Here is a 117246-nt window from a genome sequence, read left to right as displayed (position 1 = left end):
TATCATGGCTTGTAGATATGAAATACATTCTTCCCTAATTCTATAAGATTGGAAAGAATCCATGTACCTATGGTACAATTCTTCTCTCCGAAGTTCAGGTATATTAAAGCAAGATCCTAATAGGCTATTAGAAGGTTGAGGAACGGGATTAAAAGGTTGGTTTGAACGAGAATGACTTGATGAAGTTTTAGGGCATTTAGGGTTTGACATGATCGGAATAAGGAATATCACCTGCATTTGAAACACATGTATACACAATCAATCCCAAAACTCAAATGAGTCCTCAATAATTCAAGGTTCTCAAAACCATATCCTAATGGGCATGTTTTGAAAACTATTTAAAAATAATATTTGATAATCAGAATTAGTTTTCATGAAAACAAAACAATTAAATCAAAAAAATTACTAATTTTCGAAATCATAATTTTTTTTAAAATTTTGAAATTCAAAGAAAAATCTTGAAAAATTGTTTGTTTTTGAAGAAATTGGTAGTAAAATCAAGTTTAGAACCAACAAATAATCAATGCCCGATATAATGTTCATCCTAGAACTAATCAAAACTAGTTCTAAAATCAAAAATTAATAAAATAAAGGTTTTTGAAATATTACCTTGAAAATTCGGATTAAGAGGGATGAGGAGTTGTTTTGCACGAAAGCAGGTTTTGAAGATGAAAAGCACAAAGAAACCGATGATTTTCCGATGATTTTGAGCAAGAGAAGGATTTAGAGTGAGAGAGGGACGAATGGTGGGAGAGTTTTTAGTTTTAGGGTTTGAGAAAATAAAGAAAATGAGGCATTTTAACCCAAAACCCGACGGATACATCGATGCATGACCCTGTGCATCGATGCATATTCAAGGCGTGCATCGGTGTATCAACATGATAAATCAATGCATATTCAAAGGGATGTATCGATGCACTGTTAAGTGTATCGATGCATGAAACACAGAAATGTCAAAAATCCATTTTAAACAATCAAATTAATTAGATTTAGTGGTATTGGCAACTCATATATTGAAGATTAATCATGTTCAATCAATCAAATTAATCCTTCAAATTTCATTTGAACATAAAATTAATTTTCATCAAGCAACATAAACTCCCCCTAGCTAATAGCAAAGAATGCAATAAAAAATTATTATTATAAGCATTTTTCATTTATTCTTAAAAGTGTTAAAATTATTTTAAACACTAAGTGGAGATAGGTTGGTCAAACCTAATTCTCTCCTAAGTGTCTAAAATCTTTCCTTGTCTAAAGGCTTTGTAAAGATATCTGCTAATTGATGCAAAGTATCAACAAATTCTAGAACTACATCTTCCTCAGTGACATGGTCTCTAATGAAATGATGTCTTATTTCAATGTGCTTAGTTCTAGAGTGTTGGATGGGATTTTTAGTAAGACAAATAGCACTAGTATTGTCACACTTGATAGGAATAGTACCTACTTCAATTCCATAATCAAAAAGTTGTTGTTTCATCCATAAAACTTGTGCACAACAACTACCGGCTGAAATATATTCTGCTTCAGTGGTAGATAATGCAACACAATTTTGTTTCTTTGAAAACCAAGAAATCAACATATTTTCAAGGAATTGGCAAGTACAGGAGGTGCTTTTCCTATCTAATTTGCATCCTCCATAATCCGCATCAGAAAAGGCATGCAAGCTAAAGCTAGAGTCTCTAGGCTACCAAAGTCCTAAACTAGGAGTGTCCTTAAGGTATCTAAAGATTCTCTTAACAGCTAGTAAATATGATTCCTTAGGGCATGATTGAAATCTAGCACATAAGCAAACACTAAACATATTTTCCGGCATACTTGCAGTTAGATACAGTAAAAATCCAATCATTGACCTATATAATTTAACATCTACACATTTACCTCCTTCATCTAAGTCAAGCTTTGTTGAAGAGCTCATTGGAGTGTCATGAGGCTTGCCATTTTCCAGTCCAAATTTCTTGAGCATATCTTTGATGTACTTAGCTTGATTGATGAAGATGTCATATTTTCTTTGCTTGATTTGGAGTCCCAAGAAAAATGAGAGCTCCCCCATCATGCTCATTTCGAATTCGCTTTGCATTATCTTAGAAAATTTTCGGCAAAGAACATCATTAGTAGAACCAAATATTATATCATCAACATAAATTTGAACTACTAATAAATCTTTACCTTTATGCTTTAAAAACAATGTAGTATCAACCTTCCCTTTTGAAAAACCTTTTTCAATTAAAAAGTTTGACAATCTTTCATACCAAGCTCTAGGAGCTTGTTTTAAACCATAAAGTGCTTTTGTCAATTTAAGAACATGATCCAGAAATTTTAAATCTTCAAAACCTGGAGGTTGTTCCACATACACTTCTTCTTTTATAAAACTATTTAAAAATGCACTTTTAACATCCATTTGATATAATTTAAATTTATGAAAACATGCAAATGCTAATAACATTCTAATTACTTCCATCCTAGCTACGGGAGCGTATGTTTCATCATAGTCTATGCCCTCTTCTTGAGTATACCCTTGAGCAACAAGTCTAGCCTTGTTTCTCACTATATTACCACTCTCATCAAGCTTATTCCTAAATACCCATCTAGTACCTACAGTAGATTTATTATTAGACCTTTCAACTAATGTCCATACTTTACTTCTCTCAAATTGATTTAACTCTTCTTGCATAGCCATAATCCAATGTTCATCTTTTAATGCTTCTTTGATGTTCTTAGGCTCTATGCATGAAATAAATGCAACATAATTACAAATATTTCTAAGAGAAGATAGAGTAGTTACCCCTTTGGATGGATCACCTATAATTTCACCATCCTTGACATAGTTGTACTCTCTTGGATAAGAAACTTCCCTTTCTTCAATGGTTGGATTCTCTAAAGGATCATGAGTTTCCTTATCTTTCGTTTCCTCCTTTGATGATGATGATTCTCCAACGTCATGTCTAACATCATTTGCTTGTACAATACATATATCATCATTAACACAAGAATCCTTCCTCGAAAGGGGATTATCATCGAAAACAACATGTATAGACTCTTCTACAACTAAAGTTCTTTTATTAAATACATGATAAGCTTTAGAATTTAAGGAATAACCCAGAAAAATTCTTCATCACTTTTAGCATCAAATTTGCCAAGATTTTCTTTACCGTTGTTTAAAACAAAACATTTGCATCCAAAAGAATGAAAATAACTAATGTTAGGCTTTTTATTTTTGAAATTTTCATATGGAGTTTTCTTTAAAAATGACATAATCATTACTCGATTAATAATATAACAAGCGGTATTTGTGGCTTCTGCCCAAAAATATTTTGGCAAATTATTTTCACAAAACATGGTTCTAGCCATTTCTTCTAAAGTTCGATTTTTCCTCTCAACAACTCCATTTTGTTGAGGGGTTCTAGGTGCTGAAAAATTATGGCTAATACCATTAGAATTACAAAACTCATTAAATCCAAGATTTTCAAATTCAGTGCCATGATCACTTCTAACACTAGTGATAGAATAACCTTTTCGTTTTGGATTACTTTTGAAAATGTGATGAAATTTTCTAATGCTTCATCTTTAGTACTTAAGAATAGAACCCAAGTATATCTAGAATAGTCATATACCAAGACAAATGCATATTGTTTTCCACCCAAGCTAGTAGTCCTAGTTGGCTCAAAAAGATCTATATGGATCAATTGTAATACTCTACTAGTTGATACATCATTAATGGATTTAAAAGAAATTCGCTTTTGTTTTCCTTTAGCACAAGCATCACAGATTTTATCATTATCAAATTTAAGCTTAGGCAACTCTCTTACTAAGTCTTCTTGAATTAGCCGTTGCAAAACACTCATACTAGCATGTCCTACTCTCCTATGCCATAACCAACTATCATGTTCATCCTTAGCAACTAAGCACAAATTAGTCATATCAATAGAGTTTAAATGCACCATGTATATGTTTCCTATTCTATGACCAACAAGCATAATCCTATTAGATACAATGTCAATGACTTTACAACCATTAATTTCAAACATGACATTGAATCCCTTATCGTATAATTGACTAATACTTAATAAATTATGCTTTAATCCATTTACATATAACACATTTTTAATTTGTATGGAAGAGATATTACCTATAGTACCAATACCTTTAATGTGACCTTTTGAATTATCACCAAAAGTCACTTCTCTTCCATTTTTGACGTTAAGCTCTATGAACAGGCTTTTGTCTCCGGTCAAATGTCTCGAGCATCCACTATCAAGATACCATGAATTTGGATTTGTTTCCCGTGCCTTGTAGCAATGCTCCTTTTCCTACAAACATAGATTAATTTCTAATTTTTGGTACTCAAATTCTTTTGGGTCCATATTCATTAGTTTCTAAAATCCTTGTCCCCTTAGGTATCCATTTATGAAGGACATTTTTTTCTTTAGTAGTAATGAGTTATTTAAGAACCCATATACTTCTAATGATTTTACCATTTGAAGTTCTTTGAGGACTTATATGATTGTAGTTTCTAAAACTTTTCTTAACAAAGTTGGATTCTGAATTCTCACCTTTTTCAAAACTTTTTGTACCAACCTTATTAAAAGAATTTTTAAGATCATCAATCTTCTTTTGATGATCATCATGAACTTTTGAAAGTAAGTTATGGAAATCAGTATTTTTCTTTTCAAAATCATTAATTTTGATTTGTAATTCTTTGATCTTACTTTCAAGCTCATTGTTGGTCTTGGATAAAAGACTATTTTCGTTTTTCAATTTTGAAATATCATTTTTGTATTTTGAAAATAGAGTCTTATAATCCGAAGCCAAATCATTATAATCCTCTAATAACTCATCATAAGATAATTCATCCGAATCGAATGAGTTAGAGGTTACCTTAGAATCTTCCCCGATAGCCATCAAGCACAAGTTTGCAACTTCTTGTTCCTCTTCATCGGAACCTTCTTCATCGCTCCATGTAGCTATATGAGCCTTGTGTTTCTTTTTGGATTGACCATTTTTCTTCAATTGTGGGCAATCATATTTGACATGCCTCAGTTTTTTGCATTTATAGCAAATGATCGGGTCTTTCTCATTCGATTAAGTTTTGAAGCCTTCATTGCGTTTGAATTTTCTTCCTCGGTTGGGCATCATCAACTTTCTGAATCGTTTGGCAAATAATGCCATTTCCTTGTCATCATCATCATCATTCGAATCACTCTCATCTTTTGTGGATTTGAGAGCAACTACAATGTTTTTCTTCTTCTCCTTCTCCTTTGGTGTTTCGTCAATCTTATCGAGGTCCACTTCATCTTCAAGCATCATTTCATGAGTGAGAATGGAACCGATTAGCTCTTCAAGAGTTAAGGACGTTAGGTCCTTAGACTCAATGATTGTCGTCTTCTTTGATTGCCATGATTTTGGAAGAGAGTATACTAACTTCCTGACAAGCGTTTCATTTAAAATGATCTCTCCATATGATTTGAGACCATTGACAATCGTTGAAAATCTATCCGTCATAGCTTTGATATCTTCATTTGATTTAATCTTGAAATTTTCATAGCTATGGGTTAGAATGCCCCATTTTAGATTTCTTTACCTCATCGGTACCTTCATGAGTGACTTGAAGCTTGTCCCATATTTCTTTGGCAGTTGTACAAGATGAAACTCTTCCGTATTCATCTGGTCCAAGAGCACAAAATATGATATGGATGACTTTGGAGTTGAGCTGGAACATTCTTGTCTCTCATTCACTCCACAACCTTGGATGAGTGAGAGGCTTGATGTATCCTTCTTCTACAGCATTCCATGCTCCCATGTCACTTGCTTGAATGAAGTACATCATCCTATTTTTCCAATAGGCATAGTTAGCTCCATTGAAGAAAGGAGGCTTGTTGACGGGCATCGAATCGAGACCGGAGTCGTAATTTGAAGCGTAGGCCATTGATGACTTGATAATCGATGTAACTCTTCCCGACTCGACTCAAGTGGCAATTAAACCTTCAAATGAGTGAGGCTCTAATACCAATTATTGACTTAATCGATCGATAGAATCGGCCAAGAGGGGGTGAATTGGCAATAAAAATTTTGGTGGAAGCTTTTGCAGAAAATTGAAAGTAATTGCACAGTAATTTACAGTGGTTTGACTTTACCAATCAAAGTCTATGTCCACTACCTTAGCTATCCACATTAAGGATTTTCCAAAAAATTCACTAATTTGTTCTTTCTTTTGAGGCCAAAGAGATAACCTTACAACTCCCTCAAGAATATACCCCAATTCTTGAGAACACTCTTTTCTCAAAGAGAAGATTACAAATTTGCAAACTTACAAGAAAAAACCTCACAAGGCAAATATGTTTGCACAATTCTAGAACAAAGAAAGAACACTCAAGAATAAATACAATTGAGCACAATAAGTGTTCTTGAAAGCAAAATGAATATTGAATGAAAAATAGGCTTGAAATGCTCAAACTTGAGGTTTGATGCTTTCTCTTTGATTCTCTCTTGATTCTAGTTGCTTGATGTTTCTTGTTTTGATCAATGGCTTCTAAGCTTGTTTAAATACACCTTGAATCACTTCTGAACGTTGGGGATGATTAGTGGAGTCAATAGAGCCGTTAGTCAATAGAGCCGTTATTGTGTGAAAATAATTAATAAAACTGGTTGGGAGCGTCGGTGCATCGATGCATGACCATAGTGCATCGGTGCATCAGTGTAAAATTTAAATATTTTGACCGTTGGAACACTTAGTACATCGGTGCACCAAGTGTGCATCGATGCATAAAATGCATTCGATGTTTGAAAATAGCATGAGTGCATCGGTGCATTGCTTGTGCATCGATGCTTGAAATGCATTCGATGTTTTAATAAAACCCAAGTGCATCGATGCATAGAGAGTGCATCGATGCATGAAATGCATTCGATGTTCAATTTATTCAATGGTGCATCGATGCATCGGTGCATGCCTTTGAAAAATTGATTTAAAGCTTGATTGTAGTTCAAAATACTTTATGAAAATTGTTTCAAAAATAGTTTAAGTACAAATCACAATTTTACACATTTAGTAAGGATTAAAATTGATCTTGAAAGACTTAGAGTAAAAATTTGATATCCGATTAATTAATTCGAATATACCTTAGAAAATTGTTTGTAAAATCTTAAAATTCATTTAACTTAATTTGTTATATCAAAATATCAAAATGTTTTCAACAAATACCTTCTTTTTTTTGAAAACCTTTGACAACCAATCTCGCTTTGTAGCGTTTGCTCCCATCGTGCTCTTCCTTGATCCTGTAAATCCACTTGTTGTGGAGCGCTTTCTTTCCTGGTAGTAATTCAGCTAATTCCCACGTCTGATTTGACATAAGTGAGTTCATCTCATCTTTCATGGAAGACTCCCACTTGACTGAATCCTCCACTTGCATTGCTTCATCATAGCACTCTGGTTTACCATTGTCAGTCAGCAATAAGTAGTGCAAAGAAGGAGAATACCATTGGGTTGGTTTAGGAATTCTGGAAAAGCGTCTCAGTTCTGGTGTGTCTGGTTCTTCTTGAACTGCTTCAGTATTGATCTGAACATCATTTCTAGAAATCTCCTTGAACTCAGCAAATTCCTTTGTTTCAGTTTCGGTATTGGAGCTACTTGATTCTACAGTTGACCTGTCTTTGTACATCACATTCTCATTGAAAATGACATCTCTGCTTCTGATGATCTTTCGATTTTTGTAGTCCCAAAATCGGTAACCGAACTCATCACCGCCATAACCAACAAAGGCACATTTGTTGGACTTAGCATCAAGTTTACTTCTTTCAACAGAGTCTATGTATATATAAGAAATACAACCAAACACTCTTAAGTGTGAAAGGTTTATTTCTTTCTTGCTCCAAACTTCCTCTAGTATTCTGCCATCCAAAGGAACTTAAGGCCCACAGTTGATTAGGTAAGCTACAGTGTTGATAGCTTCAGCCCATAGAAATTTGGGTAATCCGGCATGTATCCTCATGCTTCTGGCACGTTCATTCAGAGTTCTGTTCATGCGCTCTGCTACGCCATTCTGTTGCGGTGTCATAGGAACTGTTGTCTCCATCTTGATCCCATTGTTTGCGCAAAATTCTATGAATCTACGATTTCTGTACTCTCCTCCATTATCAGACCTCAACCGCTTGACTTTCAGACCAGTCTCATTTTCCACCATGGCCTTCCATTTTCTGAAGGTATTAAAGACTTCTAATTTTTTCTTCAAAAAATAAACCCACACCTCCTTGAAGAATCATCGATGAAGGTGACATAATATAATGAGCCTGCAAGAGATGGAACTGGAGATGGTCCCCATACATCAATATGAACCAACTATAACTTTTCAACCTTGGGTGTCTTACCAATCTTTGCAAAACTGACTTTCTTTTGTTTTCTAAAGATGCAATCCTCGCATAGTCCGACATCTACATTCTTTAGATCCGACAACTTCCCTTTTGACAAAAGTGTCTTCATCCCTTTCTCGCTCATATGGCCAAGCCTTTGGTGCCATAGGTTTGATTTTCCATCAGCATCTGCTATTGCAATGATATTCTCTAAGTTTGAGATTACATAGAGAGTAACAGTCTTCTTACCACGAGCAATGACGAGTGCTCCTTTTGTAATCTTCCATTCACAACCTGAAAAGGTTGTACTATAACCTTCTCCATCAAGCTGTCCTACGGAAATCAAATTTCTTTTTAGGCCAAGAATATGTCTCACACCTTTCAGCGTCCAGGTGGTCTGGTTTGCAGCTTTAGTCGGATGTCTCCTCTTCCGACGATCTTCAAGGTTTCATCATCAGCTAGATGAACCTTCCCAAAATCACCACTGACATAGTTCTCCATTATTTATTGGCATGGGGTGGAGTGGAAAGATGCTCCTGAATCTAAGATCCATGATTCAATCGGACTGTTAACGCTTAGAATCATGGCATCACCTGTATCCTCTGTCACGTTGGCAGATTCATGTGCGCCGATATTTTTCTTCGGTGCTCGGCAATCTCTTTTAAAGTGACCCTTCTTGCCGTAGTTATAACAGATAAGATCTTTATTTCCCGTTCTTGATTTTCCCCTTCTGGATTTGGATCAGCCACGATTTGAATTTCTTTATGAAGTTCTCCCTCTGGACTCTGTGTGCAAGGCTGAGGAGGTTGATGCTTCACCTGATTCTCTCCGTCCTTCGCTCAGTACCAGATCCCGAACATAGTCGAATTTCAATTTACTATTTCCCGACGAGCTGCTAACTGCTGTGACAGTAGCATTCCAACTGTCTGGTAGAGATGATAAGAGAATTAAAGCTCGAACTTCATCATCGAATTCAATTTCCACTGAACTCAACTGGGTTGTGATTGTGTTGAGTTCATTTAGGTGTTGTGCTATCGATGCCCCTTCCGTCATCCGCAAATTGAATAATCATCTCATCAAATGAACTTTGTTTGAGGTCGACGGCTTCTCATACATACTGGAGAGAGCCGCCATAAGACCTGTCGTGGTCTTTTCCTTTGCTATGTTGAAAGCAACATTGCGGGATAACGTCAATCGAATAACTCCGAGGGCTTGTCTGTCGAGAAGAGCCCAGTCTTCATTCTTCATGCCCTCTGGTTGTTTTCTTGAGATGGGTTGATATAAATTTTTCTGGTACAGAAAATCTTCAATCTGCATCTTCCAAAAGCCAAAGTCCGCACCATCAAACTTTTCAATTTTCACCTTCCCTTCGTCTGCAGCCATCGTTCCCACTCGAATATGGCTTCTTTGGATCGTTCTGACAATTTTCGCGAACCGCTGTGTATTATAACACCACCGTCGACAAATTCGTATCGTCGACAAAATTTCACTATTCACAAAATTTACTATTCATGTGAATAGTAACCTCGCAAAAATTGACAAAATTCACAACCAAAAGCTCTGATTACCAGTTGTTGGGAAATAAACGAGTAAACAAGTAATTTCTCTATAACCAAATTAGTAAGAATGCGAAATAAAAACGGAAAAATAATACCTGAAAATTGATAACGGAGTTCAGCCAATTGTGCTTACGTCTCCGGACTGCTGCAGATCTTTTACTAAGAGAGAAAATTTACAGGTGTTTATAAAACACTCACTACTCACAAGAAACTCTCTAGTATTGGGAGAAAGAAATGATTTGAGATTTGGGATGATTTTGAAGCTAAATGAGCTAGGGTATTTATAGTTGAAACTTATGGACTAATCTTTGAAAATACCCTAAAGTGCAATGACTAAAGCAAATTTACTCATTCCTATTTTCAACAAACATCTACCAAACTTTGAAAAACATTTTTCAAAGAAACATTTACCAAACTTTGAAAAACATTTTTCAAAGTTGGTTGCCAAACTTTAAAACTAACTTTTAACAGGTTTAACTGTGTCCAAGTTGATGTCTTGGTGAATCACTTTGAATTTATTCATTTTCGGATGCGATGTTCTCGTACCGGTATGGCTTCCCTCGCTACACTTATTTAAGTCCCCATAGTGTTAAGCAGAAGGCCCTTTGGAACCACCTCCCTACTCTTGCAAGCAGCGTTCATGATCCACGGGTTTTATTCGGTGATTTTAATGCCACGCTCCATTCTTCAAACCGTAAGGATTGTGTTAAATCCTCTCGGCCTAGTAAAACCTTTCAAAATTTTGTGTTTGATTTTAGCCGACGTGATCTTGGTTTTCAAGGGCCTGAATTCACTTGGAAACGGGGTTTACTTTATGCCAAACTAGAACGCTTCTATTGTAACTCTTTTTGGGACGAAGAATTTCCGAAAACAGTTGTGGTCCATCTGCTTCGTGTTTGTTCAGATCATAGGCCATTCTGTCAAAGTCTTCGAGGGATAACCATCCTGTAAAGTAACGACAATGGCATACCATGGGATCTGATGTTTGTCGTTTGGTTTCTTTGGTTTTTCAAGGCAATCCCATTGAAGCCTAGCTCTATCGAACCACGCTTGTTTTTATCCCGAAGGTTGTGACTTTCGAAATCATGATGGACTTTTTCCCTATCAGTCTTTGCTCTTGTACAAACTCATCACCAAAATTATTGTAAGATGGCTCATGCCGATCATGCCTCGTCTTATCCATATGACTCAAACTAGTTTCATTTTGAGAAAATCGGTCACTAGAATATCATTCTCAATCAGAAAATTTTACATTCCATTCATAGTAAAAAAACAAAGCAGGTGTGGATGGCTATCAAAATCGATCTTGAAAAGGCTTTCGATAGAGTTTAATGGCACTTAATCCGAGATACTCTTTTTAACGTTGGTCTCCCTAACTCCCCTATTCAGATTATTATGCACCGCGTCTCTTCTTCCATCAAACAGATTCAGTGGAATGGTTCATTTACGGACTCCTTCAGGCCGAAAAAGGTATCCGCAGGGCGATCCTCTTCGTACATCTTTGTTCCCGTTATGTAACGTCTTGAACAACGTATAAATAACCTGGTCACCTCTGTGCTTGGTCGCCCTTTTTTTTTTGCTAGGAATAGTACGCCTCTGTCTCACTTGTTTTTTGCATATGACCTTATTATTTATAGTAAAGCCGACTTGACCCAAGCTCATCTTATTGCCTCTACATTGGCTGATTTTGGTGCCTCCTAAGGTCACAAAGTTAATTCTAGGAAAACAAGCATTTATTTCTCTCCAAATACGGATGCTTTAATAAACAATCTATTTGCTCCTTTCTGGGCTTCCTGCAAGTTGATTCGTTTGGAAAATATTTGGGTGTTCCGGTCCTCTATGGAAAACTTCGTTATTCAGACTTTGATTTTATTTTGGATTAGATGAAAGCAAGACTTAATGGGTTGACCGCCAAATCACTTTCCTTTGCAGGCAAGATCACCCTTGCTATAGCCATTTTGGCGGCAATCCCAATTTACTTTATGTAGACTACTCGTCTCATGATTGGCATCTATAATGAGATCGGCAAAATTACCAAACAGTTAATTTGGGGTTCTTCCTCAGAGGGGGGAGTAAGATATCCCTTGTTATCCAACTCTTGGGAACAATTTCGTAACAATTAATTTGGCTCCCTGGCAATTGGCGAAACTTCCATATTTTAAATGATGTTTGGATACCATCCCTAGGCCCATTTCGCGATTACATGCCCACTCTCACGCTGCTAATGCCCACATTGACTTTGACAGTATCCTTGATGTAAATGGTAACTGGGATATTGAAGTTCTTCACACTTTATTTCTTGCAAATGTCATTCCTCGTATTCTAGGCATTGTTCCACCATCAAATGAAAGTGATGAGGACAGATGTGTTTGGAAATGGGATCCTGTTCACAATTTTCAGATTAGCTCGGCTTTTAATCATTTGACAGGTGTTAACTGGGATGAAATTGATCCTTTATGGAAGAGAGTTTGGAGTGTTAGAATTCCTCAGCGGATCCTTTTTTTTCTTTAGATCGTCCTTCGAAATTGTCTCATGACAAACCTTGAACGTGTTCGCTGTGGCCTGACTTCAAATCTGATGTACCGTCTCTGCAACTCCCATCCAGAGTTAACTATCCATGTCCTACGGGACTGCTAAATGGTTTTGACTTTCTGGAAAAGAACTCTGCCACTCACACGACTCCAATATTTTTTCTCTTGGGACCTTCCTGATTGGATCCAACACAATCTCGGATGCACTAATAAAGTCCTCAAATATGTCCTCGTGTGGTTTACTTTTCCCCATTCTCTTATGGTATATCTGGAAAAGCATGAATTCTTTTTTTGTTTTCTGACCATTGTTTACAGATGGAAGATTTTCTCTACCAGAGCTTCTCTTGAACTTCACACGTTGCTGAAACCAATTTGAGCTCCGACGTTCCTTCAACCTGATGTTGCACTAATATTATGTGGAATCCACCTCTCGACTCTTGGGTTTGCTTGAATACTAATGCCACAGTTGATGTAAACATCGGTCTCAGTTCTTCAGGAGGAGTGATTCGCAATAAAGAAGGTGATTGGCTAACTGGTTTCACTAAGCAAATTGGTATCGTTTCACCCATTCTTGCTGAGCTTTAGGAAATCTACTATGGCCTGCAAGTAGCTTGAAACCAAGGTTTCAAATTTCTTCAGATTCAGTAGGATAACCTTCAAGCAATCCATCTCCTAAATGACTCTAATGCTGCAAATGTTGTTTTTCCAATTGTCCGAGTCATCTACTCGATTCGTAATCGTTGCTGGATGAATGAGTTTATCTGGATCCCCCGTGAAGGCAATATGGTTGCTGATAGTATTACTAAGATGGAACCCTCCATGAACTACATACTTCTAAGTTTTCCCTGATGCCCCTACTGGCTACTGCTATTATTCCTCTGCTGGAAAGAGACATCCCGAGTCCTTCCTTTATCAAGACTCATGTTTTAGTTCAAGGCTTTAGCCTCTTTCCTCATTCAAAAAATAAAAATAAAAAATAAATTAAATTAAATAATTATACATGTATAAATTTATAATTATAAAATAATATATTTTTATAGTATTTATGTTAAGTATAATTTTTTATTTTTTATTTTTTATTTTATGTTAATTTTTTAGTAATTCTAATTGTATATAATTTTAAGATTTAAAATTTAATTTATATTTTCAAATTAAATTTTACAAACAAATATATTAATTACATAAAAAATTTGAAATTCATCATTGTAAATTATTTCTTTCACTGGAATATCAATTTTTATTTATACAAATATAAATTATTTCTTTCATTTATTGTATTACGAATATATATTTATATCAGTATAAGTTAATTATTTTATTTATTAAGATATAAATCTATCATGACACAAATATGAATTTCTCTCAATCTAAAAAAAAGGAAATCGATTTTGTGGGTAATTAAAAAATTTATTGGGTTTTGATGTCACTTTAGAATATATGTGTTTTCAAGATCAAAAGAGTTTTGCACTTTAGATTTTTCAAAATTTTAAAAACAAAACAATTTTTATATTTTTATTATAATTATTTTATGCACTGAACATATAAAAGTTGAAGTATAAAATTGTATACAACACAATGTATTAGGCATGATTGTAACATTAAGAAAAACTCAAATTTAATACGAATACATGAATGATCAAATTTATTCAAGTATTCGACAAAGGAATAATGCCAAAGTACTTAACCATCCTTCTCTGCGGTGGTAGAGTTTTCTAGTCTTTGTAACCATCTTTCATGGAAGCAGTGTCATCATTAGTTGCAGCTGGTTTACTGCTATCGGTATCCTTTACCGCCTTGTAAACGAGGAGCGCCACCAACGGATAACTCAAAGTGGTCAGCCTCCAATTCACAATCAGCTAGTTCAGCAACGGAACCTTTTTCTTGTCAACTTGCTAGGAAACTACTGCTCCTGCACTCTGCACTCCCTTATAGAAACCTACATATCTGCAAGTTAATGAATTCATGTGATCATGGACTTTACGTATCAAGAGGAATGAATCGAGAGACTGGTGGGACGGCCTTATTTAAGTATTTTATGTGCCGGTGTATGTGCATATATAATAGCCATTACCTGCTGAGGACCTCTGAGTTATCAGCTAATGTTCCAATCGTCCAATAAACCAGACTTTGAAACATGGCATCCAATAAACCGTAGCAAAAGTACAATACGAACGGTTTGGCGAAATCGGTGCCGGATCTTTTGAAGTCCAGCCGCTTGGGAGGCTTGTCGAAAGAGTAATTCAACTGGTTGGCAAGGCCACCGACCCAAATTACGGTCCCCAACATGGTGACAATTCCTACCCCAACCAAGCCTCTTGTTCTTCTGCTCTTGAAACTGAAGTATAAAATGTATCCGATTCCGACTGAATCAATCATTTGAGATCCACAATAGAACACATTGTTCAAACCTCTTGTTCTCATATTAAACATCAATCCGTTGACATTGTTGAATTGGTAGGTGTAGAAGAAGTTGCTAGCACAAGCAGATTCCAGTTACGAAAGAGCTTAAGGATCTCGGAGGCCTCAGTGGCAACATTCGAGTATTTGATGTTGGTACAACGAGTACCATCGTCACTGACAACCCGATCAGGGGTGAGAATTGCTAATGAGATGAGGGAACAACTGATACGATACACATGAAAGCCATATATGTCCCGTCGTTGACGGTTTCTGAGTCTTCCCGGTGGTAGTTCATGATGAAAGGTATTAGTCCACCCATGACGCCACCCAACTTGAAAATTGTCCAGAAGAAAGAAATGTAAGTGCCTTTACGACCAGAAGTGGAATAGGAAGTCATGATAGCACCTTGTCCTATCCAAAGAATGCCTGCACCGGTGCCGAGAACAGCACCGGCAATGATAGCAAAAGTCTGGTCTTGGTAGAGATTGTAGTAGAGGAATGAGCCAGCATAAAGGAATAAGTGGAGCAGCCCATGGCAAGGGTAATCTTAGGTCCAAAGATGTTGTAAACACCACCACTAAGGATTTCGAAGATCTCGAAGGTCGTGTACAAAGCAGTGTTAGCATTATTTACAGTCGTAGTATCAACTTGGCCACCACCTTGTTAAAAGTCAGAAATGGGAGGCGCTAAGTCAGAATTAGGAGGCACAAATTCGATGGATTGGGCACCGAATTCAGTGCAATTAATATTTTGTTGAAAATGGTATTGGCTTAATTATATTTTAGTCCCTGCACACTTTAGGGTATTTATAAGATTAGTCCTTAAGCTTCAACTATAAATACCCTAACCCATTTAGCTTCAAAATCATCCCAAATCATTTCTTTCTCCCAATACTAGAGAGTTTTCTTGTGGGTAGTGAGTGTTTTGTAAACACCTGTAAATTTTCTTTCTTTAGTAAAAGATCTGCAGCAGTCTGGAGACGTAGGCATAATTGGCTGAACTCTGTTATCAATTTCAGGTATTATTTTTCCGCTTTTATTTCGAATTCTCACTAATCTGGTTATAGGAAAATTACTCGTTCTCGTTCATTTCCCAACAACTGGCATCAGAGCTTTTGGTTGTGAATTTTGTCAATTTTTTTGTGATGTTACTATTCATGTGAATAGTTAATAGTGAATTTTGTAAATAGTCAAATTTGGTCGGTGATACGAGTTTGTCGACGGACGTGCTCTAATACACGGTGATTCACAGAAATTGTCAGAAACGATCTAAAAGAAGCCAGATTAGAGTGTGAGCGATGGCTGCAGACGAAGGGAATGTGAAAATTGAGAAGTTCGATGGTGCGGACTTTGGCTTTTGGAAGATGCATATTGAAGATTTTCTGTACTAGAAAAATCTTTATCAACCTCTCTCAGGAAAGTAACCAGAGGGCATGAAGAATGAAGACTGGACTCTTCTCGACAGAGAAGCCCTCGGAGTTATCCGACTGACGTTATCCTGCAATATTACTTTCAACATAGTAAAGGAAAAGATCACAGCGAGTCTTATGGCGGCTCTCTCCAGTATGTATGAGAAGCCATCGGCCTCAAACAAAGTTCACTTGATGAGGCGATTATTCAATTTGCGGATGGCGGAAGGGGCATCAGTGGCTCAACACCTAAATGAACTCAACATAATCACAACCTAGTTGAGTTCCGTGGAAATTGAATTCGATGATGAAGTCTGAGCTTTAATTCTCTTATAATCTCTATCAGACAGTTGGAATGCTATTGTTACAGCAGTCAGCAGCTCGTCGGGAAACAACAAATTAAAATTCGACGATGTTCAGGATCTGGTATTGAGTGAAGAAATTTGACGGAGAGAATCGGGTGAAGCATCAAGCTCCTCAGCCTTGCACACAGAGTCTAGAGGGAGAACTTCAGAAAGAAATTCAAATTGTGGCAGATCGAAATCCAGAAGGGGAAAATCAAGAACGGAAAAAAAGATTTTACCTGTTATAATTGTTGCAAGAAGGGTCACTTTAAAAGAGATTGCCGAGCACCAAAGAAATATATCGGCGCACAGGAATCTACCAGCATGACAGAAGAGACAGGTGATGTCATGATTTTAAGCGTCAATAGTCTGATTGAATCATGAATCATGGATCTTGGATTCAGGGGCATCTTTTCACTCCACTCCATGCCAAGAAATCATGGAGAACTATGTTAGTGGTGATTTTAGGAAGGTTCATCTAGCTGATGATGAAACCTTGAAGATCGTCGAAAAAGGAGACATCCGATTAAAATTACTAACCAGACCATCTGGAAGCTGAAATGAGTGAGACATATTCCTGGCCTAAAAAGAAATTTGATTTTTGTAGGTCATCTTGATGAAGAATGATATGCTACTACCTTTTCAGGTTGTGAATGGAAGATTACCAAATGAGCACTCGTCATTGCTCGTGGTAAGAAGACTGATACTCTCTATATAACCTCAAATTTAGAGAATATCATTGCAGTAGCAGATGCTGATGGAAAATCAAACCTATGGCACCAAAGGCTTGGCCATATGAGCGAGAAATGGATGAAGACACTTTTGTCAAAAGGGAAACTGTCGGATCTAAAGAATATATATGTCGGACTATGTGAAGATTGCATATATGGAAAACAAAAGAAAGTCAGCTTTGCAAAGATTGGCAAGACACCCAAGGCAGAAAATTTAGAGTTGGTTCATACTGATGTATGGGGACCATCTCTTGTTCCATCTTTTGTAGGCTCACTATATTATGTCACCTTTATCGATGATTCTACAAGGAAGGTGTGGGTTTATTTTCTGAAGAAGAAATCAAAAGTCTTTGATACCTTCAGAAAATGGAAGGTCATGGTGGAAAATGAGACTGGTTTGAAAGTCAAACGGTTGAGGTCTGATAATGGAAGAGAGTACGGAAACAGTAGATTCAGAGATTTTTGCACAAATAATGGGATCAAGATAGAGACAACAGTTCCCATGACACCGCAGCAGAATGGCGTAGCAGAACGCATGAACAGAACTCTGAATGAACGTGCCAGAAGCATGAGGATACATGCCGGCTTGCCCAAATTACTATGGGCTGAAGCTATCTACACTACAGCTTACCTGATCAACCATGGGACCTCAGTTCCTTTGGATGGTAGAATACCAGAGAAAGTTTGGAGCAGAAAAGAAATAAACCTTTCACACTTAAGAATGTTTGGTTGTATTTCTTATGTACGCATAAATTATGCTGAAAGAAGTAAACTTGATGCCAAGTCCAACAAATGTGTCTTTGTTGGTTATGGTGGTGATGAGTTCAGTTATCGGTTTTGGGACTACTAAAATCGAAAGATCATCAGAAGTAGAGATGTCATTTTTAATGAGAATGTGATGTACAAAGATAGGTCAACCATAGAATCAAGTAGCTCTAATACCGAAGCTGAAATAAATGAATTTGTTGAGTTCGAGGAGATTTCTGGAAATGATGTTCAGATCAGTCCTGAAGCAATTCAAAAAGAACCAGGCACACCAGAACTAAGACGCTCATCCAGAATTCCTAAACCAACCTAGCGCTATTCGCCTTCTTTACACTACTTATTGCTTACTGACAATGGTGAACCAGAGTGCTATGATGAAGCAATGCAGGTGGAGGATTCAGTCAAGTGAGAGTCTTCAATGAAAGATGAGATGGAATCGCTTATGTCAAATCAGACTTCGGAATTAGCTGAATTACCACCAGGCAAGAAAGCACTCCATAACAAGTGGATTTACAGGATCAAAGAAGAGCACAATGGGAGAAAACGCTACAAAACAAGATTGGTTGTCAAAGGTTTTCATCAAAAAGATGGTATTGACTACAATGAAATTTTCTCTCCAGTCGTGAAACTGTCTACAATCAGATTGGTGTTGAAAATTGTAGCTGCAGAGAATCTACATCTTGAGCAGTTAGATGTAAAGACAGCTTTCCTTCATGGTGATTTGGAGGAAGAAATCTATATGAGGTAGCCAGAAGGCTTCATAAAGGCAGACAAGAAAAACCTGGTATGGAGGTTGAAGAAGAGCTTGTATGGTTTAAAACAAGCTCCTAGACAATGGTACAATAAGTTCAATAGTTTCATGAGTAGCAGTGGTTTTACCATATGCCAAGCAGATCATTGTTGCTACATCAAGAAGTTCGACAACTGCTTTTTTATTGTTGTACGTTGATGACATGCTCGTTGCAGGTTCAAACATGCAAGAGATTATAAACTTGAAGCAAAAATTGTCGAAGCAGTTTGCTATGAAGGATTTGGGTGCTGCAAAGTAGATTCTTGGGATGAGGATTAAGAGAGACACAAAGTCGGGGACTTTGATGTTATCACAAGCTGAGTACACCAATAAAGTACTCTCCATGTTCAATATGCAAGATGCTAAAGCAGTAAGTACACCTTTATGTGTTCATTTTAGACTCTCCAAAGAACAGTCACCAAAGACGGAGGAAGAACGTGCACACGTGGTGAAGGTGGTGTATGCCTCAGCAATTGGAAGTCTGATGTATGCCATGGTTTGTACTAGACCAGATATTGCTCATGCAGTGGGAGTTGTTAGCAGGCATATGAATAATCCAGGTAATGTACAATGGGAAACAGTCAAATGGATCCTTAGATATCTGCGGGGTATCACAAACAAAGCACTTTGTTTCAAAGGTGAGATACGATACTAACAGGCTATGTAGATGCTGACTTAGCCGGAAATGTTGACATCATAAGGAGCACTACAGGGTATGTCTATACTCTAGGAGGTACTGTAGTGAGTTGGGTTTCTCAACTACAGAAGATAGTTGCTCTCTCCACAACTGAAGCAGAATATGTCGCTGTTACGGAAGCCATCAAGGAGATGATTTGGCTCCAAAGTTTCTTGGAAGAATTAGGCAAGAAACAAGAAAACAATGTATTGTATTGCGATAGTCAAAGTACTATCCATCTAGCGAAGAATCTCTCTTTTCATTCCAAGATGAAGCACATACAATTGCGATATCATTTTATCCGGTCTCTTCTGGAATATGGGATTTTAAAACTTGAAAAGATTAGTGGAGCTCAAAATCCGGCAGACATGTTAACAAAGACTGTGACTACGGACAAACTAAAGTTGTGTTCAGCTTCAGTTGGCATGCTAGAATAACAAGACCAGAAATGTTGATGCATTGATCGAGGTGTGAAGAAATTAAAATCAGTCTTCAAGTGGGAGATTGTTAAAAGTAAAAAATAGGATGCGCCAAGTCAGAATTAGGAGTTACGAATTCGGTGGATGCACCGAATTCGGTGCAATTAATATTTTGTTGAAAATGGTATTGGCTTAATTACATTTTAGTCCCTGCACACTTTAGGGTATTTACAAAATTAGTCCTTAAGCTTCAACTATAAATACCCTAACCCATTTAGCTTCAAAATCATCCCAAATCATTTCTTTCTCCCAATACTAGAGAGTTTTCTTGTAAGTAGTAAGTGTTTTGTAAACACCTGTAAATTTTCTCTCTTTAGTAAAAGATTTGCAGCAGCCCGGAGACGTAGACATAATTGGTTGAACTCCCTTATCAATTTCGGGTATTATTTTTCTGCTTTTATTTCGTATTCTCACTAATTTAGTTATAAGAAAATTATTCGTTCTCGTTTTAATTTCCAACACCACCTCCCATTCCGAAAAGGGCGTTGTACATGTCAGGACAACAGAAGCATATTAGACCTATTAAGCTAACGTGGACCAGGGGTGAGTTGTACCTAAAAGGAGATGCTGTAGGTGCTTTGGCAGCTGCAGCTGCTTCCTCATCTCCTTGGAATCCCATGATTGATTCAGACTCAGTTGCTTAAACGTGGTTCTCCTGATGCCAGAAAAGAATCTAATATAAGAATCAAGCATGGATCATTGGTTTCGACGTGGGGAGTTTTTGGATGGAACTCCCATTGTCTTTCGTTAGTAACAAAGTAGGCAAACTTTGAGCTCTTCTTTTTCTTGTTTTTGCCATTGATTTCATGAACATTTTATCTAAAACATGTTAGCTGCCATTGTCATGCCAATATTGGGCTGGATTTTGTTGAGCAGTAGCTGTCCAGGAAACTTGGTTTTCTAAGAGAATCTCAATATTTTAAGTTAAGATAACGAGTAGAAAGGTTCCAAAATAGCAACAAAGCAGAGAGAACTGTAATGACTTGTAATTCTTCTAAATTCTAATGGAAGTTGAAACTGGTCACATATACATATATGTATATTTGTTTTAACTGATCTCAGGCCTGTAAGATGTATTTGACAGATAAAAATTCAAGATATAAAAATCAGAGAACAGCTGCAAGCTCTGATTGCTCCAGCTCTCCTTCCAATGTTATTTTTAAGTCTACAGGTATGTAATCATCGTCTGCATTTCTGGTTAGAACATGCCATTGTTCGATTTTGTATTCGGCCATTTGCATGATCTCCATGTTAAACTTGAACTCCCCCTAGTTACATCCATAAATTTAGATTTTGGAAGATCTTCTTTGACGTTCGATTAGCGACTGATTTGAGTTCAAAATGAACAAATGTAATACATTTTTCTGGCTTTGATGTTTCATCATCTTATGTATTATTATCTTATCTCCGAAAAGTGATGTTCTTAAAGTTCATTTTGGTGTCTCAGCATATTCAAATCATCCGATTGTCCGGCAATCAAGTAGAATCGTGTGTTTCCACATCTGTTTACAGTTGATCATACATTAGTTTATGTTTATGAAAAATCATTTAATGTTTTCTATATGCAGATTTTGCAGTTTCTCCGAACATTCACAGCTCAAGTTCCTGTAACAAACCCCGGAACTGGGAGGTATATCATCGACCCATGTATTGTCATGGCCTAAAACTGCTCTGAATCTGGTCCATATGAATTTTTAAACATGTCGTATTGCAGAAGATCGGTGGGAGGACTCTATTACCTTTAGTATCTGGACCGGAACATGCTGTTGGGTAGAGCCGTCGGTGGTGGCGGAGTATTTGTGTTTACGAAAGCTCAACCACTTCAGCTGTAAAGAATGAGGACTGGAAACAATCCAACAGGAGTTCTCATTATTCACAAAATCCTAAGCACCCAAGGATAAGTGTAGCCTGAAATACCTTTATCATGTCTCATCGTTTTATTGGAGAGTTGAATTGATTAGATTATTTAAAATGAGGACCAAAATGCAAATATTTGTAAATAGTTAAGGTGAAATTTATCTAATTATTTTTTAACTATGACCAAATTGATAGAATATATAAGTTTTAAAGATTAAAATTATTATTACATCATTTTATGTCCTCATTTCTGTAAATGTTTTAACAATTCATGACCATTTGTAAATGTTTAAAGTGAAATTTATTTAATTTTTTTTTTCTGAATTACGTCTCAATGGATAAAATATACAAATTTTAGAGATTAAAACTTTTATTATATCATATTATGTCGTAATTTATATTAATTTGTTAACAATTGATGCCAGTTTAAAATAAAAATATAACATTAGCAACCAATTTACCAAAATAATTAGTGACCAAAACAGAAGGTTGATAATAATTGGATGACCAAATTTGTTGTATACCCTAAACAGACAGTTGGGCTTGAGAAAAGCGAAAACTGTTTTCATTTTTCAAGCCGAGGACCTAAGGTGGAGTCACGCGGGAGCCTGGACGTACAGTGCATGTACAACATTAATAAAAACAATTATTCATTATAATTCTTTTATATATAACTGTTCTTTTAACACGTCGCATGTAAAACAAATGAAAATAACTGAACCGCAGGAAAAATAAAAATAAAAAATAAAATTCCAATTGGCAGCTTTTATGGGCTCGCCATTTTCTCTTGAAATGCAACGAAAGGAAAAGGAGCGAAGCCACTCCACTCATGTCATGTATGCCTAGATTCACGCATTCCTTTACTGTTGACTAATTTTCTTTCGATCAATTCCCCGCTTTCCCTTCACTAATTCTTCTTTGGTGGATTTGCTTCATCCTTTGATCATCTCGTTTGTTTCGGCTTACCTCCAATTCCCCCACTTATCCGTGAGTCTTTCCTTTTTCATCGTCTTAATCTCAACCTAATGCTTTCATCTTTCCCAATTCTTGCATGTATACTTTATATTTTGTTCAATTCTACTGAATTTTTCAACTGCTTAATCTTATTATATCTTGATCTAATTCATTGGTTTCTCGTGATGAAGAATTTGTGATCTTATTGTTAGAAATCAGTTTGAGCCGAAATTAACAGTGAATATTAGTATTTTTTTCCTACGGAGAATTGTTTTGAAATTTTTATCATGTTTGTGTTGTATATATCCACGAATTTCTTTCTGCTGTGGAAGCTATGCTGATTGTAAACCAAGGGAAATTGAGTTTACTATTCAGGTGCATTGTTCTAGTTTTGATGGCTAAAGCATCGATATGCTTTGCAGGTAGATTTCGTGCTGCAATAAAGTTTTGGATCGGTTGTTTACCTTGTCCATGTAACTAGATTGTGAACCTAAACATCCTTCTGGTGTCAATGGGCATACAGAAGACTTGCCAATGGAAATCAGGGGTTAGTAGTTGCCATGGTCGTTTTCCTGGCTCCTTAAAAGGCGAGGGCAAGGAAAAGGAACATGATGACCCTCTTAAGGGGGGTGACTCGGGTGATGATCTGGATGACTGTGATTTCGAGGGAATTGGCTGTGAGCTGGGCATGGTGGAAGGTCATATTTGCAGTATACCGTATGAACTGTTTGATCTTCCGGATTTAAGGGAGATACTGTCGTTAGAGACATGGAACTCATGCTTGACAGAGGAAGAACGATTCTCTTTGTCAGCCTACCTTCCAGATATGGACGAATGGACTTTCTGGTTGACTATGAATGATCTTTTCAGTGGTGGTGATTTGTATTTTGGGAATCCCGTGGATACATTTTTCAAAAGATTGAAAAGTGGATTTTATCCTCCAAAGATTTCTCGACTTAGAGAGTCCTTGCAGTTTCTTGAGAGAAGAAAATATTACCATGCAATAAGATCTTATCATCACAAAATGCTACAAATGTTCATAGACATGAGAAGGTTGTGGGATGAAAGTGACATGACTGTTGGCATCCCCGAAAGGCTTTATATGTGGAGAACAAGGATGAAATGCGGAGATGCTAATGCCAATTTGCTTGACCTTAATGCAGTGCCTAATGATGGAGGTCTATTAACTGAGGATGTTAAGCCGGATGCAGCCATGTCCCATTTACCAAAGAGAGTAAAGATTTGGGAAAGTGTTAAAGAAAAAGCTAATGTTGCAAGTGCATCTGCCAATGGAATGAACACTATTGTGCCAAACTGCGGTTCAAAGGGTGTTCTGAAGGTTAAAACTACTGGAAATGCGACTCACACTTACAACCAAAAGATGGTTGTGGATGACCTTTTGGAACAAAGTCGATCGGTACCGAAGGGACTATTGAAAGTAGTTCCCAAAGCTCCTTCTGTCTTAACCCAAGTATCAAAAGTGTTCTCAAGAAGGTCACAGAAGGCATTGCATGTGGTTGCCCAAGATTTTCAGGTCCGCACAGTGCATAATTTGGCAGCACCTGCGTACTTGGGAAATGTAGGTAACTTTAGTGGGTCACCGTTTCTATGGCAAAAGGTTTCCGGTGGCCAAATGAACCCTGAGCAATCTCAAAGTATGTTAATTCATCAGGATAGTGTTTTAAGAAGCCGTAGATATTTACAGAACTCTAGTGAAAATAGAAGCAAGGAAGTTGACGTTGCTGATTTAGGTAAACATAAATTGTTTGAAGTTGACGGCGAAAGCATAATTGATTCAAAGAGATACAAATTTGGTCAGAATATGTGGCAGAACCTCGACATGGGAAAGAAAGGATTGTTTTCGTACCCATTAACCAAACAATATCACGAAGAAGAGAGGCAGACCAGAATCTTACAAAAAGAGTGTATGGCCATTCTTCCAAGAGTTCCTGAAGCAGTCTCGGGTTCAGGACTTGAAGGAGGTATGCAGGACAAGTTGATGGCTTTTCCCAACCAAATGAAGAACTCAAGTGATTTTAAAGTTGAAAGCATAGAGAAGCCAAGTAAACCTAGTGGTTCAGAGCTCAAGTATGATACCCTTCCTTTGACATACAAACGAAGAAAGCCCCAAGCAAAAAACTCATCAGGCTTCACCAACTCACTGATAACAGGTACTGACTGATATAAGTTCAGTTAATCCAAATGAATCAAACCTGCCTTTGGTGGAGAATGTGAAGACGTTGAAGATAAAATTCATGCGTTGGGAAAACATCCCTTTGAACAGGGAGTCTTGAACAGCATCTAAGGCCTAGTATGTAGTTAGCACCTCCTTCCTAATATAAAAACCTCCCACATCTTGTGGTAAAACCACCCCTGTTAGAGGCTTCTTTTGTATGTTTAAGTCGGTATATATGTCGGAAAGAAAGTTCTTATTATCGTCCTCAGATTGTTGTCAACTTTTCTCCACATATATTTTCCCTGTGCAATGTCAATTAAGGGTAATATCAATCCGATCACGGCCATTATATTTTCATTTCAGTGGTGTGCACTATAAGATCTGATGAAAGGTTTAGGACCAAAATATAAACAATGCATATTTATGGTGGAACTTAAATCAGAAAAAAAAAATCTAGAGTTTACATGAGATATAAAAAATTTGAGGATCTCGACCTTCGAGAACTATGGCATCAGGAATAAGTTAAACAGCCCACGAATTTGTGACTTGTGACCTTTCATGGAAGTAGGGATGTAAATGAATAAACTATTTATTTATTAAGTTAAATAAATGAGTATAAACAAAATTTTATGCTCATTTAATAAATGAAATATCACGAATAGAGATGTGTTCGGTTCGTTTATGATAACGAACAAACTCGTTTGAAAGCTCGTTTACTATTTTTTTACATTTTAAATACTAGTGAAGGTAAAAATTAAATTGCACATAATATAAATTTCAAATTTTAAATTGTGAATCCTAAAAGGCTTAAGGACTTCTAGCATAATTACTTTGCCATTGTTGGATCTGAACTCTAAGTTTCTGGGCCTCTATCTTTTCCTATTGTAGATGAGATGTGGGCCGCCTTCTCATGGCCCTTAACTCTTTTTCCATCAGTAGCAGGCGAATAGTTTGCAACTCGCAAGTACTTGGTACGGCAGGCAATACTTCCGCCGGAAACTGAACAACAATTAGAGCTTAGCGATCAATAAGGCGAACTGAAGAAAAGGGAAATAATTATGAGACTCAGTCAAGGGTTTAGCCGGTGCATCAATTTATTGAGGCAATCTCAAGTAGCAAAATCATATCCCAGTCCTTGCAATGAAATATCTTTTCTTTTGCCAGCGATTCCGAACATTTTTCTATCCTTTTGTCGCTATTATTCCACCGGTGAGCCTTTCTATGTGCTTACTGGTTTCTGTTTCAGAAAAAAGTTCAAATTTTAGTGTTGTTTTCGATCAATTGAAACAATGTTTTCGTAATGGGCAGAACTGCAGCCTCAGGTTTCAACCGACCTTCTTAAAATCATGGAACAAAGATTAGTTGCTATTGAGCAGAGGAGTGCTTTTCTCGAGAGTTTCATAAACCAGGTAATATCTTTTAATCTCATTTTTTTCTCTTTAATGTTTCTACTTAATTGTATTATGATCTTTGTTTTATTTTAATTGAGCTTGGTGGCTTGGTTTGAAGACAGCCGGAAGCCTCACCAACCGAGTATTCCAAGGCTAACAAAGAGCTTCGAAAACTTAGGGACTCGATGGACCTTATCAGTGAGTTGAGAACCAAACAGAAGGTATATATTTTTGTCTTCATTTCCTGTCTTGTATTCAGTTAAGTTCACCTGGATTGATGAATGATGATATAATGTATATACTATAGTCTTAAGGGTATCCTTTTGCGCTATCCTAGTGCTTTCTTCGGTCTCTATTACTTTGTGATTTTGTCCTATGAGGATGCCGTTTTAAGCTCCCTTTTTTTGTTCCCCATTTTAAGTAGGAGATTGATGGTTTGAGGTCGTTGATGGCTGAATGCCCTGATGGCAAAGATATGCTTGAGATGGCAACTGAGGATTTGCATATGGCTTTGGAGGAAGAGAAAAGTCTGCAGAACTTGCTACTCAAGTCGCTACTTCCTAGGGATGATGCTGACGAGAGGGACTGCATTTTGGAGGTTAGAGCAGGTAACGACTGTATGTTGAGATGGACACTTGAATGCTGGTTTCTGTCATTCTTTTTTTGTTAATTTTAACCCCATTTTTTAAATCAGGAACTGGTGGGGAGGAGGCTTCTTTGTTTGCAATGGATGTATTCAAAATGTAAGCCGATACAGTGGTCTGTTTTGGGAATCATGAATTGTGTCTAGAAGCTGCTTATCTGAGAGTTTTTTTTCCTTTGCATGGTTATGACAGGTATGAGAGATATTCACAAAAAAAGGGTTGGAGGTTCGAAGTTGTGGATATAGCAGAGTCTGATCTGAAAGGATATAAGGCATGCATTCCATTTTCTGCATTTTCTAGAGTGTTGGTCTTTCTAAACTTTGAGGAATCGTCTTTTGGAGTTCATCTTCTGTCTGCATCACGGAATCTTGACTTCTTGTGCTCCTTGTCAGGAAGCTAGTGCAGCAATATCAGGATTTGATGTTTATGGGAAACTTAAATTTGAGAGTGGAATTCACCGAGTTCAGGTTTTGTTTCTGATTTTTTACATGCAATACAAGGCTTTTACGCATAACATTAAAACTTACATGGAGTTTCTTTGCGCAGTGTGTTCCAGTGACGGAGAAGTCTGGACGTATACACACTAGTGCTGTATCAGTTGGTATTCTCCCTCAGGCTGATGAGGTGCTTAAGAATTTGATTTGTGCTTCATTTGTTTTGTTTTTTAATCTGTTTGAAAATTTGTTAGATGTATTTAGTTGAATGTTCTGCCGAGTGCTCAGACTGCTTATACTAGTTCACCTTTAGTATTTGACAAATTTCCATAATTAAATTTCTCTCATTACTAGATTTCAAGCGATATCATTTTTGCCTGCTTTGATTAATGTTTTTTGCTGAGGGTATGCAGGTAGATGTCCGATGAAGAAATGAAGATTTGAGAGTTGATACGTACAGGTCTGGTGGTTCTGGTGGTCAACATGCAAACACCACCAACAGTGCAGTCAGAGTCAGACATTTTCCCACTGGTATAAAAGTATCCATACAGGATGAACGATCCCAGCATATGGTAGAGTACTCAAATGTTGTAGTTTAGATATTTCGCTCAAACATCATTTTTCCATATTCTGTGATAGTTTGCCGAGACATAATACTTTTTTTTGCTGTCTTTCCTTTTTTTTCTCCACCTTGGAGTGATTTTATTTGTTACAATATGATCTAAACATGGAAAATGGTTTTTCATTTGAAAAGTTTTTGATGCATCCAGACTTTTTGCTTCACATCCCTTAAGTCAACGTGCTAGTTTCAGCCTTATGGCGTATTTCAGGTCTCTTAAGTATGCAATATATGGATTATATGTTACTTAGGGAATAAAGCACTGAAATATCAATTTGGATGGTTTTCTATAACAGTGTCGTCCCTTTTATAGTCCATGTATATGTTTATCCTGATGCGTTTGTTACTCTCTTCTTCCTTTTTGCTTCATATGATAGAACAAAGCCAAGGCACTTAAAGTGCTCTGTGCAAAGCTGTATGAAATGGAGAGGTCTAGACTTAATACATCTCGATCAAAACTTAGATCCGAACAGGTATGTGTTTCCATGAGATGAAATTCGAGTCTTTTTTCACCTTTAAATCTAGACGAATGGATACTGACCACTCTGATATAAACAGATTGGTAGTGGAGACAGATCTGAGCGCATTCGAACCTATAACTTCCCTCAAGGGCGTGTCACCGATCATCGTGCCGGCATCACGTATCATGCGATAGACGATGTGATGCAGGGAGAGAATTTGGACGTCTTTGTTGATGCTCTTCTTTTGCAACAGGAAATGGATTGCAACCTTCAGTTCTGCTCAATGACCTATAGTAATAATGTCTCAGAATTTTTGTCATTAACCATCTCATTTTCATGCATGAAAGGGTCAATACTCTTTGTTTTCTTGCAATCAGGACCTATAAAATATTCTAGTTCTTATTGGTGGTGCATATGTCTTGCATGACGTGTCCCATGGCATGTTGTATTTTTTTACTGATTGTTCTTGAAATACTTACAGATTTACAATATCATCGTGATGTAGAGTGTTGCACAAATATTTTAGGGTTAATTATAGTTGACATTTTGTATTACTGTCCCCACAGATTTCTAGCAGACTCGGTAGCCATGCATTACAGGTTTGCAATTATTATCTTTCTAAATCTGAGAATGGTTTCTGGACCAACGACTTATAGGGCTAGTATTATTAGCAAACTTGCTTTAAAACATGAATATTTTATTTTTCGTGTTGCTATTTTAATTTAGATTAATAAATTATTAGCAAGATGATATATAATCATATAAATTAGGGTAAACTACTTATTTGCTCCCTGTATTATTACTTGGTTTATGTTTTGGTCATTTAATTATTATTTTATTTCAAAATCACACCTGACATTAAACTTTGGTTACTTATCGTTAATTTTTTAATGATGATGTTGATGTTGCATTTTTTATTTTTTAATATTGAAATGACATTATCTATGTGTCAATATCATTGTTAATTTTTTAACGACGAGTGATTAAAATAGAATCAAAATATAGCATTAAGTATGATTTTGAATGAATGATAATTGAGATGACCAAAGCATAAATTAAGTGCTAGGTGGTTTCCAAATAGATAGTTTACCCTGTAAATTAATTTGCCTAAAATAAGACACTAGTCTCTCGTCAAAGCCAAATAAAGAGAGTGGATGGGATTTGGTTTGATGCGTGGAAGGTGGGGCACGTTCTTACCTTTCCTGCTCTTTGGGTTGAAAACATGTTGTGGGGGTATGGAAAATGTGTTGTTACTTTGAAAAACAAAAATTGTCCTTAGATTTTATTTTTATAAATAAAAATATATTTTTATGATGATAATATTTTGGATAAACTTCAATTATAAAAAAAATCAAGGGTAAAGTATGTGTTTATCACCTAAACTATCAGTTTTATTACTTAAACTTTCAATTTTTTTCAAAATCATACATAATGTTTAGTTTTTATTTCATTTTAGTACTTAATTGTTAAAAAATTAACACGTTTAGTACCTAAATTATTAATTTTAATCGGTTTAAATACCTAAACTTTTAATTTTTTTCTTCAAAATTTAACTTTAAATTTTGAATAGGGGTACTAAAATGAAATAAAAATTAAACTTTAGGTATGATTTTAAAAAAATTAAAAGTTTAGATACTAAAATGGATTTAAACTGATAGTTTAAGTACTAAACACGTAATTTATACAAAATTTCAATGCACTCGTAGGATGGTCATTTTATTCGGAGTGATGGGTTTCAACTTGATTCGATTGAGTCAATCTTTTATTTTAAAAAATTAGATTCAGAGTTAGATTAGATTTTTGTTGGGTATGATTGATTCATGACAAATTCAAATTTAAGATGAAAACCCTCATATAACATAATATTATAATTATTCTCTATATATTTAATGAAAATTATAATAATACTCTTTTTATTTTTTTTCCAATTAGGTCTTTGTTTTATCTAATAAAAATAAATTATCTATATATATATATATATATATATATATATATATATATCGGATCAAATTGGGATTTTAACCTAAAATATCGGTCGAGTTTCGATTCTCTTACACCAAGGTAGGGTGGGTCAAAAACCGGACCCGACCTGTTACTATCTGGTTGGGAGTATATTTGAACCTCATACTCCATATTGGTATGGTGTTCTCCTCATTTTATGGACTGAAGGGGACAGGTTAACACATCAATTTAAAAGCAAACCTTACCCTGAGAAACTTCATAAATGAAAAGTTGGATGGGGATCGGTTTTCAGTGGCCAACGATTGGGGGGAAAGGAAACCAAAAGTTTTCTTCTAAAACCAAGTCTTTTCTACCCATTTAAAACGCCTTGAAAATGACTTCCAAGCATGGAAACTTGATCAGAAAAATCAAGCATGATTTGATCCTACCCGCAAAAGTCTCTTTCTTGAGCTTCAAGGTAGAAAATTTTGGGGGAAATGGGAAAACTTTTCACTGGTTTGAAGATAACCATGACGGATTCTTTTCCATTATTGGGTTTTTTTTTAATTTACTTTTTAATATTTCTGCATGTACATGCTGTATTGCCGGATCTAACAATATTTAGAATCCCAGGCTATACGTATGGCAAGAAATGGTTAGTTCAAGTCCTTAAGTTTTTGCCTCTTTTCCTCCTTTGATTTTCCCGTTTTAGACCCTGGTTGCTTGAAAGTTATAATATAATATTTTTTCCCCATGGTTAGATCTAAACTAAACAAAATTCCACCCTGTTGTATCTGACAGAAAGAAAAACAAAACAAAAAGGGAAGATTTGCTGCTCAAAAACAGGCATCTGACACCTCTCCAAAGACATAGGGGTGTTAGAATCTGGTCTGGAGAATCAAACAAGTTGCTCCCCTCAAGCTCTTGTTCTTCGACGAATCCTAGAATGCTAAACAATTACTAAGTCTTCTTCCTTAATTGCCTCAAAAGAATCGTTAGCCATCGATCCAAGGCAAAGGGTGTCATATGGATAAGTTCCCGGATGTTTTGTGTGGTTGGAGCTGGGAGGAGAACAAGTTGTTTGAGCTGGCTTTAGCTGTGGTCGATGAACGACACCCCGATCGTTGGGAAGTGGTTGCTGCCATGGTTGGAGGGAAAAAAACTGCAGAAGATGTGCATAAACATTACGTGATACTCTTGGAGGATTTGCAGTTTATCGAATTGGGTAAACTCGATCATGAACTGAGCGAAAGGAAGCCTAGTATTCAAGTCGACTGCACTCATTCTGTTTGCTGGACTGATGATGATAACAAGTACACACCAATCTTTCTTTCCTGTCTGCTTCTTCTGCATCAATTCCTTTATTTTTCATTTTCAAGTCGTCTTTCGTATACATGCATCTGAGTTTGTTGACCCTAAAAACTGAGCCAATTGCCGGCTCAAACTTGCCTTGCCTTTCATAAAGACACAAATAGAAGAATCATGTTTTCCTGTGCCTCTCAATCTAGGACTTTCACTGTTTCTATTTGCCTTATTTTATTTTTCTAGGGTGGGCCTTACATGCATCATGAACTCTTACTACCAAATATCTCTAATCTATTTCCCCCTTGCTTTTATTTCTTAACGGACTGTGTTTTTAGTAATTCAACTTCATATCAGAGTATGTAATTCGGATAAATGGTTCTGCTATGATAATGTTCTACATCTATGACCATGAATATTCAAAATCATAAGCTTTTGTCATCTTCAACTCTTTGCAATCGGAATCGGAGTCTGTATTTGTATGCCATGCCTTGTTATTTAGTTTCTCAAAGTTAAAACAATGTACTCCCTCTCTCTCATTAAATCTGTCCACTGTTAATTTTTTTGTCAATTTTTTTTAAAAATTTTTGAAAGTCAACAATGGACACATTTAGTGGGACAGAGTGAGTAATATTGTCTGATGTTTTATAGTTCTTCCGCTTACAGCTTGCTGGTTCGGTTAGACATAAATTGATCCCCACAGCTACTGTACTGCTGGTTTATGAAAGCAGATTTGGTTTCCACAAGAGTGCAGGGTATGTTAATGTATCCATTCTGATGCTATATTTTGTTCCTTGATTTAATCACTCTCTTCATTGAAAAACATAATTTCTCTGAAGATTTCAACTTTTCAATTTGTTGATAGTAGAAATTGTTCTTGGCCTTGTTTATTTGAAGTTTAGTATTATGTGTTTAAGACTTTATGCTTAATACGAATGGTTCTCTTCTTTGAAGAAGCATCCCAGGTTCCGAAATCAATATAATGGTAGTTTACTTACAATCATGATTAAACCAGAAACTTGATTTCATAAAAACCAGTTATTTTGAAGCTACAAACACCCAGAATTTAGAACGAGTTCTTTTTTCTGGGGGTTAAGTCTTATCATGAGATACAATACAAAATCGAAGCAAACACATAACATTACAGCTGAGGCAGACCCTGAAATTCTTCATGTCCACTATCTTCGGTCACTAAAGCGATGCGCATTCAAGTCTTATTGTTTCTTTTCCACCTACTATCTGGATTGCAAGAATGGTTAATCTTCAACAAAACAAGAAAAAATGAAGAAAAAAGAGCTGGGGCCGTAGAGGCACAACAAAAGTCACCACAATTACCTTAGGGCGTTACTGTCATGAACCTGAATCTACATTCAATCACTAGCTTATAAGAACAAGAAAAAAGAACCCGAAACGAAATAAGGTTAAAAATACGAAGAGGGAGGAGAAAATGGAGGAGGCGGAGCCAGGGAAGAGGCAGTGCATGGGCAGAGAAACAACAGAATCTGTTGGTAGATCCATCCATGCTCAGCCTGTTCCCTATCTTTGTCCGTCTCTCCCATCTTTCTCTATCTCTTACCTCATCTTGGCTCGGTGTATCTGTTAAATCCCCCAAAGAAACTTGACACCTTTGATGTCTATGGCTGTATGCTGTCATCTGAGCTATTTATGCTAAAACACCAAAAGGATTACAGACTACAGTACATGTACTAAACTGACTCTGTGCTAGAAACTTCAAGTGCCGGTTGGCAGTACAAGAATGTTTTCTGGTGGGATCAACATGTACTACATTTCCATCTGATAGTACTCACACAGTCTCTAATGATGCGTTTACTCTTACCAAATAAATTACTTTTAAGAATTTAATAATGCCATTAGCATGACATGTCCACCGGAATCTTCGAGTAAACAGAATTTACCTGCAACAATTAGGAATAATATTTGCCTGCAAGATCTCTCAGCTACCTATACGGTCAAAGAACCTTTGCAAACAACTTGTGACATAAAAAAGAACATAAAGGTAAAAACAAGCCTCATTTAGGAATAATATTTACTTTTCATTATATTTCAAGAGTCCGGATGATAGATACACAGGAAACAAAGATTTTACAATTCGAATATGAATGAAATCGGAAGCCAGGCACCGGCAAACAACCTTCCGGGCAGAATCTTAAACGCCCGATCACCGTACCCAACCGTAGTAACCGACATAACCGACAAGTAAACAGAATCAATGCAGTCCAAGCTCTCTACAAAATACAAAATCAGAGATCCAATTCCAATACACAAAACCACAACCCCAAGAGCCAAACCAACCTTAAGCCTAATCCTCATCCTTCCTTTATCGACATCGACGATATAATCCCTAGCCGAAAAGCCTCGATTAGACGATATAATCAGACTATTGAAAGGAAGCCTGAGATAGATGCTTATGACACAAATGGAAAAGTATTGGAGGACATTCAAGGGGATATCGATTTGAAGGATGTTTGTTTCAGTTATCCAGCAAGACCGGATGAGCAAATTTTCAATGGATTCTGTCTTTCCATTCCCAGTGGCACAACAGCTGCTCTTGTTGGACAAAGTGGAAGCGAGAAATCAACTGTAATCGGTCTCATAGAGAGATTTTATGATCCGCAATCTGGTGAAGTCCTTATCGATGGCATCAACCTCAAGGAATTTCAGCTTAAATGGATCAGGGGAAAGATTGTCCTTGTCAGCCAGGAACCGTGTTGTTTTCATCAAGCATTAGGGATAATATCGCATACGGAAACGAAGGGACAACAAGTGAAGAGACAAGAGCTGCAGTTGAACTCACTAATGCTGTCAAGTTAAATCGAGAAACTGCCTCAGGTTTTAATGTCTTCTTCAAATGGCTACTTCCTAATTCATATCTCAAAGTTTACTGTTTTTAAATTTTACCTCTACCTTCTGCATTTTTTATAGGCACTAGACACCATGGTTGGTGAGCATGGAACTCAGCTCTCTGGTGGACAAAAGCAGAGAGTGGCAATAGCAAGAGCAATTCTAAAAGATCCTCGGATTTTACTTTTAGATGAAGCTACAAGCGCGCAAGATGCAGAATCTGAGAGGACAGTGCAAGAGGCACTAGACAGAATAATGACTAATCGTTCTACTGTCATCGTTGCTCATCGCCTGAGCACGGTGAGGAATGCAGATATGATAGCTGTTATTCATCAAGGAAAGATGGTTGAAAAAGGTATGATAAATTATAGCCATATAACTCAACTTATTTATGTCTGCAGCAACATAACCAGTGTCATGTTTTCAAATTGCATATAACATGGTTTTTGATTGATCAGGGTCTCATTCTGCTTTGCTCAAGGATCCTGATCGAGCTTACTCTCAGCTTATACGTTTACAAGAGGTAAATAAAGAGTTAGAACAGGAACCGGATGATGAAAATGGATTGGAAAATATTGAGAAATAAATTCGACAATCAAGTCCTAGAATGTCGTTGGAGAAATATATCAGTAGGGGTTCGTCTACAGGAAAAAATGTCACGGATAATGTGTTGACAGATGCAGAAGCTCCTCCTACAATACCACCAGTAGAGGCTTCGGAAGTCTCAATTCATCGGCTTGCATCTCTCAGCAAGCCGGAGATTCCTGTGCTTCTACTTGGAACTATAGCTTCAGTTGTCAATGGATTAATCCTTCCTGCTTATGCACTGCTTCTTTCCGAGGCCATCAAAACCTTTTACAAACCACCTAATGAACTCAAGATTCTGGGCACTCATATTTATGGCCCTTGGCTTGGCCTTATTATTGGCATATAACATACCTCTTTTCTGTTGCTGGATGTAAATTAATCCAACGAGTAAGATCAATGTGTTTTCAGAAAGTGATTCACATGGAGGTCGGTTGGTTTGACGAACCCGAGCACTCAATTGGTTCACTTGGAGTAAGGCTCTCGGCAGATGCAGCAACATTACGTGCTCTAGTTGGACATGCACTAAGCAAAATTGTTCAAAGTATTGTATCAGCCATTGCAGGTTTGGTCATTGCTTTCATTGCAAGTTGGCAGTTGGCTTTGATCGTCCTCGCACTTTTTCTGCTCATAGGGATTGACGGATACATTCAAGTGAAATTCATGAAGGGATTTAGTGCAGATGCAAAGGCATATGCCTAAATCTAATGACCAGCAATCTATTCCTGCACCATGTTTAACACTATGAACTCCAAGGTGGAAATGATAATCGTATCACTATTCATTTATATCGGGTTATAAATTCTTCATAGAGTGAAAGCTATATGGTTTTAACAATACCGTTTACCTTAATGTAAGTCTAATTGTTTTCAGATGATGTACGAGGAAGCAAGTCAAGTTGCGAATGACGCAGTCGGGGGTATAAGAAGTTAAGAACAATTGCTTCCTTCTGTGCTGAGGAGAAAGTGATGCGTCTTTACATATGGAAATGCCAACACCCGATGAAGACAGGGATAAGGCAGGGTTTGATCATCGGAATAGGATTCAGGCTGTCGGCCTTCTTAATGTATTCTGTTTATGCGACGAGTTTCTATGTCGGAGCTCAACTTGTGGAGCATGGTCATGCTACTTTCTCAGATGTTTTTCAAGTATCTCTTCTTGCTCGGTCGAATTATCCGGATATTCTTTCAACATGTTTCTTTGATACTGTAGTTGATATCCATTTCCCACGTTTTCTTTGCTTTGACGATAGCATCTCTTGCAATCAGTCAATCAAGCACCTTTGGTTCTGATTCCAGCAAAGCAAAAACAGCCGCGGCTTCCATATTCGCAATCATCGATCGGAGGTCAAAGATAGACCCAGGTGACGAGTCAGGGGTGATATTAGAAAATGTGAAAGGAGAAATCGAGCTTTCTAATGTGAGCTTTAAGTATCCATTAAGGCCAGACATTCAAATTTTCCAAGACTTATGTTTGGCTATTCCTGCTGGCAAGGTAAATCACCCGTTGCATTTTGAGCTTAAATCTTAATCTCTTTCAACTTTCAACATACACAAAATTGATCCTATAGGGTCTAAATTTACATGATGTGATTCTCTTGTCTCAGACGGTTGCTTTAGTCGGAGAAAGCGGCTGCGGGAAGTCGACCTGGTCTCACTATTGCAGAGATTTTATGATCTAGATTCGGGTCGTATTACACTGGATGGAGTTGAAATACAAAAGCTGCAGTTAAAATGGTTAATGGGACTTGTAAGCCAAGAACCTGTTTTGTTCAATGACGCCATTCGTGCCAACATCGCATACGGAAAGGGAGGAAATGCAACTGAGGCGGAAATTTTAGCTGCATCGGAGCTGGCCAATGCTCACAACTTCATTAGTAACCTACAACATGCGAGACATTCTAAAGCATTGTGCTAGCTAGCTAGATAGCTTCATGAAGCAGTAAAAGTTTCTCCTAACCTTTTTTTTTTTTAATTCATATTACAGGGTTATGTTACCGTAGTAGGGGAGAGAGGGGTTCAATTGTCGGGTGGACAGAAGCAGCGAGTGGCGATCGCAGGAGTTTCATTTCTCATTATGGGTGTTCCCTAAACGATTTTCACCCATTGTTTTGGGTTTTTCACTTAAATAATATTTTATTATTATTATTTAATAAAATAACAGGAAAACAAATTATTTAAAATTCGTTGCCCGTTTTCTTTGGCTGTTGTGCTGGGTTACGCCTGCGTGGCAATAAAAGGGTAACTTTACTGCCACTCGGCAGAAACGCAACGATTAGGTGGCAAAATCCAAACCGTTATTAATCGGATAAGGTCATCGCATATTCAAACGAAACGCATATCAAAGTGTGCGTAGAACGTGGTAAACCGAATTCCTCACGAGCACGCCACCGCCAAGCGCATTAACCTTTCCACGTCAATTTAGATTAATTGAACCATTAATAGCGTGACACGTATACTAGTCTCTTCCCTACCAGGAAACCGAAACCGTTGATGCAACGTATATTTTCAGTACATATGAAATTGCTTCTCTTTCAATTCCATCCAATCCTTTTCCAAAGATAAACGGGAATGGATACCATCGGATTGACGCCATGGAGACCGCAGGCACTGTTTGCAGGACGGTTTCACGGCTGCCGTCGGCTAGGGTTGATTTCGGCCGTTGGTTTTCCAGGGAGTTGAATCTTGGTGTTGGAGGTTCCAGGGTTTCAGTTAGGCCGACGACTAAATCTAGCAGGAGATTGAGTTGCTGGTTTTCTGATTTAGGGCATGTCCAGTATTATGCATCGCCGAGCTGTGGTTCCGATGCCGTTGGCGTTGCCACGAAGAAAGACAAGGGAAAAAGCTCTGAGATCAGGAAAGTCAAGAAGAAGTTGAAGCTTATGAAGAGATTGTAAGGATTTGTCCATACTTCATCAATTTGTTTCTAGTGAGGATATTAGGATCGGATTGGCCGGTGAAGTTAAGGTGGCGATGATTCAGGTAAAGAGATTAATTTTTCCTTTTCTGTTTCTACTTCTGTTTTTTGTGAATGGTTTGATCCTGATAAAACAGTTTACTTTCTCTTCAATTGAATTGTGATCCTTTCTTTGTGTCAGAATTGTTAAAAAAATTGAATTAGGAATTTTGTGGTCTATTGGATTGAATTTGAATCCTCCAATGCTGTTTTTTTTTACAGGAAGCAAGTAATGTTTTGTTGGCACAACTGCAAAAGTTGAAATTAGAACAAAAGGAGTCAAAGAGAAAATTGAAAGATGAACGAGCCCAACTCAAAGCAACTTTGGGGAAATCAGAATCATCATCGTCTTCCTCTGAATCAAGTGACAGCGATTGTGGGGAGGTAGTTGATATGAAAAGCCTAAGAAGCAATGCTTTGAAACCATCCGTGGAGACAGAAGCACCAACTGGCAATGCCATCAAACGACCCCAAGAGATAGAAATAGAAGCAGCACCAGTGATGGCAGAGGAATCAACATTAACTCACTCACTTTTGGAGCTAGAGAACTCGGATTCTAGCCCCAATATCCGAGTTCGAGTTCCTCTTATAGACGGTGAATTCTGCAGCTCTAATGGGTTCAAGGCTGACCATAGCAACAGCTGGACATCAACCAAGAAGATTGAAATTTGCATGGGTGGAAAGTGCAAGAAGCTAGGAGCTGATGCCTTGTTAGAAGAGTTTGAAAAGAAGGTAGGTGCAGAAGGCACCATTGTTGCCTGCAAATGCATGGGGAAGTGCAGGACGGCTCCAAATGTGAGGGTCTCGAACACCCAAACCAAAACTGCTTCAAGAATCAATGAAGACTCTGTTAGGCTTGGGATTAATCCAAAATGCACCGGGGTTGGGTTGAAAGACGTCGATCTGATCGTGGCAAATCTTTTATGCAAGGACAGGGATGATGAATGCTTGGTGCTCTCTTCATTTTGTTTCATTATCTTTATGATGATAGCTATGGATTAGTGTGAATAGGAAACTATAGTTAATGTGCTATAGGATCTAGCTGAAATTGTAAAAATGCTGTTATCTTTGGCTTTTCAGGAGTAATGTCAAATGCGGGTTGAAATTTTAGGTGGTTCTGTTATATTGTTACTCCTCCGGCTAAAGTTTCGTACTTCCTAGATGATAATAATCTTGGACCTCTAATCATCTCTATAATTTATCAGACGGCTGTAATCATCTTATATAACCCAATCTCTAGACGGCTATCAGTATTATGGGTCTGACACTAATTGTTCTATAACTTTATAACTACATTATCATTTAAATTCAAACGTGTGAATTGTCTTCAAAATGTGTGAATTCTGCAACAATATTACCTTATATACTTATTTTAAGATTAATAAAAACATAAAAATAAAAATAAACTTGCTACAAATTAATTAAAAAAAAAGCCAAAACCTAAAATGGATGAATGGTCAACGGTCGAAACCTAATTTATTTCTATTAGGAGCATAGATATACTAAACATAAACAAAGATATATTTGTTTGTTTATTTTTGAAAATGTTTATGTCTGATTTATACTTGTTTATATTTTTAATATTGTGTTTATTTATTTATTTACTTTTAAAAATGTTTGTGATTTGTTTGTTTAGCGTTTGTAAACATTTTCATTTAGTATAGTATATATGTACGACAATTAAATTTTTTCTTTTATCTTTTTATTTGCAAACCAAAAAAGAATGACAACATTATACTATTAGTCTTTAAATTTCTTCAGCTTCAAAATTTGAATTTTAAAGTTTATCTTATGATTAATTTAATATATATATTCATCAATATTTAAAAAATAAAAGAATAGAGTAAACGAATTTGTTCGTAAACATAAACGAATATAATACACCTCTATTTATGTATGTTCCCTTATTAAATGAATATAAAAAATTTATTCATACTTACTTATTAGGTTAGTTACTATACTAAATAAACGAACGTTGTACAAACAATTCACGGAACATTATTCATTTAAAATTTTACATCCCTAATTTCTATCAACGTGTTCCAAAAAATTTATCATTTCCCTCTTTCCGCTCTCATGTAGGTTATCCTTGTCCCATCAATAACAAGGCCATTCCAATTCCGGCATCATAGAAAGCATCGACTGTTGAGTTTAACAACAAAGAACGGTGGTTTTTTGCCACTCAACAAATCCAAAGATGATTGCCTTGTTAAATTCATATCAGACAAATAATATACCGACTACAAATACATAACAACTAAAATCTTCGGGTGACGTTTAATTCACTGAAATATTTATGAGATAATTGAAATCTGTGAAATGAATTGGAATATGTAGGAATTGGAATCTAATTTTATATTATGTTTGGTTGGCAGGTGTAGACACCCGTTTTTGACCGGGTTTAAAAAATATATATATATAATATTATAATAATTAATTCTTATTATTAATTACTATTATTATGTTATGTTATATATATATTGGGTTAGTTATCTACTTGGAATCCCATGAAATCCGGTGACTTTGAGAGAAATGGCTTTGTGGGTCCTTAAAAAGTGGATTTTAGGTTGCCACTTACTGGATAAGGATCACGACACCATAAAAAAAGAGGGCAGTTGAGGTTGTTATGATCTTTCTCCATGATTCTCGACATGCTAGGCTTGTTATATAAACTAGTTGTAAAAATGCAAAAAGGGGGGAGAGAAAAAAGGCAGAGTGGAGATCAGTTGGTGGACTCAGTGGGACCCTTCTTCTCTCCCATCTCTGTTTTGGATTTCCTTTGCTTTTAAAACACTCCCAACCTCACTCCCATGGCTTCATCGACTCACTGCCTCCTCTTTTTCTCTTTTGTTCCCTGTTCTGGGTTTACGATCAAATTTTGGTCCGATCTCCGTTGTTAAAGACGCTGCAACTCTCCAGTATGTCGCCAGGATTTCTCACGCTGCTCCTTTGCGAAGCACCGACCTCGTGATTGATTTCCAACTGCTCAGTCAACTGCTCGAGAGAAAAGTTCAACAAGCCGGAGCAACTCAAGCAGTGCAGAGGCATGCCCGCCCATCGTGTTGGTGGTGGATTCGCTGTTTGGTTGTTTGGTCTGGATCATTTTCCACCTTCGTTTGCAAAGATACGGGGAACTCGATTATAGCCGGTGCTGCAACTGGAGGGTTTCTTTTTAAGGACTCGGTGCTGCTTCGAGATCTTGGTGGGGTTCTGCTTGCTGTAATTGAAGGCGCCAATATATGTTTTACACTCAATATCAATGACAACTTCTCCATTGTTCCTTTACAAGGTAGCTATCGTCGTCTCTAATTTGACAGACAGAAGGTTGATCCGTTTGCAGCACTATTACTGGTGGTTGATCCGGCCACTGTGCCTCTTGAGAACTAAGTGGCTCGCCACCTTCGCCGGACACTTGAAAATAACCGAGGTTCCACACATTGTGCTGCCAAACCCGATAAATGCAGAGAGAAGAATGGAGAGAACATCCTATGCGTGGAACTGTAGATCACAATAGGATATACTTTCAATTATTGTCGCTGGAAGCTGCTGAAGAACAAGAGGTTGACGGTCGTGAAACAGCTACGGGAGGATCTTGCTCAGCTCATCAAACTTGGCCATGAAAAAACTGCTTTTAATCGGGTTGAACAACTTGTTAAAAGATGAGAATATAATGGCGAACTTCTCGAGCCTCTGGTGATTAACACCGATCAAGTCAATGAACAGTGAACCTCGGGGTTTGTAGTTATACTTGGAACACCCTAGCCCATCAGAACTGTTGTCTGGCTAGCAAGACAGATTAGAGGAGAAGTAGCACGAGCTTGAGGGAGCACCATGGGTCGTATACGCAGCCGAGGATTTGAACATTTGCCCCAAGGAAGGGCGACTTCCAGATGCCAAAAGAGGTAAAATAAATTTCTAAGGCCATTTATGGAACAAAAAGTTTGAATTTTTTATTCCATGTATCGTAAATTCGGATGTCTGGGTAATTGAATGTTGTGAATGCTTATTCATTTCGGTAATTATTATTCCATGTATCATTGTATGTTATTGGTTTCTTCCAACCGGATGGAAGAAATAGTACTCTTAAGAATTTGGAATCTCGCTACTTTTGGCTAATATTTGTTTGGCTTCGCATTCTGTGTTGATTGAGTAAGTCATGAATTCTAAGCATTTATTGCTTTCTGTTTATCGAAATAATAATTCTTTCAAAGAATGCTTAGTCTGGATGAAGTAATAGCAATGGTTAACTCAATCTTCCTCATGTAATGTGCATTCAAAAAACCCTACTCTCGAGTTCTTCTTTTAGGTTGAGGATAACATTTGCAAGTTTGCAAAGAAGGGTTTGACCATGTAGACACCCATCTTCCGGGGTTTATATAATATATAGTTTTTAGAAAACGATCTTTGAAAGCATATATTATATAATTTTGATTTTTTTCTCTCTCTCGTCGATTTATTTCATATTTATTTATTATTTCTTATCTAATATTTTTGACTTTTTAGGGGATTTTTTTGATCAAAGGTAATTAATTTGAATTGAATGTTTAAATTTTAATTTAAATTTTAATTTTCGCAACTAAGACAACCGACAAATTAATTGGTACCGAAAGGGCGGTTCAAGGGTGCTAATCCTTCCTTGACCGTAACCGACTCCCGAGCCCGAGATATTTCTGGTGAAACGCAGATCAGGTAAGATGGTGTCCGGCCCACCTAAATTCGTTTTAAAGTGGTCGGTGGCGACTCTAACCCAATCAATTCAAGTCGAATCCCAATTCCGGGGCCCAACCGAAAGACGGTTACGACAGCTTGGCGACTCCGCTGGGGACAGGTAAGTGAGTCAGGCCAGAATTAATTTTCGGTTGTCTTTTTATGTGAAAAATTGTAAATTTAAATTTTAACTTATTTATTCGATTCCATTTATTTACCTTTGATTATCCTTCAAGTAAATAGTTGTACTAACGTTTGTTCAATGATTTCAGATTTTTTAAAATTATCATCTTTGGCTCTATACCCGAGCTCCAAACCCTTTTAAGTGGGGGTGAAAGCGACGCATTCGTGTGAATTTATTCACCGCATATGCCTAGCAAGTAGCCTTCGGGATTCATATATCTTATGTCTTCGTGTGAATTTATTCACCGTGCGGGCATAAGGGAATGTGTCCCCTCGAGTTTAACTTAGTCCACACAAGCCTGTGATGGGTTTAGGACTAAGGGTCTGGTAAGCCCAAGGGGGCACCGGCAAGGAGAACTCGAGTACCGTTTTTAGAACCTAAACCGGGAGAGTGCAGGGAATTAGAGCTCACCCCAAGACATCATTCCAAACCCTAGGATGCTTTGTTTCCTGCTTTATTTTCTGTTCAAAGCATGCGAACTAGACAAATATGCGGCTAGGATTTGTTTGAAATTAGCATGCGGGATAGAAATCATGTCTGTGTAGGAATATTAAGCATGTTCGGGTAGATTATCATGTGGGGTAGGATTTTTTATTTTTTTATTTTGATTTACCTCACTAACCCCTTTTATTTTTTATTCTATTTCATTTTGTTTTCATCATTCGCATCATTTAAAACGAGGTGTTGATCCACCAAAAATGTGTTTGTTAAACATGAATAATCTGCATTAATGGACAAAGGGATTATAATACAAAGAGATAAAAAGCTCAGAAGCCCAGCCGTGGTCAAAGAATACTCGGAGGCAAAGGGTGCAGGGGCAAGACGAGGAAAATGTTACTGACCCGGAGAGTCATTTCGAAAACTGCGAGATCAAGATGGCGAAACCCTAGCTAAGCTGGAGATCATTATTGATAAATTCTAGAAACAAGTCGATAAACTTTGGGTGGAGGGCTCCGATGGCACGTTCATTTGGAACAAGCTCGACATAGAGTGAAAGCCGGCGATGCAGTCCTTCGAGACCTTTTGGGGGCAAGCAGCTCGTTATTTGCATATTTTAGCCAAAGGAGTCGGAACGGTTTGACAGGATATTCAACCGGTGACAGACGAAGGCAGAAGACTAGTCAACCTATCAGAAGCTGTTCAGGGTTTATGCCTTCAAAATATTTTTGTCTCTTAAGACGTAACACTTTTGCCCCAATAAGGATTATTTATAATAACAGGTACATTTTTTGGATCAATGCCTCGAACATTTCATGCATCATGCATTCAGACATATTGTGCATTTGGTTATTATTATTATTATTATTATTATTATTTTTTTTTACATTCGCATTATTTTTCCTTTTTTTTACATTCACATGTCTCATCAAAAATGAGAACATTTTGATCCTATGACATATAAGGAGCTTTACCAACAGTTGTTTGACGCACACGTGGTGTCACCATATCCAGAGAAATCCATGAAGCCCCGTACCCGGGTAGTATGATGAGAACGCTCATTGCGAAAATCATAGCGGAGTCCCAGGGTGTACTATCGAGAATTACTCCACAATCAAGAGAATCATACATAAAATACGTAACAAGAATCGGATCGACTTCAACAACTTGGGGGCATCCAAGTGAGGAAGACCATTTCATCATTTGAGACATTTTGTTTGAATTTGTTTTTTCATTTTTTCTCAAGTTTTTGTAAGGACTTTTAAATAAATTTATGTTACTTTAAAGATGTTAAACAATGAATCACATTTGCAAACTTGCAATTCTTTGAATATCATTTGAATTAAGAAACTCTGTTAACGGTTCAAAGTTACAGATCTTTGACGAAGTAACATGGTTTAAAACAAAGACTTTGACCTTATCCAGAATATACCCTCAAACACCGTACCCCGCTCTTGCAATTAACCAATATACCCTCTTCCTTTCATAAGGTGCGGACAACATGGGGCATCATTTGCATATGACAATTACTATGTTTTTTATTTTGTTCAATGACGATGATGATCTTTACAAATGAAAGAGTCGAGTAGGTGAATCCAGTTTAGGTCAGTTGCTTGAAAATTGAACTCTAAAGATGAGATTCCTTGTTTTTCAAAAACACCTAGGCTATAACAGGTTCTTCTTGACAATCTTAGGAAATTAAATCCGTAAAAACTGAGCTATTCCGCTAAGGCAATTGGTTATAGAGGAAACATGAAAGCCCTGGCCTTATGAGTAGATTACGTTCAAACCATGACATTGCTCGGACACTTGGCAATTCGGTGTTTGCTCCACTGCTCTTGTCAGGCTGAAGACTCTGTGATGAGATGAACCCTTCAGTTAACTTGATAACTGTGATTATAATATTAAGCTGTCCCTCTAAAGCAATTGGTTAAACGCCCCGGCTTTATGGATTCAGCTAGTCAGATAACGCCAAATTAAATCAAATTTATCTGAGCAAGAAATTTTCGGTAATGTTGAACTAAGGGAGTTAAGGAACACCTGTTATAGTCGACTACACACGAGCACTCAAGAATTTCATTTTTAGACCGATATCTTTCGCACTGCCTTTGTTAGAGGAGCCTACAAAGCTTGAACAAATATAAGATTTCAGAGGACTGAAATAAAAGGTCTAGTAAGTGATCATGCTAGTTGTGTCATTTTGTCCGCACCCAATTGAAGTGCCAAAGCATGTTGTGATATTTCAAAAAAAAAATGACATTTTTTACCAAAACCTTATAAAAGAGGCCAAGCTAAAGTCAACCCATCCATTTGACATTGGTCAAAAAAAAAAACTGTAACTCTGAAAACGTTAAAAGAGCTATTGATTCCTTTGATATTCTTTGAACTCACGTTTATAATTTGATTCAATTGCGAATAATATGTTACAGCATTTTTACCATTTTCTCTCCTGAAACAAGAAAAATGAGAAAAACATTTTCAAGCAGAACAGTTTCAGATATGAAAGGTCTGTAAAGCCAAAGCTCGGGAAGCAAATGGGGCACGATCGATTCCATGGACCAGATTGGCAGACAAAGCACGAAGAGATAACACATAATTCATTCATGTTGCATGCATCTTAGACATACTTAGGTGCATCACATTCCTCATTTTAGCATACATGATTTTTGCAGCTTTTAGAGTCAAGGATACTTGATTCGTAAGCGTCTTTAAAGAACGATGGTGGTTGCTTAGCTCGGCAGCAAGAAGCTACACTTCGACCAACTTGACAGATTGAAAATTTTCTCTCGAACTCACAATTTGCTCGAGAGTAGATTTCAACTTCACAATAAAGGATATCTAGCTCGAAGCCAAATATCCACGATTTCAAATCCACGACGGAGGATATCGGGTCGCTCAAGACAACGCAAGTTCAACTTCACGACGAAGGGACCGCTGGTTGTCAATAAACATTTCTCAATTTCAGAGCCAATTTCAACTTCACAACGAAGGATATTGGACTCCAGACAACGCAAGTTCAACTTCACGACGAAGGGACCGCTGGTTGTCAACAAACAACTTCTCAATTTCTGAGCCAATTTCAACTTCACAACGAAGGATATTGGACTCCAGACAACGCAAGTTCAACTTCACGATGAAGGGACCGCTGGTTGTCAACAAACAACTTCTCAATTTCTGAGCCAATTTCAACTTCACAACGAAGGATATTGGACTCCAGACAATGCAAGTTCAACTTTACGACGAAGGGACCGCTGGTTGTCAATAAACAACTTCTCAATTTTAGAGCCAATTTCAACTTCACAACGAAGGATATTGGACTCCAGACAACGCAAGTTCAACTTCACGACGAAGGGACCGCTGGTTGTCAACAAACAACTTCTCAATTTCAGAGCCAATCTCAACTTCACAACGAAGGATATTGGACTCCAGACAACGCAAGTTCAACTTCACGACGAAGGGACCGCTGGTTGTCAATAAACAATTTCCCAATTTCAAGAGCCAATTTCAACTTCACAACGAAGGATATTGGACTCCAGACAACGCAAGTTTAACTTCACGACGAAGGGACCGCTGGTTGTCAATAAACAATTTCCCAATTTCAGAGTCAATTTAAACTTCACAGCGAAGGATATTGGACTCAAGACAATGCAAGTTCAACTTCACGACGAAGGGACCGCTGGTTGTCAACAAACAATTTTCCAGTTCCAGAACCAATTTCAACTCTACGACGAAGGGAATCGTACACACGAGCAGAATCCATCTTTAGATTGGATTTCAACTTCACGACGAAGGATATCCAACTCAAAGAAGGAGCATCTGTCAACAAACTTTCTAGTTTCAGAGCTAATTTCAACTTCACGACGAATGATATCCAATTCCTGGCTCAACTTTATGGCGAAGGGGTCACCCACTGTTTCAACTTCACGACGAAGGGAATCGTGCCCACAAGCAATCATGCCATCCACAGATTTGACTTCCTTAAGTCAACGATTAGAGCTTCTGAGAGGATTTCTTTAACATGCAGGAACAAGCGGATTATCGGTCGCCTTTGAGATTATTTCCCTCGAAACAGAAGATTTTGTGTCGCTTTAGATGGTTTCCCTCGAAACTAAAGATTTTGTCTCTCTTGAGACAATTTCTCTTGAAACAAATTTTGTCTCTCTTGAGACGGTTTCTCTTGAAACAAATTTTGTCTCTCTTGAGACAGTTTCCCTTGAAATACCAACCAATATGTTTCTCTTGAAACACAAAAACCTTTGAGTTCGACTACGCTCAACTCCAAGGCACATCATTTGCAACATAGCTCAAGGCAAGAAGGGCTATTTGCTAACCAAAGACCTTCGAGTTCGACTACTCTCAGCTCCGAGGCACATCATTTGCAGTATAGCTTAAGTCGAGAAGGGCTATCTGCCAACCAAAGACCTAACGAGTTCGATTTCATTTAGCTCGATGACAGTGGTGAACTACTTTCTAGAAGAATTTTCAAGCCGAAATCTTTAAACCGAGAAGAAAACAGAGGCCCAATTCCAGGAAGCTCAATCACATTTGAGAAGATTGGACAAAAACTGGTTGTCTTTTTCGTCTTTGCCCTATTCTTGTTAACACAAGAATGTGCAAAGAGGGGCAGCTGTAGACACCCGTTTTTGACCGGGTTTAAAAAATATATATATATAATATTATAATAATTAATTCTTATTATTAATTACTATTATTATGTTATATATATATTGGGTTAGTTATCTACTTGGAATCCCATGAAATCCGGTGACTTTGAGAGAAATGGCTTTGTGGGTCCTTAAAAAGTGGATTTTAGGTTGCCACTTACTGGATAAGGATCACGACACCATAAAAAAGAGGGCAGTTGAGGTTGTTATGATCTTTCTCCATGATTCTCGACATGCTAGGCTTGTTATATAAACTAGTTGTAAAAATGCAAAAAGGGGGGAGAGAAAAAAGGCAGAGTGGAGATCAGTTGGTGGACTCAGTGGGACCCTTCTTCTCTCCCATCTCTGTTTTGGATTTCCTTTGCTTTTAAAACACTCCCAACCTCACTCCCATGGCTTCATCGACTCACTGCCTCCTCTTTTTCTCTTTTGTTCCCTGTTCTGGGTTTACGATCAAATTTTGGTCCGATCTCGTTGTTAAAGACGCTGCAACTCTCCAGTATGTCGCCAGGATTTCTCACGCTGCTCCTTTGCGAAGCACCGACCTCGTGATTGATTTCCAACTGCTCAGTCAACTGCTCGAGAGAAAAGTTCAACAAGCCGGAGCAACTCAAGCAGTGCAGAGGCATGCCCGCCCATCGTGTTGGTGGTGGATTCGCTGTTTGGTTGTTTGGTCTGGATCATTTTCCACCTTCGTTTGCAAAGATACGGGGAACTCGATTATAGCCGGTGCTGCAACTGGAGGGTTTCTTTTTAAGGACTCGGTGCTGCTTCGAGATCTTGGTGGGGTTCTGCTTGCTGTAATTGAAGGCGCCAATATATGTTTTACACTCAATATCAATGACAACTTCTCCATTGTTCCTTTACAAGGTAGCTATCGTCGTCTCTAATTTGACAGACAGAAGGTTGATCCGTTTGCAGCACTATTACTGGTGGTTGATCCGGCCACTGTGCCTCTTGAGAACTAAGTGGCTCGCCACCTTCGCCGGACACTTGAAAATAACCGAGGTTCCACACATTGTGCTGCCAAACCCGATAAATGCAGAGAGAAGAATGGAGAACATCCTATGCGTGGAACTGTAGATCACAATAGGATATACTTTCAATATTGTCGCTGGAAGCTGCTGAAGAACAAGAGGTTGACGGTCGTGAAACAGCTACGGGAGGATCTTGCTCAGCTCATCAAACTTGGCCATGAAAAAACTGCTTTTAACCGGGTTGAACAGCTTGTTAAAAAATGAGAATATAATGGCGAACTTCTCGAGCCTCTGGTGATTAACACCGATCAAGTCAATGAACAGTGAACCTCGGGGTTTGTAGTTATACTTGGAACACCCTAGCCCATCAGAACTGTTGTCTGGCTAGCAAGACAGATTAGAGGAGAAGTAGCACGAGCTTGAGGGAGCACCATGGGTCGTATACGCAGCCGAGGATTTGAACATTTGCCCCAAGGAAGGGCGACTTCCAGATGCCAAAAGAGGTAAAATAAATTTCTAAGGCCATTTATGGAACAAAAAGTTTGAATTTTTTATTCCATGTATCGTAAATTCGGATGTCTGGGTAATTGAATGTTGTGAATGCTTATTCATTTCGGTAATTATTATTCCATGTATCATTGTATGTTATTGGTTTCTTCCAACCGGATGGAAGAAATAGTACTCTTAAGAATTTGGAATCTCGCTACTTTTGGCTAATATTTGTTTGGTTTCGCATTCTGTGTTGATTGAATAAGTCATGAATTCTAAGCATTTATTGCTTTCTGTTTATCGAAATAATAATTCTTTCAAAGAATGCTTAGTCTGGATGAAGTAATAGCAATGGTTAACTCAATCTTCCTCATGTAATGTGCATTCAAAAAACCCTACTCTCGAGTTCTTCTTTAGGTTGAGGATAACATTTGCAAGTTTGCAAAGAAGGGTTTGACCATGTAGACACCCATCTTCCGGGGTTTATATATATAGTTTTTAGAAAACGATCTTGAAAGCATATATTATATAATTTTGATTTTTTTCTCTCTCGTCGATTTATTTCATATTTATTTATTATTTCTTATCTAATATTTTTGACTTTTTAGGGGATTTTTTTGATCAAAGGTAATTAATTTGAATTGAATGTTTAAATTTTAATTTAAATTTTAATTTTCGCAACTAAGACAACCGACAAATTAATTGGTACCGAAAGGGCGGTTCAAGGGTGCTAATCCTTCCTTGACCGTAACCGACTCCCGAGCCCGAGATATTTCTGGTGAAACGCAGATCAGGTAAGATGGTGTCCGGCCCACCTAAATTCGTTTTAAAGTGGTCGGTGGCGACTCTAACCCAATCAATTCAAGTCGAATCCCAATTCCGGGGCCCAACCGAAAGACGGTTACGACAGCAGGAAATAGAATTGGAATTCAATTCCATATTCTGTTTGGTTCGCAGACATGTCAGATGAATTTGATTTCAGTAATGTAAAATGATAGAATTGCCCTTCTTATTTTTTTGTTTTATTTTAGTTTATTTTACAACTTACATGTAGTAATATATTATCAAAAATTAAAAAATATTAAATTTTCATTTTAATGATTGATTATTCATTTCAATAAATTATAAAAATCATGCTAATAAACATTATAAGTTAAAATCATCGCAATCAAAATATGTTAATAAATTACCAAAAGATAGAGCAATATTTCGATACATTCCAATCGGAGTATGTTAATTAGTTACAAAAAAATATACCAAAAACTATTTTTATTCAATATATGAATTAGAAACTCGACCCGACACAACTCAAAATAATAAAAAAATCATTTTTATTCAATAAAAATATTGACTTAATTAAAAAAAAATTATATAAAGAGGGGTATTATTGTAATTATTCCTAAATATATAAGGTAAAATTATATATTTTTTCGGGTCGGTCCGGTTTTTTCACCCTAAACCCGAACCCGACCCAAATATCACACTTAAAAAAATCCGACCCGACTCGACCCGAATATCACACTTAAAAAACCTGACCCGACCCGAACAAAATAAAGTTTCATCCGACCTGAATATATGAATTAAAAATCCGACCCCGACCCGAAATAATAAAAAAATATTTTTATTTAATAAAAACAATGACTTAATCCGACCCGACCCAAATAATATATATTTTTGGGTCGGTCCGGGTTTTTTCACCCTAAACCCGAACCCGACCCGACCCGAATATCACACTTAAAAAAAACAACCCGACTCGACCCGAATATCACACTTAAAAAACCCGACCTGAACAAAATAAAGTTTCATCCGACCCGACCCGAATATATGAACTAGAAATCCAACTCGACCCGAAATAATAAAAAATTATTTTTATTTAATAAAAACAGTGACTTAATCCGACCCGACCTGAATTATATATATTTTCAGGTCAGTCCCGTTTTTTTAACCCTAAACCCGACCCGAATATCACACTTAAAAAAACCCGATCCGACCCGACCAAAATAAAGTTCCACCCGACCCGACCCGACCCGAATATATGAATTAGAAATCCGACCGGACTCGAAATAATAAAAAAATATTTTTATTTAATATATGAATAAGTTACCAAAGGATTGATGAGGGTAATATAATCAAATTTCAATTCTCTCCAACAAGGGGATTGAACTAAACGTGAGAAATTCTAACTAAAAGCAAAATTCAGCTGAAAGCAGGTTAGCTGCTACAAAAATGGTAGATATCATATATTTATTGTCCAACTACAGGGATTGATAGAACAAAGCTCGAGTCACATGTCAGACAACATTGGTCAGAGGTTCTCTGAAAACGCTTTTGCGGTTCCAAGAAGCACATACAATTTCTTATGCACTGCTCTTTGCTCTCTTTTTTTTGGGTTGGTTCTTTAAGAACCGTGTGATGCCCCAACCATCAGAGTAGATGACAAAACACAGATTTTATTCCGTAGAATGCTGCTCCGTCTTCTATAACTGCTCCGTCTTCTATAACTGCTTGACAAGCATAAATAGAACAAATTAAGGTATATAATCTTCTGGTTCCGGATTATAATAAATTTTACATGAATCGAAAAGCACATTAGTTAATCTAGCATGAAAAGCTCCCTTTGTCCACCCCCTCCTTTCCACCTCCAATAAATATCGGTTCCCTCACCTAGTAATGCATCAGTATGAGTAGCATACTAAGTTTTTAGAAATGCCATTCATCTTTATGTATATATTCTCTGGTAACTACTATTAATCTGATTCCATTTTTCCATTAGTGTACAAAAAATTTGCAGATAAAGGATTCTAACAGAGTAGGCAGGTTAAAACATTTCATTGAAAAGGCATGCAGTTTCAACCTTAAATTAGACTCAGAATACTTTCGCCAGCAAAAGAACAATAATGGGACATTGAAGAAAATTTGTTTTTCCCCATAGTAATAATAGACTTATAGCGCTGGACTTTCTTTCTATGTGAACACAATAATAACAATTATCATTAAGCAGACAAGCAAATATTTATTATCAGAAATCGCTTCACAAACCAATCCAAGATGCAACAATGTAAAAGAAATTACCTCTTCATTCAATATAAAACATTTTGCATGTTTTCCCATCTTCAACTAACTGATTTATAGCATTCCTTAATTTCTCATAATCCTTCAATGTATTATAAACCTGATGAGAAATTCTCACATATCCTGTAATGAACCCTTCATTATCTCTAACTCCCTCTTCCCCTTCCTTGGAAACCTGATGAAAGATTGGAATTTCGACCTCATAACGATCTCGCAAATGCGACCTCAATGTCACAGCATCCTCCTCGCTATTATGGCACAACCTCGAAGGCAAACCAACCATAATCATCGCAGCTGACATCTCTGGAGGAGTCCCTAAATTTGTCCCCCAAGACTCTGCCAACATCTTCCCCATCTTCACCACTTCATCATGGTTCCTCTTCACTATCCCATCAATCCCTCCTTCGAACCTGTTAATAAACTCCAAAACTGCAGGAATCACTAATTGAGAACCATAATCCCTAGTCCCGATCCAGGAACTTTCAATCGGCAATCCATTTCCATACTCATGTGAAACAACAGGGTGATGCACATCAGATGACGAAGTTGATTTTTTACAATACAGAAATGCTGCAGATGGCGGGCAGAAGAACCATTTATGTAAATTGCTAACATAAAAATCGGCTCCAACTTCTGACATCTACTTTCACGCTCCCAATTGCGTGTGCCGCGTCTACAAAAACCTGCTCTATCCCTTCTGTCCTACAAATCCTAACTAATTCTTTTACCGGAATAACAACAGATGGCATTGATGTAATATGATCGATAATCGCTAGCCTTATCTTTCTACCATTGGATTTTCCTTGCTCGATTGATTTTTTGAATTCGGAAACGATTTCTTCCTCGGATTTACTGGGAATGGTAACCGTACCACGATAACGGAGCCACCGGAGCGAGTGACATACGCTTGGATTGATTTTTTAACGGCCTGAAATGTGCAGTGGAGAATTAAAACCGTGTCGGTTTTCTGGAACTTCCCTTCGGCGAAACTACGGCCGATCCGTTGGAGGACGATGACAGCGGCGGTTGTGGCGTTATCGATGAGGGAGACCTCGTCGACGTGGTCGGCGTTTTTGACGTCCTTGATGATTTCCGTGACGAAGGGTATTAAAGTAAAAGGCATCAGGTTGGCAGAGGAACTGCAGCTGCCAATGGCGTTGAGCAGTAAGAACCGTGCCGGGACAGCTACCAAAACTCCCGTTGTTGATGCGAGCGACACGTGGCTGACACGTTTCATTCCCAAAAAACTGTTTATAGACGCAGCCGTTCGATTATGAGAATATCCATTTGGGGAAATATAATAGTCTAGGGGTCAAGAGTCTGACACGTGGATATATTATTCGGCGTCGTTTTAATTGAGAACACGTCATACTCTATGATGTCAACAGCGGTTGACCAATCAAAAGAAGCGATCAAGCCAGCAGGGCAAAATGAACCATTACCGTAGGTTCAAATGGATGCGTCGATGGAAATCTAATATAGAAAAGATCGATGAGAATAGCAATGGGCTCTGTTTCTGGTGCTCCTTTCGATTAAGCGCCTAAAACCCAACACAGAGACGGAGAAGAAAGAGTTATATTTAAGAAGAGTCAATAGATTGTTGAGGTTTCAATTCCTCGATAATTCAAATAAAAAGGCTCTCCTTTCTTTCTTGTTCCGTCTCATATCAGGTATGAAATTTCCTTTATTTTGTATTGTATTTTAAAAAAAAACCCTAGATTTGATCTTTTTAGTATTAAATTTGGATTTTAGGCTGGAATTTGGAAGAAGGGATTGTATCGAAGCTTGAATTGAGGGGAGATAGCCAAGGGATCAAATTCGCTTCTTTTTTTTAATCATGTCAGGTGAATTGTTACGAGTTTTTTTTAATCATGCCTGTTTATGGGGTGTCTGTCGGCATTTGGTGGTGAACGTGGCGTTGAAGTTGTTCCTATTCGTTTTAATCCTGTAGGTTTGATTCATTCCAAGAGGTGGAATTTGATTGGCATTATATTCAATTAAGGGAGATTTTCAATTGCAATGATGGATTTTCTTTCGTCTAAACCTGATAAAAGTCCAATTGCTCCTGCCCCTCCCATAATCTCCCCTGTAGCACCTAGATTTCCTCCATCTAATTTACAACAAGATCAGATACCTTCCTCTTCAATAAATATCCCATTATGCTATCACCGGAAAATGGGGTCAAACAGGAAGCTCTGTTTCCCATTTGAGTACTCCCCCTGGCCCCCCTGTATTTACATCACCAGTTCGGCCTGCTGCTGTGCCTTTCCGAACCTCTCCTGTAACTCCTCAGCCAGTTGCTCTCGCGTCAGTCTCATCTTTGCCCACATCTTCCCCTCCATATTTTTCGAATGGGTCAGTGGAGCTGCAACAGCAACTTCCCAATGCTATTGAGGAACCTGTGCCCGATGGAAAGCCACCATGCGTTTTATTCTCAGCTCATAAGGTATCTCTTATTCTTTGAGGGATGAAATGAGAAGCTGAATTATTTTTATTGTTTTAATTTCTCTTTTCTAAGATTTTGCTATCAAAATCTTGAATTTCTATTTCAGATTTTATGATTATGCACATATTATTATATTTTACTGTTTATCTTTGCGGTTATATGCACTATTTCTATCTATAATTGATTTTTCCTCTTACATTATTTTTTTGTATCAGGTGTTGAAACACAAGAAACAAGCAAATGTACCTAGTTTAGGTTTTGGAGTATTGGTTTCTCCTAGAAGGGAGGCTTCACCAGGTCCTCCAGTGGTACAACGGGATCCTCATCGATGCCATGATTGTGGAGCTTATTCAAATCTGTATTCCAACATACTAATTGGCTCAGGCCAATGGCAGTGTGTAATCTGCGGGAATCTAAATGGAAGTGAAGGTGAATACATAGCACTGAGCAAGGAAGAGCTTAGTAATTTTCCTGAGTTGTCATCATCTTTGGTTGATTTCATTCAAACAGGGAATAAGAGACCAAGTTTTGTTCCAGTTACTGATTCGAAAACTTCTGTACCGGTGGTTCTTGTCGTTGATGAATGTTTAGATGAGCCACACCTTCAGCATTTACAGAGCTCCTTGCATGCATTTGTTGATTCACTGCCATCAACAACAAGAATTGGAATCATTTTGTATGGCCGCACAGTATCAGTCTATGACTTTTCAGAAGAATCTGTTGCTTCTGCTGATGTGATTCCAGGTGGCACTTCACCTAGTCAGGAGACCTTGAAAGCATTGTTTTATGGAACAGGTATATACTTGTCTCCAACGCATGCTTCAAAAGAGGTGGCACACCTGTTATTCTCGTCATTGAGGCCATATAAGTTGAATGTTCCAGAAGCATCAAGAGATAGGTGCTTGGGTACTGCAGTTGAGGTTGCTCTGGCTATTATTCAAGGACCATCTGCAGATTTTCTCGAGGTTTGGTTAAAAGGCCAGGTTTTAACAGCAGAATCATTGTGTGTGCTGGTGGACCGAATACTTACGGCCCTGGATCTGTCCCTCATTCTTATAGTCACCCTAATTATCCTCATAAGGAAAAGAGTGCATTAAAATGGATGGAGCATCTTGGCCGTGAGGCTCATCAACAAAACACAGTGGTTGATATTCTCTGCGCTGGAACTTGCCCTGTAAGGGTTCCCGTGCTGCAGCCTCTTGCAAAAGCTTCAGGGGGTGCTTTTGTTCTTCACGATGATTTCAGTGAAGCCTTTGGTATTAACTTACAAAGGGCAGCTGCCAGGGCTTCTGGTTCTCATGGTTTGTTGGAGATACGCTGTTCTGATGACATTCTTATTACTCAGGTTGTGGGTCCTGGTGAAGAGGCTCATATTGATACACATGAAACCTTTAAGAATGATATTTCTCTCTGTATTCAAATGCTGAGTGTTGAAGAAACACAATGCTTCTCTATATCGATGGAGAATAAGCATGACATCAAGAGTGATTTCGTTTTTTTTCCAGTTTGCCATTCTATACTCAAATGTTTATCAAGCTGATATAACTAGAGTGATTACTATCAGATTGCCAACTATTGATAGTGTTCCAGAATATCTTCAAAGTGTTGAAGATGAGGTGGCTGCTGTCCTAATTGGCAAGAGGACTCTCTTGGGAGCAAAGAGTTATTCTGATGCACATGATATGCGCACAACAATAGATGAAAGAGTTAAAGACATTGCTCTAAAATTTAGCTCTCAAGTGCCAAAGTCGAAGCTTCATCGGTTCCCAAAGGAAATCTCTCTACTACCAGAGCTTCTATTCCATCTTAGGCGGGGCCCATTGTTGGGAAATATTGTTGGTCATGAGGATGAGAGATCTGTACTGCGGAATTTGTTTTTGAATGCATCCTTCGATCTTTCACTTCGCATGGTTGCCCCTCGCTGTCTGATGCATCGTGAAGGAGGCACTTTTGAAGAATTGCCAGCCTATGATCTTGTCATGCAGTCTGATACAGCAGTTGTTCTAGACCATGGTACAGATGTCTTCATTTGGTTGGTATGTAAATTAAACCGTCTTTTAGCTTTAGCTGGTATATCTGTTATGGTTGCTTCTATGTTCATCTTCACAGTGTAAATGAATAAGAGATCGAACAATTAATGTAGTTTGAAAGCTAGTTCCAAGCAAAGACCTTAGGGCATATCTTCCTACGCCACTCATGAACACGGTCATGCCTTGTTAATGTTCAGAATTGCATTTATTTCTATAATATCAAGCCATGGTTTAAAAATGATAATCCCCTGGTTTAGGGGTAACTTGAAAAAAAGCCTTCTTGTGTGAAGCTATTCGTGACTTGCTAAATGCTGAAAGTAGCTACTCTTAGTAAATTATATAGATGCATACCCTGTGACAATCTGGCCTTGGATGTCTGTATTTCCTTTTCGTTGTCCACTACATGTATGTGTTTGCATGGTATGTTATGAGATACCGGTGGATTACTTCGCTGGAATTGTATTTAGATTTTAGAAACTACATCTTTTTCCATTTACTTATTTTATGGGACAATATTGAACATCTTCCTCTCAACTGCTGGCTCAGGGTGCTGAAGTTGCAGCTGATGAAGCAAGAAGTGCTGCAGCTTTGGCAGCTTGTAGAACATTGGCTGAAGAGCTTACAGAGTTACGATTTCCAGCTCCTCGGATCCTTGCATTCAAGGTTTTTCTCTCCACTTCTATTAACTGTGCATTGTTGTGGGGTTTCCCCCCTCTTCATCATCATCATCGTCATCTTCTTCTTAACCATCAGAGAAAAAAAAAGAACCTAATGATCTGGTTTTGTTGCAGGAGGGGAGCTCTCGGGCCCGATATTTTGTTTCTCGGTTGATACCAGCGCACAAGGATCCTCCTTACGAGCAGGTAAGAGAAAGAAAAATGATAACGAGAAAGGCTTTTCGGTTTTAGTCGGAAAACAATTAAGTAGGGTGTGATACTTGTGCAGGAGGCAAGATTTCCACAGCTTCGAACCCTTGCGACAGAACAACGGATGAAACTGAAAAGCAGTTTTATTCATTTTGATGATCCCAGCTTCTGTGAATGGATTCGGAGTTTGAAAGTAGTGCCACCTGAACCAATCTAAGAGATGTTTATGTCAAAATTCCTCGAAGGGAGTCCCAGAGAGTTGCATCCAATCATATCATTTATTGGATATTTATACTCTAGTTTTTGTTGTTCTCCTCGTGAAGGGAATGTACATGTACATCTTTCTTGCATTTTTATTTATTATTTTTCTCTTTGACGAAGTTATCCCTCTCATTTATTCTTCAAATAAACAGCTATACTTGATAGTAACTACAAAGTTTAACATTATTGTCACATTTGGTAGAGAGTGAAAGGGATTAATTTTTAATTTGGCCCTTGAACTTCAATTGCATTCAATCACCATATAAATTTTACATTATCGTTTTATTAAGTTTTTATCATTAGTATGTTGAATATTGTTAGTTTGATGTAGCACCTTAATGAAATGGATTAATTTTTAATTCGACCTTTGAATTTTAGATAAAATACAATTTAACCTTGAATTTTAGATAGAATATCATACTAGAAAATGGGGATGGAGATGAATAAAAGGAAGAGGGACAGCTGCTGCTCCAAAAGGAGGAGAAAGGAGAAAGGAGAAAGAAGCATGAGAGAGAAAAATGGGGAAGGTCATATCTCTATATTCATATTAGAAAATGTGTTAGAAAACAACTGAACTACCGAGTAACGTAAACTCCTTCCTATAATTAATGAGCTAACAAATAACAGGCAATTCATTAAACTTGAAGCACTGCTCCTTGATTCAATTCATCACCGTCTAGAATTCCCTCCATTATTCGATTGATAGCACTTCCTCGAGCCTATAGTTTGAAACACAAATATTTCAGGACATAATCAAAAGTAAAACCACCCAAATCATAAATTCAATCTACAAATTCCAGACCCCCTAACCTTCACTCCGATGGAAATCGTTGTTTTTAGCTTCACAAGCTCACCCAATCTTAAGGACCCCTTTCTATCATCTCTAACAATGATCAATGGTACCTTTCTAGATTTGGCGATTGTCGTATGTGCTTCGTCAGCCACTTCGGATTTCAATCAACAACCAACAAAATAGCCTAAGACGCCAACAAAGATATAGCAAAACGTGAGCTAAGTACAACAAACATACAAGAAATAAACAAATTAACTAAATATCATGACATATCAGTTTAAACTTGAAAGGCAAACCTGCAACCTAACACAAGGAGACTGGGCAGTGCTTCCCTAGTCGTTAATGGCTGACATCCGTTCAAGAACACGAGTTACATCGTTAACACCAATTGCAAATTGTTGCTAATGCCCACAAATATTATAATCAGATAAATAATAAAATCACAAGTTTGATCAAAATAAAATCAATAAACGAGCAGGTGAGGAATCAAACCTTAATCCACACTTTTTCAGGCAAGGAGTTTCTGGCCGATACTCTCGCCGAGTCTATCTCTCTGTTGATTCAAGTACTTCAAATTATTAAGTTGTCGAGTTAGAAAGAGGAGGCGCATTCTTTTATTTATCGATAATTTGTTTGAATCGTTTACCTTCGGATTGATTTAAGCACATGAACAAGCCGTTCTCCTTCATAGCAACTCTCAGAATAAAAAAAGTAAAAAAAATGATCAAATAACTCAAAATATATAATAATCATAAAAAAAAAAAAGAACAGACATACACTTGGTGTTGAGGAACGGAGCCATCTTGAATGTTGCTTTTGGCTGCCTTGTTTCGTGGCAGCGTCGTTCTTTTTCGCAAAGTTGGCTCGCTACTTGTTCGATGAAATGTTGGAGAGAATTGTATTTAAAGAGAGTAAAAGAGATTTTATGGTGAATGAATACACGTTGGCCCATTTATATAGTTATCAAGTTAATAGGCCTAAGCCTATAAGGCAATGTTGAGCTCTGATTTTCATTCTCTCGGCCTAACTGGCCCAACTGATTTCATATTCTCCTCCTAGTAGTAGTTTATATGTTTCAAGGTTAGACCCTTTCTAATATAAAATTTTATGTTCACCTCTATTGACAATGTGTTGGGTTGAGTTAGATGTTTGATTAATCTAATATGACTCGACTCGATAGGTATACATCTTTATTTCGAACTTGATTTGATTTAAATTTAAAGAGTTTTTATTTATTTCAAAATTTGATCTAAATTTTTAGGTAAAAATTCACATATAATCTAACTCAACCTCACGTATAAAAAATATTTTTATTTTATTTTACAGAGATGAGTGTTATAACAATTATACTTGAATATATACAAGAAAATTATTCTTTAATCTAGGGTCAGATTGAAGATTTTTCATTTTAAATTAAAATAAAACCCGATCTAATCCAACATGAACTTAATTTTTCTATCAGATCAAACTGATAAAAATTCATTAAATTTGAATCAAATTATCATCTCTATTCTCCTTGCACAACTCTCTTAAAATTAAGAATATAATGTCAATATTTCGTGCATTCTGAACCAAACAATGATTGTTAATATACAACACTCAATAAATTAAGTCTCCAAATATCAGTTGTGGTCCTCACCTGCTCTAAAATAAATATTGTAATGGTTCGAACTCTGATGTTTACGAATGAAATAAATTAAATTTGGAGGGTCGTTCTCGTATCTGTAGTACCCGATCTAAATTACTAGATCAATAGATCATATACCAATGATTAATTAAAATATATATTGTAATATATAATTTGTTTTGTCTTGCGTGACTTCAAGGTGAATTTAAAACTATGATATGAACGTTTTCTTTTTTTAATTCAACTCGTAAAATTAAAAATATTGACCAACAGGCATGACAAATAATTTAATATTAAATATCCAATTGACACCAATTTTAACTTCAATTATTTTGTCGCCTAGGATAAGTATTTATGCTACATCATAAGCCATAACCCTTTTTAACTCAAGTATTATTAAGCTCGACTCAAAGAGTTTAAAATTGAATTCAATTCGATTCGAAAATTCTCGACCTTAAAATTATCAAGTTCAACTTGAATTTGAAATAAAAAATTAAAATTGGACTTGAGCTCGGAAATATTTGAACTCCAAATATTCTTATATTTAGTTCGATTGAAGCTCAAATTCGAACTTGGTTCTGTTTCGAATACAAACCGAAACATTAAATACATGAAATTTTTATATTACATTTTGAAAAAAAACATATAAATGTTAATATTAAAATAATTTCACCTAAAACAATAAAAAATTAATATAATATTATTTTAGTTACTCGTGTGTTTTTTGAGTCGGGTAACAAGTTGTTTGCTTTGGTATATCAAAAATTTGAGTCAAGTTCGAGCTCGAGTCGAGTCCATTCAAATAGAGTGGTAACCGAATTTTGACTCAATCAAACTCAAATAAATTACGATTTATCTCGTTTCATTTACATCCATAAGTATAATTAAACAATAAAGCGTGAATTGAGTCCATTAGTATAAGTAAACAAAGTGGTTTGGTGGAGAAAAAACAAAAAGATAGCCAGTTCCTCATCCTGCTGCAGTAATTTCACTATTTCAAATCTCCACTACAATCATCAAACGCCTGGCCGCAGGCATGTTCCTTCTTTTTTCCCAGGTTGAAACAGAGAGCTAAGAAATTTAATGATTACCAGAAAAAGCTTGCTGAAATCAATAATTGTTCTGTTTTCCACATGACAAGGACATATGTTATATAAATTGTCGATGCCATCACACTGAATTTACAAAATATACATATTGGAACTCAACTTGCTTTATAATATATGCTTTGATAATAAATTATGTAGCTTAGGCGAAGGGCAGAGCAAGGTGTTAAAAAACGTTGTTTTCAGTAATAACCCAAATTTCATTCCCTTCTTTTAAGGGTCAAAAAGTTGAGTTCCAAAGGCTGAGGCAGTGAGTTCACTGGCACCGAGTCCACTGGTTTAAACCGCTCAGCCGGCAGAGCACCGAGACTGGTTGGTTCCTCTTTGACTGGTCAAGCCCATTCCAGTCAATCCAGCTGTGACATTTGTCACCATTAAAGAAAATTCATTTGACAAATGAACTCGGGATTAGTTTGGTTCCAAGTTCCATGTTTCGCCAGTTACACATTAGAGGCTAATTTGGACAAAGCAAACGACACCATTGGTCTTCCCAAAATCAAAACTTTTGCTTGTTTGATGTTTGTGTATATATATCAAGCCACCGGTTGAGAAAAACAGAAAGTAAATAGCATTTTATAATTCGTGATGATTAAGGTGAGAGTTGGGTGTTTTTTATTTTTTTCTCTTTTTTTTTTCAATGAATTTTTAAGATCTTAACTGAAAGCGTGAGATCACATGAAATGAGATAGGAGAGAATATCCCAACTAATAAAACTCGCTTTCAAAATAGAAACCGGAAACAGAACCAGTCACCCTTCTGTTTGTTTGTTCATCTGAATATAAATATGTACACCATCCCATCCCATCATCCTTAATCATCAATTATGAGCCTGTCTTCAACTTCCTTAAAGATTTAACTTTGCTGGGTAATTCTTGGTTTTTCTTATCGTCCGTTGTGTACAGAGGGGAGTGAGCGAGCAGATGAAGACATAAGGGGACCCTAGTGCTTAAATTTATGGTGGGCAGCGACGGTCGCTTTCAATGATGTTTATGTGGGTGGTGGTGGTTATTTCAGTGACCCAATCTAATGACCCATACCCTGCCTCACTCGCACACTTGATTACTAGCTAGCTAGAGAAAAAGGGATCTTATTCTTTGATCAGAAGAAGAAAGCATCCCAAGCTTTCAGCATACGTGCTTGGGCGGAAAGGGAAAGTTGCAGATCTCATTCATAATTTGATATGAAAAGATCTTTCAATGTAAGTTTATTCGATCATTGCTTTTGCTTTTGACTTTTTGTTTTCATATTTCTAAGTTTTACTTCTTTCTCTTGGAATGGTTTAAATTTGTGCTTTTTTTTTTCTGCTACAACACAGTTTTTGAACAAGATCACTGTTAGGATCTATATGAGCAAATAGTTCTTCATTTTAGCTTCTGTGAGTGTGGGAGATTGGTAGTAATTGTGAGTCTCCTTCCATTATAGATTAGATCCTGCTCTCTTTGCATAACTTGTTTTGTCCATGGATCTGTGAGTTACTTATTCTCAGGCTTACTTTGATTCACATTGTTGTTAAGCTGGCTTTTAGTTTCTGTTATTTCAGCTCCGAGTTTGTTCAATGGTCATATACTTACCAAATTACTTGATTGATTTATTGTCAAATCATGGTCAGTCTGGAATATCTAAAGAAAAATGGGGAAAGGAAATAATTTAAACTTTGATCATTCATGTTAAAGTCTAAAACAATTTCTTTTCAGATGGTGAATGTACTCTTGGTAGTTACATTTTTTGGTCATATTACATGGGCTGTCAAGGGCAGCTCACATTGCAAACAAACAGAACCCTGGGAGATTCGTCCTCACAGTGTAGCTATTACCGAATTCGGGGCGGTTGGAGATGGTGTCACTCTCAATACAAAAGCCTTTCAGAATGCCATCTTCTACCTCAATTCCTTTGCTGACAAAGGTGGGGCCAAGCTTTTTGTCCCAGGTGGCCGGTGGTTGACAGGAAGCTTCGATCTCATCAGTCACCTGACATTGTGGTTAGAAAAGGATGCGGTAATTCTTGGATCAAAGGTAAATCTTTAGCGTACTTCAAAACAGCATTAACCCATATATGTTGAAAGAACATTGCAACTTAGTTACATGGTCTTTCCTGTGGTCCACTCTGGCCTAGAAATTTGGTAGTAATAGTATTCCGGATTTAACCTGTTGTTTCAGTGATATAAAATCATCTTTTATTGTTTCAGGATCCTGATGATTGGCCGATTGTTGATCCTCTCCCTTCCTACGGCCGAGGTAGGGAGTTACCTGGAGCAAGACATCGAAGCCTCATATATGGTTACAATTTGACCGATGTGATCATAACAGGTTAAGTAGCATCAGATGGAAAATCATCTTCCGTTAGCATTTTATTTTTATCCTTGATGCCAATGCTTTCCCATGCAGGTGACAACGGAACTATCGATGGCCAAGGCAGTGTTTGGTGGAACTGGTTTCAAAGTAAAACTCTGAACTATACTCGGCCCCATCTGGTTGAGTTGATGAATTCAAATGGGGTTGTAATCTCAAACTTGAATTTCTTGAATTCTCCATTTTGGACAATCCATCCTGTATACTGCAGGTTAGTGGTCCTCATTAATTAGTATTAGCATGCTCTTCAAATCTTGCAATGAAGTTGTGACTTTTATTTTCTCGATGCACAGCCACGTCACAATCCGGAATGTCACAATTCTGGCTCCTCTGGATTCACCGAACACAGATGGGATCGATCCAGGTGAATTCTTTATGCTAACCTGGAAATTCTGTTTGAATTATCAAAGTCCTGAACCATTCACAACACTCTACTAATATGATTGAATACATACAGATTCTTCTGATGATGTGTGCATTGAAGACTGTTATATTAGCACTGGGGATGATCTAATTGCCATCAAAAGTGGGTGGGATGAGTATGGCATTTCATATGCTCGCCCCAGCACAAATATTATCATCCACCGGCTCACTGGCCACAATCGAAACGGCTCTGGGATTGCAATTGGAAGTGAGATGTCCGGAGGTGTTTCTGAAGTTCATGCAGAAAACCTGTATTTTTTCAATACAAGCACGGCTATCATACTAAAGACTGCTCCTGGAAGGGGTGGTTATGTGAGAAATATCTATATATCAGATGTTACCTTGGCTGATGTAGACACAGCTATAAGGTTCAATAGTAATTTTTCCGAGCATCCTGATGATTTTTACGATCCAAATGCTCTCCCTGTAATAGAAAGGATCACAGTTAAAGATGTCAGAGGAGATAACATAAAAGTTGCAGGCCTCCTCAATGGCATAGAAGGGGACAGTTTTCGTCATCTTTGCTTATTGAGTATTACCCTCAATGTAACCTCGGAGTCTCCATGGAATTGCTCGTACATTCAAGGGTACTCTGCCTTGGTTTCCCCCGAAACTTGTGAACCTCTAAAGGAAAGCATCTACCCCAAGCATTATTCTGATTGTTACCATCTATCGAATCATTTGCATAGTTCAGGTAATCAAAACAGAAGGTCTTGGTTTGGATTCTTGCCATTTCTCAACACAACAGCCCGTCGTCATCTTCACGGGGAAACGATGACCGACATACGAAGTTGACTGGAGTAGCTTGTGGTTGTCCATTTGTTAGAAAGATTGTTTCTTGTAAGTTTGTTTGCAGTAACAAATAATTGAGTGATTTGTTAGAAAAATGAAGCTTATGGCTTCTTTCAAAGGCATTTTTCCCACTCTTTCTTTGGCTTGTTATAAATTGTGGCAAGAACAAGTTGTTCAAAAAGCTCAATGAAAAGAGAATCACATAAATATTTACATATAATTTGTCGCCATTTGAGTTGATTTACCGTGACTGTGGCGTAGCTGAACCAGTTTCCTGGAAACTTGCATCTTTGTATGAAAGGAAAGACACTTTCCTTGCTCTAAAATGGTATGTGGAGAAAGTTCCGATGTGAGAATACTATGAAAACGACATGCTAGACCCATGTTGTGTTTATGAAAACTGTAGCTGTATTTAGTTAATCTGAAGATAATTGAACTGAAAAGTACATTAAAGATTTGAAAAAGACGAAGATAAAATCGAAGGAAACTGAGATGTTTAATCAAGAATGCACACAAACAGTCCAATGAATCTTTTTTTCTCAAAGGCTGAGAACCTTGAAATTGAAGGGATTTCTTTTTTATCTGGGAGATGCCTCACTGCCATCTTTCTTTATAACAGAACATAAAACCTGCCTTGAAATGTATGTTTCGAGCTCCCTGGAAACCTCAGTTAATTTCAGATCGAAGTTGCTCCTATACTTCTGTTTTGGTGATGGCATAACACTAGAGAACATTGTGGGAGATCCCGAAAACCGACGCCTTGGACTAGTAAGCCCTACTGGTGAACCTGGTAGTTTGGCTTTGGAGATGAGAGGCTTTGTTCCTGAATTGGCCATGTTTCTTTCAAGGTTCAGGAGTGGACCACGTTTTGTCTCCAGTGGTAACGGCTTCAATGGATCGAGTTCCACCTCCGGCTTCTGCATCCGAAGCCTTTCTCTAGCCTTCTCTGCTGCTAGAACAGCTTTATCCCTACTAAGACTTATCAGTTTCCACGGGTCAATGCTTACATGGAACCCTTGTTTCTTGCTCGTTAAGGTGGAAGGTTCAGGTTCTCCATCAATTCTTATGGATAATCTCGATGAATTCTGAAATCGAACAGACCAGTTTGATGGATGGACCTGCTTAAATTCTTTTAGAAAAATTCCTAGATGAAAAATGTCTTGTTTTAATGTACCTGAGTTCCCTGTCCTCTGCATATAAACCTTGATATAAAAGAAGGTTTTTCAGGTGAATCAAAATCCGAACTATCATCCGACAAAACATCCGATTCCTCAAACGGATCTAGTGTAAATTGGTTCTCCTCCTCTTTCATTGCCATTATATAATCATATGTTCTCATTCCCTGTAAAAACAGTAAAAAGAATTTGCACGTGACGTTCTCAGAATTGTTATGATTACGAATGGTTACCAGACGAAAACGACACAATATCGAATGAACATGACTCGTAAACTGACCGATGGAGAAAGCCTTTGTTTCATGTACATAATGAAGTTACAGTGGAGATGTTGGAAGAATGCAGCGACAGATAAGAAGGAAGCAATAATTTACTTACCTTTCTTATAAGCACAACATGAAAGAAGAAAAGCTGTCCCATTGCTGCTGAACCATAAGCAGTAAACAAGGCCAGCAATATCTGCAACAATTTCCAAGAGTTCAAAGCAAATTCATACAAGAAGTTGAGATATTGATTTTCAGAGTAGGCAAGAGATGCCAATATTTACTGTTATTGTGGCGAGAACCTCTCTTGGGAACTCTATACACAGCCTCTTCTTCAGCTCCTGCTCCATTCCCTTCTTATCTGCAAAGCACCTGACAAATATGGCAATGGCAATTCCTCCTTCTAGGATTAGCTGTAACAGTATTTGATTTGATAGTCAGGAAAATAGAATTAAACTTAAGACTTTCAAACCTTTTGAAGGAAAATTAGTGGCATTGTCAAACTTACCATAAACAAGACAAATATCATTAGAAGAATGAATGTTGTATAGTTTCTTTTCCCTACACAGTTGTTCAACCACTGACAGATGATAAAACAAGCAAATCTATATCAACAAACACATAGATAGCTTTCTCAAATACATGCAAACTGGAAAAAGGAACATAATTCGAAAGCGAAGATCGGGTCCTTACCCTGCAATGATGATCAAAGCCTTCGGCACACCGATTGCAAGTCCTACAATGCTTGCTATGCTTTTTCACCTACGATAAACCACAGGAAGATGTAAAAGACAAAAATAAAAGGAAAGAACCGATGAAATTGTGGGGGAAAACAACGGAATTGTTCGCATCACAAAAGGCAAACCTCCAAATCACAGAGAGAGCAATAGGAGATGTCATCCTCTCTAAGGTCAGGAGAAATCGCATCATCCTTAGTGACAAGGAGAAATGGTAGCAGTGGTTCCATTTGGACATTGGTTTTAAGAGGATCCAGATACTTCCTTCTTATAAAAGTCCTTAGAATCTTCTTCTCCAGCCTCCTAAAAGACCTTACAACAATCTGGGTCAATATGAACCCATAATCGAGCTTCAAAACCCCTTTAGGTTTGCCTCTTTTCTTCTTCCTAGAGCTGGTTTTATCACTAGGATCAATAGAAGTACACCTAATAAACATGAACATGACTGAGAGTGCCTGAAATTTTTCAAAAAAGAAAAAAAAAAAAAGCAAGTCAACAGATCACTCCCATTGAGTTTTGGGATATTGGAAGTATAAGTTCAAAAACAAAAAGATTGAGAAGATTACCACGAAGGAAAAGAGAGTTGTGACTGTGATCTCAGCGGTTCTGTTTCCAAGAAGAAGGCCTAAAAATGTATAAAAGACCACAACTAGAAAACTGTATATCGCCATTCCCACCATCTGCAAAAATCCCAGCATTTAGATTCAATTCAAAGCTTCATCCCAACGATTTCATCAAAAACAAAAAGGTTTTATAAGCGTTGACAATTCACCTGTAAAGGATGGAAAGGCCGCTGCCAACCATGGCGTCTCATGATCCTCATAGCCATAAAACTTCAGCGTTCTCGAACCCAAGAAAACAACAGATTTTTTTGTGGATGTTGAATAAAATAAAAATAAATTAAATGATTTAGCAACCCAAATCCATGGATAGGAACTGGAAGTTCAAAGCGGAAACTTCTTCTTTGTTAGATATTCTGTGTTTTTAATGTCTCTCTCGAAGTTCACGCTTAGCCTGAGAGAGAAAAAATGTTTGGCTCTTACCTCCCAACGGTCGACTTCTGATAAGGAGATTTGAAATTCTTTTTCTTCTTTTTCTTTTTTGTTTTGAAATTAAGGCGGTTTGAAATTTGAACGGCGATCGTAGATGTAGATCAAGTCCTAGTTCATCTGACGGCTGTGAGTTCATCTTCATCGTTTCCTTTTTCCATGTTTGAGGGGGCTCGGAAGACACAGATCGTGTGTGGGGACCATTACGATCATTCCATTGGCCAGCCCAGCAGCCGTAATTATTATATTCTCTATCATACTTAACTGCGAGTTGAAGCTCTGGGAAGCCGCCAAAGTTTTAGCCCATTAAATACAAGCCGAAGCTACAAAACTCGAAATAAATTCATTAGCTGAAATTTTCATATGAAACTAAAGTATTTAATTGGATGACATTATTTCAACGAATATATTGATTAATATATTAGATATCAGGGCCGGTCCTATACATGTGCGACGACTCAGGGCAGCATGTAGGAGCATCAGCATGTAGGGGCATCATTTTTTATAAGACAAAGATGGACAGCATGTACGTACTACTGCAAGCTGATTTGGACAAAGAAAAGAAAGGTGATGCTTTAATTAGCCACTTTATGGCTTTACTAGGCTGATCATACCCCAATCTTTTTAGTGGCCACTTGTTTTAACTTCCCTGTTCCTTCCATATTAGACTTATTAGTGCTCTCTCTCTCTCTTTCTCTGCACTACTTAAATTTTTGTTTGGATTTTCTTGTTTTCTCCCTTTGTAATCTGTCCAAATTTTCAATCTTTTTCAAAATCCTATTACGTCTTCCCTTGAATATCTTCTATTCTCTTCACATTTCCTTCCCTTTTTATCATTCTTCCTTTTTCTATTTTGTACAATTTCTTTCAAATCATCTATGTTTTGTGTTTTTTGTTCTCTGAAATTCCCTCAAAAAGCTAAAGAAGGTTCTAAACACAAATGAAGGTATGGTTTCTATTATGGGATCTTCTTTCTGTTTATGACTAAATTATCTATTTTCATGTTCTGGGTTTTGATTCTTTTGTACATACTTGTGATTTCTGTTATTCTGTATGTGTGTGTAGCTTTCTGTTTTTGAAGGGATCGTTGTTGATGAGTTGTTCTTAAATTCGATTATGATTCCTTACAAATTAATTATAAAAAAAAGCATGGATGATTCTGAAAAAGATATCTCGTGTTTTATTGTAGAAGGTTGTGTTGAAGTTGGATTTGCATGATGGCAAAGTCAAGCAAAAGGCTTTAAAGACGATCTCAACTCTTTCAGGTACATAAGCTTTAAATTCAAGAACTTCCACAATCTGTTTAAAGCACATTTGTCTTTACAAGAATTGCATACGAAAAAGTTTCTAAACCTTTTACCCTTGTTCTAATAGTGGTCTTTGTTAAAGGTTTTCAAAATTTGGTGACCAGAATCTGTTATTTTCCCTAAAGCAATATATTTACCAGCAAAGATCCTTAGCATAAAAACTAATTGATGTGACACTGCATAAAGAAAATTACCATTAAAGTGTTTACTTGATGACTCTCCAAATGTTTTTTTATGTTAACCACAGAAAATGATAGGCATGCTTAAAAGTATTATTGTGTCGGACAAACGAGGGAAGTGCTTTTGTATTTAACTCTAGACGTGAGTTCAAGTTGAATTCACAGTAAAATGATTGGCTTTTGCGGAGAAAGAACAAAACTTGTCATATCATATAATTCCTTCCTATGATTTGTCTATTATACGGTACAAGTATAGGGACATGAAATTATTATCTTGCCCAGGGCATTAAAACTCATTGGACCGACCCTGTTAGATATTAATTGTTAAACAAAAAATACAAACTCGAGCTAATGCATGCATGTAGTGTCACTCTATCTCTTCATATAAACTTCATTTAATTATGCACAAAGGAAAGTCGTCGACATCATAAGAAATTGCAACAGTATCAAATTGCACGTCAGATCATAATGGTTGTAACATCCTAAAAAGATGATTAGTGATCAAAATACAAATTTTGAAAGTTTGATGGTTAAAGTAGAAAATTGGGAAAAGTTTAAAGATCTAAGTGGTATTTTTCCCAATAAGATATTTATTCCATAAATGGATTTATTTAGTGACCAAATTATAAAATTTTGAAAGCTTGGTGACCAAAATATAAATTTTGGAAAAGTTTAGGGAGCAAAATGGTAATTTTAAAAAGTTACATTTGGTTTCGAAAATAAGGAAATAAATATATTTTTTCACAATTTTAAATATTGAAAAATAATATTTAAGGATTTAATTCCATGTTTAATTTGGATTGTTGGATTAAAGTGACAGAATTGTAAGTTTTGGAAATTGCAACGGCAAAATGGTAAAGTGGGAAAAATATTTTTTTCATCTTTGACTTTGAAAGATGATAAGGTTGATGTAGCTTGGTATTAATGTAAATATCAAGTTCATTAAAGGTAAATTAGTATAGATATTTTGATTTCAAGGGTAAAGTGGTAATTTGACATTTAATGAATTTTTTATTCAATATTTAATTAAGAAAGATGAAGAAATATCATATGAATTTCTTCATCTTCTCCAACAACAAACGTGAGCTCTCCCAAAGGTAAGAAAACATTTTGTTTTCAATTTTTGAATCAATTTCTTTGGAATTCGAGTTATGTCGTGAAACAGGAAAGTGATCTACGCGAAAACGCTATCATTTGGTACCAATATTTCTTTCAAATCTTGTTAGATTTCAAAGATCCCAAATCTAAGGGTTTATGTTCAAGATAAGATTCATGAAATTGATGATAAATTTTGATTATTTAGAGGTTATATATTCATTTTCAAGCTTGAGTTATGGTTAGAACATGTTCAATCTTTTTAGAAATTATTCTTTGAAAATTCGAACATGATGTATTTGAGTGAAAAAAATTATGGAAAATTATATAAGGTTTGGAAATGATGGAGGAAGTATTCTACAAGCTTTATAAAATTCAAGGACTATTCAATAATTTTTGAAAAGTTGGGAGACCAATTCAGACATTTTGGAAAAGTTGTGAATGATTGTATAATTATTTAATAGTTGATGTACCATGCTGGAAATTGCTGTTTTGGAATTGAAATGAGCATTTAGATGTGAAATATGATCATTTTGGAAGTTTGAAAAGATGGGTGATTTAAGTGCAAACATTCACATAGTTGGGAGTGTACCGATACACTAAGGAAATGTATCAGTACCCCCTTAAAAGGAAAATTTTTGAATTTAATTTATGTACCGATACATAGGTAGTGTATCGATGCACACGTTAAGGGATGTACCGATACCCTATAGTGAGTACCGATACACTGCAAAGGGAAATGAAAATAGCTATTTCTTTTAGTCTAAGAAATGAAGGATCAAATCATAATATTTGGAATACTGATATAAATATTATATGTATGATTGTGTAGATATTGAGCACAAGCAAGCTCTGAAACGACTGCAAAGTTAGGATCAATCCAAAGAAATAAATCATAGAAGTGGATTTGGATAATAAAGTGTCAAGGTAAGTGCAATTTAATTTGTACTTATGTTATTAAACAAACATTAGCTTGCGATGAGCCAGTGACGGAGTTACTATGGTAAGAAGTGACTCCTAAAATATTGTTTGATTTGTGATTGATGGAATTCTTATGTGTGCATGAATACATGAAAATGGGTCTATGTTTCATATGTTATTATATGTGACATAATTTACATGATTACATGTATATGCGATATGTGGTATTGACATAAGTGACTATAGGATCACAAACTATGTAAAATAGCAAGGACTTATGTGATAACAAGAGAAAGTGATATAAACTAGGTGGTATAGATATAAATGATAAGTTAAACGACATGGACATATGTGATCATATGAGAAAGAATATAAGCTTTGTGATTATGAACATGTGGATATAGGTCTAGTTGAAGATATAATAACAAGATATAAATTACATGAGTTAGATATATAGGAACTGGTATAACCAACTTATGAGATTAAATGAAAAGTGGTATAAGTTAAATAACATTGACCTATAGGACAATATGAGAATAATATATAAATTAGGAGACATTGACAGAAGTGATTATACAAACATGTAAGATAAGCTATATGGGGAAGAGTTATGGGCTTAAATGAACATATAATATATGCGTCATATGGTAAAAATCTATGAAGCTATAGGAAAATGTTATGGGAGCTATGTGATGATAAGTTATGAGAATATATATAGGTAACAATCTATGTGAAATTGAATGAAGTAAATATATGAAACTAGAATATAAATAATGTGAGATAAGTGATTATGTAAAACTGTGAGATAAGTTATAGGGCATTGATATACGAACTATATGAAAGTATGTACATGGATATATGCATAAGTTTATATGTTATTCTATGTGTTATATGATGTATATATGAACATATGTGAACAAGATATGACATGCGTGTTTACATGAACACATGAGAAATGATATAAGTTATACGATATGATTTATGTGATTACATGCACATGTGATATATGTTACATGATATGAACCTATGTGATATGGGTTATATGACAAGAATGATATAAAAGTTATATGAGAATGAGTTATACAATTACATGTGTATATGATACAAGTGATGTGAACTGTTATAAATGATAATGCCCATGTTATGTGATATGAGAGCTAGGGATATAGTTGGCATGCCAAGAGTCGAGGGTTCTACGTGGTCCTTCGGGACATATATGTAATCCTTTTGAACATATATGTGGTACATTGGTACACTTATTTGGTCCATTAGAATATGTATATGGTTTTTAAGGAGTGGTCCTTCGGGACATATGTGTTATATGTAGTCCTTCGGGACATTTCTACGCGATCCTCTAGGATAAATTCTACGTGCCCCTAGTGGGAATTTATACGAGCTGTGGTGACATCATATGTGCACAACCTTATTGTACTCGCATACCTTAAGTTCTCAGTAATGTACATGGGCATATAAAAGATATCAAAAGTGTTTGCATTATTATATGATATCGTGTTATTATTGTTTACACTGAATCACATGTGTATATGGACTAATAAAGAGAAAATAATAAATACACCGTATGTGATGTATATGTTTTGTTATATGAAATATGTTACAAGATTTATATGTGATACTATGTGTATTATTGAGTGAAATGTATTACATGATAATGATGTTGATGTTGATAATGAGAGTGTATGTGTATGTATGCATTCTGTTATACGAAATGTTCTATAGTTCTATAATATGTTTTATATGTCTCACTAAGTCAACGAATTAGCGTGTGATTGTTTCACATGTAGGTTCCGAGAAGAGGAAGATTGATAAAAGTTAAACAAAACAGGTCAGTTTCTCATTTCCAAAGATCAGATCAGAAAAGAACTGAATAGTATGTATTTTGTAATACTGATTGTGGTTGACATGTAAATAAAGATTTGAATCTGATATGCTCTAATCGGTTTTATAAAATCATATGATTGTATTTTATGTAATCATTCAGTTGTATTTAGTAAATGTTTTAAAATTATTCACTATTTTGTACAAGTAAATGTTTTGAAATGTCAATGTGGCACATCGGATTCGTATCCGGGTCGGGTACAAGTTGAGAGTGTTACAATGACATTTTAAATGGCGCCTGGGACTACCTATTAATATGATTGTAAAAGAGATGGACGCTTCTCTCGGATTGGCTATTTAAGCTTTTTCAAAAAAGGTGAAGATATACCATGAGCTATTTAGTGGAGAAAGTGATGCAAGACTGTGGGAGCTGTGGTGATCCAGGAAGATAATGAACCCCATTGGAGGAACTGTTATTCCAACCATTGTTACTTGGTGGTGCTCCTATAACTGTCGAAACAGCCGCAGCTAAGGCTGCGGTGATATTTGGATCAGAAGCAATGGTTGCGGTAGTAGTTTCAAAGTCAACCATACCATAGAAGTAGGTCGTTGTCATGACTGCATTGTCGATAATGCAGATAGCTTGTGGGAAGCAAACATAGGGTGCCCTAAAATACCAAGGTGGTGTATATTAATCACGACCACTCGTGCCCCGGCTCCTCAGCTTGGACATACGATCAGCTACCATTATTTTTTTCAACAGCTCGACAAGCTACCGATTGAAACTCTTTAACACGCTTCCATTAACTACAAATTGAAATATTGTACTGCTGTGCTTAATAAAAAAAAAATCATAATAGTGAAAAGATTTACTACTGATGATCATCACCCAATCATGTTACGAAGATGAAATGTTTTAGTATTATGTTCCAATTCTAACTGCATGATGGATGCCTCCCACAATTCTAATAAAAAAAATTCCTAAAGCAATCAAGGAACTAACAACAAAACCCTACCCAACTTTTTAGCTGAAGAGATACTACCCAACAATAGATTTCTTCATTTGCAGTCTGACAACTTAAATCGCGATACTAATTGTATGCATAATTTGACAGGAATTCCTTCACTTCGACTGCAGCCTCGTAAGCTCCTTCCACGCATCGTCCTAATGCCACACCAGATACATAGTTGCCCCCAAGAAACAGACCATGGAATCCAGAATCCCTGAGAGCAGTTTTTGCAGTATCAAGGAGATCCAAATGACCAACTAAGAACTGGGGAATAGCTTTTGGCCATACTCTCACACCCACAACAAAAGGATCCTTTGCATTGGGATCTATTAGCATTTTTCTCAAATCGCGATCAACTGCTTCTACAAGTTCCCCTTCAGTCTAAAGAAGAAAAAGCAGAGGATCAATCAGAATTCAAAAATATAGCCATATTAAGGGGAAAAGAACAAACTTCAAAGAATATGTTTATAGTCACTAGAATTAGAAAAATGCGCAATATACACATCAAAACAAAAGGAAGAGTAGCTCTTCAACAGAATCATGCAAATTTTTACAACAGTCCTAAAACAAGCCAATTCATTTCAGCAATGAATTCCAAATCATGGAAAGCATTATTTTAGGTTCACCATTCATGAGACAAATAATGGCTGTGATAAAAGTTGTAACTTTCAATGATCTTGAACATCTTATATGAAAAACTTGCTGGCAGACTAGTTAGTCCATGATCATACAGGTTCCTTATATCCTCTAGAGAGACTACAACTACAAAATGTTTTTCTGCATATAGAGCATGAGACCATCTACATCTACCATAATGTGTCCTTATCCACAACTGCATTTTCCTTAAAAAATATAACAAATTCTATATAAACAATGTCTACCTTGGACAAAATTCCAGGGTTGGTAGCTCCTCCAATGTAGTTCAAAAGCAATACCCTGCCAGGTGGAGCTCGGTTGGGGAAAAGTGATGAACTGTATATAGTCCCTGCCAGTTTTTTGTAAATCAATCAAATTTCTCAAAGCAAACTTTTACTGCAAACAACATTCAACATAATACTAGGCTACATTTCTTTCAGGAATTATGGTGTTACCTAAAGTTTCAATTCCTTGGCTGCGAGGGTGCAACTGGCCAAACCCCTTAAGTTCACCATCGATCAAGCGATCTTTTCGAATAGATTCTTTTGGATATGAGATTGTGACTGACGCCACTGGAGGGTAATAAAATTGTGATAGTGCATCTGCAGCTGCAGCCTACCAAGAGAATGAAAAATGGATAAAAGAGTGAAGTAACGGTAAATTTCTAAATTAAATTAGAAAAGAACTAGAACATTGCCTCAATTACTCTTTTAGGCAATCATTTCCTTCAGACATTTTCCCCTTGTTGGTAGAAGTATTTTAAAGGCATGAATACACATTTATTGGTATACCCGGAAAATTGTAGAAATCCACCAACAAAAAGAGCAAACACTGAATATTTCTAAAGAAACTAGACTCACATAAATCTGAATATCTAAAACAATTTAGAGTGCTGGCAGACCACATAAAAGATGCATCATTCAGCAGTCCAAACGAGGCAAAGATGCACTCTATCAAATTTGGGAGAAGTATATACTTCACTCAGAATTCAAAATTTAAATCGCACACATATATCTAAATGCAAGCATATATACATGTAGGAATTATAGAAATGAGTTGTCAATCCCTTAAGTCAAGAGATTCTGTAATTATTTTCTGTTTTTCAATCCCTTATTTCAAGGGATTACATCTCCTAGGATTAGTTTCCTTTCTTAGAGTTTCCTAGTTTAGAGGCATAATTTGTATATAAATATGTAATATGTTCTACTGAATGTACACAAGAATAAAAATAACAGACTTGTCTATTTTCTACAGTCTGTTTTCTACACAGTCTGTTTTCTACATGGTATCAGGTTAGAGCGATCAATCCGATTTCCGCTTCTCTTTAAATCAATTCCTATTCAACTCTATTTTTTTTCATGGCTAATCCGGATCCCTCAGCATCCGAAATCACTTCCCAGACCAGCCCCTCTCAATCTGATTTTCAGATTTCAGATTTCAAATTTCAAATTTTCAAAGCAACAGAGGAAAAATCGCCTTTGGTGTGAACATTGTAAGAAGCCAGGCCATATGATAGATCAATGTTGGAAGCTGCATGGAAAACCAGCCGATTGGCAACCCATACGGTCCAGGTTTCAAACAGAGCCTCATATTGCCTCTCAAGATGATTCCTCAAGCAGTTTTAGCAAGAAACATATAGAGGAACTGCAGCAGATTTTGAGCAGTATGACAGCCAAGCCTACAAATGTGACTTATACTACTACTGATGGAAATAATCCATATGCTTCATCGGTACAATGGATAATAGACTCGGGTGCATCAGATCATATGACAGGAAATATTGATCTCTTGGAGGAATATAGTGAAAGCAGCTTACTAGCTTCTATCAAAATAGCAGATGGCTCTCTCACTACAGTCAAAGGGAGTGGTTCTGTTACATTAAACAAAAATCTACTACTTCATAATGTCCTCTATGTTCCTAGACTTGCATGCAATCTGTTGTCAGTCAGCAAATTAATTAAAGATTTTGGTTGTAATGTTGTGTTTGGTATTGGTGGTTGCATTTTTCAGGCACAGGGCTCGAAGAGGGTGATTGGCACTGCTAGGCTGGGCAAAGGATTGGACACCCTTGGAGGTAAAGCATCTCATAATCATGCCTTATCCAGTGCTCTTAGGAAACCAATTTTATCTTCTGATCTCAATACCAATAAAATTATGTTATGGCACTCTAGATTAGGTCATCCTAATTTTTTCTATCTTTCCAAAATGTTGTCGAACTTATTCATTAATAAAGATCCATCTTTGTTTTCCTGTGAAATTTGTCAAATGGCCAAACACACCAGAAAACCATATATTCCAGCCAAATTTGAACCAAAAACACCTTTTTCCATCATCTATAATGATATTTGGGGCCTTTCTCCTGTCAAAAGTATTTCTGGGTATAAGTGGTTTGTGTCTTTTATAGATGATTACTCTAGGACAACATGGGTTTTCTTAATGAGAGAAAAATCTGAGGTTGAGTCTCTCACTAAAAGTTTTTATCAAAAAGTTGAAACCCAATTTAACACAAAAATCAAAACTCTAAGGAGTGACAATGGGAGTGAGTATTTGAATAAAACCCTTGGGTATTTCTTTAAGGAAAAAGGCATTGTTCACCTTACTTCTTGTGTCAACACACCTCAACAAAACGGGGTAGCAGAAAGGAAAAATAGACATCTTCTAGAGGTTACTAGGTCTCTTATGTTTGCTGCTAATGCTCCTAAGTATCTTTGGGGGGAAGCTCTTCTTACAACCACTTACCTCATCAATAGAATGCCAAGTAAGACCTTAGATTTCAAAATTCCTACTAAGGTTTTGTTTCAGCTGTATCCCCATTTTAAACATTTAAACTCAAGTCTTTCTCCTCGGGTGTTTGGGTGTACAGCCTTTGTTCATATCCACAATAGAGGGAAATTAGATACTAGGTCCATAAAGTGTGTGTTCTTGGGCTATTTTTCTAGGAGAAGGGTTACAAGTGTTACTCACCTTCCACAAAAAAAACCTATGTCTCCTTTGATGTTACATTTTTTGAAAACCAACCTTATTTTTCAGGAACAGAAATTCAGGGGGAGAGTTACAAGGAATTTCAACCTGTTCAAACCGATATTTCTTTACAGCCTATCCTTTCCTTACCTATTACTGTCTCTCCAAAGCCGGCTAGCACTGTCTCAGTTCCGAGGGAGGGTGATGGGAATAACCTAAATAACTCTGATGAATTACCTTCCTCCTTATCTCAGCACTCTAGTCCGTGCAAAACACCTTCCACCACTACAAAAAATGCACCTAACAATGACCCTGAAACCATAACTCCCCAACCGAAACAACTCAGTGTTTACTCAAGAAGAAGGAAAGATGTTGCTGAAGAAATCAGTCAACCTAGCATTTGCCAAGAACCATATTCGGATCCTGTTGCAGCTGAAACAGAAGGTAATGACGGTTACCAAGAGGCTACTACTGTTGATCTTGATGACTTTCCTATTGCTATTAGGAAGGGGGTAAGAAAATGCACTGCTCATCCCATAAATAAGTATGTTGCATATGGGAAATTACAGTCTAATTTCAGGGCCTTCACTTCCAGCATTAACACTGTGAAAATCCCAAGAAATGTGACAGAAGCATTTCAATCTCCTGAGTGGAAAAAGGTTGTGGAAGAAGAGATAAAAGCGTTGCAAAAGAATAAGACATGGAGTTTGACAGATTTGCCAAAAGGGAAGAGAGCTGTTGGATGCAGGTGGATATTCACAGTCAAATATCATTCGGATGGGAGTGTGGAAAGATACATGGCAAGGCTGGTTGCTAAAGGTTTTTCTCAGTCTTATAGCATTGACTACCAGGAGACTTTTGCACCGGTTGCAAAATTGAATACCATCATAATATTGTTATCAGTAGCTGTTAACATGGACTGGAAATTGCATCAGCTGGACATAAAGAATGTTTTTCTGAATGGGAACCTTGAAGAAGAGGTATACATGGAGGTCCCCCCGGATTAGAAGGAAAGGTCACTAAGAAAACTATGTGCAAGCTCAATAAATCCTTATATGGCATAAAACAGTCTCCCAGGGCTTGGTTTGATCGATTAGCTAAGGCTATGACACAGAATGGTTTCAAACAAAGCCAAGCGAATCACACATTATTCAGAAAAATTACACCGAGTGGTAAGATAACCCTCCTAATTGTCTATGTAGATGATATGATTATAACTGGCAGTGATATAGAAGAAATAGAAAAGCTAAAGATGAATCTTGCAAAGGAGTTTGAAACCAAGGATTTAGGGAGTATGAGGTATTTCTTGGGTATGGAAATTGCAAGGTCCGAGGACGGGCTGGTCATAAACCAGCGTAAGTATATTTTGGATCTTCTTGCAGAAACTGGGATGCTCGGCTGCAAACCAGTTGAAACTCCAATGGAGCCAGGCTTGAAATTTTGCAACGAAAGGACTGGAAATCCAATAAACAAGGAAACCTACCAAAGGTTAGTTGGGAAGTTAATCTACCTTTCACTGACCAGGCCTGATATTGCATACACAGTGAGCATTGTCAGCCAACATATGAGTTATCCTCGAGAAGAACATTTGGAAGCTGTTAACAGAATTTTAAGGTTCTTGAAATTTACCCCAGGAGATGACTTATATTTAGAAAAAATCAAGACAGAACAGTGAAGGTTTATACGGATGCAAGCTGGAGAGGTGAATTAACTGATAGAAGGTTAGTTAGTGGCTATTGTACCTACGTTTGGGGTAATTTGGTGACTTGGAGAAGTAAGAAACAAGTTGTTGTCTCTCGAAGTAGTGCTGAGTCAGAGTTTAGAGCAATGGCTCTCGGAATATGTGAAGGAATGTGGATTAAAAGACTGCTCACAGAACTGGACTTAGATGACAAGAAGAATTTTGTGACAGTCAATCAGCTATGAGTATAGCAAAAAACCCAGTGCAACATGATAGAACGAAACACATTGAGATAGACAGACATTTTATTTACGAGAAGGTCAACGATGGAGTTGCAAAACTGCAGTACATTCTGACGAAGAAACAGCTGGTAGATATCTTCACCAAAGCCCTTCCACGAGTGACTTTTGATGAGATGTCATTCAAACTGTGTATATACAACATATATACACCAGTTTGAGGGGGAGTGTAGGAATTATAGAAATGAGTTGTCAATCCCTTAAGTTAAGAGATTCTGTAATTATTTTCTGTTTTTCAATCCCTTATTTCAAGGGATTACATCTCCTATGATTAGTTTCCTTTTTTAGAGTTTCCTAGTTTAGAGGCATAATTTGTATATAAATATGTAATATGTTCTACTGAATGTACACAAGAATAAAAATAACAGACTTGTCTGTTTTCCACAGTCTGTTTTCTACAATACATAGACATACAAACCTGCTTTTTGATAATTTAGCATCTTAGACAGAGCAACATATAGAGTGAACATTCTATGCTAGATATTAACCACATTCATAAATGGATGTATAGCAAGAACAGGAAGATATTGAACTATACCGAGAGAGGATGCAACAAGTTACTGGCAACATGAGACGGAACGGTCATGACAACACTTCTACTCTGAAGAGAGACCACTCCTTCTGGTGTTTCATACGTCAAGCTATACCCTCCATTTCCCAATTTGGTAATACCGGAGAGCTTCCACGATAATTTTACATTGCTACCCAAACTGCCAAGTCAAGACAACTAATTAGGATCTTGACTCCTGAAACGTAAAGACAGACATAGAAGCACGTTGACATTTTAGAACCACTACATAGGCTAAATCATAACTAGAATGGTGTCAGTGCAACCTAGTAGCAATTGCCTCAGGCAGCATGGCAAGTCCCTTCCTAAAAGATCCAACTGTTTGGCCCTTGGGCTTTGGTAGACGCCTGTAAGATAACCATTCAGCGCGATGAAAATAAACATCATGAAATAATCACAAAAGAAGCCTCAGTATGCTCATAATTACGGGTCTCTTGGTAGCTTAGGTGTTTTATTTCTCTCCTGGATTGTCTTGAAAGTGCCACCGATGATGCTACCACCAATCTCTTCAAGCTTCCATACCCGTCCAAAAGCTGCTTTCATGCTTAACTTTGATGGATCCCCAGCATAAACACCTGCAGCAATAACAATTTTTCTGGTATAACATTTGTGAATTGATTAAAAGAGAAAAAATAATTTAAATATCAGTTCAAAGGTTCGAGAACCTCTGAATTGAAAAATGCTAAATTTAAAGGAAGTGGTTCATTGCAAAATGATACAAATGAACCAAAAATAAAAGACAATGATTATCGGAACCTGAACAAAAGGGTTCAATCAAGCGTTCAAAAACCTCAGCACCAAGATTACGACGCACAAACTCCTCCACTGATTCTTCATGACCCTGTTACCTTTGCCAAAAGTCTTACCATATGAGAAACTTCAACATATAAAAGCAGTATGCAAATACAAGAATGCCACACACTTCTGTTGTATAACCAAACAAATGAAAAATATTCTAAGAAAGTGAAGAGAACAAACTGGAGGTGGAGGACGAATGCCGATAGCACCAAATCCAGCTCTAAATTTTCCACCAATACTCATCAAATCAAAAAACGGTAAGTCAGTTGGCTTGGCGGGTACAGGCCTTAGTTTCCCATCCCATAGTACGAATCGCGGCGCATCAGGGTCACCTAAAACTAAATCGCCCTTCAATCCACTATCCACCTATAACAGTAAGCACACGTTCATACGGACACTAACATAATCAGTAAACCTGAAATTCTTGGTGCAATGAAGTACAATTGAGTAGCAAAATATAAAATCAATCGTATAATTAAATACAGTAAATGTAATTCAACCAAATGCGGATTAAGAGAAACCTACCGCCATGGTCAGAATGGAATCGGACGGCTGGAAACTGTTGGGTCCTTCTTCCCACAGATATCCATCTCTCTCAACGGTAGTGATGTTGCCACCGATTCTGTCTCTGGCCTCCGTCACAATCACATTGGAAGCGACATCAAGGTGCTTGGTGGCGAGAGCTTGAGCAATGCATAGTCCACTGATACCACCTCCTACGATCACGCAATCCGCGATGGATGATTCTCCACCGTCAATTTTCGAAGAGGAAATTGTGGGGCCCTCGGCGACAGAGCATCGGAGCTTGAAAGGTTTATGAGAGCGTGGCGGAAGCTGGTGATTGGGTATGGAGAAAGGGGAAACGAAGGTCGACGACCGGAGAAGAGAAAGGCCCATGAGAGCTGTCATGTTGGAATGGCCGTGTTTAAAACAACGTGCGATTGAAGGTTGAAAGTACGACTCTGGCGATATTATGCTATCTTCAAGAGGGAAAATCTAGTGTGATACTCACAGGTTTCAGTCGGTTCAATTTTCACTCTATTTCTTTATTGGGTAAAGTACATAAATGGTCCCTTACTTATAGGTTATTATTTTATTGAGTCCCCAATTACTAAAAATTATAAAACGAACTCTTTTTTTTATTAATATAAGTGATAGTATCTGTTTATAAGTGGTAGCATATGTTTCCCATGACTTATAGGAATAACAATCATTATTTTAATCACTAAGGTAGTATTGTTCTTGCAAAAACATTTTATATTGAATAATGAAAAAGAAACTGAAATTTAATATTAACTATGATTAAATTTATATTTTTATTAATATTAACTCGTTAAAATGATGTTTTATAGGGTAAATTATGTGTTTAATACCTAAACTATCAATTTTGTGTTTTAGTATCTAAACTTTTAATTTTTTTCAAAATCATACCTAACATTTAGTTTTTATTTTATTTTAGTATCTCGAAGTTAAAAAATTTAATGACATGTATTTTATATGGGTAAATTCATCATACATCACTCAACTATTTTCTCACTCCTATTTTGGTACTAAAATTGAAAAGTTTCAATTTAACTACTCAACTTTCAAATTGCTCTTATTTCAATCACTCTAATTTATTATGTTATTAATTTTCGTGACATGACATTTTTTTATTATTTTTTATCATTATACAATTAAAAAAATAAAGTTAGAGAGATTAAATTAAGAGTAATTTGAAAGTTAAGTAATTAAATTAAAAAAAATAAACTTTAGTGACCAAAATAGGAGTGAGAAGATAGTTGAGTGATAAAATAATGAAGTTTACACTTAAAAAAGATTTTCATGTGCAAATCACCCGTTAAGTTTTTAACGGTGAGGTACTGAAACTAAAACGAAACAAAAACTAAACGTTATATATGATTCTGAAAAAATTGAAAGTTAAATACTAAAATTGACAAAAACTGATAATTTAGATATTAAACAGATAATTTACCCTTTTTATAATATGATTTATAATAATAAGATAATTATATATGTGGTAGGTAATTTATTTTTCATTTGAACGATTAATCATTAATGTTTGATATTCAGGATGTAAGAGAATGTTGTGAATTAAAATAGATTTAAAAGTAATCGAAGATTATATTCGTTATCTATCATTAAACTTTCTATATTGATCTTTTTACAGGTTGATGGTAACAATATCTCATTTATTTTGATTTGAATGAAAAATTGAAGTTATGAATTTAATAAATTTTATAAATTTAATCTTACTTAAAGTTTATAATCGACCGAAAATTCTTTGAAAATGATCTTGGTAGGTAGCGTAGGTGGGAAAATGGTATCCTCGAAGGAGCTATATCTCTGTCTCCCCGTAGGAAATATAATACTAATTCATTGCAAATTTTGATATAATTGTGAATACAATACAAACATTGGAATTGTATGTTTTCTATAAAAATAAAAAAAATAGGATAAATTAGAGTTTTATTAGGATAAGAGAGCATATTTTCACGGGAGCAGGAAATCTCAAATTTGTTACGTGGGCCGCCGCCTCATCCTTTGGGCGTCTAAACCTTAATTGTAAATATTAAAAAGGATAGAGGGACATTATAGACAATTGATTGACCTAAGAAACATGCGCATTACACACTTCGTGTAAGATAACACTTGAGTACGTTTCGAATTATGCTTCCCGGTTTCAAGCTGCTCAGTCACAACAGGTTTCTCTTTTCCCGCTTCTTTTTTCTCCTCCCAAAACGAGTATTACTCTGCAAGTCTACCATTTCTCTTCAGTTCTCACAATATTCTCGTTCAAAATCGCCGAGCAAAACCGAAAATCCAGCGCTCTTTAATTATCAGGTGAAAGGTGACTCGTTAGAAATGATGTTTCTCTCAGTTTCAATTTATTCTCGAATTGGATGTCTTTCTCAAATGTTATTTCACGTTTTCTTATAGATCTAAGTATAAATATACTGCGAATTTATGGCGCCGCTTTCTCATTGTTCGTGTTTTTGGATTTCAAGTTTCTCGCGGACTTCATACTTTTGACCTTTCTTTAGCTGTTTGGATTCAAATTTATGCTACTGTTTTTTTAATATATTGTTGACGGTGAATCTTGTGATTGGAAAATTTGAGGGTTGGATGATTTTCGTTTAATATATTTTTCTTGTTGTAGAATGGGATCATCGATTTTGTGCTAAATATGTATTATTATTTTTATGATTTCCTTTGAGATCTGATGATTTGGTGTCTCTTCCTTTACTTTAGTATTTGTTTGGTTGGTGGGAAACAACAAAATCGGAGAGAAAAAAAACGGTTAAAAACTTGGCATCTCATGAGAAAGTAGAGAGATCTCCTAAGATTATATCTCGGACTGACTTGAACTATGATTTTGCGTTTTGCATTTCCCCAATAACGAAACAGTGTTTTATAAGTGTACATTTCTCTATTTGTTTCTTCTTTTAAACTTCAACGGTTCTCTCAACAGGTTGCTTCTAGCAGCAGTGTCTGAAATGTGCATTTCAAGATAAAATTGTGAGAAGGAAAGTAGACGTGAGGCAAAGCTTACGAGAAGCAAGTAGGAGAAAATACCAATTCCTTAAGCTTCATATTCCTTTTATTGAACCATTTTGCCTCTTTCTTGCTCCAAGAGTTCGTTCTTAATAACTTGTTATTTGCAATTTTTGTTGCTAGCATGGCCTGCTTAGCATAAGTATGCGGTGGTACTTAATAGTTAATATTACTTGATTAGTTTTGCAATTCTATTCAATTATTATCTCGAGTAGTTATTTTCAAGTTACTGCAATTTGTTGGTGTTGTTTTCGCGGAATGTCTTAGTTATTAATTTTACACTTTTGAATAGATTTTTACTTATATAGAGCAAAATTAATAGCAGTGAACTGGTATTCTAGTTACTGCATTACTATTCCGGTAACTTATTGCAGCTCAAATAGCAGCTCTGGGATATTTAGTGTTTGATGCCCAGAAAATTATTTTTCAGGATCGAATGACTGACTGTCGAAGTTTTGGCAGCAATTTTCGTCCATCCAGCCAATCTAGAAAGATTTCAATTGGAGTTCTGGTAGACTCCTTAGCTAACAGAAAACCTGGAGGCAACAAGGAAGATCAGGATAAACACCCAAATGCAGAAAGAAACAAACCTAGCGTTGGAATTTCCACAGGGGGAAATGACAAAGGGGATGCAGTCAGAACATCCAAGGGGAATCAAACTGAAGATAATATGCAGGTTAAATCTCCATGGATTACTCCTAGATCCTTGAATAGAGAAACTCTCTCTCCAGAGACTGCCTCTTTACCAAAAGAAGCGTCCAGCCCCAGAGAGAAGAAATTGAATACAGTGAAGGATGTTCCAGAAATAAATTCATTTTCGTTTTCTCAAAACCAAAACTTTAGTGCACATAATGTTGGTACCGAGCAAAAAAAGGTTGATGGCCTCATTACTGGCCTAACCTACAAAAGGAAAGACAGGAAGGATGACAACTCACAGAGGGCGGAGGAGTTCAATTGTGCAAATCAATGGAAAGATAAAGTGGAGTTAGAGAAAAAGGCAGGTAAAACAGAAAACATACAAACTGAAACTTTGAAAAAGAAGCTGCATGAGTTGTTCGCAACTGTTTCTTCACCAAAAAGTCTGCAATCTAGTTTACAGTCTCATAAGGTCGGTTCCAATAATTCAAAACAAAAGAGAAGTGCTGATCATGTGGGAGAAACAGCTATAGAGCACAGACAAAATTCAGTTGATGCAGAAATTGTTGCAGACAATCCTGATAAGACTGTTAAGAAACCCGCAACCCATTCCTTGATCCAAAAGCGAGCTCCAGCAAAAGTGCAGCTTGCTAACTCTAAAATCAATTTATCCTCCAAGCAGAAATACGGAGATAGCATCTTCTCTTTTGGAGAAGGAAGATCTGCAAAGCTAGATGGTGCTGTCAATTATGGCTCATTATTGCCCAGGCAAAAGAAAAATGAGAAGAAAAGTTCTAAAATAGATCCACGTCAGATCAGTTCTCCTGAAGAGGAGAATGCAGATGAGATTGAAAGTCTTCCTGACTCTTCTAGTGAGAAAGGAGGGGAAAACTTGGAGAAGGTTCAAGAAAAGGACTCTTTTCATTCTCCAATGCGAAATGAGACAAATGAGCAGGTGAATTTTGACAATCCAACATCACCAGGAAAATGGGATAAACAAGAAGATGATGGCAATATATCCCCGAGGAATTTTGTGCATGCACAAGATGATTTCCAAAGTCCAACTTTCAGGTTCAATACGCCTATTTTAAATACTTCTTCATGCCCAACACCAAAAACTGTAGAGATAGAGCGAGGTACTTGTAGTCCTGTACCCATTGAGAGAGGATTTTCCATAAGAAATATCAGGACTTTCAGGACTTTCCAAACTTCAGGACCTGCAAGCACTAAATCCAATGCAGAAACTCAGTCATCTGTATCCTTAACTATTTTTCAGGATTCTAAAACGGGACTTGAATAATGTCTAAACTTGAGCATTATATTTTCTGCGTTTGCCCTTCCTTATTGAGGTCCAGGAAGATACAGAGAAGCATACAGCTTCTTCACTCAGGATTCGAATGCCTGGTAAGGAAACAATTGATGCAGTAAATGAGCATTCTGAACCATCATCATCAGCATCAGAAGAGCAGTTCTCTGAAACCTTCATAGAAGGATCACCCATTATTAATAGATATGATTGTAAGTACATAAAATGCTCTTCTGAAACAGAAAATATGCATTCCTCCTAACTTTTATTAGGATATGATTTACCAGTAGTTACTTCTAAATAACCATTTTTCCTTAAAAAAATCAATTAATGGGATGAGAAGAGTTCGTATTTGCCTTTCCAGCTCACGTTGTGCATTCTACCTGATTTATTACTGCCGACAGATTCATTATCAATGGTTGTCTTTTCCAGAAGTAGAAAGATTGGAAAGTTGCAGTTTAATTTTTTTTCTCTTGAGCTTCTTTATGGTTGGACAGTTTGTATTCTCTTTAGGGAAACTGTTCAGAACAAAAATCATATCATAAAACCACTTACCCCTTGGGATTGTTCTTAGTTATTCTAATATCGTACCATGAATGATGTAACTATTAAATTCACGGTAACTTATCCTTCGGAGAAGAATTCTCGGTAATTTGTCTCACGAGGCTGTTGCTCCAAGTTTTGTTAGTCTTCTTGGCTGTGTTTCTCAATTTGCATGCCAACCTTGTGTGTATTGCGTAAATGTTATGCATCAGCACAGATTTTTAATTTTTCTTCTTAATGGATGCTCCTTTGGTTCTTTATCTGATGATTTTGTCAAGGTCACAGAGAAAATCTGATCTCACCAGAGACTGTTATTTCTGAGAAATCAAATTTTGAGCATTGCCCAATCAAGTGGTTTCGGAAGGAAGATGTCAAACTTAGTGAATTCAGTCCCACGTCACCCTCCCAAAAAGGCACAACTTCTTAACACTTGAACACCTAGTGCTCTTCTTATCCTCCCATCAGTTTCTTTCTAAAGAAGTTTCTTCCCTATTTTTCTTCAGAACGGGCAGGAACTGGAGAAAGTTATGGGTTCCAGGAACCCTTGGAAGAGGACCAAGAAGATGAACTGACAAGGTCCTTATTAATATATAAACAAAGATAAGGAAATACCTGCTGTTTCTATCTGTGGACTATCTTTATTGAGTTTAGTTTTGTTTGGTTATGTTTCAGGGCTATTACGTTGCTTGTTTTGGCTTTAGAGTCATTTAAACGCAAAATGGACTCAGCCACTAGAAAGAAGTCCTCTGAGATTTTGATGTCCATTTCTGAGGAGATGAAGTCAATGTTGCTGAAGGCTGAGTCTCAGATCGAATCTGATGTGTATGTATTTAAAACGTGAGGCTTTGCTGACCCATTATATCGATACTTAAGCTTTGGTTTTCATACTCTTTCAGGGGGAAGTTGACTAGTCTCAGTAAAAAAAAAGGAAACGTCTGGAAACAAGATTGCAAGGTGACAATTTTTTTTCCAACCGATTAGCTTGATAGACTTCAATAAGATGCAATTGGTTCCTAATTACATAATAAAAGTGATTATATGTATTAGTTTTTACCAATCCTGACATTATAGATTAAGAGCCTCAACTGCCTTTCTACTTGTAGTTCACTGGTATGGCACAATGAGCTACATTGAGCCTTGGTGCTTGTATGTCTATTTTAGCAGCACATGTATGCTTGAATGGACTAAGCATCACATGCAAGTTTTGTCTCAGAGGCATGTTGTTAACATGTAGTTAGTTATGATATATTAGCCATCTTACTAATGATTTTACCAAAAGGCATGTGTGGGTGTTATTATCATAAACTTGAGACTTAAGTGCTATCAGTCTTAGGGGTTCCCTGCGCTTAAACTTTTATATTAGTAAAGTAACTGTCAAGGAGGCCTTGATGATTTGTCTTATTTTCTCACAGAGCAACAAGAGCAGTTGAAGCTGAGACTTGAAAAGTTCAAGGAGGACATTCATCATCATCTCTTGGATTGCAATAGTATACTTGAAGGGAAGGAATCTCACCAAAATGAACTAAAGGGAATCATGAAGAAACAAAGTATGACAACCATTTATTTTGAATAAGTTCCTTAACTGTGACTGCATTATTGCATCTTGTTTTCGTAGATGTTTCCTTTAGTTTAGGAAAAATTGTGATTCCATTTGCTTCATAAGGAGAGACATCTGGGATTCATTGGGTTATTGATTGATTTTCAATGCATGGCACATAAATTACTTTTTTGCCATAGATTTTCTTGGATACGACAACATCTATGTTATTGTGATGCATCCCTGTTATGAACATTGGACTAAAGGAAATTTAGACTTAAGAAATACTGTGGTGTTCTAGGTCAATCCCATTTAGCAGTTGCACTTTGAAAATGAAAATTCTGGCATTAGTGATTGCATTCACGAATATAGTATTTATGACTTTCACTTCCATATTCTAATATTCTATAATTATTTATTAGAGGCTGAAAAATTTAAAATTGTTGCATTGCAAAAATAAACCACTAACTTAAAATTCAGAAGCAGCAAAGTGATAATTCTTTTGGAAATTAGACTGCGACGTATAGATATGGAATTATGTTTTGGCAGTCTTTTATTCACGTTTGTAGCTAGTATTATGATTAAACATATTTTGTGTATTTTGAATGCCTGCTGTGTCTCGTATTACAGAAGTTTCACACCAGAAGCTTCTCATGCATGTGGAAGAAACAGCTAAAGTCCAACTTAATAATGCTGAAACAAGAATCACAGCTGTCCATGAGGCAAGTTTGATGTTTCTGTTTATGTTAGTGGTAGCTTTTCCCCAATGGGCACCATGTGTCATCCACAGATCATGTAGGGCACCTACTATCCAAATGCTTGGTTCTGGAAAACATGTCAATACAGTTACCAAACCTTGATGAGTAGGTTTATATATATGAATTCGGTGCCACCAGACCATAGGATTTGTGCGATCACGGAAATCTATGCTATTGGGTGTGCAGTGTGCTTTTATGGAATTCTATCACCAAGTACTGCTCTATGAAAAAGACCATGATGATTAACAAGTTTATGCTCTGGGATCCTTCAGTTGCTACCTGGTTTATGTTTAAGTCCTCATACTTTAGGATATCATCATAGACCATTCATTTTAGCATTCAAATTCTTCATTATAATCTATAACTCTATGTTTTATATCCTGAATGACATGCACGTTTATAATCCTGATTTAATGCAGTCGGTAAGGGAAAAGATGCTGCAGCTGAAACAAGTAATTACCGAGTGCTTGACTGATATGTACTGAACCGATAGAGGCATGAAGATGGACTTGACATCCCTAAGAAGTAAGAACTAAGAAGATTTGACTTAGAAAATTTTGCATGTCCAAATATCTTCCTAACACCTTATTCTACTTAGCTATTGATTATTTACTTTCGTCCAATAGAACCTTATCTGTAATAGTGAATGTCAACTCTTCGTTTGAGTGGCCTGCACTTTCCGGTCTTGATGTGCATGGTTCTCGAGTAGTGTTATAGATTTTAGTCTTATAAATGTCAGAATGTAAAGAATCTCTTTGATTGCAGATAACTAGATATATGGCCCGCAATGATAAGACTTTTTAAGATATCATTGGGTGCATAAAGCATTCGGGAGATTCCGATTAAAATACGTCATGTCTGTGTACTAATACTTTGTTGGCTTTTTTTATATCTGAGATGGTTCCACTGGTATATTCTGACCAAGATTGGTCGGTCGGTTTATCTTCTTATTTCTTCGTAAATGAAGGAAAATGATTGTGCAATTTTCTTTGTTATTTTCCACTGCATATTTGCATACATTTGCTGGGAGCGATAATCCCAGAAAACGTATTTATGGTGTTCAATTATTTAAATTATTAAGCATATTTATGTCCAGGGAGTTGGTTTCTTAATGTTTATCTAGTCTTTATGGACCACAATCAAAGCGAGAGACGTCTTCAGTTTCCTCTTTTTTCTGCCCTTATTCCACCACTCCTTTATCTACGCCCCACTATCCGCTGTTGGGTGTGATATAGCGAAACTAGTTTACCGTTGTGGTATTTTTCATCAGCATGGGAATTGGGACCAAAGAGAAAAAGAAAAGCAAAGAAAGAAACAAGGGCCAATAAGCTGTCTTGTTTAGGTTGAACAACTAATAAAAGAGAGACTTAGGGGAGGAAATTTCTGGTGTTTCTCAGGCAGACACGCCAGTGTTGAAAACGAAAGACTCTGGAATTTGGAGCGTATTTGAAAATATGGGATTAGGTTCTCCAATTGAAAAACATTTAATGGTTTGTTGAGTTTTAGGGCTTCCATTATAGTCACCATTGTCGTGGTGGCCTCCCTCGCTCCTTAGCACTGTCGCCTTCTGTCTGGTTATCCTCCAGAGAATTGGTCACAATTTTGTTTCATCCACCTTGCTGATTGCCACCTGCAAGAAGAATATCTCAACCTAAAGATAAAAAATCTGAAACTTTTTGTCTTGGTCCCTCTATTATGCATGAAGTTTAAATTTGGTTCTATACTTTAATTTAACACTTAATTAATGATTTCCCTTCAAAGTATATTCGTTTTTCAACTTTTTTGCCCTAAAGTATTTTTTCTCAACTCACTCTTTAAAGCTTTTTTATGGTTAAACTACAATATTTTATGTGATAGAAATATCTCAAGAACAAAACTATTAACAATCAAAATTAATTAAAAGAATTGATTTAATTTAGTTTTTCAATTTAGTGATCTAATAAATTCAAAATTTCAGTTTAAAAGTTTAACAGGATAAAAAAGTGTACAGACTTGATTAATTTTTGCAAAAATTTGAGAACTGCAGGAACCTTTAAGCAAAAAAATATAAAGAATAATCTTAAACGTTGAGTATAGTAGAAGGAGTGAAGTGCAATTTTAAGCAAAAGAAAAGAAGTACAGAGGCAAGAAAGAAAAGGGGCACATGAAGTACAAGGTTGATCACGTGAAGTGGACGCTTTTTTCTTCAAAAATGGGCCTGGTATTGCAAGGGTAAGTGAGTAGTTAAATGGGTAGTCCACGTGGGAATGTGGGTAGTCCACGTGGGAATGTAGGTAGTCCCCCCAAGTCCACGTGAGGGAGTGTCTTAGATTCCTTGGTCTTTTACTCTTTTGTCTTCCTCTCGTTTTTTGAACATTCACTTTCAAGGTAAAAACGATCCCCACTATCCCACGCTTATTCTCAACTCATCTTACCATTTTGGTTAGCTAATACAATTATTATTCCTTTGAATACAGGAACATATTAAAAATTTAAGTGAGGAGTACGATTCTAGGAAAAAGATTATAGTAAAAATATTAAGGGTATCAAAATATGATAAAATATTTAAATTATATAAAAATTTAAAATTTTTAAGTAGAGTTGCATTCTAACCTCTTTTCAATCTATTCCTACTTTTAACCTTACGTAGTTATGATTTTAATTAAATTAATGATTATAAATACTGAATTGAATGATTAATTTAATGAAATAAATTTAAACCAAGCTCAAAAATATTAAAGTTTTAAAGTTTTCATCACATATATTATAAAGGGTAAACTACACGGGTGACCACTCAACTATGGTCAAAATTTATTTTGACCACTCAACTATTTAAATGTTTCAATCAAGCCACCTGTCGTTAACATTTAACAGAGGAGGTGATATGGCAGCTAAAGTATTTTGGTATAATTATACAATTGGTCCCTATAATTTATATATTATTTCAATTTGGTTCTAATTTAAATAAATTAAATTTAACCCTTGAATCAGGAGGTGCCACGTGTCATTGGTGATACATGTCATCATTCGATTGGTGAACTAAATTTATATTAATTTATTTTTTATTTAATAGATTTATTTTTCTCCAATTAGAGGGTGACACGTGTCTCCCTCTTGAAAGAAAATAAATCACATGATATTGGAGGAGATAGGGATACTAACTTTAGTCACTTGGCAAGAGTCAAACCATTGAGCCAAGAAATCTATTTGGTATGATTTGGACAAACAGATGATATATTTGTTGAACTATGTTTTATAATATTTTGATATAACAAATTAAGGCAAAATATTTTTGGACTTGATTGAATTTATTCAAAATTTTCAAAAATAATTCAAAGTCCATTAAACTAGAATTTGAGCACAAAATAATTTTTCTGGGTACATAGTACCAATACTGTTCTTACAATATCAATATTATATGAACAATACCGATATTGTTCAAATGACACCGATACCAAAGGTAAGAGAAGTATTGATACTCTCTAGGTAGTATCGATACTACCAAATGTTTTCCAAATTGATCAAATTCCAGAATGCAAAATAGGTATCGATACTACTTTACATAGTGGTATCGATACCATGAAGCATAGTATCGATACTGGTCAAGTCCAACGGTCTTTAACGACTAGTTTATTTAAATATTACAAAGGTAGTACCGATACTCATTAAAGGAGTACAGATACTCCCTGTCATGGGCAATTTTATTTTGCAGAAAATTAATCTCCAACAGCTCCAAAACATCCCCAAAGGCTAGAAACGGTCACAAACTCATTCCAACTTATAAAAACAAGTTGAGGACACTTGAAGAAGGTTAAGACCAACACCTATCCAAGCATTCATACACAAGAGAATAATTTTTCATTCTTATTTTCATTTCTCTTGTAAATATTAGTGTTTTAGTGAGCTTAATTTTTGTAAACACCTTCCTTTAAGAGGTTTTCTTGTTTACATCTTTTATTCCTTTTGTAAAGGGGATTGGTTCTAGCTTAGCCTTTGAAAATCTAGGGAGTTGTAAATGTAATCTCTTTGTCCTGGAAAAAGAAAGAACAAATTAGTGAATTTGTTAGAAAATGCTTAGTAATGAGCTAAGGTAGTGGATGCAGACTTGGTTGAGAAGTTGAACCATTATAAATCATTGTGCAAATTGTTTCATCTTTATACTCCTTACTCCCTAAACTCAGAAAGCCAATTTACCCCCTCTTGGCAAATTATTCGGTTGTTCAATTGAGCTTCATCGAAATCCCAAAAATATTTCTTGTATCTTAGTGGATAAATGCTTTACTCAAAATTAATAATATTTTATCATTATCGACACTTAAAAATATATTTTTAAAATATCTTAACTTAAAATATATTCAAATATTTTATTATTACATTAATATAAAAATATATATGTTATTCTTATCTTCACTTAAGAATTTATTTTATTCTTATTTTAAATTAAAATATATATTTTTATTCTTCAGTTAAAAGTTAAGATAATAATAAAATATAGTTTTATATTAAAATAAAAATAAAATATATTTAATAAGTTAAGAAAAAATAAAATATATTTTTTAAATTTAAGATATATTACAAAATATTATTGATTTTGAGTAAAACATTTACAGACTAAAATATAAGATATATATCATTTGTTGTCCAAAGTATACCAGATGGATGACTTGGCTTCTACTCTTCCAACAAAGTGACTAGAGTTTGAATCTCCATCTCCTCCACTACTATGTGATTTATTTTCTTTCAAGAGGGTCACACGTGAGACCCTCTGATTGGAGAAAAATAAATCTATTAAATAAAAAATAAATTAATATAAATTTAATCCACCAATCGAATGATGACATGTGTCATGACATGTTTCACCAATGACACGTGACACCTTTTGATTCGAGGGTTAAAGTTATTTTAATTTATTAAAATTAGGATCAAATTGAAAGAATATGTAAATTATAGGGACCAATTGTATAATTATACCAAAATATTTTAACTGCCACCTCACCTCCTCCGTTAAATGTTAACGCCAGGTGGCTTGATTGAAGCATTTAAATAGTTGGATGATTTGATTGATCAAATTGAAACATCGGTGGTCAAAATGATTTTTGATCATAGTTGAATGGTCACCTGTATAGTTTACCCTATTATAAATTCAACTCAAGCATATAAGATATAACTTTTTTTTTGAAGTCAATTCTTTTGATATATAGAGGAATAAGAATAAAATATATTCTTAGATTCTGGTCTAAAATTTTATTTGGATAGACCGTTGACTATGAGAACATTTTCACCAAATCAAGAAAGATAAAATGTAGACACTCTCTTTGTTGTCATGTTGAGTGTGGTGAAAACGTAATTCATCGCGTTCAAATGAATTAGGGGTGGTTTGAGAATATTTATGAAAGTAAATTTTCATCTAAAATTCTGTTTAAATCGCAAAAACATTCTCAAACAATTAATTTTCAATAAAAAAATTCACGTATGAAATGTGATTATTAACTCAAATCAAGGAGATAAAAAAATAGTGTTTTTGTGTTAGAGAAACTCGTTGGAAAAGCTCGTTTAGAGAAACATTCCCAAATGAAGCCATAAGTAAAAATCACAAAGCTTTTTTTTATTAAGGTAATGTGATTACAAAATAATATATGTTTTAAATACTCTCAACCATTTAACAATCAACGCTCAATCACCTTACTGTAACTGTGGTACTAGAATCTGTGACCTCTAGGAACAACGATTCCTTTAACCGCTAAAATAATTTGGTTCGTACAAAAAAAGACAAAAATTGCAAAGCTTGAATTGAAAGAAACACAACATTCAAGTATTTCAGCCTTATTTGAGAATAAAAGATTAATATATAATTTGATATTACATAATTTTATATATTATTAATAAATCAAATAATTACATCTATTAAAAAATTTAAAATTGCTTTATTAAAATAATAATATATTTATTATTCAATTCATCAATAATAAAAATTTACCACATCAGTATTATACTAATCCATGAAAGTTTCCCGGCCGATATCACACGCTGTCTACATAACTATTCATCAATAACGTATGTAAATAGGATTGAGGATAAACAAGTGTTTGTCTTAAAATTCAAATTTTTATTAGTTAATTATTTTATTAATTATATTTGATTTAAAATTTTATTTATATTTACTCTTAAACAAAATATTTGTATAACCAATATATATATATATATATATATTCAAAAATATTTCTAAATCTATTAATGTATTTTATAGCTATGCATGAAAATGGAAGAATTTGTAATATATAGAATTTTAGGGATAAAGAGGCATGACATAAAATACTACAATTTCAATTAGTGGTATTCATTTTTTGATTTTAACCAAATTAATTGAATGAATCGAAATATTTCGATTAATTTGGTCAGCTACCAAATTATTTGGGGGAAAATTAATATTTTTTAACATTCGATTAACGGTTAATTTAGTTTGAAATCGGTTAATTAATTAAATTAATCGAAATTATTAAATAGTTATTTTAATCACATCATACTCATTAAATTATCAATAATTAATTAATTTTTAATCCAAATAAAAAATACCTCTATAACTCTATTATATTCAAATTAATCTAATTAAAAAAACTTATAAAAAATATCGATTAATCCAGTTAACCTACCGAAATAATCGAACTTTGTTCAGTTTTTTTAATATTTTAAAAATTTTGATTCGGTTAACAATTAAAGAAAAATTTAAATTAATTAATGAAAATTTGGTTCAGTCGATGATCGAATTAATTGTTTGAACACCCGTGATTCCAAGAAATTATTTGATGGTCCTGACTCACCACAACATCTACTATCCCAGTGAATAAGAGCCATAAATTTTAAAACAACTTATAAATAATTACTCACTTATTATTTACATGTAAAAAAGAGGTGAAGATTCACATTAAAAAAAAATAAGATAAAGAAATACTATTGATTAGGATAATAAATGACATGAGCGAAATTCATCTAATAATTTTTTCCTGATTCCAGTGGTCCCAATACTGAGCTTGGTCGGTGGTGGGGGCAGTAAACGTGGCAGAACACCATTTATTTTAAAGATTACGCAAAGCTTCAATTTTTGTGGACGCAGCCCCATTTTCCATAAACTAGGAATCTTCTCTTCCCATCGCCAACCATCTTATCATATCACTTCCGTCTCATAATAATTCCCCCAAACATCTCCCTATTTTCATCAAAACCATTGAACATCCCAACCTCCGGTGCTTGATTAGATGCTCTTTCTCACTGTCGGTCTTCTTGTTCTTTTGACGGCTTAACTGCTGAACTTGTCGGTTTTTCTTTTAGATTATCAGTCACGTCAAATACTTCCTGATCATCCTTCAATTGGCAGAAAAACAGAAACTTGAATCACCTCCTCCGAGGATGACACATCACTTGCCTAATTTACCATCCACGTACGCGCGCGCGCACATATATATAGATGAACAGTGTGTTTTCAATGTGTTTCTTCTGATATTTCTTGTTTGCAGGTGTTATCCTGATGCGGCAGAGCTGGTGCGGGAAAATGGTCAAATTTTGATTCGAGGTTTATCGTCCAAGAAACCCGGAAAGAAGAACATAACTTGTCTGCAAACCGGGCACCAGGAGCTACGGTTGCATGAACTATACGAGGATGGTTACGATAAACAAGTTGTTGCTGCAAACAAATTCAACGTGCCCCAGCTAGAAGAGGAAGAAGAGATTGTTCCTCAGCAAACCATGAATAATGATAGGAAGGTGCCTCAATCTTGCTACAAGCAACAATCAAAGGAGAAAATCAAATCAAGGATTGACGAAGAAAGTGAAAAGGTGAGAAAATCCCTCGAGAAAGAGTGGGTTCCCGATGAACAATCCGAAGCCGCTCCGAGCAAAGGCTCAACGAGAAAGAGAAAACCAGAATCTCACAGCCTATCTGAAAGGGTAAGCTCAGCTAAAAAAATAATAATAAATTCAGGGTTTTGCAGTAAACAGAAATATTCGATTTCTGGGTTGCAGAGACGAAGAGAAAAAATCAACAAGAAGATGCGTGCCTTGCAAGAGCTCATACCCAACTGTAATAAGATGGATAAAGCTTCGGTTCTTGATGAGGCAATCGAGTACTTGAAAACCCTTCAGCTTCAAGTTCAGGTTAGAGCCTTTCGATATCATTCCTTGGATCACTAAATACAAAAAACATGGCTTAATAACAATGGGATCTTGCATCTAAACAGATGATGTCAATGGGAAGTAGTGGTGTTTATATGCCTCCGATGATGTTACCTGCTCCATCGATGCAACATATAAATGCACGGCCCTTGGTTGGTTGTTATTCTCCCATGGCTGTCGCAATGCAGATGGCACAGTTTCCATCGACATCTTCACTAATTCCGGCGATCAACCAAGCTAGACTCAACATGCTTGGCCTCTCTGGTCAGGTGCTATTAACGTCCATGCCGCCATTGCGATCACCTTTCGTATCGTTGGCTGCTGCGAGATTTCCCCAACTACCGGTCCAGACCCCCACCGTATCCCGAACCTCCGGCCCCGCTGTTACTTTGTCTAAATCGATGGAATGGAATCGGACACGTTAACTCAAGAAACATCTGCTGAAGACGAGAGTTAGCAAATCAGTTGTTAAAAGTCGATCGTCATGAAATTTGAAGTGAAAATAAAAATTGAAAGAAGAGATTGACATGTAAATAATTCGTGTAGGAGCCTATAATGGAGTATCCGGGGCTTGCGGATGGGAAGGAAGAGCTTTGAAAACTGAGAATCCGGGGGCTTCTTCGCTTGCTTACACACTGTTTGAAAATGGAGAATTTACAGCCATGGAATGACTAATTGAGAAGATCCCTATTTCAGCAAGATTAGTTTAAGCAAAAGACGTGTGATGATTTCAGATTAAGTGTTTCAATTCCCAAAAGAAACTAGTGGTTAATTTGCAGTAGGTTCCTTCTTTTATTCCATGTAGTTATGTATAAATAGTACACACCAAGACATACGAACTTCATTTTGTACTAGTTAAGACTGTTTTCTTTCCAACATAAGAGTTCACCATGTCTTGTTGGATATAGACAGTACATTGGGACAAAGTAGCAGTAAATTTTCAGCGAAATCCTTTTTAGATTTGATAATAGTTTTTCTTGAATCATTATTTTGTTAAAGACGTTAATAATAAAAAAAATATAAATAAATAAATAATATCTTATGATCACCTCATATTATTAAAAATTTAAGGTCAAAATTCAAGATTTGATTATGTTGATAAAAAGATTAAAGCACAAATTGATTTTATTAAAAATATATATGGTCATAACTTTTAAAATAAAAAAATGAAATAAGTGTTAATTATGATATTAACAATTAACGATAATAAAAATATTAAAATAAATCAATATGTTAAAACAATAAATACATATAATACTAAATAAAAAGTATATTGTTAAAAATATGTTTCTAATATAAAATAATTATTTTGGCTACTATTATTTTCTTTTTTGGAGTACTTTGGTCTCCAACATTTTACATTAGAGTAAAATAACTCATTGTTAAATGAAAATTGTTAACTGAATAATGGTCAATACTATTTATTGACATGAAAATACTTATATTTTTAAAGTGATGATGTATCACATAATCACTTTGGTTATGTGACACATGACATGTCATGGCTCGTGTACACTTGACATGTATCATGTAATCACTTTAGGCATGTGCCCCACGACATGTCATCACTCATATATATGATATGTGTCACGATATCACTTTGAACATATAGCACACATCATCGCTATTGTACATGTGACATGTGTCAAGTCAATACTTCAGTCACATATATCTTATCACGTTAGTGAAGAGCATTAATCACATTGAATCTATATTTTGATAAAATAAATTAAGACAAAAATATTTCTAGACTTGATTTAATTTGTTCAGAGTTTTTAAAAAAAAATCAAAATTCTTAAAACTAATTTCAACACAAAATGCTTTTCTAGGTAAGTAATATCGATATTACGCTTACAGTATCGATACTACATGGACATTATCGTTATTGTCCTTGAAGTATCGATGTCAAAGGAAAGAGAATACCAATACTATTATGGTAGTATCGATACTACCTATTGATTTTAAAGTTGTTCAAATTTCAAATTACAAAATTGGTACTGATACTTTAGGAGTATCGATACTACTTTGGTAGTATCGACACCACAAACTCTAGTATCAATACTGGTCAAGCCCAACAACCATTAATGGCTAGTTTATTTAAATATTATAAAGGAAGTGTCGATACTCTAAAAGACAATAGTGATACTCCATGTTATGAACAATTTTATTTTACAAAAAAAAAGTCACTAGCGGCTCAAAATCATCCCAACAGTTAAAAACATTCATAAATACATTCTAACTTATGAAAACAAATCAATGACATTTGAAAAAGTTTAAAACACCTATCCAAGCATTATAGGTCAAGAGAAAAGCCCTTTCACTCTTTATTTTTTCATTTTCTCTTGTACATAGGTTTTAGAGCTTAATCGCAAATCTTTAAGATTCTTTCTTGTGAGCTTAATTCTTATAAACACCTACCTTGTGGAGTTTTTCTTGTTTACATCCTTTTTCCTTTGTAAAGGGGAGTGATTCTAGTTTAACCCTTAAAAAATAGAAAATTTATAAAAATTACCCTTGAGCCTAGAAAAAAAGAACAAATTAATGAATGTGTTATAAATCTTTAGTGTGGAGCTAAGGTGGTGGATATAAACTTTGGTTGATAAAGTCGAACATCTTTGTGCAAATTTTACTATCTTTTTTCTTTCACACCCAAAAGTTTCAAAAGGTCAATTCACTCCCTCTTGGTCGTTTTTCGGTTGTTCATAAAGCCTTAATAATCCTAACAAAGCGTTACTCCACTAACAGTTTCTCTACTACTGTATTCAGAGATGGATGGAGGGGATGTTGGAGACAGTTGCACCCTTAGAATTTTTAATTTCTATATAATTTAAATATTTTTTTTATTTTCTTTAATTACTAATTTCTTATATTTTAAAATTTTATATACATCTTCTAGAATTTTAATATATTTTTAAAAGATTCTACCAAGTGGCAGATTTAAAAAAATTAGAACAAATGTTTAAAATTTTAATGTTTATGTATTTTTTTAACAAAATGGGTATTCAAATTTCGTTGTCTTTTATTTTTCCCTCAACACATTGAACTAAATTTAATAATTTATCTAAAATAGCGAATATGTACTATATCTGTCCTTGTTCTTGTCCCTAACCTAAAATCATTATTCCATCTTTACTACATTCACTTAGTAAGATTGAAGTACAAATCACATTATCCCAAAATGCCCCGTGATTAGGCATTGCCTAGGAGCCCAAGTGATTGACACATATAATCCATTTATGTTGAGGCAACCTGCTGGTGTTGGTTTCTAGTAACTTTGATTTTGGTGTTACAATGCGGCCCTTCAACTGGTAATCGACTCTTCTTGGGCCTTATGATGCAAATCCAAAGGGAAAAGCACAGAGGAGGAGAACGACCTGTAAATTATTCCATGTTACAGGGAGACGAGAAGCATTCGGCTTGAGAAAGCAAGGCAAGGGCTTCTATAATCAACTTTTGATGACTGATTCAGGGTTAAATATGTTAATCCCCCCCGCGTAAATTATGCTTTAATTCCTTCCCATTTAAGTCAATTTGTCCATCATACTTTTAGTCTCTATGTATCAGTTAAAAATTATAAATAACTGTGGATTATAATTAAAAGCTTAAACCCTTTTTTCCTGTGTCCCAAAGCCCTTTTTAACATTTCATCTTTGGTCTTAAATGCAGTTTTTAATTATGGGTTAATTTTTAAAAAAAAATATAAAAAAAGTATTTCCAAAAATCATATTCAATCAGTCACATCTTATAAAAAGGCTTGTTATGGTTGAAAAGCAATGTTAAGACCTTAAAGCATATGATCATTTGGATTCTAAAACGATAAGATAAGGTCACATGCTACAGGTTAAGCTGAAAACCAAACTTAAATTTAGTGTTAATACATGACAAATGCATGTGCTTATGTCGCCTCTAATGCTAAGGGGGACCCCGCTTTAGTGGGATACAAACACATTAAAGGCTCACCCATGAATAGACCCCTCCCTCTTTACCAAGACCTCTCTATTTAGGCACACATAAGAAGCAACTTCAAGTGCTTCTCCTCACCTCAAAATCAATGTAGGGCAACTACTAAACATTTAAACCGATGTATACTGTTAACACCCATAGCCCGTATATGTCTCGAAGTACGAGTTGTAGAAGTTACATAACCTTTCAGACATTCCTTGATCATAAATGCTTATTTTTTTTTGTTCCTTTTTAAACATTTTTTATTTCAACTTAATTTTTTTCCTTATTCCTATAAAATCATAAAATAATATTTGATCATTGAAAACAAAATAGATTTCAAGCAGTAAGTAGGCAGTCTAGTTTTGTTTCATAACTATATAAAGCTGCCTAAATACTACTTAATTTAAAAACCATTTGGAACATAACGTTAATACTATTCATTCATAAATACGATTATAACTAAAATTGGCCAAAACTAAAAATAATCCTAGTTTACTATTACAAACCCTTTTAAAATAAGTTCAATAAAGCATACCATCCGGTGTAATGTACATGCCACTAATAATTCAAAGATAGGATGTCTTACTGATTTTGTAGGTAGATTTGACTTCCAAAAGATGCTCAGAAAGCTCCCACTTCACGTCATTTTCTATATTCAAACCTACGTATAAAAATCATCACACGCTAAGTAAAACTTAGCGAGCCAGTAATATAACTAAAGTGATATAAAACATAAATTTCATAAAGTATACAACATAAAACTGTAATTTAAATAAAAACATTAAAATTTCAAACCGAGCTAGTCAAATCATCTTCTTTTTGAAAATTTGAAAATCGTCATCTCACGATTTTATCAAAAATCATGTAAATCAACATCAAATATCATAAACAACTCATGTTCTTTTCATTCGAACATATTTCAAAACTTTCATTCTTTTCTTTCATATTCTTGTCATAACTTTCACATTTAGTTTTATAGCCCAATGTATATGTAAGAGAATGCAAGGTACGTGAGTCAGACAAATATGCGCAATAAGCACTTCAGTGCTATCATCGTAATCAAACTATGCACTCCAATTGCATTCATATCACTTGAACCAACGTTGCTACACATAATGTACACAAATGTACCAGATCATAATCGCTTCATCTCATGGCATGCCAATTGTACTCACGACTCTCAATGCAACATACAATGTGCTTTCAAATTATATCTTATTCGTTTCATAATCAATATTTCAACTCAAAATCATTTTCCAATCATTCTCATAAAAATCATAATTTGGGCAGTTCGTACCCTAAATATTCATAAGACTTTAAATAAACATTATGAAAATAATACGTATTTAAAATAGAAAACATACTTTAAATAATACGAGGTTAACTTATCACAAGGCGTCCTCAATCAAAATAGTTAAATAAATAAATAAATTGCATTCAAATTGACACTTTATTAATACATCAAAATATAAGCCTAACTAAGCTTTAAAATTAATCATTTGTGTTCAAATGCTTCAACTACGCAATTTATCAAAATTTCATATTCTAGCAGTTTGCACTATCTTCAAAGAAATATTATTACGTATTAATATAAATACTTAAAAATTATTCCGCTCATACCATCAAAAAAAAGACTCAAATACAAATCTAACAATATAAGGCACTCCATTTCGTTCCACTTGCACAATTTATAATGAATTTTCGAATTTGACTTACAAAAGCTTTTTTTAACAGATTATATTGCTATGTTTTCTGACCTATCCTCGATTAAAAATTCATATTTCTTTGTACACTACTTTAAATCATTAGTCGTTTGCTTTAAACGAAACTATATTTATATAAGAATTCAACGGTATAAATATAATTTTCTAATCATTTCCATATAATTTATAGTGATTTTCTAAACGTGTTGTCCAAATCTTGAATTCTAGGCACTTTTAAGCTTCCTTAACTCATTCCAGCTTCTATTACTTACCGAATGAACATATAGACTTGAATCACAGTTCACATAATAATAGGAGTCACTTTTTAACGTAGTAACTTCGATATTGGCTTATCACAAGCCAATGTTTATTCGATAACATAAATACAAATTAAATGCACTCGCTTTTATCTCATTATCGAACATTCTCCACGATAATCTTCTCAATCCCGCATCTTTTCCTTCCCTTTTGAGTTACTTGGATCACTAGATTTATCGTGATCTGACGATGTTATATAATAACATAAAATATTTATACTATATGTTAGTATCGAACTAACATAATCTAAGCTTAAATATAAAATTCGATAGAGATAAAATCAATACTTAAATCAATATAAAATTAAATCATGTTTCCCATCAAAATTTCAAACTTCTCAAAATGCTTATTCGATCCCATAAATATTTATTTCCACTATAAACCCTTCAACTTGTGTCAAATACACAATCAAGTCATTAATTATGAATTCTTTCTAACATTCACCTTATCTTCTCCATTAAATTCATAATGATCCTTCACCATTATGATCATTTTACTTTAATTTCTAAAATTTCCAGCACCTTAATAAAATTCACAAATCAATACTTTAGCATTCAAAAACTTGCAATTCCATCCCAAAGCTTCTTAGTCTTTTCGAAGTTAACCATCCATCTATATACACTTGTAATTTGATCCCAACTCAATAATTTAAACTCAGGAATCAACATGCTATTAAAATTTCCAGAATTGTTCCATTTTACCCAAATGATACTTTCACATTTGAAAACTTGCAATCAAGTCCACAATTTCCTAGAACTTTTAGAATTCCACCTCAAAGTTTACCAAATTTGCAAATTGGCTCCACTCAACTTTCTAACTTAAAATTTCCAGCGTTTCAAATATTAAAATCCACATTGAGCACCCCAAATATCACATTCTTGCAATAATATCCCACAATTCTCAAATTTTGCATATTAACCTTTTTACTAACTCAAGTTTCCAAATTGATCCAAATTAATCTCCAAATCAAATAGAACACTTCTAATATCAATTCTAGACTATAGGAAAAATTTCAATATTTTCCCCTAATTTTCTTCATATGGCCGAATACTTCAAATAGTCTAAGGCTTATTTTCACTCAATTTCAAGCATGAAATCAACTTCCTTACATCAAATTCATGCTATTCCAATCATCACATTTTCAAATTACATCAAAATCCAAATATTCCCAAAAACCCTAATATGGCCGAACCAACTACATGACCTTACACATCAATTAATTCATCACACGTGCTTTAGAATTAATCTCCAACATCAAAATAATAATAATCTTTCATAAATCCTTCAAAATCATAAACCCTTCAAAATCATAAACCCTAATTTTTCAATCTCAACATATAAGCTTATTCACCATGTAATATTTATACCAAATGATAGAGAAATTCATTTAGATTATTCTCTATTTAATAGCTTAACCCAAAAATCGATATAATAAGCATACAAATCAAATTAAAAATTATTACCTCTTTAGAAATGGTGGTTCACGATTTTGAAGAAGAAGCTATTGATTCTTCTTTATTTTCTACACCATTTCACTAATACACGTATTATAATTATTTAAAATTATTTAATATGAAATTCCAACTTTATCCTTTAAAATTCTTGCTAATTTCCATCATGTCACCATAATATCTTCCCATTTAATATTCAAAGTCAAAGATGAACCAAAAAAATTGAATTTCCAACTTTATCCTTGGAAATTTTCAAAAATTTCAATTTAATCACCAAATTTCATAATTTTGGCTTAACATGGAAAATTGACCTTAATTCTTATGATCCATGTTAAATTCCACTGTTCTAATTTATGGAAATATTATTTCCAACCTTTTTCTATCAATCATTTTTTTTCGTAAAATTTTGGTTCGATCCGATTATCCGATTTCTATATCCAACTTTATCGCTTTATAGCTTTTAACCCAAATATTGTACCGAAAATCTGATTACCACTAAAATTCTTATTTTAGGCCAAATTGTTCATTTATGTGCTAAAATATATAACTTTTTAAAATTGCATTGTTGGTCCCTAAACTTTTACAAAATTTATACTTTAACCTCTAAACTTTCAAAAATTATATTTTAGTCACTAGCCAAAAATTGGAGTATTACATATACGAGTTTGTTCGTAATTTTTTTTAGTCTAATGATAAAATATATAGATTCTATAAACACAATTATTAAAGCTCGATTTTTTTTAAATAACATTCTTTTATATCACTAAAACCAACATGACATAAGGGAGAAGATGAGACATTATTTGAGTAAATTGTGGGCAAACCCTTGGACCGTTAACATCAAGTTCATGGTGACAAATTATTAAGGGAGTTTTTAATGTGGGTTTTAGCACGTCTAATCCCATTATCACAAAAGGGATGATAGTTGATATTTCTTGTCAATTGGGTTGTCACCCCTTTGGGACAGAGATGGATTAAAAAAGATAACGACATCTGTATTTATTTATTTCTGTTTCAAAGACATAGAGATTATGTCCATTTTGATATTTTTCAAACAGCTTGTTGATTAGTGTTGTAATTCTTGTGATCAATCATTAAGGGATTTTTTTTAATCATTTCAGTGTCGTTTCGAGATTTTTATGCACAGAAAATCTTTTCTTCCACAACACATTCATGCATCCAAATGAAGCTTAAACTAAGTACATCTTATTCCAATATATGATAGTATAAAATTATGTAGACCATTTGCTTTCAGATTGATGAAAGATATGGAAATTAATCTCAAAATATATGCCATGTGTTGCGTCCAATATCATCATATTATCGTCACGATTTATAATTCATCGTTATATTTTTAAGTGTTTTAACCGAACTATTATAATATTACTATTATATTAATTAAGTTAATTTTATCTGCTATGGATACAAGTGTTAAATAGTAATTCAAATATAGTATGATCTTATCTAAAAAAAAGGGTGTTAAATTATATGCATATGTACATTTATCAGATAGATAATTTAGATTTAGTGTAATAAGAAAATATCTATAAAAAATAAGAGAATTAATTTGATCAACATCTTTTATGGATGTTTCACGTTAAATTTGAGTGGATCTTTAACACCTATATAGATTATTAGGCCGTTTAAAATTGAAAATATAATTACTAGAATTGTGTGACTTGAATTTCGTCCAATCCGATCTGAAAATTTAATATGTGGGGGCAAAAAGTCCAAGGCCATAGCCCACTACATATCTCAATCCATCACTTGATATTGATCGTGGATGTAGGGATAGAGCCTCAATGGTAAAAACTTATTTAATCTATACATGATTATATTTTTTTTCCATCTAATTTTTCTTTGTATTCGAGTTGTAACAATTTAAACTTGATCCGAAATATCCAATAGATCCAAGGTGCTACAATAGGTCATCGAGATACGACGTGTCTCGACTTATTTGTGAAAAAATCTATTTTGTGAAGAAATGTTTTGGAGTCGTCATCGACCTTTTGGATTAGGTTGGTCGAATACCTATAAACCTCATTTTAAAAGAGTTTTTAAGAAAACATCAATTTAAAAGATGCACCAGTCTACATGTAATCATAAATTCATTCTTTATAGAAATAATAAAAATGGGTTTGGGAATAAAAATGGGTTTGGGGGTCGATTACGCGTGGGGAAGGATAAGCACCCGTACAACGCCCAAAGTTGGTATTCCATCAATTATAAATTGTCTATAATAGTAAAAATCTAAGAATTCAAATACAAATTTAAGTTACGATCCCATTATTCCAAATTCAACCATGCAAATTTTATTTAACGGAAAATTCTTAGGAAAAATAGAAAATATTCCAATATTTCCAATCAAAGAGAAAATAATCCCTAAAATACTTTAGGTCGAATATTTCTCTTTCTAACTGAAATAAAAAGAATATAATAATTTCTCCCAAACACTTGATATTAAAATAATTTGATTCGACCAAATAAAAAATTAAGCCAATTAATCCAAATTACATATTTAATTAGAAAAGATAAGAGATGTTCAATTATTTAAAAATATCAAGACCAAATCCCTAATATAAATTAGACGAATTATCTCGACAAGTTTAAATAAAAGAACATTTCCTTTTCCCATTAATCATGATTAATTTAAGCATACTCGATTTTTTTAGGTTCTTCTAGTAGGGTATTTATTTATTTTAAAATATAAAAATAGGATATCTAGTTACTTTAAGACGGTTCTTTCTTAATATTTTAAACTAAATAAATACTACCTTCAATCCAGTTATGAAATCAGTTGAGTTATGCTTATGAGGCTTTCATATATATTCGAAATATCTAGATCTATATGTGCAAACAAATTTGCATGGCAAATGCTAAAATAAAAAATACTAATTAGGAACAAATAAACAGAAAGTAAAGCAAAGATGAAAATTAAATGTTATTCAATGCTGGAAATAAAATTTGATTAAATTAACAAGTGCATACTTTAAAGTATAAATATCAAGTTAAATAAACAAACAAAGAAAATTGACACTAAACTGATCATGACAAAAATTAAAATGCGAAAATAGTAAAGGTTAAATGATAAAGGGCTATAAGTAAATTGCAATAAATGATTAGTATTCATATGTAAATAAAAGAAATTAAAGTGCTCAAATAAAAAAATGGAAGAAAACAAAAGTCAACAATTAATTTAAAAATAAAAAAAACATAAATTAATGACTAAATTAAAATAAACGAAACAGTGTATCCAAATTCGAAACTAAATAAAATAAAATAAAATAACTTCAATGACCAATATGCTAAAACAAGCTAAACATAAAAGAATTATTTCGTGATTTTCCCTATTTTAAGTGGTTAGAATGCAAAGAGACTCTAAACAATGGAGGACCTAAAGGTGATTTAACCCAGGATTAGTGACCAGTATGTAAATAGACGTTTAAACTATGAGGACCTAAAGATAATTAACCCATAAACTAGTGACTAAAACTAAAAAGTCGTTAAAATTATACGGACCATTTGGCGATTAACCCCCTAAAATAGATTAACAAAGCAGGAAGCTCCTAGAAACCGGGGACCTTACGCATCCAAAAAATAAAATGAAACCACCTTTTTATTCCTTCCAGTAACGTGAAAACAAAAAAAAAACAAAAACAAAAAACAATCTCCTCTTTTTTACTCTCTTCCTCTCTTGTTCTCACGTAGCGCCACTCTCCATGAAGGCTCAAGTCTTGCAACGCCGGCCACCACGAAACGGTGGCCACTCCGAGTCCAATCGCCAGCCAAGACAAGGATGGCCGAAGAAGCCAATTAACCGACACTAAAGAGCCCCTAAGAGGCTTTCTCATTCATGCTTTGCAACCGGCCAAATAGGCCCTTGATCACTCCACTCCTCCCCGACAACACGATCTCGGCAGCGAAAACTCAGGCGAATAAAGGACAAGCCTCACTCGATCGAGGTAACGAGACCTCTCTCCCTCTCTTGCTCTTTTAATTTGCTACTACTTTAGTTCCCAAAGAAAAAAAAAAGGAAAACAAAAGATTACAAATAAAGAACCAAAAAATAACCTTGGAAATGTGTTTGGTTGTATTGATTTTTTTAGAAAATGGAGAGAGCCACCTCCCCTACAATCTGATTTTTTTGGGACCCCCCATTTACAATGTGCTATTTCTTTCGGGTTTATACCAACCCATTTTATATGTAAAATAATAAAAATATTTGTTTGTGGTTGTTGATGATGCTTTGGTGAGAAGGTTACTAGCATGGTGGTGGCGTGTGGCAGGAGCTGGCAGGGCATGGAGGGTTGGTAGTTTGGTGGCAGCAGGGAGAGTTGGTGCATGACAGCAGGGTATGGCAGATGATTTTTTATTTTAAATTAATTTTTGGGATAAAATTGGTGATTACAATATTGTCATAACTTTCACATTTACTGTTATATCCCAATGTATATGTAAGAGAATATAAGGTACGCGAGTTTAAGGTGCACGCTAGGCACAAAACGGTGTCGAATCATAACTGGAACTACTATATGATGCACTTCAGTGCAATCATAACCTGATAACTGAAATTGCGATATGATTCACTTCAGTGCAATCATAACCTGATAACTGAAACTAATAAGCACTCACTTAATGGCATGTTAAATGTAACTACAACTCTTAATGCAATATACAATGGGCTTATATTCATTGTCATAGAGTCATTTATTAATCTATTTCTGATCATTGTAATCATCTGATATCTATAAATATTTGTTAACTGAAAATCATCTGATATCTGTAAATATCTAATAACTGAAAATCATCTAATAACTGTAAATATTTAGAATTCATCATCATAAATATCATACTTGGACAGTTCATACCCAAAATTATTCATAAAACTTGATGAAAATTTTTATATAAATATTTCATACTGAAAATTTATAAATCATACTGGAAAATAAAATGAGGTTGACTTATCGCTAGTCATCCTCGACTATAATAATCAAATAAACCAACTTTACTCACTTTAACACTTTATTATTATTATTTTTAAACATCAAAATATAAGTCTCACTAAGCTTTAGATTTAAATTCTTTGCCTTCCACTACTTTCCATACACAATTTATCAAAATTCAAGATTTTGGCAGTTTGTACTACCTTTAAACAAAGTTTATTCTGTATTAATTTATATACTGAAAAATTATTATGTTTGCACCAATGAAAACTATACTCGAATAAGAATCTAACCACATAATTCACTCCGTCTAATTCCATTTTTACAATTTATAGTGAATTTTCAAGGTTTACTTACAGAAGTTGTTTCGAGCAGAATCTGTTGCTCTGTTTCTGACCTATCACTGATTAAAAATTCATATCTTTTTGTGTACACCTTGAAATCAGTCACCGTCTATTTTAAATGAATCTAGACTGATATATGAATCTAACAGTATAGAGATCATCCTCTAATCAATTCTTTATAATTTATGGAAAATTTCTAAACTCACTATTCAAATTCAAATTTCTAGACAACTTTCCTTAATTAGCTTTCTTAGTTTAATTTCATAATTCTGTATGCTTAATAAATGAACCTTTAGGCTAGAGTCACAATTCACATAACAATGAGAGTCACTTCTTATCGTAGTAACTCCGTCACTGGCTCATCAAAAGCCAATGTTTGTACGATAACACAAACACGAATTAAATGCACTCACCTTTGCTTTCTTGTAGAATCTCCTCCTCGATAATCTTCTCAATCCTATACTTTTTCCTTCCCTTCATGCTACATGAATCGCTAAATTTATAGTTGACTTACAACGTCTTATAATAACATAAAATTTTCAAACTATATGTTAGCATCAAACTAACATAATCTAAATGAAATTATAAAATTCGATAGAAATAACATCAATACTTGAATTGATATAAAACTAAATCATATTTCATTCATAATTTCAAACTTCTCAAAATGATTATTCAATCCCATGAATATTTATTTCCACTATCAACCCATCAACTTTTGCCAACTACACAATCAAACCACTAATTATGAATTCTTTCTAGAATTCACCTTAACTTTTCTATTAACTTCATAATGATCCTTCACCATTATGGTTATTTCACATTAATAACATAAAATTTCTAGCACCTCAATAAAAATATTCAAATCAATACTTAAACATTCAAAAGCTTGCAAATTCATCCTAAACTTTCTTAAACTTTATCAATTCAACCTCCAATCTCTGTAAACTTGTAATTTGATTCAAACTTAATAATTAAACAGAAATTTATGCAAGCTTCCAGAATTTCCAGAATTGTCCTAATTTACCCAAATGATACTTCTACATTTACAAACTTGCAAACAAGTCCCCATTTTCTTAGGACCCTTCGAATTTCAACCCAAACTTTTACCAAATTTGCAATTTGGTTCCAAATAACTTTCCAACTTAAATTTCCGGCATCTCAATACTAAATATTATCATTGAATACTCCAAATCTCACATTTATACAATAATGTCCCAAAATCCGTAATACTTGTAAACTAGCCCTTTTTCACTTTCAAGGTTCCAAATTGATCCAAAACAATCTCCATTTCACTTAGAATACTTCTAATATCAATCCTAGACCATAAGAAAATTTTTAAACATTTTCCCCCTGATTTTCTTCATGTGGTCGAACCTATCCAAGTACATAGGGCTTGATTTCCATTCAATTTCAAGCATGAATTCAACTTCCTTAGATTAAATTCATGTTATTCTAACCATAAAAACATAAAATTACATCAAAATCCCAACATTTCAGAAACCCTAATTACCAAAGCATGTACACGTCAAATTAATCATCATACATGCCTTAGAATTAATCTCCAACATCAAAAACACAAAAATATTTCATCAATTCTTCAATATCCATAAACCCTACATAAACCTTAACTTTCAATCTCAACATTTAAGCATCTTCACCATGAAATATTTATACCAAATGATAGAGAATTTCATGTAGATTAATTATCTATCTAATAGCTTAATCAAAAATCAAGTATGTAACTTCAAAAATCAAAAATAAATCTCTTAGCTTGTAGAAATGAAAGTTTCGGCCAAACTTGAAGATGAGATGAAAAATATGTTTTTTCTTGATTATTCTAGTATTTATCATCTAATACACTTGGCTTAATAATATAAAATTCAATTAATGAAAATCCCAAAAATACCATTAATGAAACTTGATAATTACCAAGTGCCATTGCATTATCTTCCATTAAAATATTCCTTGGTCAAATATGAATCAACTTGGCTTTTACTCTCTAATTTGGCCATACAATTTTCAAAAATTTCATTTTAGTCACTAAAATTCAATTGTTCAATCAAATCTGAAAATTTGCACTGTTTTGAGCCAAATTTATCAGATCTAAAATGTGAAAATAATATTTCCAACCATTTTCTAGCATCCTTCAAATTTTTGTAAAATTCTGGTTCAGTTTGATTATTTGATTTTTTGATTTTCTGATTTTAATACCGAACTTTATCACTTTCTAGCTTTTAACACAAATTCCGTACTAAAAAACTTATTCCCAAAAAAATCCTTGTTTTAAGCCAAACTGTTCATTTTCAGGGTAAAATATATAACTTTTAAAATTATATTTTCAGTCCCTAAACTTTTTAAAGTCTATACTTTTGCCACTAAAATTTCATAACTTACATTTTAGTTACTAGTTAAAATTTGGGGTATTACAAATTTTTTTCATTTTTAGGGTTATATTTATTCTCATGTTTCTGATAGATTATTATTATTATTTATTAGTCTATCTTACTTTGATCTCCTATATTGATAAGTGCTTATAATCATTTTATTTATATCGTGTTTGAATTACGATAAAATCAATTAGCAAATTGCATCTACTATATTAATTATTGAAATTTATTGGATATACCTTTTAAATAATTTATTTTTAATTTTGACCTTGAAAAAATCAATGATTAAGATGAAGTTCAAAACGGGTAGTTTTGGGAGTTCAATAATTACTATAATTAAGAGAATATTTTATGGTAAGTCGGCACATGGCTAAGTACAAACAATAAAGACATGTAAACGACAACTATTTGATGAGATGTAAAAAGGAGAGGGACCAAAAGAGTAGTTTACCCATATATGGTTTTAAAGCTTATAAACCCCCTTATTTAGCTAGATTTCACAGGAACCTTCCACAAAAAATATCTCCCATCTTTCCTCTTCTAATGTCATTTATTCTTCATTCTCCAGAATAAGTCAAAGAGGAGAAAGTTTTTAGAGATCCAAGTTTAGTTTGAAGAAACCAAGGTAAGAACCTTAATCTTCTTCCCTCAAGATTCTTTTTAAACCCTAAATCATAGGTTTTGGGTTAAGATTTCAAAATGGGTTTTTTGGGAGTTGAGAGAAATCAAGTGTTTTAAGCTTGTTTTTGGGTAGATTTGAGTTGTAGGAGTTGTATTTAAGCTTAATCTAACCTCTAGTTGAGTAGTAATCTATTTCCTTGCTTAGTTTAGTTAAAGAGGTGAAAAAGAGTTTCAAAGCAAATGATAAAGGTAAGGCGACTCCTAGTTTAATTGAGGGAAATTTTAGCAACCAAGGAGAACATTTAACACACTATAAACCCTTTCATACTCTTAGTGATGTTTTCAACCTTGAGAGTTAATTATAAAGCTTAGTGATGCATGATCATGGTAGTTTCCATGTTTTGATGTTTAAGTACCTTATAAAGCCTTATTTATGCTCTTTTTTAATCACATAAGACTTTAAGAATGTTTGGGGACCTCACTAAGCTATTTGGGTTAGACGAATATGAGATTTTTGAGTGAAAATGTGTTTTCTGCAGGTAGAGTATCGATACTATAGGGATAGTATCGATACTTGATTATCATTCCAATCAAAATATGTGTTTTTGGGTAGGACTTTAGGAATAGTTTCGAAACTCCCAAGCAAGTATCGAAATTTTCCAGAACATAGGGATAAAATATATCGATACTTATATAAAGTATCGAAACTTTAGCAAAAGTTTTGATACTCCAGGGATAGTATCGATATTTTCAGTTTATTTTGAGCATTAAATGTAGTTTTTTAGCGTTTTAGACTCGAGGTACCCAACACTTTAGTAATTCTTCAGATAAAACTACAAGTGAGAATGTTAATGTTATTTTCAAACGTAGAAACAAGTTAAAGTTAAGAGGAAAAAAACTAGCCTTATTTGAATGCTCGGGAAAACAATCAGGACACCCAAGTTCTTTTAGAAAAGCTAGCAGAGTTGACAATATAGATTTAGTCTGAATATCCTTAGGTAGGGCCGATGCCCTTCTAACTAACTACATTTATCGAGGACTTAACACTCTTTAGAAGAAAGGTGGGATAGTTATGGGTATAGTTTTCAATGCAGAAATTTTGGGGGATCATATCTAGGGTAGACTAGAGAGGTGTGTGAGCTCTAAGATACATAACCCTTAGTTACACCATGATGTCTACCATAGCTTAGAGAGTGTGTTGAATTATGTTTTGATATAACAAATTTAAAGGCAAAATGTTTTTGGACTTGAATTGAATTTATTCAAAGTTTTAAAAAGGTTTCAAAAATAATTCAAAGTCCATTAAATTCGGATTTGAGAAAAAATACTAAAGGGTGTCAAAGTGTATCCATACACCCTGCAGTGCATCCATATACTGGTGCATCGATGCACCTTGCAGGTGTATCCATGCACCTGTGACTGCTCAAACACCGAATGCAATTAGTGTATTGATGCACCCCAAGTGTACCGATGCATAGTACATCGATGCACCCTGAAGTGCATCCATGCACCCTGGCTGCAACGACTAGTAACGACTAATTTATTTGAATTTAATGAAGGGGTACTGATGCACCTTGATAGTGTACCAATGCACCCTGTTATGGGCAGCCTATTATTACATAAAAACATCCCCAAATAACTCCAAAACATGCCCAATGGCTATATACGACTACAAACACATTCCAAGCTATAAATACAAGCTAATGACACTTGAAGAAGTAAGAGAACAACTATCCAAGCAATCAAATACAAGAGGAGAAGTTTTTCATTCTTATTTTCATTCTCTCTTGTAAATTTTGTTCTTGTGAGCTTAATTCTTGTAAACACCTACCTTAGAGAGGTTTATTTGTTTACATCTTTTATCCTTTTGTAAAGGGTAAAGGTTCTAGCTTAGCCCGTGTAAAAGATAGGGAAATGTTATAGTTTATCCCGTAAAAAACTAGGGAGTTATAAATGTTATCTCTTTGTCCTTAAAAAGAAAGAAAAAATTAGTGAATTTGTTGGAAAATCCTTAGTGATGAGCTAAGGTAGTGGATCTAGACTTGGTTGAGAAGTCGAACCACTATAAATAGCTATGCAATTCTCTATCTTTCAATCTCCTTACTCCCTAATCACAAAAACTATTCTGACCCCTCTTTGCAAATCGTTCCCGTTGTCGATTCGAGCCTCCGTAAAATCCCAACAATTGACATCAGAGCCTAACTCATTAGAAAGCTTAACATCCTTCAGACAATCCTCGAAGAAGCTCTACCAATTCCCGATGCAACCGACAAAGAAATGGTTTTAACCTCCGGTGCTTATTACCTTGAAGATATACCTATTATGGAATCGCGGCCTCTCAACAAGCCACCCTTCTTATATGGAGCAAATTATGCTCATTTGAAGAATAATATGATGTACTTTATTCACGCCTATGATTTAGAAGCTTCGAACTCAATCATGAACGGTTACTCTTCTCCACCTGACAAGTACGACGATTAGAGCAAAGAGGAGCAAAGAAGAGAAAAAAAAATTCTAGCTTAATTCTAAGGTTATTCATATTCTCTTGTGTGCTTTAGGCCCAAATGAATATGGAAGAATCTCATCTTGTTCTAGTGCCAAAGAAATTTGGGATAAGCTCAAAGTTACTCATGAAGGAACCGATGAAGTGGGAGAATCAAAGAAAAGTCTTCTCAACCATAACTACGAGAACTTCAAGATGAAACTCGATGAAGACATCAAAGTTATGACAGATAGATTTTCCGTGATTGTCAATGGTCTCAAAGGATTTGGAGAAATAATCCCTAATGAGAAGCTTGTAAGGAAGATGATCTACTCTATTCTAAGTTCATGGAAATCGAAGAAGACCGCCATTATCGAAGCTAAAGACCTAAAGTCTCTCACTCTCGACAAGCTAATTGGTTCCCTTCTCACTCATGAGATGATATTAAAAGAATAGGAAGAAGGTGAGCAGAAGAAGGATGAGGAGGAAGAGGTATGCATTGTCTTCAAATCCACCAATGAAAGCTATCAAGATTCAAGTGATGAGATAGATGAAGATGATGATGGACAAGAAGAAGAGATGGTCAAGCTCTTGAAGGAACTCAAGAGATTCATGATTTCCAAGGAA

General features: G+C 35.4%; 6 protein-coding genes, 2 long non-coding RNA genes and 7 pseudogenes across 9 annotated transcripts; 10 read left to right on the top strand and 5 right to left on the bottom strand.

Annotated features, from left to right (window-relative positions):
* Positions 1-14142: 14142 nt before the first annotated feature.
* On the bottom strand, positions 14143-20642 carry LOC120158448 (annotated as a pseudogene).
* Positions 20643-21172: 530 nt separating this feature from the next.
* On the top strand, positions 21173-21881 carry LOC120158369. Its single transcript, XR_005519229.1, has 3 exons — positions 21173-21194; positions 21592-21653; positions 21738-21881. It is a non-coding gene; the product is annotated as an uncharacterized LOC120158369 (long non-coding RNA).
* Positions 21882-22687: 806 nt separating this feature from the next.
* Positions 22688-25278, top strand: LOC120158375. Its single transcript, XM_039169231.1, has 2 exons — positions 22688-22867; positions 23257-25278. The coding sequence occupies exon 2, from the start codon at positions 23346-23348 to the stop codon at positions 25014-25016; it is 1671 nt and encodes a 556-aa protein (XP_039025162.1). The 5' UTR covers positions 22688-22867; positions 23257-23345; the 3' UTR covers positions 25017-25278.
* A 687-nt stretch (positions 25279-25965) lies between these two features.
* Positions 25966-29158, top strand: LOC120158378 (annotated as a pseudogene).
* A 1764-nt stretch (positions 29159-30922) lies between these two features.
* On the top strand, positions 30923-32601 carry LOC120158377 (protein RADIALIS-like 3). Of its 2 annotated transcripts, none has more exons than XM_039169232.1 (2): positions 30923-31813; positions 32454-32601. In XM_039169232.1, exons 1-2 carry the CDS (start codon positions 31527-31529, stop codon positions 32494-32496), a joined length of 330 nt encoding a protein of 109 aa, XP_039025163.1. In that variant the 5' UTR covers positions 30923-31526; the 3' UTR covers positions 32497-32601. The 2 variants fall into 2 exon arrangements, with proteins under 2 accessions (XP_039025163.1, XP_039025164.1); XM_039169233.1 differs by having other exon boundaries at positions 30926-31813; positions 32469-32595.
* Positions 32602-33249: 648 nt separating this feature from the next.
* On the top strand, positions 33250-37340 carry LOC120158447 (annotated as a pseudogene).
* A 441-nt stretch (positions 37341-37781) lies between these two features.
* Positions 37782-39329, top strand: LOC120158376 (annotated as a pseudogene).
* Positions 39330-51879: 12550 nt separating this feature from the next.
* Positions 51880-54105, bottom strand: LOC120158446 (annotated as a pseudogene).
* A 92-nt stretch (positions 54106-54197) lies between these two features.
* Positions 54198-58534, top strand: LOC120158284 (annotated as a pseudogene).
* Positions 58535-58901: 367 nt separating this feature from the next.
* Positions 58902-60011, bottom strand: LOC120158290. The gene is made up of 5 exons (XR_005519215.1): positions 59778-60011; positions 59624-59684; positions 59428-59532; positions 59149-59315; positions 58902-59057 (listed from the first exon to the last, which is right to left on the bottom strand). It is a non-coding gene; the product is annotated as an uncharacterized LOC120158290 (long non-coding RNA).
* A 2734-nt stretch (positions 60012-62745) lies between these two features.
* On the top strand, positions 62746-78977 carry LOC120158286 (probable polygalacturonase). Its single transcript, XM_039169161.1, has 9 exons — positions 62746-63062; positions 63559-63876; positions 64050-64170; positions 64249-64423; positions 64506-64576; positions 64670-65329; positions 65384-65583; positions 71697-71701; positions 78966-78977. The coding sequence occupies exons 1-7, from the start codon at positions 63045-63047 to the stop codon at positions 65428-65430; spliced, it is 1410 nt and encodes a 469-aa protein (XP_039025092.1). The 5' UTR covers positions 62746-63044; the 3' UTR covers positions 65431-65583; positions 71697-71701; positions 78966-78977.
* LOC120158289 (protein S-acyltransferase 18-like) lies at positions 65886-68557 on the bottom strand. Its single transcript, XM_039169163.1, has 9 exons — positions 68375-68557; positions 68169-68282; positions 67731-68057; positions 67559-67627; positions 67374-67445; positions 67150-67278; positions 66981-67061; positions 66602-66769; positions 65886-66512 (listed from the first exon to the last, which is right to left on the bottom strand). Exons 1-9 carry the CDS (start codon positions 68429-68431, stop codon positions 66006-66008), a joined length of 1524 nt encoding a protein of 507 aa, XP_039025094.1. The 5' UTR covers positions 68432-68557; the 3' UTR covers positions 65886-66005.
* LOC120158285 (protoporphyrinogen oxidase 1, chloroplastic-like) lies at positions 74938-82854 on the bottom strand. Its single transcript, XM_039169160.1, has 9 exons — positions 82468-82854; positions 82123-82308; positions 81901-81985; positions 81572-81719; positions 81411-81491; positions 81115-81286; positions 76091-76250; positions 75881-75984; positions 74938-75380 (listed from the first exon to the last, which is right to left on the bottom strand). The coding sequence occupies exons 1-9, from the start codon at positions 82849-82851 to the stop codon at positions 75081-75083; spliced, it is 1620 nt and encodes a 539-aa protein (XP_039025091.1). The 5' UTR covers positions 82852-82854; the 3' UTR covers positions 74938-75080.
* Positions 82855-84000: 1146 nt separating this feature from the next.
* Positions 84001-90762, top strand: LOC120158445 (annotated as a pseudogene).
* A 6636-nt stretch (positions 90763-97398) lies between these two features.
* LOC120158288 (transcription factor APG-like) lies at positions 97399-99218 on the top strand. The gene is made up of 4 exons (XM_039169162.1): positions 97399-97692; positions 97768-98197; positions 98273-98404; positions 98488-99218. Exons 1-4 carry the CDS (start codon positions 97661-97663, stop codon positions 98845-98847), a joined length of 954 nt encoding a protein of 317 aa, XP_039025093.1. The 5' UTR covers positions 97399-97660; the 3' UTR covers positions 98848-99218.
* Positions 99219-117246: the final 18028 nt, after the last annotated feature.

Source organism: Hibiscus syriacus, unplaced genomic scaffold (assembly GCF_006381635.1).
Source record: "Hibiscus syriacus cultivar Baekdansim isolate YM2019G1 unplaced genomic scaffold, ASM638163v2 tig00111311_pilon, whole genome shotgun sequence".
NCBI classification, from domain to species: Eukaryota; Viridiplantae; Streptophyta; class Magnoliopsida; order Malvales; family Malvaceae; genus Hibiscus; species Hibiscus syriacus.
Note: the sequence above shows the minus strand (reverse complement) of the source record. Positions and strands in the feature narration are given on the sequence as shown.

Excerpts from the sequence above, each read along its gene's own strand:
- LOC120158375 (XM_039169231.1), top strand. The coding sequence starts at position 23,346 with ATGGGCATACAGAAGACTTGCCAATGGAAATCAGGGGTTAGTAGTTGC.
- LOC120158377 (XM_039169232.1), top strand. The coding sequence starts at position 31,527 with ATGGATAAGTTCCCGGATGTTTTGTGTGGTTGGAGCTGGGAGGAGAAC. Across the intron at positions 31,814-32,453 it reads TGGACTGATGATGATAACAA|TTCTTCCGCTTACAGCTTGC; the intron begins GTACACACCAAT and ends GATGTTTTATAG.
- LOC120158286 (XM_039169161.1), top strand. Across the intron at positions 64,171-64,248 it reads GACCGATGTGATCATAACAG|GTGACAACGGAACTATCGAT; the intron begins GTTAAGTAGCAT and ends TTTCCCATGCAG. Across the intron at positions 64,424-64,505 it reads ATCCATCCTGTATACTGCAG|CCACGTCACAATCCGGAATG; the intron begins GTTAGTGGTCCT and ends CTCGATGCACAG.
- LOC120158289 (XM_039169163.1), bottom strand. The coding sequence starts at position 68,431 with ATGGCTATGAGGATCATGAGACGCCATGGTTGGCAGCGGCCTTTCCAT. Across the intron at positions 68,058-68,168 it reads CAACTCTCTTTTCCTTCGTG|GCACTCTCAGTCATGTTCAT; the intron begins GTAATCTTCTCA and ends GAAAAATTTCAG. Across the intron at positions 67,628-67,730 it reads GCTCTCTCTGTGATTTGGAG|GTGAAAAAGCATAGCAAGCA; the intron begins GTTTGCCTTTTG and ends GGTTTATCGTAG.
- LOC120158285 (XM_039169160.1), bottom strand. The coding sequence starts at position 82,851 with ATGACAGCTCTCATGGGCCTTTCTCTTCTCCGGTCGTCGACCTTCGTT. Across the intron at positions 82,309-82,467 it reads ATTCCATTCTGACCATGGCG|GTGGATAGTGGATTGAAGGG; the intron begins GTAGGTTTCTCT and ends TTACTGTTATAG. Across the intron at positions 75,381-75,880 it reads ACCCTGGAATTTTGTCCAAG|ACTGAAGGGGAACTTGTAGA; the intron begins GTAGACATTGTT and ends TTTCTTCTTTAG.
- LOC120158288 (XM_039169162.1), top strand. The coding sequence starts at position 97,661 with ATGACACATCACTTGCCTAATTTACCATCCAC. Across the intron at positions 98,198-98,272 it reads CTCACAGCCTATCTGAAAGG|AGACGAAGAGAAAAAATCAA; the intron begins GTAAGCTCAGCT and ends TCTGGGTTGCAG. Across the intron at positions 98,405-98,487 it reads CCCTTCAGCTTCAAGTTCAG|ATGATGTCAATGGGAAGTAG; the intron begins GTTAGAGCCTTT and ends GCATCTAAACAG.